General features: G+C 48.2%; 1 protein-coding gene and 2 pseudogenes across 4 annotated transcripts; 2 read left to right on the top strand and 1 right to left on the bottom strand.

The window, feature by feature from the left end:
- The first annotated feature begins 23,329 nt into the window (after positions 1–23,329).
- FGF1 (fibroblast growth factor 1) lies at positions 23,330–115,760 on the top strand. Of its 4 annotated transcripts, XM_036014699.1 has the most exons (5): positions 23,335–23,630; positions 32,706–32,860; positions 94,259–94,461; positions 108,151–108,254; positions 112,481–115,760. In XM_036014699.1, exons 3-5 carry the CDS (start codon positions 94,293–94,295, stop codon positions 112,673–112,675), a joined length of 468 nt encoding a protein of 155 aa, XP_035870592.1. In that variant the 5' UTR covers positions 23,335–23,630; positions 32,706–32,860; positions 94,259–94,292; the 3' UTR covers positions 112,676–115,760. The 4 variants fall into 4 exon arrangements, with proteins under 4 accessions (XP_035870593.1, XP_035870592.1, XP_035870594.1 ...); XM_036014700.1 differs by lacking the exon at positions 32,706–32,860 and having other exon boundaries at positions 23,330–23,630; XM_028529044.2 differs by lacking the exon at positions 23,335–23,630 and having other exon boundaries at positions 32,417–32,860.
- Positions 66,938–68,045, bottom strand: LOC114510314 (annotated as a pseudogene).
- Positions 83,390–83,513, top strand: LOC114510470 (annotated as a pseudogene).
- Positions 115,761–144,179: the final 28,419 nt, after the last annotated feature.

The following is a 144,179-nucleotide window of genomic DNA, read 5'->3' as shown; positions in this document are numbered from 1 at the left end:
GGGGGAATGTAAAATGGTGCAGCTGCTTGAGAAAACAGTTTTGAGGTTCCTCAAACACTAAGATTAGAGTTTCCCAATGGCCTAGCATTCGACTCCAAAGTACATACTCAAAGGAACTGAAAATGTGTGCTCACACAAAGTCTGTACATGAATGCTCACAGCAGCGCTATTCACAGCAGCCAGAGAGCAATAACGACCCACACATCTATCAACTAATGAATACATAAACAAAACATGGCCTATCCATGCAATGGGGTATTATTTGGCCTTAAAAAAGGGAACGAAAGCATTGACATTCATGGACAGACCCTAAAAACATTATGCTCAGTGAAAGAAGCCAGACACAAAAAGCCACATGTTGTATGATTCCATTTTTATGAAATACCCAGAAGAGTCAAATCTATGAGAGAGAAAGATCAGTGGTTGCCGAGGGCTTGAGAGGAGAAAGAGATGGGGAGAGACTGCTAATGCGTGTGGGATTCCTTTCTGGGGTGATGAAGATGCTCTGAAACTGGTGGTGATGGTTGCATGGCCACGTGACTAAACTAAAATCCCAAACTGTACACTTTAGAAGGGTGAGTTTTATTGTATGTGAATATTATCTCAATAAAGCAATTATAAAAACAGAAAGAATAATTATATCAATAAACCCAACCTCTGCCCTAAACCCCAGGCTGCTATATCCTACTGGCCACCTGGCATTTCCACTTGGATGCCAAACAGGCATCTCAAACTTAACAGGTCCCAAACAGAACTCCTTGATCTCAGCCCCCAGCTTCACTCCTCCCATAGTTTCCCTCATCGCAATGAACACCAATCCCATGGTTCCAGTTGCTCCTGGCAAAAAAAAAAAAAAAAATTGGAGACATCCTTGACTCTTTTCCTTCTTCACACCCTCCATCCAATCCATCAATAAACCCCATTCTGCACTGAATATGTTTGTAGAACCTGACCACTTCTCACACGTTCACATCTATCACTCTGCTCCAAGCCACCATCAACTCTTGCTAGTCCCCTCACTGGTCTGCCCCCTTACGGACTCAATTGTTTCCTCCAGATTCGTGTGTTGAAGCTCTAACCCCCAGGACCTCAGAATGTGGCTGTATTTGGAGAAAGAGCCCTGTAAGAGGCGATTGCATTAAGATGAGGCCATTAGGGTGTGCCCTGATCCAGTCTGACCAGTGTCCTTACACAGGGAGGAAATGTGGACACACAGAGAGACACCAGGGATACACCCACACAGAGGAGAGACCCTGTGAGGACACACGGCGAAGGCGGCCCTCTGGTAGCCAAAGAGAGACGCCTTGGGAGAAACCAAACCCACTGACATCTGGATCGTAGACGTCTAGCCCCCAGAACGGCAACAGCACACATTCCTGTGCCAGCCCCCATCCGTGGCGTTTAGTGAGGGCAGCCCTAGCGAACTAACAGAACACCCTATTTCCCATGAGGCAGTCAGTGATCTTTGGAACCAGATCTCTTCTCTGTCCAGCACTCTCATGGCTGCCCATTGCACTTGGAGGAAAAGTCCAAGTCCTCCTGCCTTATAGAGAAGGTCCCATTCTCTTCCTGACCTCATCTCCGCCCAGGGCTGCCATGTTGCACAACCCCTGCGAACAGCCACTCCTCTCTCCACTTCCCCTCTCTGAGCTCCAGGCCCACTGAGCTCTCAGGAGTTTCTCAGATGCATCCAGTGCCCTCTGGCTTCATGGCCTTTGCACACGCTGTCCTTTGTGCCCACAGTGCCGCCCTCCCATCCACGGGGCCAACTTCCTCACTCTTCAGTGGCTGCACAAGCATTGCTCCCTGAGAGGGCCTCCCTGATGATCTTTCTAGAAGAGGTAGATCCCTGCACACTGGTTCATTTTTCTGTAAATGCTTAGCATCACCTGACATAATATCATCTATCTTTCACTGTTTACTTGTAGACTGCTGACCTCCCTCAACTGCAAAGTAAGCTCCCTGAGGACAGGGGCTTCATTTTGTTCACACGTCTCTCTCTCAGGGCCTATGATAGTGCCTGGCACATAGCAGATGCTCAATAAATGGGAGACTGTTTAGTAAAGGAGAGGCTGATGAACTGAGGATATTTGGGTTACCTGTAAGACAGATCACTTCTTGCTAAAAAGCTCAGAACCAAGTCTGTGCTGTCTTTAATAAGTACCCAAGGAAATTTATGCAAAAACTTTGGCCTGGTTTTCTCTCCTTTATTTTCTCTTTGCTTCTATTCCTCTGATTGAGATATATTGTGTGCATTTTGGAAAGCTGCCTTAATTTTTGCAATGCTATTGAGTATAACAAAGAGTCCAAAAACAAATATTTTAAATGTCTCCAGTTTTTGATCTTTTGGGATGACCATTTGATCTCTGGTTGTCTTGGGGACAGAGTGGGACACTTTGAGTGTTCCCAGTCCAAATCCCCGGGTGGACATAGGTCCCCCTTCTCCCAGGAGTTTCTGAGGGAATTCTAAAAATTTGTAAACTCTCCCAGGACCATCAGCTGCAGCAGAGAAAGAAAAAAGACCCTCGTGAAGGCCTCATGGTCAAAGAGTATGGGCAAACTGTGCTTTGGAGAAGGAACTGCATCTTCTCAGCCCATGACATGTGAGGCCAAAGTTGAAAGGGGAGCATTTAATGTACCTGGCCCCAAAGGGCACAGGGGCAGTTTCTGGGTTCCCTGCCTGCCCATGTGCCAGCAAACACAGGAACAGAGTGGTCATTGTCTGGCCGGCCAGGTTTCTAGAGCTGCACCAGCTCCCCAGGGACCCCCCACCTCTCATGCTGACCCCTGGGAGAGGGGACACAGGACGCAGGGGGCAGAGGCTCCGTGGGGCTGGCAGCAGAACCTGTCCTGAAACACCACACAGGTGCATGCGCTGAGCCCCTCTGCTCCCACGAGGTCCACCCTGCAGGGTGAGGCCAGTGCGGGTATCTGACCCGGGGTCCAGGTTTCCCGTGCTAGGAGGAGTGAAGGAGCCACACACATTTGGTGGCAGCAGCAGCAGCAGCAGCAGCAGCAGCTTCTCCTCGGGGAGGAGGTTGGTAATGACCACTAGTCCCCTTCACTAAAGAGCTGTGTGGTGTCAACAGTTTTCAGGTTTTCAACACAACCCCTCACACCCTCCAAAGATTTGTCCCAGTCAAGGCAAGAAGCCCTGGTATTTTTCCATCACATTCACTGGCCTCACACTCACTGTGGCTCGGATTACATCACTTTTCTACTTTCCTTGTTTCCTTGTGTTCTGTTGGCCAACCCCTTGCTCAGTTGCTGAGGGAAGGCTTTCCCAGTGTCGGGGTGCATCAGAATCTCTTGTGCAACCGTTCTCAAACATGAGCGTGTTCAGGAATCACTGTGGTTATGTCACCTGTTAAAAATTAAATGGGTCACACCCCAGGGTTATCTATGTAGTGTGTGTGGGGTGGGGCTGAAAAACCTATACTTTTAAACAAGTGCTCCAGGTCATTGGACACAGGGCTAAAGAGCTGTTTAACTACATAGGTGTCTGGGTCTGGCCACTCACCTACCAATTGAGAACTTGCAGCCCTGAGTGGGTCCTACTCCACTGAGGAACCCAGCACTCAACTAAGCTTGGGACCCACTGCTGTAGATATTATTTCATTCAGATAAAATAAAGTAGCCACTCAGACTTCTGGCCAACATGGAGGTGTAGGCAGACACACTGTGCCTCTTCGCACAACCAAAATAAATACAACAACAATTTAAAAACAAAAAACAAGCAGAACTGACAGAAAATCAAACTGTATGGAAGTCCGACCACCAAGGAGTTAAAGAAGACACACTCCTCCAGATGGGTAAGAGGGGCGGAGATGGGCATGCAGAGAGAACTCTTGGCAAGGCAGCGGCTGGAGGACCAAGGTGGGTAAGGCTGCAGCTGGCCAGTGAGGCAGCAGCAGTTGGACCAGCGAGGGGGTGGCTAGTGGAGCTGGTGGTCCCACATTCCCGTGCAGATAAACCAGGAGAAACACCTTGAGAGCAAGACAGACCTTTCAACCTAGGGCCTCAGCATGGGGAAATAAAGCCTCAAAACACCAATTGAAAACATCTACAGGGGGTTGAGGCGGCAGCAGGAGAAACTCCCAGCCTCACAGGAGAGTTCACTGGAGAGACCCACAGGGTCCTAGAATGTACACAAACCCAGCCACCCAGGAATCAGCACCAGAAGGGCCCACTTTGCTTGTGGGAAGCGGGGGAAGTGATTGAAAGCTGGCAGAGAGCAGAGCAAGCACCATTGTTCCCTCTTGACCCCTTCCCCACATGCAGTGTCACAACCCAGCCACTGTGTTGCCCCGCCCTGGTGAATACTTAAGGCCCTGCCCCTCACTATGTACAGGCTGAGAAAAAAAAATGGCCCAAATAAAAGAACAGATCAACACTCTAGAAAAAATACAACTAAGCAACAAAGAGACAGCCAACCTATCAGATGCACAGTTCAAAGCACTGGTAATCAGGATGCTCACAAGATTGGTTGAATTTGGTCACAAATTAGAGGAAAAAAATGAAGGCAACACTAAGTGCAATAAAAGAAAATGTACTGGGAAACAAGAGTGATGGGAAGGGAACTGGGACTCTAATCAATGGTGTGGAGCAGAAGGAAGAAAGAAACATCCAACCAGAACAGAACGAAGACACAAGAATTCAAAATAATGAGAGGCTTAGGAACCTCCAGGACATCTTTAAATGTTCCAACATCCAAATTACAGGGGTACCAGAAGGAGAAGAGGAAGGGCAAGAAATTGAAAACTTATTTGAACAAATAATAAAGGAGAACTTCCCCAATCTGGCAAAGGAAATAGACTTCCAGGAAGTCCAGGAAGCTCAGAGGGTCCCAAAGAAGTTGGACCCAAGGAGGAACATACCAAGGCACATCGTAATTACATTACCCAAGATTAAAGATAAGGAAAGAATCTTAAAAGCTGCAAGAGAAAAGGAGACAGTTACCTACAGAGGAGTTCCCATAAGATTGTCAGCTGATTTCTCAAAAGAGACCTTGCAGGCAAGAAGGGGCTGGAAAGAAGTATTCCAAGTCATGAAAGGCAAGGACCTACATCCAAGATTGCTCTATCCAGCAAAACTTTCATTTAGAATGGAAGGGCAGATAAAGTGCTTCCCAGATAAGATCAAGTTGAAGGAGTTCATCATCACCAAGCCCTTATTATATTAAATGTTAAAGGGATTTATCTAGGACTTCCGGCAAGATGGAGGAATAGGTGGACGCACTGTACCTCCTCGTACAACCAAGATTAGAAAACCAATAATTTACAACAATAATTTACTATCAGAATAACACCCAGATCCAGCAGAGGATTTATCTGAATGGAAGTCGGGCAGCCAAGAAGTTGAAGTAGACGCATTCATCCGGACTGGTAGGAGAAGACAAGCCGGGCGGGTGTGGGGCTGGCTTGGGTCGGCAGCTCGCAGAGGTCGGGGGAAGGTTTGGTGCGAACTCGGCGCGACAGCCATCCAGGGTGCAAGAAGGCAGCGGTGATCCCTGAGTACGCAAGCTGCGGCTGGCAGACCCAGCGGGGTAGCGATTGTGGACCAGGGCAGAACTCGCGCCCAGAAGCCCAGACAAGGGTCTGAGTCCAGGGGAACGGAACTACCGCCATTGTTTTCTCCCGCCCCCGCTCCCGCCCCCGCCCCGCCCCCACATATAACGTCACAATCTAGCGACTGGGGTGCCCAGCCCCAGTGAGCACCTAAGGCTCCGTCCCCCACCGTAACAACAGCAACCAGACCAAAAAAAAAAAAAGGAGAGACAGGGGAAAAAAAAATATGTTTTCAACAGAGCAGATAAGTCCCCCAGGACTCATCCTTTTGAGCGACCAAGAATTAGCCAATCTATCAGATGCGCAGTTCAAAACACTGGTGATCAGAAAGCTCACGGAACTGATTGATTTGGGACGAAATTTAGATGAAAGAATGCAGATTACCATAAAACAGATGCAGGACGACACGTGGAGGAGAGCCAATAGTGAAAGGAAGGAATATGAGTCTCAAAACAATACAGTGGACCAGAAGGAAGATAGAATCAACCAAGCAGGAAAGCAAGATGAAATAAGAATTCAAAAAATTGAGGAAAGGATTAAGAGCATCCAAGACACCTTTAAACGTTCCAATATCTGAATTATAGGGGTACCAGAATCGGAAGGGGAAAAGCAACAGATTGAGCACGTATTTGAACAAATAATAAAGGAGAACTTCCCCAATCTGGCAAAGGGAACAGTCTTCCAAGAAATCCAAGAAGCTCAGAGAGCCCCAAAGAAGTTGGACCCAAGAAGAAACACACCAAGGCACATCATAATTACATTAGCCAAGGTAAAAACGAAGGAGAGAATCCTAGAAGCAGCAAGAGGTAAGGGGACAGTCACCTACAAAGGAGTTCCCATCAGACTGTCAGCTGATTTCTCCAAAGAGACCTTACAGGCAAGAAGGGGCTGGAAAGAAATATTCCAAGTCATGAAAGACAAGGACCTACATCCCAGATTGCTCTATCCAGCAAAGCTCTCATTTAGAATGGAAGGGCATATAAAGTGCTTCTCAGATAAGGTCAAGTTCAAGGAGTTCATCATCACCAAGCCCTTATTTTATGAAATGCTAAAGGGACTTATCTAAGAAAAGAAGATAAAGAAAAGACATGTATAGTAAAAGGACAGCAAACTCACAAATATTAACAACCACACCTAAAGCAAAACCAAAAGACACTAAGTAAACAATTAGAACAGGAACAGAACCACAGAAATGGAGGGCACATGGAGGGTTAGCAGAAGGGGGGTGGGAGGAGGAGAGAGGGGGGAAAAGGTATAGAGAATAAGTAGCATAGAATGTAGGTTGAAAATAGATAGGGGGAGGGCAAGAATAGTACGGGAAATGTAGAAACTAAAGAACTCATAAGTATGACACATGGACATGAACTAAAAGGGGAAATGTGGGTGGGAGGGGGGTACAGGGTGGAGGGGAGAGAAGGGGGAAATGGGACAACCGTAATAGCATAATCAATAAAATATATTTAAAAAAAGAGTTTTTATCATAAAAAAAGGGATTTATCTAAGAAAAATAAGATAAAAAACATGTATAGTAAAATGACAGCAAACTCACAATTACTAACAACCACACCTAAAATAAAAACAAAAATAAACAAAGCAAACAACTAGAACAGGAATAAAACCACAGAAATGGAGATCACATGGAGGGTTAGCAACAGGGGAGTGGGAGGGGGAGAGAGGGGGAAAAGGTACAGAGAATAAGTAGCATAGATGGTAGGTAGAAAGTAGACAGGGGGAGGTTAAGAATAGTATGGGAAATGTAGAAGCCAAAGAACTTATATGTACGACCCATGGACATGACCTAAAGGAGGGGAATGTGGGTGGGAGGGGGTGTGCAGGGTGGAGGGGAATAAAGCAGAGGTGGTGGGGTGGGACAACTGTAATAGCATAATTGATAAAATATATTAAAAAATAAAAATACATTAGCCATGTGTTCCTTGCCAGGTCCCTTCTTCCAGGGACTGCATCACTGCCTGAAAGTCAAGGCCTACCACCGTTGCTGGCACAGAAACCACAGAGAAAACCTCACACGTACCCCAGCAGCTGAGATCCTTAAACAAAAGTGACTACAGAAGTGGAAAGCATGACTACAATAATTTTACAAAGCTTTTCTCTCTTTTCCTGGGTCCAGTGGGAATCCCCAAGGTCATCTGGAGCTCCCCACCTGGCTCGGAGACTGCCCTGCTCCATGTTATTTGGGAGCAAGGGCAGCAGCTATATCCACCAATCACCAGAAACTGGCATGGCTGGCAAGCATCCTGAACGGCTGTGTATCACCAGATGGGCTCCTCTGTGTCAGGTGCCAGGTTGCTGCAGCTGCCCTGGAGAGAGCATTCCGTGGTGGGGCTGTCTGCACCTGCAGGAGTGATGTAACCTAAAGGAATGCTGTGTTTGCCTGAGTGCAGACAAACCCTCTGGGGAAACCCTGCAGCCTCAGCACTAAATGACAGCTGATCTGAACGGCAGGATCTTTGATCAGACTTGCCTGTCAGGAAGGCTGCTTTGCAGGGTGACCAGATGGCTTCGTTTGGAGTTTATGATAAAGCTGAAGTCCCATTCAAATGAATGTAACCTTTATTTCCTAGTCCTCAAAAGATAAATGGAATCACGGACCAGTCTTAAGCTTTAGCTCCTGTCCTGGTCACTCGCCTCCAGTGGGTATCACTGGGGTCTCTTACACCATTGCTCTTTCATTCATTCAACAACAGTTACCAAATGCCTACCATGATAATAGTGACTTAGCTGGTCTGAGTGATTGCCCTGGGCCAGGCATCTTATGCAATGCTCACCAAACTGTATGAGCAAGAGACTCCATCTTCCAGATGAGGAAACTGAGGGTCAAAGAGGCAAAGCAGCCCACCTACGGTCCTACAGACAGAGATAGAGCAGCCTTCCTACATGCTAGGCTGAGCTGAGGGACTGCCCTCCTCCAGCCTTTCGGCTGATTCCTCTCATCCACTGCCTCTGCAAACACATGTTTACTCTCTCTGTGGCATCCGCATCCTTGGGAACTGGCCCCTTTCTCTATGTATCCATCATCTTGCGTAGAGTCCCCCCGCTGTCCCCTGGCTCCCCTGGATGCCTTGTCACCTCTCTCCTGATCTCCCCTGTACCCTCCAGTTCCTTCAGCAGTTGGCCTCTTGAATCTCAGCATTCCTCGGAGTTCTTTGACACTCAGCCCCCATGACACTGTTCCCACATTCACGAGACTCCACCCTATGATCTAACTGCATGCTAAAGAGGCCCTTACCCCAACATGCTACCCCATAATAGGCTGACATGGTGCGCTTCTCTTTGTCAGCATCCCCTATTAAAATGGTCTCCCGAAGCTGGACGACTGGGGCCCGGCACAGTGCATGGCACATCGCGGGTACTCATGTCTGTCGAACTGACCAGAACAGATTCCCATGCCTTACATACCAAGGCATGGGCAGCAAGGAAAGCAGATCTGATATTTTAACACAAGAAGGTCAATGCAGCCTCACGAATATCACTCATTCTTGGAAGAGGGAAAAGCATGACTGAGAGGCGGTAACTTTCCACAGAGGAAAGGATGTAAGACACAGGTCGAATGCATGGCTCAGGAGTCCGCCCACCTGGCTCTCCCACTTGCTACCTGTGTGATCTGGAGCCTCAGCCTGGTCTACAACAGGGAAGTCACTGGCCAGACAGGCTATGTGAGGATGAAATGGGATAACCCACGTGAAGTGTTTAAAACAGTACAGTGTTGATGTTCAGTGCACGTTATAGTTATTTTTGTTCACAGTAAATGGACTTCATAGAAAAGAGTGAGGAGCAAACTGAGAAGAAACAAAAGTGAAAGTATTTGGAGAGTATGGAACAAGTGCCCAGATCAGAAAAAAAATGCAGGTCAGAGTGACCCAGCAGAGGCCCAGATTTTAAAATTTTTCATTAGCTTCCGTATTTGAAAATGAAGCAACTTCCCATTAAGAAAAAGAAAGCCAGAGCTCTGACTTCTCTTGAGAAACTGGGAGATCTGGCAGTTCTGGACTTGTTTCCCCATGGCAACAACGGTCCGAATTTCTGAGGCACCTGCCCACTTTAAAGTGGTCACGTGGTCTCCAGCTCATGCAGCCACTCCATGCACCTGACTGCACCTGGCCTGCTTTGCCCTGGAGGGTGTGAGCTTGTGCAGCCCTGCCATAGGCGATGTCTTTACGAGAGCAGTATGGTGCACTCCCGTGCACAGTACTCCTCTGCTCAAGAACCTACTGTATCCCCCCGGTGCTTCCATCATCGGACTCAAACTCTGGCACCTCCTCAGTCTAGAGATCCATCCAACCTCACTTCCCAGGACTCCCCATTACACCTGCAACAGGCTGCGCGATGCTCCCCTCACACCCTGGCTCATCCCTGGCCCTGCTGTGGGGCTGGGATGGCCTCTCCCCCTCGTCTGCCCACCTGAAGGCCCTCACCTGCCACCCTAGCTCACATCCCATTGCCCGAGTGAGCTTCTCCCCACTCTGCAGCTCAGAGTCGTCTCCCTCCCACAGACTTGCACAGCGCCAGGAACAGGACCAACAATTATTCAAGTGCGGTTGGGTGTTCTCAGTCTTTCCCCTGAATAGAAATCTGTCTTTCCCCACTCAGTTCCCTCCTTTTCCCCTGCCGTCTGGGGTCCCCACTTTTGCTGGATCTATCCCTGGATGTTTGTGATTTAAAACAAAACCAGAATGGTGGGAGGTGCAGGGGATGAGACAAAAGATGTGGGCAGTTAGGGGAAAGGAAGAGAAAACTAGGGCAAACCTAGGCTGGGCAGCTGAGCAGGAGGGAGAAAGGCAGGGGCTGGCGCAGACGGGGACAGGAAGGGAATGTCGCTGTCTGTGTGCTTCCACCTGTGCTCAGGACCACAGCATTCAGCCCCCTTGCTCTCTGGCCCCCTGTGGCAACCCCACCTTCCACAGGAGACTGGAGGCTCAAGAGGGCCGCACCTGACTGAGCGCTCCTTTATCTCCCTCAGAGCTCAGGGATGGCCCAGGTTCCTGCAGAGGGACCGACCTCAGTGTCCTGGGGTGTTCTCAGGTGAATGACCTGAATAAGATGTTGGGCATCAAGAACATGGGCTCTTAGATTTCACCGCTTGGCAGAAGTGTGATGAAATCAGATAGCAACATGGTTTTGCGTCCCGGCCAGTAACCAGGAAGATGCTCTGGGCCACAAAACAGTGGTTCTCAAGCCTGAGCCTGTGCCACCACTGCCTGAGGGGCAGGGGCAGGAGACGATGACTGTTAAACTTGGGACCACTGGGACCCACCCCTAGAGGTTCTGGTTCAGCTGATCTGGGATGGGTCCAAGAATCTGCTTTTCTAACAACTTCCCATGAGCTGCTGCTGCTGCTGCGGAGGGATGGGGTTACACTTTGAGAAACCCTAGAGTCCAAGGGTGAGGTCAACCTCAAAGCCTCATCATTCAGCCACTTTTCACCAGGAAACAGTCCCTCCCCACCATCCTTCACTAACGGGTGGCTCAGCCTTCAGTGCCTTTACAGGGACTGCAGATGCCCGTGGCATAGTGAAGCATGCCCCCTTGTGGCTGAAATGGAAAATGACCTGCCCTGTCATACACTTTCTTATCCTTAACAAGGTTTGCAAAACTAATTTAATTGTATCTGCCCGACAGAAGATCCGAGGAAACCTGAGATGTCATCACTCACCAGATCTGATCCGCATGTAGACGAGGGGCCAAGGATCCATTCAGGTCAAATGCTTGGCCCAAAAGTACCTTGGGACAGCAGAAATGATTTATTCTCATGATTCAGGGACTTTATAGGATGGGAAGTGTTTTAGAAGAATAATCCAAACTGAATTACTCACTAAATTCTCTGTTGGAGACTAGGCTTTTGTAACATAAGTTAGAACTGAACAATTTCAAAACCCTGGAAGCCCTATGTGACTGCAGTAGGGAAGCCCTACTAGAAGGCAACTTAAATGACTTCAAACCATGTTTTCCCCCTAACTTCCCTGAAATTAGAAAGCTGGCACCGACTGCTGTCTAGAGCAAAAGCACTGTAGCACCCAATTTTGTCGCTGGTTGATTGGGAGTAAGGGCCCAAGTTTTTAGCAGGTGCTACAGTAATGTCATAGGATTTGCTGCCACCTACTGCTCAGACCTGGAATGTGCAGGAATTGGTAACCAGGAAACACTGTCAACTAAGCAGGCTTCTCAAACTTGAGTGCCTTAGAATCACCTGGAGGAGGACTTGTTAAACCTTGGATTTCTGTGTGCCACCCCCAGAGGTTCTGATTCAGCAGGAATGGGGTGGGGCCTAAGAATTTGCTTTTCTTACAACTTGCTGGGCGATGCCGATGATCCCTTCCCAACTTGGGCACTGCTGATATGTGGACGTGGTAATTCCTTGTGGTGTGGGGACAGTGGGGGCTGTCCTGTGCGCTGCAGGATGTTTAGCAGCAATTCTGGCCTTGCCCACTAGATGCCAGCCACAACCCTCTCCCCCGGGGTTGGACGATCAAACCTGTCTCAGAAACCACCAGGTGGCCCTGGGAGGCACAGCTGCCCCCAGCAGAGAGCCACTGCTCTGAAAGGTGGGCAAATGTTCACCCCCACTGAGCAGGCTGTGAGGGCTTCCTCAAGCCTCCCCTTAAATACAGAGCGGTCCTGGCATACAGGAAACTCCCGGCCCTCTGGGTTTAAATAACAACAGAGAAAAAATAAACAGCTTACATTTGCTGACTGCCTCCTATGTGCAAGGCACTCTGCTAACACTTTTTAATTCCCACAAACATTGCTTTACTGACGAAGAAACTGAAACTCTGACAGGTAAACTAGCTTGCCCAAGGCCATGGTGAACACCCGTTGGGTCTGGGTGGGGCAAGGGGAATGGGGGGCTGTCTGGACCAGTGCAGTCTGAGGAAAATGTAAAGCAAATCTCAAATAGGAGCCATGTGTATAATTTTATGTTTTCTAGAAGTTGCATTTAAAAAGTAAAAAATACCTTAATTTCATATTTAACCCAATATTTATATCCAAACTGCTGTCATTTTAACATATAATCGATATTTTTAAAAATTGCTGATACAACTTATGGGGTTGTTTTGTACTCAGTCTTTGAGACCTGTGTGTATTTTGCCTTCACAGCCTCTCTGAAGTCCCACTGCCCAGGCTTCAGGTGCTCAAGAGCCACACAGGCTTCGGGCCACCCCTCTGGCAAGCACAGGTCTAGACCTGGCGTCTGCCCAGCGCCTTCCAGCCTTTACGGGCGGGACAGCATGTGCCAACTCTACTGTAACGTGCTTCCGTTTCTGCCTGCGTTCGAGCCATTCTATCAGACTCACATGCCTGCTCGTGTCCTCTGCACTCTGTTCTTGGAATACATCTGCTTATTTTAAAATGAGCTCTACAGTTTTATAAAATTCATCAAACAGTAGATAGGTCATCTGGTGGCCAGGCTGTTGAGCACTATCTCATTGTAGTTCCGAGAGTTTTCCCAGTGGTTGTTTCCCACGAGGACTCTGCCTTGTCACTGGCCCCAGTGGGCAGCTCTGCCTGGAGCCCCTCCTGTTGTCCTCATGACAGGTTTTTGACTAGGAGAGCGGTCACTCTCTAGATAATTTTGCAATGAACTCCTTCTCCTTACCATATTGGTTCATTCAAGTTTTACAGGTATGAAAATCAAGAAAGACTCAAATACTAAGGTCTATTCATACCAATAAAAAGTAGAAATGAGAGTCGTTCCTTATAAAATGCTTTCTGTGCTCGGTACTTGACACACACTATCTTCTTCATTTCTCCTAACAGCCCCAGGAGGTAGGTACTGTTACAATTGCCATTTGTGGAAGCGAGGTGAGGTGAGGCAGAGCCGTGGGCTTAACTAGGCTGCCCAAGGTCTCCCAACTAGCAACTGTGGAGCTGGGAACAGTATCGAGGTCTGATAATAGAGTTGATCTATTAACTTCTATGCTTCACTGTCTGAAAGATAATTTGCACATGTTTGTATGAATATAGTTTCATAAATTGTACACCTTCACCAGGATACAATGTGCCTTCTTTTTTTAATCCTCACCCAAAAACAGTCCTTCGCCACTTCCAGAGAGAGAGAGAGAGTGGGAGAGAAACATTATGTGAGAGAGAAACATCAGTTGGTTGCCTCCTATACACACCCTGACCAGGGATCGAACCCTGCATCTTAGGTATGTGCCCTGACCTGGAATCAAACCTGAGACATTCCGGTCTATGGGACGTCGCTCCAACCAATGAGCCACACTGGCCAGGGCCCATATGTCTTCTTTTGAGAAGGAAGAAATATACATATATATTCTTAGTATTCTAGAGACTGCCTCTGAAGCAAGCTCTCTAAACTTCTCAGGACGCCTGGCCCTTGCCTTGAACAGGGCGCTGAGATCAGGTTCGGCAGGGTCTCCAACCAGCAGGCCAGCAGGGACACATCAGAGCCCAGGGCCAGGCGAGCAGAGGGACAGAAGCCAGCGCAGTGGATGTAGGAGTGAATGGGATGGGGATGTAGAGGCTGAGAGTGAATACAAGCCCCCCCCCGCCCCACCTGGGGTGGGTGGGGAGGGGTAGCAGACGGGGAGAGGGTGGCCGTGGAAAGGACCCAGGGCTCAGGGAGGGGCTGTGCTTTTGCTGTGCAGTTTTGTTCCGTTAAAGACGTGCAGTGCCAAAGGGGGGAAGTCAAGGCAGTTGAAGACACAGGAGAGCTTGGACAGGGGTAGATGTGAATCAGCAAAGGCCCCAAAGAGCCAGGACAAGGAGGGATTTGAAGCCCATGTTGGGGGAACATGTTTGCTGGGTTTGGTGCCAAAGCCTTTTACCTGCTTCACTCCACCGCCCCCGCCACCACCCCTCCCCCCCCGGCCATCACTGCCTGATAGTCTATTGCTACCAAAGTTCCCACAGCCAAGTGGTTTGGGAAGTTAAGTGTTTAGAGCCAGAAACATTTCCTCCCCACTAGGCATAGCTTTGTGTCCTTTTTCATTGAGGAAATTCAAAACCCAGGGTTTGATGTAAGGGATGTAAGTCTGTGTCCACCTAAAACAGCTCTCACCAGCCTGCCTCGGCAGGCCCCTGAAATATGTATGGCACCACGTGGGCCCCCTTCCTACGGTGTCCCATGGAAGTGCAAACAGGCCTCGTCCATCTGGAAAAGAGCAGCCATTCTCACAGCAGCATGTCCACAACGGCCCAAAGGTGGGAGCAACCCAGGTGTCCACCGAAGGATGAATGGAGAACAGAAGGTCCCATGGTCCAACAATGGAGTGTTACTCAGCCTTAAGAAGGAGTTCTGAAACCTGCTACAACATGGGTGAGCCTGGAGGACGCCATGCTAGGTTAAACAAGCCAGTCACAAACACAGAAATGCTGTCTGATTCCGCCCACGGGAGGCACTCGGAGTAGCCAGATTCACACAGACAGAAAATAAGATGGTGGTTGCCGAGGACTGAGGGTGTGGGAGGGGGTTATTGTCTACTCTCCTGGGCACGGAGTTTCAGTTTTGCAAGACGAAAGAGTTCTGGATGTCCTTAATGCCACTGACCTGCATATTTAAAAATGGTTACAATGGGAAATTTTGTGTTACGTGTATCTTACCACAATTAAAAAAACAACCCAGGTCATTCAGTGCAAAAGGGGCCACTTGGTCACTTGTTCTCGTCTATGATTACTAGTTTCACTCAGCTTTGCTTTTCTGTAAAGGAAGCTCAGCCAAAAGCAGAACATCAGGAGCTGGGACCTGGGAGAGTGGGTGACGGAGATGACAGTCACCAGGACAGTAACTCGAGGCTCTAGGAGGTGCTTTGAGAAAGGCCAGATCCCAGGTTCCCATCCTGACCTAGGGGGATGGACACCCTGCAGGTGCCTCAGGAGCAGGAGGGGACTGTGTGGAAGGAAATCCTTCCCGGACGCTCTGGGAGACACCTGAGGGAGGAGGGGTGACAGCAGCCCCTGTCTGCTTCACCCTTTCACTGAGGTTGTCGGACTAGAGGCCCTTCCTTGGAGTAAGAAGACCACACACTCATCATTACTAATTAGGCCCCCAGGACTCAGCAACACTGGCTTGTTTAGAAACCCTTCTCCCAGGTCTGTGCACTCACAAGCTGGTGTAAGAGGGGTCCAAGGGCTGGTCTCCAAGTCCAGGACAGGCCCGAGGATGGTGAAGCCACACCCACAACCAGGGGGGGTTTGGGGGTATGGGGGGGTCACCACCTCTACTATCAGACCTCAGGAAAGAAACTCATTTTGGTCAGAGAAAAGCAGCATTTTATACCTCTCTCGTGAACAAGATATAACTGTCCTACTAGTATGGAAATACTCACGGAAAAAAATGCATTTCAAAATTCCATTTCTCTGAATCTCTAGTTTGAGTCCCAAGCTTAACAGATGCTATTTTTATCAAATACTTTCTATTCTGTGACATGCTTTGCCAACTTTCTATTATTAGATAAATCAGGAGAAGTCCCCATTTGATTCCTCTTCTTCTGGCTTCTCCCTCCCCATTTGTGGGAGAGGTGGTGGTTTCACCAGAGGCCCTGTCCTCTCAGCGGAATGTGAGTGACAGCCACCTGAAAACTCACCTGGGTGCCAGAGCATCCGGCAACGGGCTCTGCCTCCTTTGCAAATGACGTCTGGTCCTGGCTTCACCCCATCCCAGATGGCAGAGCTGACGGGACAGGAAAAAATACAGATTTCAGAGCATTTATGGCATTGTTCTTCCCCACCCCCACTTCCTGTGAAGGAGGATTTAGTCTTGGCCATTCGGGTTCTGAAGGCTTTCCATGCAGAATATAGAAAAGCGTGGGAAGGGTTCTGGATTGTGCGGTGCGGTGGGCGGTTTGGCTGAGCGAGCCCACCAAAGAAAAGGCAGGCACCACCTACTACGGCAGAATAGATCAGAAGGTCAGAGGCAGGAGAGCCAGGCCTAGGTCGAACTTGGGGGAATTCGAGGGACAAATGAAAGGGGATGGAGTAGCTGCTGAGCTGTCACAAGAAAGATTTGGGAGTGATGATGGGGGAGATTTTTCAGAAATGTTGCTGGTGTTATGAATGGAATCCTTCCTTCCCCTTGGCATTTTTAAGAGATTTCAGTAAAGACATAAATTGGTTTCAATGCTATTTTTTGAATGAGGGACTGAGTTTATTCAAAGCAGCCCGAACTACTGAAGGCTAAGGATTGTGATGAAGGAGAACTGACCTTCACCCCTCCTCTCCCGTCAACTCGGACTGGAGCCCAGACTGGCTTCCCAGGGGCTGGGTTGAGACTGCAGATGTGTCTCCTCTGGTTTGCTGAGAGCAAATGTTTTTAAAGCCACCACTGAAAATTGGGATTTCTCATTTCAAAACTTGCATTTCCTACTTCTCCTTAAAAAAAAAATTGGAAAATCTGGCAATACGAGACTGTCATTCTCATAAGGCAAAAACAGGCTCATACCCTCTAGTTCACCCCGTACCCACCACTCACATAAGGTGTGCAGGTGCATGCACACCTGGCCCATTCCTGAGTGTGCATTTCCTACCACCTGGTAACGGCAGACAAGATAATTAGGGCTTGCACTCCTGCTGAGGGCAATAAGAAAAGCTGGACAGAAAATTAAAATCAGCCTGAAGGCAACAAAAAGTTAAAAAGATAATGAAAAGTTGCCAAACCAAGATGTGGGGGGGAATGGGCGTTCAGGGTGGTGAGGCCAACAGCTGGGCCTTTGTTTCCCTCGGGACATTTGCTGCTTCCAGAAGGATGACGAAGAAGCTAAGAGGCTAAGCAGCACCGAGATAGCTTTGTGTGCCTCAGTGGACAAAGGGGGTGGCTGTAACCCCCTAAGAACTGCACCTTACAACCAGATGAACTGGAGATAGACTAGATTTTGCAGGGTCTCAGGTCAGCCTCCGATGAGTTAAATTCTTCAAATTGGATAAGGTGATCCCAAATTACAAGCATCCTCAAGTGCCTAGCAGAAGCAAAAGTCACCATAACATCTCACATTACTTCTACCAATGATTTTTCACATAGACGTTCAGCACACGTGAAAATAACCAGACACGAGGAAATAAGACAGTGAATGAGATCCAGCTGGAACAGTTACATGAGCAACAACCCCGGAGAACTCCAGTGACTGCAGTTACTGCACACAGACTTTAAAGGAACTATGTGTACTGTGCAAAGAAGATAAAAGACAAGATTTGAAAATTTGGCAGAAAACTGGAAACTTAAAAAGGCCAATGAAGACTCAAAAAATAACCAAATAGAGATTTAGAATTGAAAAATATAACAAAAGTGAAGAGTTGAGTGGATGGGTTCTAGACAGAGCTAGAGAACCAGTGAGCTTGGAGGCAGGTGAGGAGAAAGCTCAGGACGAAAGAACACAGGCTGGGAACTACTGCAGAGAGGGTCAGAGATGTGGAAGATGGAGAAGACCCCAGCTCCAGAAGGAGGGGAGAGAGAATAGGGCAGCAACAATACTTGAAGAGGAAATCATTGAGAAAATACCAAAATTGGCCACAAACATCAAGCCACAGATTCCAGAAGCCCTGGGAACTCCAAACAGGATAAATAGATATCCACTTCTAGGTGCATCATAATTAAAGTAAATAAAAACCAAAGACAAAGAGAAGAAAATGTTAAAAGCAGCTATCATAACTTGAAAAAAGGTGAGAAACTGTTGGCTTACTTCTTGACAGAAACAATGAAACCCAGAAGTTAGTGGAATTTAAATGTCTTTAAAGCCTAAAAGAAAATAACTGCCCACTTGGAATTCTTTGTCCAGTAAAAATGGCCTCCAATAATAAAGGTGAAATTAAGACATGTTCAGAATTCCTTTCCTGAAATAAATACTACAGGGGTTCTTTCAGGAGAAGGAAATGATTTAAGATGCTAGGTTATAGATGCAGGAAGAAATAAACAGCAATGCAAAGATGAACTCAAGAAAATACAAAAGCATTAGGCTGTAAAAAACAACATAACCATGTCCACTGGGGGTTAAAAAAAAACATAAAAATATACAACGAGGATGTATAAGTCAGGGGAGAGGGCTAAAGTCCTAAGGTCCTTGTATTATTACAAAAGAAGATAAAAATACCAGTTAACACTAGACTTTGGTAAGTCAAAGATACATATTTTGATCTCTAGGATAACCTCTGAAGGAATAGTAAACTAAAGGATATAACTTCTAAGATTATAGAAGGAAAATGGAGTACTCAACCACTCCAACAGCAGGCTGGAAAGTAGAATAAAAAGAACGTAGAGCATGTGGATAAATGAAAACGTTTAATAAGGTGGTCATTTTAAGTCCAAACACATTAGTGATTAAAGGGTTACGTTTACATTAAATGGAAATTAACAAAATATTCAGTGGAAAGTCAAAAGGGTTGAACTGGGTAAAAGAATCTATACACTGTGCATAAGAACGCATCTCAAGTGAGTTTGCCAGTCAACCTGTCAACAGACATGTCGACGAGCCAACAAGTGAGCAATGAGCCCTTGTGATTTTAAGGCCCTGTAATTTGGGGATTATTTACAACCATGGTATAACCCAGTCTATCCTGACTAATACCAGTACAAAAAGGGAAGGACTTTTCCTTCCAGCCACAGAGGTGAGGCTGTTTTGAAGGAGCGATGAGTCCTGGTTAGTTCACTGTGGCTTAAGCTCCAGGCAGGTGAGGTGAAGCAAGGTGGGAGCAGGGAGCACAGCTCCCAAGAAGTGAAGACTGGCAGGAGGCAAGTTCAGAAGGGGCTTGGACTTAATAAGAAATGGATATTGTCCTGGAAGGTCAATAGAAGCTGTGTTGGATGAATATTGGTGGTAATGGAGAGGATGGACTGGGGAGAATCTAATCAGGTAAAAGGAGGAAATTAGGAAGAGAGCTAGTCTCAGTGAAGATGGTAGAGGTTTTCTTCTGCTCCTTAGAGGTAGCTATTAATAAGAATTTGGTGAAATTTTTCCAGCAATTGAATATACATGCAAACACACTCACAAACCAATTTTAAAAATGCAAATGAGATTAATTATATTCTATCTGCTCTTCTGACATTTTTTCCAGTTAATAATATCTTCATGGTTATTTTCAGTGTCATCTCAAAGAGATTTGCCTCTTTTTATTTGCTGCTTACTATGTTATTGTATAGCTGTGCCATAATGAAGTAACCACTCCCCTGTGAACAGACATTTAGGGTGTTTTCACTATCACAAGCAATGCTTCAGTGACCATTTTGCAAATAATACTCATACATTTTAATGTCTTCTTTCAACAGACACTAAGACCAGTTTTGCCACCATTTGAATGGTGGAAATTTTAGGTTATTAATGGAAATACAACCAGGCAGGCTATTTGAGATGACAATTTTGGTTAGGGGCTGCCTGCTATGGCTGGATTATGCCCAGAATAGTGTCTTAACCATACTGGGCACCGAATAAGGACTTATTGAATGAATGAATGAATGAACAAATGAATCCACATGTACTGTAGACACCTGTTGGGCCTGCTATGCCCTCATTTCTCACAGGATTTCTCAACCTGAGCACGACTGACTTCCAGGGCTGGACTCTGCTTTGTGTGGGGCTGTCCTGAATGTTGTGGAATGTTTAGCAGCATCCTGGCCTCAACCCTTTCAGTGCCACTGGTACAATCCCAGTTGCAGCAATAAAAATGTCTCCAGAAATTGCCAAGCGTCCCCTGAGGAAACCCCACTCCTCATTGAAAACCATTGATGTACAATACAGGTTGTATCTGTATAAGGGCAAAGGCCCCTTTGGAAGACAACCGACTGCAAAGTTTGGTCATATTGTTACAGAAAAGGCGACTCAGATGGCTTCAGGGTTTAAGAAGTGGAGTTTTATTCACGCATGTGGACCCAGAGGAGGCCGTCTCCAAATTCTGGGCCCCAAGCTCAGGCTGCGGCTTGCTTATATTCTTGCTGCAAAGGTGGAAGCAGGAGAAGGGAGGAGCGAAGTCTCTGGCGGGAAGCGGGCTTACAGAAGCAGAATGCGGAGGTTAGAGCGTGACCTTGAGATACCTGTCATCTAAGAATGGCTACCGCTAAGTTATGTCCTGTCACAATATTTCTGCTCCGTCCTCCCATGTTCAAGAGGCCTTTCTTCCCGGGTTTCCACAGACCCTTCAGAGTCTCCGGGATACCCCGGTCCAGGTTTCGTTTCTCTAGGGCCACCTGACACCTTCCCCCTGATTGAGGTCAATCCTCAGTATACATTCTCTCATTACCAACTACCCCACCTTGGAAGTACTTATCAAAGTAGAATTCTTACACTTATTAGAGTAATTAGGAAACTAATCTGTGTCTCTCACCTTCTACAAGTAAGAATTCGGTACATAACATAAAAGGTTTTGTTCACCATTTTTATATCTAGTGCCCAAAACAATGTCTGACAGGTACTGGGTGCTTAGTGGGTGTTGGATGGATGGATGGACGGACAGCCTCCTGTTATTAGCAGTACCCGGCCCTAGGGAATAGCAGTCTTCACCCATTTTTGTTCTTGTGCCTTTTAAAATAATTTTGAAAAACAGTGTTACCTACACCCACATTTAAAAGTTGGTACATTAAATGTTCATCATTAAGTCCACATGAACTCAAGATAACTTCCAACATGTTATAAATTCTGGAATTTAAAAATTTAGCTGTGTCAATATCCTTTACAACTGGCTTTCACAGCACTGAGGGTCGGGCCAGCTTTCCGACCCGCCTGACTACTCGGGATTCAGTTATCTCGACTGGCTTCATAGCTCGAGGCTTAATGGAAATTCTCTCCCACCTTGCACAATAGACATCTGGCGCCAGCCTCAAACGCCCGAGGTCAGACTGACCTTCCTGCACCTGGGAACCGCCCCACCTTTACCTAACCCGTAGTCGGGACTCACGCCCTAAAACCCTGAGGCAACAGAAGAACAAGAGGCCAACCCCTCCCTATCCGCACCCCCACGCCCACCCGCTTTCTCTTGTAAAAGCCCATTCCTGCCTCCCTTGCTGCGCAGCCGCCCAGACTCAGCCTGCGGTGCTGCTCCAAAAGAAGGCGTGGGGATCAGATCATCCGGCTCCCGTCTCTACGTCTTGCGCGTTTCTAACAAGTACTGTCCTTCAAATTCAAGGGATGGAAGAAACAAAGTTATTAAATAAAAAATTCCTTAGTTCATTGTTAAGGGAAGCTGAATTAAGTTATTGAAGGAAGCTCCCAGTTGGGGGACCTGGAGATCTTTACATTTGGCTCAACGGTACCTTAGTAAGATTCGTGAAGAGTCAGGGGTATGCCTTCCAGTAAGGGAAGGGTTATTACGAACCCAGATACCTTCTTGGGCAAATCGGTTTGAGGGAAGAGTGCCTATAGAAACTGAGTTCCTGGAAACATTCTCTAAAACTAATGCTTGGTGTGTGCCCCTTGAAAAGTCTTCAAGACCACCATCCTGGAGGTAATGAAGGCCAGTGGCCTGCAGAGGGCAGTGTTGGACAAGCCGTTGAGCTCCACGTCGGGTTTCTCCCTCAGGTTAGGGAAGAAAGGGTGACTCAGGTGGAGCGCACTAGGGAGCACAGCCTGGGCGGCCCAGTGCGTCCCCTCCCGTGTACGCCGTGGATTATTCACAGGAAACCGGCTGCTAGCAGAACGCGCGCAGAGACGCTCTAATCCTGTACCGAGAATCACGGCCTGGGACTGTAAACAGATGAAAACGCCATGCATTCATTCTCCCGTTTGAGAACTGAGTTTGGGGAAAAACACCCACCTGAGAACTGAAGTCATGGGGCTGACTCTACCCTGTGGTTTTTGTTTTTCCTCTTATGAAATGAAAATAACAGTGCCACCTCAATAACTTATTGTGGCAGGAGACAGTGAGCAAAGCAGCTGAAAGCTCCCACTCTGGCGTCAGACAGGTGGTGGCTGGGAAGTGTGCCCTCCGCAAGCTCACCTTCGAAGCCAGCTCAGTCTTCCTGGATGTCAACCAGAATCACATCCCATTCCTCGCGGGGCTGCGGGGAGGACAGGCGAGACAATGCAGGCACAGAGTTCCCCATCCATAGCAGCACCAGTGTTGACGATGGTGACACTGAACTGGCATTTTGTCAGGCAGGAGTGTCTCCAAACTTACCATTCAAGTCCAAGGAGGAAGAACCGGAGGTGAAAAAACCAAGCTATTTAACAAATGTTGTAAGCTTGGCAAGCCTGTGAGTTGGAAGCAGACACAGCCAGAGGAAGGTAGAACCAGTGAGAGAGTCGGTGTTCGAGTCTAGCTGCCTGACGTTGTGCCTCCCAGGGCCGCCCCCGCCCCCAAGAGGGCCTGCGTGCCTAAAATAGTGCATATGTGACGGCCATGGGTAAGGCGGATGACACAATGTGCCCACCAGCCTCGGACATCAGAGCAATGACTTTGTTCATTCCATTTATCCTCTGAGACACCTCAAAACGTGGGCAGGGACTAAAGATGAAATGAAGTTAGTAATTTGGACTAATTGCTTGGATACATGAAAAGTAAGGCTCGGAGCAAGACCCCTGCCCTTCCGCCTCGCATGCGGAAAGGTAACAGGGACTAGTTCAGGAGGCGTGGAGACAACTTGGAGAGAGAACTGTCCTTTCACCTGGCAGCTGTCCAGCCCCCTGAATAGCTTTCGTGTCCGGTCCAAAAATAAGATCACATGGGAGGGGGAGAAATAAACACCAAGTGCTTTTCCTTGGGCTTCCCGTGGGTACAGCAGCATCAGCCGGGCGGAGAGGCGCCGCAAGAGGCTGGCCTCACGACCCCTCTGCTGCCCCCTCCCCAGGCTCCAAGGCGGGGGGAACCACCTGCATCAGGGTGGGTGGGGCGTGTGGTTGGCACTCAGCCCTTCTCTTGGGGCTCCTTTGAGCTCCATTCACATGAGGGAGGGGGAGGACCAGAGGATCTAACAGCCTCGACTCCGGGGTGTGTGTGTGGGGGGGGGAATTTTCCCTTTGTTGAAGGACACGCCCTCTGATGGAGAAGGGGAACTCCCTTCCCCCCGTGGCTGCCTGCCTGCAGTGGTCCTGGTAGGGCAGCGTGGACGCTGCAGGCTGTTGCAGCTGCTGTGGCCCCAGAAAGAAAGAGCCGCAGAGCCAAAGCAGCGAGGTGAGTACAACCGCTTCTCCAAGGGGCTCAGACTGCTGTGAACCTCTGCCTGGCTTCAGGCTTGCGCGCAGGGTGAATGCTCTCCCCGCCCCCTTCCTCCCCCTCTTCCCCTTGATCTGAGACTCTGCGGCAGGCCTGAGTCTGTGTGATGGATGCTAGTGTGAATTTTCCTGTCCTCCCTTCTCTCGTTCGGAGGCCCATTTGCTCCCAGAAAGAATGGAGTAGGTCTAGTTCTTAGCAGGGAGGCAGGAAGCGATTCCTATCAAGTGAATTATCTCTGCTGAGATCCAAGAAGAGGTTTCACAGGAAATCGTTAGACAAATCCCATTACAGTAGAGTTAATGCTCAGTTTTTAAAAGCCCTGCAGGAAGTAGGAAATAAAAGGATGCCAGCTGATTCTTGGTAATTGGGCAAAAGGGAGAAAACAGAAACGGGATGTGTACAGCTTCCTGTCCTCTCAGCCCCTTCCCTATCTCTTCCTGGCTTCTTAGAGCCCTGCAGAATGTACTTAACAGATTGAGAACCCCTTGCTTTGTGGCTGAGAACACGAGGAATAAAATCAAGGAAGGGTTAGGGAATAATTGCTCTGCAAGTAAGAGTCAAGGCACAAAGAAGAGAAACATCTTTTTCAGAGTCTTGGTTCCTCCTCCTAACATCTCTGCACTCAGACACACACTCACCTGTGCCTATTTAGGGATGTGCACTGAGGTCTCCATTGCTTGCACACACATGCCATTATTCCTTGACACACACCGCCCCTCGGCTGTGGGCTACAAATATCTATGCTAAGGGTAAGCCAACAAAATGCTGGTGGGAACAAGGCAACTGCTTGAATAAATCAGGATTATTTTAGTAACAATGGACTGAAACCCAGTTTGTAGGGACACAGGCAAAACAAGAAGGAAACCTTCTCCCTCATGGAGCTAGAACATCCAGGGCTTTGATATGGTCAGGTGCAGCTGCACAGACAACGGCATCTTGACGTTTTGTCTTTCCCCATTTCTTGGCCTCACTGCCCTGTGTTCTATCCCCAGGAAGACTTGTCTATCGTGGTGGCAGGTGGCTGGCAGCCGAGTCCAGGCTGACATCTACTGGCACAGCCACCCTGCAACAGTTCCAGCTGCAGCCTCAGGCCACATTTCATGGAATCAGTGTGGGTACTGTGCCCATCCCTCCCTGGGGCTGTGGTCATCACCATCAGAAAACCTCAAGGACTGAAGGCAATGAAGGGCTGGTCCCCAAAGATGATCAAGGTGCCAGGCCCAGGAGAAGGGGTCTGGGTGCGGGGTGGTCAACGCTGCCACTCTGGGCTGCTGTGCACGATGGTCTAGACCAAGTCACAACTCCTCCAACAGAACCCCTCCTCCTTTCCCTCTCGCAGTCCACACAGATTTGTCAGTGACAGAGGTTGCATAGTGAGGATGATTATTAGAACAGGTGACTCAAAGACCCGTGGCGTGTCATTTCCAGAGACCCTTGACAAGGGAAAGACACCAGAAGGATGGACTCTGGCTCAGTCCCCAGACTCACCACCAGGTCCAGACCCACCTGACACCCTGTGCTCACACAGGTCTCCCCTCCCCCACTGCTGTCACCCTTGGCTCTGCTGATGTGACCCCCTCTTACTTTTCAAGGGTGAGCCTTGGTACTGCCACCCCTCTGAGGCCTCATCTGGCCTGTCCAGCCCTTACTGCTGTCTCCCACCCTGATCCCGCGTGGCACTGACTCTCAGTGTATCCGTGTACGTGTGAGTGAAGAACTTCACGTATTTTAGTTCCTCTCCTGGTCTGAATTGTACATTTCTGGGGGAAATTAAATTTCATCCCCAGCCATCTCTGTGCTATGGAACACACAGTGGGTGCCCAATTAAGTGCTTCCAATTAACTGAGCAATAAAACAAAAGAGCCTCAGTAAACAGCTTAGAGAGGATGGCTAGATTCCTCGAGGTCCTTAACTTTGATTTAAAAAGTAATGTAATAACTACAGCAAACACTGATTGAACTCTGAATGCATGCTGGAGCCCCTAAAGGCACTATGTCAGATAATCCTAACAATGACCCTATGGGGCAATTACTGCTATTACTCCCACTTAATGGATGGGAAAACTGAGTCTGAGAGAACTGACTTGTCCTATACCACACAGCTAGTAAGTGATGACGTGGGAGTTAGAGCCTAAGACTGCCTGCCATCTCATATCTCATTTCCTGTGAAATTCATCATCTATCTGCTCCTCAGTGCACCTTCCTGTGGCTCGATTGTAAAGAGCCAGAGGCACAGGTGATTTGGTCAGGAAATAGGAGGAAGCTCAGATATGTTGGACCCCTCTTCTGCTAACTGTGGTCCCACAGTTTCTACAAGGGGATCCTTACTGGACTGTACCCAATGGTGAGGGGTCACGCCCCTACCCCAGAGCCAATGAGGTCAGGAGCACAATGACTGTACAACAGAAGGTGCCTTGGGGGCTCTGTAGATAGCGGGGTTCTTTCTGATTAAATGAGGGGAGAGTGGTGGGGGAGCCCTTGGCCTGAGGGTGTCTGGTTTCTGTGACACAAGGAACCTATTCACTTGCACGAGCATCTTCTCCAGCACAGATTCTACCTGATTTGCATCAGGAATCCTCCCAATACCCCAGTGAGTGAGTGTTGGTGTTCTTGCCACTGAGGCTCCGAGAGCCCGAGTCACACCCCAGACCACACAGGAGCAGAGAAGGTTCCCCCCCGCCCCCCGCCGTGCCCCTCCACCAGGGATGGGGGAGCTCCGAGGTCTTTAGAATCCAAGCTTCTTGCTTCTCCATGAGGTTATACATTCAAAGAACTAAAACCAAAAGAATTGGATGGGCTAAGTAAAATTCCTTGGGTAAATCTTTAAGAGGAAAACCACTGCTAAACCCACAAGAAAGGAAGGCATGCCCACACAAACACACGTACCCGAATGTTCACAGCAGCATTGTCCTTGATAGCCACCAGAGGACACGTGCCAGATGTCCATAAACCAATGAGTAGACGGATAAAATGTGGCGTATCCTGCAACGAAATATTACTCAGTGACAAAAAGGAACGAAATTCTGACACCTGATGCAACAGACATGCAACTCAAAGACATTGTGCTTTTGAGGGAAAGAGGCCCATACCGTGCGATCCCATTCACACGAAGTGGCCGGAACAGACACATCGTAGAGACAGCAAGTGGATTAACGGTTGCCTGGGTCTGGCTGCGGGGGAGGAATGGGGAGCGACTGCTAATGTGTGTGTGGTTTCTTTGGGGGACGACAACAATCTTCTGAAGTTAGATAGTGGTAAGTGTTGTACCACTTTGTGGATATGCTAAACCCACTCAATTGTATAGTTTAAATGGGTGAACTGCATGGTATAGGGATTATATCTCAATAAAATTGTTAGCAAACCCAAACCATGGCTAATGAAAGAATTAACCCAGTGGCAGGGCTTTGAGGAAAGGTGTGGTCTCACCCTGTCTGCTGTGATGAGCTTATGTCTTGACTCAGTGAGTTGGCTGCGCGCCATGCAGACACTTCATGTGGAAAAAATACGGATGGACAAGATAGGGCCCATAGATTTCTCCATAGTGTCAACTGGCAGGAGTTTTTTCCATCTTTGTACAGATCATTTAAACTTTTATGGGATCAATCTCATGATTCTATTTTCATTTCTGGGTTTCCAATCACGCTTCCAAAGGCGTTCTCCATTCTAAGATTATAAGTCTGATTAACAAATGATTTCCTCTAAAGCTTTTCTGCAATGTTTTCCTCTAAGGTTTGCCTTACTATATTTGAAACTCCAATTTCTCTGGACTTTAAGCAACAAACTGGGGGTTGGGGTTTTGTTTTTATTTTGCCATTGATTAGATCACAATTTTTTAATTTGGGATTAAAATGGACTTGGGGATATCTTATAACGTCCTGAAGTTAAATATAAAAAATGTGTATGCATTTGTGTGTGTGTGTGTGTGTGTGTGAGAGAGAGAGAGAGAGAGAGAGAGAGAGTGAGAGAGCGCACTTATATACAGGGAATAGGGTTATAAATCTTGTCAGATTCTCAAGGGGTTTTCTGTGACTCACAGAAAGCCACTGGGCTCTCCACATTTCATAACCTGGGGGCCAGGTAGACATGCTTTGTACATTCTGATGCACTGACACAGAATCCGTGCCTGTGGAACCATTGTCACACGGTTGCAGGGGAGGCTTGAGTGATGATCTCTGGGGAATGCTCTCTGTCATAGGTCAAGTGAGGGTCATACCACCCTTCACTTTGACATTTTACTGACTCTCACTGGCTCCCCATGGACCTGTAAAACTGTGGGTTTTTTATCACCTGCTGACAAATTGATGGAGCTATAAAAACAGGGGGTCCTCCTACCACAAAGAATTGAGGAGGCTCAGTGCTGTAAGCAAAAATAAGTATAAAAATGGAAACAAAACTGCTACCACAAAGAAGGAGGCAGGTCCTGTGTGCAGACTCACGCAGTCGTGTGACAATGTGCCTGTGCAACATGCAACGTGGGCCAGGCAGGGTCCAGACCAGCGGCTTCGAAAGCGTGGCCCCTGGGCCCAAGCCCTGGCTGCACCGGGACCTGCTGGCACGCTCACCTGCAGCCCCGCCTACCCTGCCAAATGAGATACTACATGGTGGGGGTGCAGCAGCCACACTTAAATTATGGTTTGATGAACCATCCAGGTGGTTCTGATGCACATTCACGTTTGAGAAGCGCTGGTCTGGGTACTGGAAATATTAACACAATGGCGAAAAGACGGATAAAATCCCTGTCTCTTCGTGGAGTTGATGTTCCAGTGTGTGTGGTCGGGGTAGGCAGAAAACATGTCATTGATTACAGTGATTTTCAGATAGTATTAGGATCTACGAAGAAAAAGATCTGTGTGCAGGACAGTGATGAGGGGCTGATTTAGAACAGGTTGTCAGGGAGGAGATGGTCTAAAATGAGACCAGAATGGTAAGCAAGAGCCAGCCATGCAAAGAATTAAAGGGCAGAAAATAAGTGCATGCACTGTAGACAGAGGGAGGAGCAAGTACAAAGGCCCCGAGGTAGGACCATGCTTGGCTTGTACGAGGAGCACAGGGAGCAAGGGGTGAGTAGGCGATGGGCTTGGAGAGGCAGGTGGTGGTGGCGAGCTTAGCTTCTGTTCCTAGTGCAAGGGAAAGGCACTGGGCAGTTTTGAGCAAATAGGGATGTGATCTATTTACCTTTTAGCAAGAACCCTCTGGAGTGAATGGTGGGGGGTAAAGGCAGAAGCACGGAGGGCAGCCAGGGGCATATTGCAATAATACAAGCAAGGGATATTGGTGCTTGGATGGACTGGAACAATGTACAAAGATCTATTATCAAGTGAAAAGCACACAGCAATGCGGGCCATTGTGCATAATAAATTGCTTTGAAGCACACACCCATTCAGGAGTATAAAGGCTTTTTTCCCCCTGAAAGATCCAGGAAAAAAATTAATAGTGGTTATCTTTGGGGAAGAGGGAGTTAGTGAGGGTCATTTTATACCTTTCCATGAATTGCACATTTTTACAATGTGCACGAAGCATTACTTTTATTTAAAGATTAAATATGTTTTAGAAAATTGAAAAATTGAGAGAGAAGAAGTGACAGGACAAGTGACAAATGACCAGTATCAGAGAGGGGGAGCCCCCCACCCACGGGTCCGACCCTTTCCCGGTGCCCTCTCCTGAAGCCCATGGAGAGCCAGGCTGACAGAGCGGGGCGAGCTCCTGCTCTTGGGTGATAGAGGGGACAGGGTGAGGCACCTTCTCACTGGAAAACTGCTGGCCCCGTTTCTGTCCTGCACACTGGTGGTATTTGTGGCTCTGAGGTCTCCTGGGGCAACTAATACAATTTCCCGTGGATGTCTGCTGCATTTCCCTTCGCCCTGTTTGTCAAATCGCTCCCCTTCGTCATCGTGGCCGCTGGCACACCGTGAGCCCAGCCTGCCCTTCGTCTAATTGCATGATTGGGCATAAACAGAAGGAAATCCTTTGCTGGAGGGAGAGAGCTGGCATACAGCGTCTGGTTTCTCCTGTCAGCTGATCGGGATTTGTTGTGTCCGATCAAGGTCAAATGAGATTAGGAGAAAAAAAAAATGCAGCGTGTCTGGTGTGCATTTTACATAACTGTATCACTTATGTAAACAGGATGAACAAAGGGAAAATTTTAAAGCAAATACTGAATGTCAGTCTTAAGATTCAAGGACGAGAAGCCAGGGCTTATACGTTATACCTGGGGCGAAAGAAAATGTATTTACTGGGGACACTTAGAGCCCTGCCGATTCTATCATGTTCGGACTCTTTTCTTGTTGGTGCAGTTAAAAAGGGATAGACTTCTGTCTTGATTTTCAAGGCACCGAGCACAGATAAGTAAAATCATGGAAATGCCACCTTCTACCTTGACTGCCTTCGAAAGCTCTTGTAAGAGGAGTAGAGCCACTTTCTGTGGTAGCAATGGTGGGGGCGCTCGGGAGTGAGTCAGTCTCCCAGGGCCCGGGAGGAAACATCTCATCTCTGGCAGCAGCCACCGAATTTCAGAGGTGGTGACTTGGGCCAAGGCCACACCTCTGCGGATAAGCCCACGGGGCTGCTAACAGGGCCCTTTGGTCCCCTGGAATCTGTCCTTTTCTTCCTTTCTCAGACCCACCCCCTGCAGTGCTAGTTGGCTCGCATACAAGGTTTCAATCACGGCAGAAATGTCATTAAAAGTGGTCTAGGAACTTTGAGAGGAGATAGAGTTTCTGTGACTTACTCTGCATGGGATGGAGCGTACTGTGGACGCTGAATACGTGGCTTCCACAGCCATTATTTCAGCGCAGTTTCCTGGCCTGGAGCTGGAGCTGTTCTGAGGCCAGACTCTTCAACTAGGTAACCTCCAAGGCCCTTCCCGCACTCAGTAACAGCGACACCAAAAAGCATTAACATACTTCATGACTGAAAACATCTGAATGTATATTACTTCACAGATAAATCTAGATACATGACATAGAAGCTGAAATAAATATGGAACCTGAGGGATGTTAGAGCGAACTTTTGAGAAATCTCAACACGGAGGGGGATTATCTCGCAGTCCTTTCAGGAACTGAGGAGTCGTTATTTCCCAGCATTTGGACAGTAACATTTCCGAACACCTACTGTGCCGTAAAGAAATTCACTTCTATCAATAGCTGGGGGTTACAATTTGCCTAGAAGCTGCAAAGTTTGCTTTTAACAGCATTTCACAACTGGATGTAACAGAAATAAAACTATGATAGGGACCGACACTTGCATTGCCTGTTTCCAAGGCAACCTCACGCGCTGTCGCACACTTGATTGTCACTGCCAGCCTGCCAGCATGCAGGGGTGACGCGGTCAGAGCACCTCCACCTCCGTGAGGAGGGGGCACACTGGAAGTCCTGAGAGCTGAGCTGCCCAGAAATGGCCACCGACGTGAGTGGGCATGTTCGGGAGTGTCACCCTGAGGCGGGGAGACCCAGCTTCCATCGCAGCAAAGACTTTAACTAGGGGTGTACCTGGGTGAGACTGAACTGCATCTCTGTCCTCAGACCTTTAGGGTGCTCCCTAACTTTAAGATCTGTCATTCCACACAGTTGAAGAGAGTTAACGTGCACACCAATGCAGCATAATAACACTCCTATGTTGAGAAGACCACTGTTGAAATACTGTCATCTTTGTATCATTCAGAAGGCCCTTGGGAATTGTGTAGACACTCAGAAAGCTTATTATTTTTTACAACAAATGGTCAGTACCTGACTATGTGGGAGGGGCTGTTCATGGAGTTTCCAGTTAATGAAATTTGGAGAAACAAACTTTTTCTGGACCTTCAAGTCCCTTTTAGGAGAGCTGCTGCTCCCCCAGTCTCGGACTTTGGGGTGGGAGGTCTCTGAGACAGGAGACAGCTTCTCTGAGGCTCACCCCACAGAGGCACCTGCAGGGCTCCCTGCTGAGTGTGCAGGACAGACTTCTACCTCCAGCTTCCCAGAGGAGGGAGAGACCAGAGAGCACATTTCTAGTTCTGACAGGTCGGCCTGTGCCTCTCTACTGATTCACCAAGTGGGCAGGCCTGCACGCACACACACACACACTCTCACACTCACACCGCCCAGGCTCAAATGCCTGCATAATGAACAAGGAGGGGGTTCTCCATCGAAACTATTAATCATGTTTCCATTTGGTCTCTCCAAAGACACCTCCTGATCTGTATCCTTTCAGTCCGTCTGCAGCCCCCGCCTACTAGCCAAAGATTGATTTGCACAGGCAGTTTCCAACCTTTCTTGCCCTGTTCCTGGCCAGTGGCTTAAAGAAGACGAGCGTGGTCCTCTGAAGAAGCCCCACCCCGGAAGCTGGGCTCACCTGAGGATCCGCCTAGTGCAGCAGGGACAGGCCTGACCCCTGGGGAGGAACAGTCTCTCCACAGCCCCTCCCAGCCCTAACCTGAAGGCATGGCCTCCAGTGGCTTTGCAAAACACCATCTGTGAGGTTTGGCTCTGTGATTGGCACAGACTGACAGACACATTCACACTGCCACACACGGACACTGACACCCTGAGCAGGGATGCCAGACGACAGAACAGAAAAGGACTCCTTTTAATGCAGCAGCTTTCTGATTCCAGAGAAGCGACTCTGAGCCATGACCTGCTGTTTCCCTGGCAACTGAGGCCTCAAAATAAACAGGATTCTGCTCAGACGGGCCAGTAGTCCACTCGGTTCAGCCGTTTGCCCTGAGACAAACCACGCTAAAATAACACCCGGGATAGCTGCTGCCGCTGTCTGCTGTCTGAGCCTCCCTTCCCAGCTGGCCGACAGCTCTCTGTCCCTGGCCCGCTGCTGCCAGCTGTCCAGAGTGGGCGCACCTAGGGCTCTGTGCACACTTCTGTGGGTGGTCGTCTAGAGGCAGGTCCCCTGTGCTGACAAACAGGCCAGTGAGAGACCTAGAGGCTGACGTCCTCAGGCCCCCCGGCTGCCTCCCTACCTCCCACACAGCTCAGTGGACTGGCAGGCTGGAGACAGACCAGCAACCTGGTGTGCATGCCACGGCCCGTTCCCTCTCCCCACACAGAGCGTCAGTCACTGACAGAGAGGGCGGGAGCCGGCTCGGGGCTGCCAGGGAAGCACTGCAGCGCAGTGACAGTGACAAACACAGCAGAGGACGCCAAGCGCATTCCCTTCCCCTCGGAGGGAGACAGGCACAGCCCTCAGCCTGCAAGCTCTAAGGTAAGAATCAGGTTTCTGTTCTGGGGAACAAGAGCAGGTTGTATCCAGATCTGAGGGGGCGTGTGTGTGTGTGTTTGCGCGCTCGAGTCTGTCTGAGTGCAAGTATAAAGCTCCATGGAGAGGGAAGAAAAAAGGAAACAGTTAAGGCAGTAAGATGTTTCAAGCAGATCCCCCTGCAAAGGGCATTCCTGCAAGAGGACACCCAGAAGCTCACCTCCGGCCGGGTCAGAACCGTGGGGCAGGCGGCTCTGGGGGAGGGCCCACGGGCGGCACAGGCACATAGACGCAGCACCTGGAGTTCAGGGGCTGTGAAAACAATCCTGCACCAGGCTGCCCCATTGTCTTCACTCCTCCCGCACCAGGCTGATGGGGCCTGGAGGGGGCAGAATGTTCTCATTTACTTCAAGTGCTGGACTCGGCCCCTGCAGTTGGCAGAAGCTGAAGGCTGTGGCTTTAGTGAGTAGCTGGCATTCTCCTGCTGGGTCACGCTCACCCTCCTGGGGAACCTGGAAATTCAGCTGTGTTGGAGAGCTGTTCCACTGGGTGGGCCCCTTAGATTTTAACCAACATTTGATATTAAAAAGTCAGCCTGTAAGGCAGGCTTATCTGCATATGTTTTGATGGGGTAGCATTCTGGTGGCCCGGTGGTCACCTGGATTACTTCTTACCTGACCTTCTGACCTTCTTTGAAAAACACGTCCCTGTTTGGGTGCCCTTCCAGATAGACACGGGCAGCGAAGGAGCAGGCGTGGCCACGCCAGTGGGCGCATTCTCTGGCCCTTGGGCCAGGCCACGCCCATCTCACTATTACATGACAAAAGTATGCAAAGCTTCCAGACAGGAGCGCTTGGAAAATTCAGAACTCTGGGTGCTGGGGTGGGAATTCCAGGCATTTAATCAGGTACCCATTTTTCAGAGACCCAAGAGGGCAGGCACCCACCTTATCTCACCTCTCAAGTCCAAGAGCTCCCTTTCTACCTTGGCTGAATGCAAACACCGTGATTTCTCTAGCCGCTTAAACCCACCCCCACCCCTCTGCCCTGCTTTCTGCTTCAGTGACTGGCACTTTCCCTCCCTTCACTGCAGGGATTCGATTGTTTATGATTTAGCTCTGCAAACACTAGTGGGAGGATGCGAGCACCCAGGCAGCGCTCAGGCCGGGCTCTGCGTGGGGATGAGCCAGCCCAAGGCTGGCAAAGGCTTGGAGGTGTGGGCCAGACTCTGCAGAGTGGTGTCTAGCAAAGGGCCAGCCAGCTGTTTACTGGGGCCATCTGTGCCAGCGAGCATGGATTTTGGTTCAGACTGTGATTCACAGTCATGAATTCCCTTTTCCTTGGTTTTCGTTGTGTTGGTCATTGAGGGCTTCCTAGGAAAGTCCCCTTTTGAGACTGCGTATCTGAAGGCCCAGTCACCAAATGTGCCGCTGAGGGCAGCCAGTGGATGCAGGGTGACCTTCTTCCATGGAGCCTGCCCTTCTTAGTAGGAGTACCTGGGTTACCTGGGTTTGCAAGTGAAGTACTTAATCAGAGGCAAAGTTAAAACACAAAAAATGAAGGGAGAAAACACTGAGTTTCTTGCAAACTCGCTCCCAAATGTGATGTGCACTTACACCTATGTGGCTTGCCTGGCTCACAGAAAGGAAGCAGAATTTAGTGGACTAAGCAGTTTGGCTTTTCAGTAGCACCAGCCATGGTGACCCTATTTTCAGTGACAGCAGGGGATGGACATCCATGTGCTCCTTCCACACCTGACAAGGGGGCAGACGTCTGACCCCAGGACAGAGTGTGTGTGTGTCCGTGTTGCTGACGTGCATTCTGTGGACCCTGAATAAACTATTAGGGATCACGGAGGCGTGGGGGGCTGGACCATTTGCCAGCTTCCAGGACAAGGGACCCTGCAGAGTGGAGGGCACACCCCTTCCACCTCATCTAATAGACATGCCTGGCTAATGCGATTCTCCTTGGTGTGAGATGCTAGAAAAATAATATGCAGTCATTTGTGCCACAGACATGCCCTGGTTTAGGTAAATCTAATACCTATACATGATGCACAAATTGTATGTGAATAAGTATTTTTTCTTAAGGAAGTATCTGCCAATCAACAAATGTTTACTGAGTTCTGACATGGCATCCCATTTCAAGATGTGGCAGGATCCAGCCCACTCAACCATAGAGAAGGGAAGGGACTTGCCTGGGGGGCAGGTAACAGAGAATGAGCCTGGACTGGCAGAATGTCCAACTCAGGTGGGAAGTAAAGGCGTCCAAGATACAGGAGCAAGGACAAGCACTGACCCAATGGCCTGCAGGGAGAGAAGAGGGGGAGCAGGAATAGTGGTCATTTTGATTCCTAAATTTCAGTATTTAAGAAAGGCAACATAACATAGTGGCTGAGAGCATAGATTCTGCAGCCAGGCTCCCAGAGGTCAAAATCAGACTCTGCCACTTACTAGTTCTGGTACCTTGTGTCTCAGTTTCCTCATCTGTAAAATGGGCTAATAAAGTACCAACCGTGTTGTTGAGAGTATCAAATGTGTAATACTCTTAGCGCAGTGCCTGGTTTATAGGGAATTCTATGTGAGTATTTGCTATTATTATTTACTACTATCATTGTTGAAAGGTAAGTTCTGAAAAAGCTGCCCACAAGTCGGCATGTTGCAAAGTCCAAAGTAACACTCTGTTGAGGGACCACTAGTGCCACGTTTTGGGCAGCGTGGAGGTGCCTTTGCTTTGTGTGGAGTTTTGCTTGTGTTTCCAAACATCCAGAAACAGAAGAGTTTCCATGCTCGTCACTAGTGTTTTTGAGCCCCAGGCTTGGCTTGACATGTATGACCTTGCCAAATTCTCCCAACAGCCCTAGGAAATGGGGGGTGTTACAGCTGCAGGACTTGAGACTTGGGGGCTGGACCATTTGCCTGAGGCCACACAGTCACCAAGTGTCAGGGCCAAGCTCCACACCAGGCTGTGTTCCCAATTAGTACATCATCGGTGTTTTGGGGGGATCACTGGAGGTGTCTTGACAGGCAGGTGGGGTTTGGTCACAGGAATTCCACAAAAGGTGGTATTTGAAGATTTAGAAAGTAGGCCAGGATTTGAAAGCTCTGCTATGAGACCCTAGCTTGGCTCATGGGCAGAATCTCTACCTTGAGGACCAGGAACAAGACATGAAGGCGGGCATGGGGACAAGGTGAGCCTCAGAGCTAGGCGGTGATAGTGCCTGACAGCAGAGACAGAGAGACAGAGGCACAGACAGTGCTGGACCAGGGCTCCTTATGCCCCTCAGGCCCAAGGTCAGAGGGCATCTGGAGCTAAGCCTGCAGACTGGGTGACTGCAGTTGTGGAGAGAGGAGAAACAGACAACTCAGAAGGTAGTGTCCAGCCACGTTGACATTTATAGTGATGTGTGACTTGACTTGTCAGCGTGATCCCTGAAATAGAACATTTAAAATGAGATGTGCAGAAATTTGTTTTATGCATCGTTGCTCACAACCACCTCTCTGACTTCACCCAAGGAAGGTGTGCCCACCTTGCACCAGGGCTGTGGGGGTGTGGGGGCTACTAACGAATAAGACTCCTCTCTGTGCCTCCAGAGATCTGGTCTGGTCCGTGGTTTTCAAACTTTAATGTGCATAAGAATCACATGGGAGCTTGTCAAAAAAATTAGGTGTCTGAGTCCTACTCACAGAAGTCCTGATTTAGCCGGGCTCCTGAGGGACCCAGGGTCCTGCTTTTCCTGAGCAGGGCCCAGGTGATTCTGATGCTCTGGTCCACGGGCCACCATTGCAGACACCCAGGTCTGACATTCACTCCATCCCCTTGTCATCGTTCCTGTTAATGAGAACACGGAGTCATGTGGCCTGAATCGACAGCAGTTAGCCTCTTCTTTGTCATCACCTTCACCCTGAACTACCACTTTGCTGGGACGAGACCTCTACGTGTGATAATAACAGTGCCAGCACGCCCACTGCGCACCGAGGGACTAACCACGTGCCTGGCACAGCACTGAGCCCTTTGCACACGCTGTTCCCTCGTTCAGTTGTCACCACTATCCTGTGAGTCAGGTGCTGTTGTCGTCCACATTTTACATGCAAGGGAAAAGGCCCCACTGCTACTAAGTGGTGGGGCTGGGATGTGAACTCAGGACTCACCAGCAGATCACACAGTGCAGACACGTGACCTCTAGACGGGTCCATGAGAGGGGGTTTAGCTCTTTGTCCATTCGACCCTTCTTTTCACTCTTGGGTGTTTCTCCAGCTCACAGTCCTGACTTGCCCACCCAGCAGAGGATGTGCCCAGTGCCTCCCTACTCTTCTCTCAGGAAGGCAAAAATGGTTGGGGCAACCGGCAGGTGGAAGGTGGGTGTCACGGGCTGAATGATGTCCCCTTGCAATTCGTATGCTGCAACCCTATGCCCTGCTACTTCAGAATGTGATTTTATTCAGAGTTAGCTCTTTACAGAGGTGATCAGGTTTAAATGAGGTCATTGGGGTGGGCCCTACTCCAGGGTGACGTGTGTCCTTATGAAAAGGGGAAATCAGGACACACAGAGACAGAGACAAAGGGAAGAGGATGTGATGGGTCCACAGGCCCAGGCTCAGGTCTGGAACCGGTTCTCCCCTCATGGTCCTCAGAAGGAACCAACCCTGCCGATACCTTGATGTTGGACTTCTGGCCTCCACGGCTGTGAGGCAACAAATTTCTGCTGTTGGAGCCACCAGTCAGGGTCCACGTTATGGCAGCCCTGGCAAAGTACTGCAGCAGAAACCAGGTTCCTGGGTTCTTCCTCTAGGCCCTGACTTTGGGGTGATCAAGTTGGGGGCCAATGCATTATGCCAAGTTGTGACAACTTTTTTTTTTAACTCTGAGTACTTTTTCTTTGGCTTAAACAGTGTTCTTGGGAGCCACAGGCAGACCCAAGGCCTAGGAAGAGAGAAGGAATAAATAGAAAGGATGAAGGAAGAGGAGGGAAAGGCAAGTAAAGGAAAAAGGAGGCAGGAGGAGGCAGAGGAGAGAGAGTGGGGTCTGGGCCACTTGTGGGCCACTTGTGTGACCACTTTGGGCTCATTCCGCTCTATTGTGGGGCACCTCCAGTGTGCCAGGGAGTGTGCTGAACTCTGGGCTGCAACAGAGCCTGGAGCTGTTAGCCTCGACCGTCACAAAAATTAGAGGCTCAACAGGGATGCCCACACCAGTCACACAGTAACTCTCCTGAGCGGTGCCATGGAAGCACGTGCGGAGGGCTGGACCCAGGCAGGGGCTCTGGCAAAGCTCTGGTGAGGAGCAGCTGCTTGGGTTGCGATCTGGAGGATCAGAAGGCGTCAGGGTGAAGGCAGAGTGTTTCATGGAGGAAAGAGCGTGTGCAAAGGCCACATGGTGTGAGGAAGTGTGGCACCACCAAGGAAGACAGGCGTGTGTGTATGGGGGCGGGGGGTAGTCAGAGCCCCAGGGGCAGGGGAGGGCCAGACCATGGCAGCTATGTTGATTATTTAGGTTCTTAAGCTCAGAGCCATACAAAGCCAGAGAAGGAAGCCAAGCGACACAGGGCAAACTCACACTTCAGCAAAGGTTATGTTGGCATAGAGATGCCAGCCAGCAACGGGTCAGTCCTGAAGTAAGACACCAGGCTTCCTGTGCTCACAGCCCTGCGGTGGGCTGCACTGGTTTCTGGGCGTGAAGTGCTAGGCCACTTCCCCAGTAGTGTTCTGGCCATGGTCTCCCCTCCATCAAGCATGCTCTAAGTGTCTGTCGTGGCCACATGGGGAAGGGCCTAAGAAGAGGGCCAGTTCTCTCCTGTTGGCGAGGCCAGTCAGCAAGTGTGGCACCAGGCCAGGCTCAGACTGGTGTGGACCCCGCAGCCCCACCTTTGGGAGAGGCCCCGTGAACAGACTCTCCCCTCTGCCTGAGGTACTTTGGCTGAAGCTGCAGGAGCGGGTGTGTGTACTCGGGAGGCTAATTACTCGGCAGGGACGTCAGGAATAACAGAGTCAAGTTGTCGAGGAGAGCAAGGTGAGGGCAGGAGGCCCAAGCAGACCCCTCGAGGACACCAGGGGTGAACGTGGGTGGAGACAGGTGGGAAAGGGGGCCGACAGCACTGAAAGGGGGAGAGGAAATTTTAATTTATTCATAGTTATACACAAGATTCAGCAAGGAGGCCTGAGGCTGGGTGCCAGCTGGGGGTGGGGGGGCTCCACCCTGGGGTCCACGGCTCTCCCTGGTGCCTCCACTGCCAGGTGCCCACACCATGTCGACCCCAGGAGACTTCCCTTCGATGCTGGGGAGACCCACGGGTGAGTCCCGGGAAAAACAGAATGCCTTTGCAAATGTGCCCTGACTTCCATGAAAGGAATCCCCTGCCTGTTTCTCTGAGCAGAGGGACTGGATTGGGCTAAGTAAGGGTGAACGAGTTCTTGGGGCAAGTGGAGCACACTCCGGAGAAAAGACTTGCAGGAAGGCAGCAGCACAGCAGCCGGAGGCCTGCTGGGAAGCGTGGGCCTGACCCCCACCCCCGTCATACCTCCCCACTCACTCCAGCCACCCCACCTCTTCTCTGCTCCTCTGCTGCCCACACCCTTTCCTGCCCTCGGACTTTGCCATGCCTGTGCCCATCGGCTGATGGCTTCCCCCGAGTTCTTTCATTCTTCAGGCCGAGTCTCTCAGCTCCTCGGGCAGGCTTTTCTTTCCTTCTGGTTACTTCCGAGCTCACCTCTGTTTCTGGCACCCGTCCCGACTGCAGTTCTCTTGTCAGTGCTTTAAAAACCTGCCATCACCCTTCTGTCCACTTGGATGTGAGCCTCATGAGGGCAAGGCCCTGTCTGCCCTGTGCCCCGCTGTGTTCCCGGTGCCTAGGACAGAGCGGGGCTATGGGGCAGGTGCTCCAGAAATACTGGTGCACAGAATGCATGAGTGGATCATCCAATCTCAGGAGGGGCAAAGCCAAGGCCAAGGACAGCAGTGGGACCTCCCACCCTCTGTTGCTCCTCAGAGCTCTGGAAAGAGGCCCGTGACATCTGAAAGCTGTGCTGACAAGTTTCCTTCAAGGGCCTCTGGCCCTGACTCCAGTGGGCAGCCCCCTCACAGTCCCCAGGACCCCACTACATGTCTGCCGCTCTCATCTCTTCAGAGAACTCCCTTGGGGAGCCTGGGAAAATCCAGCCTGGTTGTCTTTATTGGTGCTCAGAGATGAGCAACTTGCTTCCTGAAAGTCACCTCTCTTCTCCAAAGTGTGGCTGATGGGCATCAAAGGCAAACAAGCAAGGTCAGGCACCCAGCAAGGAGGTGTGGGCCCTCTTGCCGGAGGGAGGCCTGTGCCCACATGCCCCCACCCCCCAATCAGTTGGTGGGAACGGCAGAGGAGGCCGCATTGGTCAACCACTACGTGCAAAGTGCTGTGCTGGCACCTCTGAGGACACAGCTTCTAGAAAACCAGGCTCTTCCTGTCCTTCCTTAGAACCTGCGTCAGAACTGAGAGATGGCAACTGGGGGAAAGCTGAGAACGAATGTTCCAGAACAACTCCCTGCAGTTCACACAGCAAGTCCGCAGCCCCCAGACAGCACACCCCTGGTGGAGTCGCCCAGGTCTCCTGGCCCCTAGTGGTAGGGTGGTGTGTCGAGGAACCAAACCTTCCTCTTTAAAGCCTCCATCTTTTTTAAGGGTAGGGGGGTGTTTGAGGTGACAATGGGAATATTTGAAGTGATAATGGAGGTGCAGGTGGGCTGCAGAATAGTTTCTTCCCAGGGAGTAAACCTCCACTCGGTTGCCAGGTCGGTCCTGGGTGTCTTTGCCGGGGGCTTGGGAAGCAGCAGCCTAAGTTCCTTGGAAGGACAGCTGACGGGGGAGACTGAGAATTCTTCTGGCAGTTCTGCTCCTGATCCGTCTCTCCTTACCCTGTCACTGTTTCAGAGTGACAGTGTGTGGTGTGTGATGGCCAGGCAGCAGTGGTGGCAGGCCGCACGGACTCTGGGGTCAGACTGGGTTTGAATTCTCGCTCTGACGCCCGGCAGCTCCAAGACCCCGGGATCGCTGCACAACCCCCTGCTTCCGTGAAACAGGGGCGATGCGGCCCCTGTGTCCTTCGGGCTGCTGACAGGAACATGTGAGTTTATACAGGCGAAGTCTATGATGCATGTAAGTGTCATATTATGCTATATCATCAGCATTAGACAATGCTATCCCATAGGGTTGGGTTAAGAATTTAGTGAGGTGAGACATGTAAAGCTCCCAGATTTTTTAGTACACAATGCACAGCACATAGTATTGGCTCAATAAAGCATTAGTCATGATTCCTACTGACAAGTCTGGCCACAGTGTTTTGGGAAGCCTCCATAAGAATGTATTTGAACTAAAAAGAAATAGGGTCTTGTGACAGGAAGGTCACCGGCTGCCCTGCTGTTCCCGTCAGTGTTTTTTATTTGGGGGGACAGTTTTCAGCCTGTGCTTTTTCAGCGCTTAAAACCCTCTCGTCAGGAACCTAGAACGAACCGAGGACACAAAAGCCCCTAAAAGGGTTCTGGCGCTGAGCAGATGCGAGCCCCCTGCGCAGCGGCTTTAAACTGCGGGCGTTTCCAACCAGCGAGTGAAGAACAGTGAAGTTCAGGCTCCTTTGCTGGGTTCACAAAGCACCTGGGGATTCCCACCCCTCAGTGGGTGCAGCTCTTCAGGGCAAGGGCTTCTTGAAAATTCTGCCCCAGGGCCCCTGGCCCTGGGCTTTGAGTTTCAATCCTTTGAAAGCAGACTGCAGGGAGGACAGGGATGGCCTGCAGCCGGCTGGCTGTGAACCGCAGGCTGGTTGGCCTTCAGGCGGCCGGCGCTCCGCCCCGCTCTGCCTGGGTGACCTTGGGTAAGGACCAGGTCCACCCCTGCTTTGGTCTCCTCCTCCGTGGGCGCTCCTCTCCGGACGGTGTCATTGGAGTTTCATTAAGGCTGCTGTGAAGACTCCTGAGGTCTCTCTCCTGATGCTTCATATTTCCTCCCCTTCCTTGGGGCCCTCCTGCCCATCCCGTAGCTGTGGATACAGGAAACACCCCGTGGTGACCACTGCTCCAGAGGTTTGTGACTCTTCCCTTGCACCAGGTGACCATGAGCACATCCCCAGGCTTCTGGAGCAGCAGGGAGAGCTGTGTGGGACGGGGTCCAGGTCGTAAGCTGGAGGAGGGGATGCTGGCAGCCTCACACTCAGCTCCACGCCACCCCCAATCCCCCGCCCCACCCTATGCACCACCAGGGCCAGGCTCAGAAAATGGATTGTCAGCCTGAGGCTCTCCTAGGTCGTCAGACCTCTTACTAAGGTCCGAAGATTGATGGTCTCCCATCAAGCAGGTGGGCCCCTTCCTGACCCACTCTGACCCTCCCCAGACACCTCCCCACCTCCCACTGAGGCCTGAGGGTTGACTACGCAGCTGGTTCTGGGTGGGTCCAAGTGCAGGCAGTGCAAGTAGGGGGAGAGCGTTTCCAAGACGATGTCGGAGTTGTTTCTAGTGACCCATTGACCTGACCCTCCCCGCCTTGCACTGCCCTAGCATCGAGCCAACTTTGGAGGGCGGCTACACCTTGGGATGTCTGGCTGGGCTCCTACTGAAGTGGGAGGTTTGGATCCCACGCTGGGGTGGGCCCTGGGGAAGGTCAGGGGCAGGCTGAGCCAAAGCAGCCTCATTGCCTCTGTGTTACCTCCTGACATTTCCCCTCTTCTTCCGATGGCGTGGTCGTCAGATGTGGGCGGGGGGGGGGGGGGGGGGGCCCTGTGTTAGGAATTGCAAAGAACATCTCTTTAAAAAAACCTTAAACACATCCGACATTCGTCAGACTATTGTAGCCCCAAAGTCAGTGTTTTCCCCAAGTCAGGTTCCCTGCCCTTCCTGGCTAGTCCCACATCCTGCTGGGTCTGCGCTGGCCACTCATGTTTCTCATTATCTCTCCCCCATCCTCTTCAAAGGCTTCTTGCTCCAGCCAAGGGGTTATTTTTAAACTTGCACAGTAATGCTAGGGCTGAGCAGGACACTGCCCACATTCACGGGACACGGGGCTGCCTGGAAAAGTAGCCCCCTTTTTCAGAGATTTCCTTCCTTCCATATTTATCAGGCACCTTCTCCTTGAGGGGTCCTGCCCTGAAAATACAAAAGCAAAGGGATGGATATGGTCCCTGCCCTTGAGGAGCTTATGTTCTAATGGGGACAGCAGAGTGGGGACAGACAGAACTTGCATACACACACACACACACACACACACACACACGCTCACACAAAGTAAGCCAACGAAGAAAGAAAGAAAATCAGTAGAAATTGTGACAAGATCTATTCTGTAAAGGAAACAGACAAGGCACCGGAACTAGAGAAGCTGTTAGAAATGAGGTAGGGAGAGAAAGCTTCTCTACGGGGACACAGAAGTGCAGACCAGGAGAATGAGGAGCACCCTGCACGTGAAGAAGTGGGTGAAGACTATCCCTGTGGAGGGGAGAATGTGCGATAAGGTCCGGAAGTGGACAAGAGCTTGTACGCGCTGGAGTCCGACAGAAGGATACCTTGAGCAGCGTGAACAAGGGAGGAAGGGTCAAGATGAGGGTGGAAAAGGGCAAAGGGCAGACCACGCAGAGCCCTGGAGTCTTGAGAGTGTGGGCTTTATTCTGAGTGCATTGAAAAGCCACGGGGGGACTAGAATCTGGAGGAGACGTGCAGTGACTGACATTTGAAGACCTTCCTTTGGCCTCGAGTGGAGAACTGACTCTAAGCAGGGCGGGAGGAAGGCAGAGACGCCAGCGAGGAGGCCCTGGAGTCGTGCAGAGGGGGAGGAGGGGCTGAGGCGGGAGAGCGTCAGTGCCACAGCCAGAAAGGCGCTGGCCTGTGCAGGACTTCGCCTGCTCCTGGAGCTCACAGACTGTCTCCCGCACGCATGGACAGGGCAGAGCCCCGAGGCCCAAAGCCATAGGGTTGGTCAATATGAGCCGTAGAGTTCGGATATGCCATTGCCTATAACTAGCCATGCTTACTAGGTTTCCAAACACAATTAAGTAAGATTTTGTCCAAAAATGACTCCTAAGATTTTCTGAAAGGTGTATAAATATTCCAGTCTCTCTTTGAACCGTGGCAGCTCTCTCTGTCCTTTCTTACCCGGTGGGGACCTGGGGCCCAATGGCTGTGACTGAGTGTTCCCGCTACATGCAAACCCAAAGGTGACTTTATACTCCTGGATGACCTGAATGGTGGCCCCTGCTCTCCACAAGAAATACAACTGTGTTATTACTCTTTGGGAGAAAAGAGATGGAAAACGAAATAGTACAGCCATGTAGCCATTCTACACAGAGTAATACCATTAATAGCCATTATTTGTTGCATACTCAGAGGCTCCTTACTTCAAGTAACCCATTTCATCCTCCAAAGAGCTGATGGGTAGCTGCCACTCCAGACCCTTTCTGTGGGTGATGGAGCTGAGGCTGAGAGAGGGTGACTGGGTGTGCGGGGTGACAGTGGCAGCGCCGGGGCTGGGAGGCTGGGGGGCTCCACCATCTGCCCGCATCACGGCTGTGTGTTTCAAACCTCATAGAGAAAGACCAGAAGGGACTTGTCCAAAATGTTAGCAGTGCAGGGACTTGAGTACATTTGTTTTCTTTTTTGGTGTTAGTTTTTTAATGTTTTGAATACACCATACTTGGCATATAGTGGAGACTCCAAAACTACTTGTATAATGACATTGTTGAGTGAATGAGCATGCATCACTTAAAAATTGTTTTTATATAATTAAGCAGAATTTCATTATAGGGAATGTAAGTAACACTAGAAAATAAAATTTAAGACATTTTAGGAAGAGAAAAACTTATCCATCGTCCAGAAATAATCATTGTGCAAATGTTGATAATATTGATGCCTTTCCAGTCTTTTTTCTTGTGTTTACATCTGTCTATCTGTCCACCTATCTACACATATGTGTGTGTATTTAAAAAAATGGGGTTGCACTGTATTTATAGACCTGAACTCACTTTCTCGCTTAGCAGTATATCATGGGCAGTCTCCATTATTCTAAAACAGGAGTTTTAATGGTGGCAGCACACTCCGCTATGATGTATTTAAAATGTCCTCTGTTATTGGAAATTTGGTGTGTGGTCACTGTTATTAATTATGCTGCACTGAACACCCTTCCACGAATCATTTCTGCAGAGCTGCACCGCTGCCTGGGGGAAAGAGTGTTATACTGAATACTGAAATGCAGACAGCAGAAAAACACTTATTTTTAGGGCCCTTCTGGGTAGGCCAACCAGCATGTTTCTTGCACCTGTCCTTTAGAACCACTTCAAGCTTAGGAGATGTCATTTAGAATCCTTCCCATTTCCCCCCGCACTTGCCATTTCTTACCTTTCAAGTGTATTTTTGGTGCAATTCCGCCACAGTGGAAGGAAGTTAAGAAAGATCCCGGTTGTGGCTGAAACACGAGTCCCGAAGTTACACAACGGTCCTGCCCCTAGCAGCTGCGTGACTGTAGGCGAGTTCACTTTGCTGAGCCTCAGTCTCCCCTTCTGCGAAGGGCGCGCACCTCAGAGGTACGGCTCTGCCGATCATCTGCCCAGCACAGAGCAAACACTCAGCAAATGCTCGGTGATGACTATTATTATGAAGGTGAGGGAAGACTCTCCACACAGGTTCAGGGCTTTGGGAAAAAACTCCCTCCTGACCTACACTGTGGGACCCAAGGAAAATGAGTTAAAAAATCACTCGACAGACCCTCTGGCTGTATCTCCTTTGTGCAAGTGTGTTGAAGTCTAAAGTGTTAAAAAAACAATTAGGTCTTTCTTTCCTGCCAAGAGCCAGGTTTGTTGGAGTAGAGATGCTATATTTAAATTCTGTTGTTCACAGCTGCACAAGAAATGTAGCCTTTCTTTCCATGTAGCCAGCTGTGTTGTATAACTGTCTATCTTAAAATAAAAACAAGGCAGGCAAAAAAAAAAAAAAAAAGGACTGTCTACATTGATTCTAAACTGCTCTCAGCTTATTATAACAAAATAGGAAATATGGAACCCTGGAAGCAGAAACCACAAAAGGAACCAATCTGACTCGTGCATCGTACCCTGTACATTAACAGATTCACTACTAGCACATAGTAGGTGCCCTTTGAACCGTGTTGACTACCTTTCTTGAATACATGTTTTCCTTACAAACACCAAGTATTGAGAAATAAATCAGGATATTTATTTAATCTAAATACTGTCAGAGCCTGTTTAGAGGGTCAGGAAAAGATGTTGGTGATTCAATGAACAGATGCTTTTTGAGTTTGTAAGTTCAGTGTTGGCAAACTTTTCCCTCCTAATTCATGGCTCTTGAACTATGTTTACGACCCTAGTGGAAGAGTGTGGGGATTTCTCTGAGCCGCCATCATGGGGAGCCCACGTGATGAAGCACTTCCCGCGGCCAGGGCAGGTTGTCCCATTCTGTCTAACTACGGAAAATGTTCAGAAAAATCTCAGTATCCGTGTGATAGTGTGTCAACATGGCTCTAGAAATCACAGATAACACATCTGGTTGTAAGGCAGCCCAACGCTGGGCCAAGGTATTAATTACAGGGGAAAAACCCTGAAGTCAAAGAACCATAAGGCCTCCCCAGAACTTCCAAAGAAATCACTGGAAGTGGCAGAACCACTGGCATCTACTGCTTTTAGGCATTTCTTTCTTCATATGCTTTGCTCGTGTTGGGTAATGCCTTCTGTGTGTAAGAGATCAAGCTAGGGGGATTCAAAGATAAAACGTGTGCTCTGCTCTCGTGTTGTCACAAGCTGGTGGAGGGGAGAGGCAAGCCAACAGCTCAGTGGAACCTTAGGAGGAATGAAATGAGTGCTAGGTAAAGCACTGCACTGTGAGTGCTCCAAGGAAGGAAGGACCCTTCTCACTGGAGAGATCAGGGAAGGCTTTCCAGTGGAGGTAGCAGTTGGTACAGGCTTTGAAGGATAAGAGGAGTTTCATTAGCAGAAACTGGAAGGGAAGGGTGTTCCAGGCTGAGGGGATGGCCTGAACCAGCTCGTGAGGGCCTGGAAGTACTGGGGGTGCACCAGGGAGAGGGAGTGCTCTGGGGGGCCGAGGGGGGAAGGCCAGGCTCTTCAGACCAGATTTGGGGTCACTGAGGTGCTCTGCTGAGGGCTTGGGCCTTAACATCGGGATCCCAGCAGGAAGCAAAGCAAGTTTTCTGATAACTGATAAGTGTTGGTGCAGATCTTCCCCATGAATGCCAGTCCTGCACCTTTGGGACTCGAGTTTCCTGCGGCTTCTCCTCTAAGACAACTGGCTGCACTGGGGACCTCTGGGAATGGGGGTGTCCCCCAGGGTGGCTGCCTCTGTTCGCCTGGCTCTCCAGGCTCCCAGATGTTCTCCCTTGAGGATCTCACCTCTTCTCACTGCTTTGACTCTCCCTCATCCGGCCTGACTCTCTGGCATCGGCCCCCAACTCTGGCGTCTCTCCAAAGCCCTGTTTTGCTGCCTGCCCGACCCTCACCTGAGACGCAGCGTGCTCCCTCGTGAGCTCAGCCTGTGCTCTGCTGAATGGGCTTCTCCTGGTTATGCCTGTTCTCTCAGTGAATGGCCTCTCCGTCCACCCCTCTGTCTTCCCCAAGCACGCCCCAAGTTTCCTCTGGTTTCTCTTTCACTGAGCACACCCACGCCATTTGCCAAGCCCTCTCCACTCTCCTCCCCAGGGGATTTCACCCCATCCCCCCTCTTCTACTCTCCTTCTCCAGGTTAGGATCCTGTGTCTATTTCAGTTTGACAGCTCCTCACTGAGCACCAGGGACAGTGCCGGGATACAACGGTGTGAAGGGGGCAGTGGCCCCTGCCCCAGGCCAGCCTGCCGTCCAGTAAAGAGGACGACAGTAGGCCAGGACTTGAAGCCGAGCGACTGTTTCAGAGACAGAGACGCAGAGCACTGTGCCCCTCGGCCTCGGCTCCTGTGTCCTCCCCCTCGCCCCACCCCAAACCACGGCTTCCCTGCACAATATCACCAGCAGCCGCTTCCAAATTCCTTTCTCAAAAGTCTTCACTGAGTCCCCAGTGCTTGCAGGTAAAAGGCACCTTTCCAGGCCCTTCGTGGTCAGACTCCAAAGCAGCACGCACACGGCCCCTGCCCAGCAGCACCAGCCACGCGTGCTGGGTGAAGACCGCACCTGCCCACGCCCGGGGCCTTGGCTCAAGCCTCCCTCTACTCCATGTCCACAAGCGTACAGCCTGTGTGTCCTGTGGCTGAGCTGCCACGGCGTCCACCGAACCCTGCTGGACCCCTTCCTCCCCCGCCTTTGTCACTCTACTTACCATAGTACCTATCACAGTCTGTCTCATTTACGATTTGCTGGTCACACTTCCTCAAGGACGGGGAGCCTTTCTTGTTTGTCCTGAATGAGCATAACAACAAAAATAAGAGCTGAAACTCTCCAACGCTGTATGTAAGCCAGGCGCCACGTTGCGTGCTTTCCTGGAGTCGCTTCATTGCATCCTTATGAGGAACACGTGGCCAGGAGGGGGTGGGGTCACTACCGCTGACCTCGTTTCACAGGTGAGGTCTCTCAAGCTCAGACGGGTGAACCGACTTTCTGGGCTTAAGCCCGTGACGCCTAACCTCAGAGCCCAAGCCTTTGACTGCAATGCCCCGACTCCCGCACTGTGTCTTGCCCGGTCCCTCGCAGCCTCCCCAGGGCCATACTGCGCGTCAAACTACTGATGACGGGTGCTTGGTGGCTGCTTGTTTCCGTACACATAGGAACTAGGAAATGGGGCAGTTTCTGAAGGCAAGCTGAACCTCCAGACTGAGTCCGTGGCGAAGGAGTAGATGGAGGCTGGTTGAACCAGACCGATTTCATCTGGTTTGGTCTGGGTGGTGGCACACCTTTTTCACCAGGTGCCTGACACAGAAAACTTTCCGTTCACTTGCAGCCGCAGCCGCTGCCTCTGCCTGAACGAGGAGCCGTTTAAGGAGGGGAACGCCCCCCCCCCCCCCCCGCCGCCCCGCCTCCCTGGAGGGACCTGTCCCTTTGCTGCAGGAAGGAGAGAGGTGCGGGACCCAGGCCCTCCCTATGGGCCTGCCCGGCTCCTCTCCAGACAGACCTGCCTTTGTGAGCTCAGGGGGGCAGGCCCTCTGCGGCATCCCAGGGAGCTGGGAGAGGGGCCACAGGGGAAAGCTGGGACGGGAAGGCTGGCAGAGGGACAGGGCTGGTTGCCCAGGGGGCTGTACCCCGGCAGCCACCACAGGCCAGCCAGGGTGCTTCCTCCATTCCTTTCTTGGGCACGACAAGGCAGGAGCTATGCCCAGAGAGCCCGCAGGAGTGGTGCCTCATGTTCCAAAGACTGACAGCATCCTGATAGAGCCCCCCACAGAAAACGTCTGTAGTGTGGGGCGTTTGGTAGGGGGAGGACATCCCCTCCTGCCCACTGACTGCCTGTCCCCAGTGGCCTGGGAGGAACGACAGGGGTGGCTTTCCTCTTCTGGTTCCTTTACTGACTGGAGTTTGGCTCGTCTTGCTATCACGCAGGTATCTTTATATGCCATCGTGTCCCCCACACCCTGGCTTAAATGCCACATGTTATTCTCTGAGTATATCACGGGATACACAGAGAGGCAGATGGACAGGCCGATAATTAAGTCAGTGTGGGGGACGCTGCCTGACACACAGTGATCCCTACCTTCGGCGTTAACGGTGCCAGCTGCTGCTGCCCGTCCTCAAGGCTCGCACCCACCCCGTCCAGCACGTTGCCTCCTGTCCTTAAGCTGCTTAGCTGAGCAGAAACGAGTCTGGGGAGGCTGAGGTTTTTCAACATGCTTTAGACCGTGAAGGTCATTCCACTGTGCTACAAACCCAGCGACCAGTCCAGATGCCACAGCTTGCCCGAGTGGCAGGACCCAGATGCTGCTCCTGGTCTGACCCTATGAGGCCAGACCTTGAGGGTGAGCCAGCAACGTTACAGGTGCAAGTCTGGGCTTTGCTGACCCTGGGCTGGATGTGGCAAGGAGGCCAGTTACAAAAGGCACACAGAGGCAGATGGCAGAAGGAGGCCTCACCTGAAAAGAAAAAGGTTTGCCAGACCTGTGGGAAAGTCGTGAGCTCCATCTTCGGTGCTCATAAAATGAGGAGAAGGATTAGCACTCGAGGATGAACTTGGCCAAGCCCATTACCCGTGAGCCTCTGCAGCCTCCCCAGAGGACAGGCCCATCTCCTGGGCCTGCAGAAGGCTGGGCGTGGCCGCCAGGACCATGGAGAGCTTCGGAAGGGAAAGGCTGAGTGAAGCCTAAAGACATGGCCAGGCTGTGGGTGTGCAAGTTGTTGATGTTATAAACACAATCTTGATCGATTTCGATTCACAGCCTTATTAGAAAGAGGTAAGAGGCTTTGAGAACAGCATGCCATCTGCATTTAGGTCACTTGTGTGTACCTGGGACTCCAGCAAGGACAGAGGCTGCGTGAAGGGATCAAGGGCGCGAGAGGAGACGGGAGGATGAAGGGACAGAGAAAAGCTTTGTTGGGGGAGGTCTTGGGCGGTTAATTGCTTGAGAAAACCCCAGCCAGTGTTTGTGGCCGCCTTTTCCAGGGGAAGCAAGCCAGGCCTCTGTCAGAGGTAAACAGGTCCTTAAGTGAGGCGTCCCAAGTCCCAAGGAGGAACGTGCTGGGCAGGTGGGAAGCCAGCTCGGAAAGGAGGATGGTGGGTGGAGGTCAGGAGGGGCTGGGGGTGGCAGAGCAGGAGGGGTTCAGGGTGCGGCCGGGGAGGCTGCAGCCTAGACCCCAAGGCAGAGCAGGAGAGCTGCTTCAGATTCTAAGCCCCCTTCCCACCGAGGGTCCCAGGTGGATGTTTTCTAGTGGGGCTCCTGAGGTGTTGCAGGAGTCACAACAATCACACTTTCTAGAAAATGTAATCTTGCTACATAAAGTAATCTTATTACTTAATGATTTGTATCATCATCATGTAATGTTTATACAATGCAGCGTCATACTAACCAAGCAATCGGTAAGCTTTATCTCGTTTAGCCTCACAATACCCCTGTGCGTGTAGGCCGTATTGCTGGCCCCCTTGCGGAAGGGAGGAACACAAGACTCAAAGAGGTGGCGTTGCCCGGCGCAGGTCTCGTGGTGAGCGGTAGACTTGCCCTCAGTGGGGCGACTCCAGGGCCCGGCCCCTGTCCCCCAGAGAAAAGGCCTAAAGAGCAGAAGGAAACCCCAGACGTGGACTGAGCCATGCATCTAGCACAGAAAATGAACCCCACACAACACCCCCACTGCCCCTTACAGAATGTCTGCATTCATGTGTTACCAAATCCAAGACACCGTCCGCTGTAAGATACAGCATCGTTTCATGCACCACTAAGAAAAACATGCAGCACACCCTGGTGTCAGAGATGTTAAAATACCAAAGGAAACTGCCCTGAGGCGCGGTGACATGGTTGCAGTGTCAGACCGTGCCAGGAGGTCTGCCTCTGCTGTCTCACACCCTCCCGACAACAGCCCTTTCTTCTCGCCCCCACGATGCAGATGAGGACGCAGGGCCCAGGGCAGCAGCCTGCGCCCGTGGTCAGTGACACGAACCCAGACAGCCCAGGGCCTGGGTCTGTCCTGCAGCAAGATGCCTGTCCTTAACCATGCTGCCACTGAAGGAGATGGGGTGCCTTTGTCATTTGTTCCTTTCAGCGGGCAGCCAGCTGGGCAAAGCAGGAACACAATGGAGGCACTTGACTTCCAGAAAAAAACAAAACCTTGCCTTGTCCCTCTTCACAGCCTGGTCTGTGACTGGGCTCTGAGTCCCAAGCTCCCCCTGAGCTCTGGGTATGTGTCCTCTGGTTACGAGTTCAGGATGATCCCTTCAGCTCTGCCCCTGCATTTGCTGGTTCATGAGCCTTCTCACTCGGGGGTCTTTCTCCGACCCACTTCTCCCCTTTTCCAAACTCCACTTGGTGATTTGTGCCAGGTTTTGCAACATCACCCTTGACCCTGGACTTGAGTCTTCCCACATCTTCCTTGCCTCCTCCCAAGGCTTAACTCTTGGCCTCACCCTGTCTTGTTCAAGAGCCTCCTTTGTGCATGAGCCGCTTCTTAGCCCCGCCTCACCCCTCTTCCTCGTCAAAGACTTTCTGGAACCCTTGAGTGCTAGAATGAAAATAGGGGGCAAACGAGGTGGAGCGAGGAGGTTGTATGTGTGGGAGAAGTCAACTGGATGAGTTTTCTTGCTTTAATTTTTAATCTCAAGGTCTTGTCACCCACCATGGGCTCTGTATCTGCAAGCCAGCCTCTTGGTTTCCAACTTACGTCATCATCCCATCCTCTTGCCCTCTGTCTTGACCTCCTGGCTCTCCCTCCCATGGTTTTCCGTCGTGCAGAAGGCAGTTGCGCTGTAATAGGATCTTCCTCATCTCTTGGAAACACCCTGCCCCCACCCCTTCCAGCCACTGAGTCACTCTTTCCCTTCACATCTCCCCTCAAAGCCTTCCCAACACTTGAGATGAAAGATGGTCCTTGGCACTTTCCCCTTTCCCAATATCACTCCCCACTTCAAGAAATTAAAATCACAGCTTGGAAGTGCCTCCTAGCTGGGAAAACCACTCTGTGGGAACGTGCCCATTTTCTTTTCTTTTCTTTTTTCCCGATGACCCTTCTTCTGCCTCATCTTCTATATCCTTCACAATGTCTTTTTTTTCTTCGCGTGACTGTCTCAACTCAGCCTAACTTCCCACAAAGCCCCACTAAGGGGAATTTAAACAAAATTCCCGCTTTCAGCCTATGTGAAGCTTTACTGAATGTTTCTTTTCAGTGTCTGATCAAAGCGCTCACCCTGCTGAGTCCAGGTTTCCTTTGCTCTAAGTTCCCCCCAGGCAGACATGCCTGCTTCACTCATTCCTGCCACACGCCAGCATCGCTGGGCCTTTGTGTCCTTTAGGCGGTGGGAGCCCCACGAAGCCACCCGCTCAACAAACACTTACTGAGACCCTACTGTGTGCCAGCCCCTGTGTTAAGCAGGATGGATAGAACAAGGAACACAACGAAAATCCCAGCTCTCTCGGGGTTTACCTTCTAATGGAAAATTACCTTTAAAAAATCACTGAATTGGTGTCTAGCCACCCAGCCCTGGATTCTAGTTAAGTGTGTTGGGGAAAATCCCAAAGTGACTAAAAGCTAAATTCATCTTCGTCCTAGAAGTGCTAAGAAACTGGGAAGGAGAGAGTCAAAGAATGAGATGAAACATTTTTAACAGCTTTACTGAGATATAATCTGTGTATCATAAAATCTACCCATTTAAAGTGTACAATTCAATGGCCTTTACTATATTCACAGAGCTGTACAACTCTTTTTCTTAACTTTTAAAATTTTTAGAGAAAGGAGAAGAGAAGGAGAAAGAAGGAGAGAAACTTCGTTGGTTGCCTCTTGCACGCCCTGACCAGGCAGGGACTAAACATGCAAACCCAGGCGTGTGCCCCGACTGGGAATCTAACAGGCGACCTTTCACTTTGTGGGACGACACCCAGCCAGCTGAGCCACACCGGCCAGGGCAACAATTCTTGCCACTAACTATTTTTAGGACATTTTCATCATGCTAAAAAAAACCCACATCCATTAAGCTGTCACACCTCATTCCCTCCTCTCCCAACACCTGGCAACCACCAATTCACTTGTTATCTCTATGGAATTGCCTGTTCTGGGCATCTCATGTAAAGGACTCACACAATACATAATATTATGTGACCAGCTTCTTTCTCTTAGCATGACATTTTCAAGGGCTGGCCAGGCTGCAGCGTGTTATCAGTACGCCACTCCTTTCCGCCACTCAGCAGCGCACCACAGCGTGCATACACCACGTTCCGTGTGTGCGTCGATGGGCATTTGGGCTGGTTCTACCTTTTGGCTGTTATGAATGCTGTTGCTAGGAATATTAGTACACATGTTTTGTACAATGTTTTCCTTTCTCTTGGGTATATCCTTCAGAGTGGGATTGTTGGGTCATATGGTAACTCTATGGCTCACCGTGTGACAACCTCCTGAACTATTATCTGAGTGGCGCTCCACTTTTATGTTGCCGCCAGCAATCCGAGGGCGCTGATCTCCCCATGTCCTTGCTGACAGTGGCTGTGACCCGTCTTCTGATCACAGCCACCCTAGTGGATGGGCAGTGGCATCTCACTGTGGGTTTGATCTGCATTTTCCTGATGGCTGGTGATGCTGATCATCTCTTCAGGTGCCAATGACAACATCTGCATTGTGCTTGTGAGGCAGCTCTAGACCTGGTCCCCAGCGCAGCGCCCACGTGTCTCAGGTGCTCGATAATGGTGTTGAGTGAACATAACTCAGAAGGAAGCAAAGACTGGAAGCGCCTTGAAGAGCGTTGGTTCCACTAGCTATGACAGGCCTGGTGAGGGAATGGTTGTATGAGGGAGAATATTTTGCAAATGTGAAGCAATGTCTTTTGATCCCTTCCACCCTATCCTGCTGCCTTTAAACCATGTTCCACTTGGAGCCACCCTTCCTAGAGGCTGGGTCGGGAGGCCGGTCGCCTGGAGCCGGAGAAGGAAAGGGAGCACAGAATAAAGGGAGAAGGCAGTTGGCGCAACCACCAAGATTTGTGGAGAGAAGGTTTGCGAAATTGCCTCCCTTTAACATACTGAGGGCTGGTCGGCAGACGGACGGTGAGTTTCTACCACTGTGCAGGGGCATTGGAGGGCAGGGCGGCTGGCCCTGCAATGAGGGAAGTCCCAAAAGACAGAGAGCAAGGACGGGTGTGATCTGAGGGCAAGTGGATGCGTCTGTCCGCTGGAGTTCCTGCCCTCCCTGGGCGATGCCAGTGCTGAGGCTGAGACAAGAGCCAGAAGTCATGGTGGGTGACCTTGCAGTGGGCCAGGGGCAGACCTGGGTGGGGAGGCAGAGACCCAGAGCAGCCCTCTGTCAGCAAGTGCTGGTCAGCCAAGAGCCACCCTGGGCCCTGACCAAGCTACAAAACACCGGGACCTCAACTTGAGCCGTAAAGGCCATGAGTGGGCAGTTACAGGGCAGGCGAAGGGCTCCAGAGGATGCTGAGTGACGGTCCTGGCTCCTCCAGCAGGAGGCTGAGTCACCCCACTCTCCTCACAGGGAGGAGGGAGTGGAGATGAGAGTGGCAAGGGAGGCAGGGAGGGCGGTGGAGATGGGGGGACCTCAGGGGCAGAGAAGAACTGAACAGACTTTAACTCTTGGTCTGGATGAGACTGAAGCTGTTCTCAGCTACCTGAGAGGTGGGGTCTTGATGGGAAGCCCAGGTTACAGCCAAGCGGAGAGAAACTACAGCCACATTGGGCAAGAAACAGGGGCCCCTGCCCCGGGGCCTGTTCACGGCAGGCCAGCCTAGCAGTGACCTGGCCCAGCATGGGGCAGTGTGGGGGGCGGGGTGGTCGGACCCTGCCCTGAGCCCAACAGCGTTGCTGTGTCTGCATCCACCTCCTGGGCCCGCTCTGGAGTCAAGGGGCATCTGGGTAAGAGAATTTCTCCTCTTTAGCCAGAAAAACAGCTCAAAGTGCGCGCCCTCTGTCATCTTTGGCTGTGACTTTTTAAAGGAGTGTGTGGAGGCATTTGGCTGGGCCAGGCTAAAGAAACATCACCACCCCGCCCCCCACAGGGGCACCTGCTGGCGTCCAAGCCCTTAGTTTGCTTCAGGTGCTGTGCTCACACTTACACGTGTCATCGAATCCTCCCCAAACCCTCTGCTGCTCGTCACATTTCACAGACAACCTGAGGGCTCGCTGAGGCCCCCCAGGACCCTCTGTGGGTGAGCGGCCAGAGCGGCCTGGGCACTCAGGCTCTGTGTGCTCTGCCTCGCACCTTTCTTGCCTCAGACGTCCCTTTAGACTTGAAGCAAGATCTGGCTAAGAGCTGTTTATAGAAGCAAAATTTTTAAATATCATTGTTCTATGTTTGTAAAAAGAATGCTGCCATTTCACAATAAGGATGGTTAAACAGAAAATGACGTGTAACCGACGTGGTAGGAAGCCTGAGTGAGGACCCTTTGCAGCCAGTCTTCCCCCAGCACAAGCCAACCCCAGCACACTCAAGGCCTCAGCCTCGTGGGTTCCGTGATTGTCCCCTACGGACATTACACCCAGATCAGCCCAAAGCATGTGAACTTCCACCCACCCACCCACTGGCCAACCTACCTACCTATTCATCCATTTACCCATCCACCCACCCACCCACTCTCCCATCCACCTATCCACTTATCCATCCATCCATCCATCCATCCATCCAGTTTTTCATCTCACAGTTACTGAGCCTATCACATGCCAGGCACCAGGGACCCAAATAAACAAGCCAGTTCCTCCCTTTGAGAAGTTCGCAGTCGGGGCAGCAGCACCCCCAGAGAACAACATATGCGGGCCCTAGGCAGTGGTTCAGCATGCGTGCAGTGAGAGCAGGGAGGGAAAGGGAGCGAAGAGAGCTCGGCGTGAGGAGAGAGTTTGCCTGGAATGAGCTACCCCAGATCTCTGCACCTTCTCTTCCTTCAGGTCTCAACTTGAGTGTCATCTCCTCAAGGCAACTTGCCTGACAACTGCTCTAAAGTTGGCTTTACTCTGTATTCTCTGTCTCGGTTTCTTGATGCTGAACTTTCTTCGTCCTTTAATTTGTGTGTGTGGTCTGTAAAGTCCCAAGTGCCGTGGGGTCCCATTAGGACAATGACCGTGATGCTTTTCACAAAAGTGTCTCCAAGGCTGGAGGTGGGTGGGCACTCTGTTTGTCACCTGGATGAATGAAGGCTCGTCCTGTGGCAAGCAGGCAGTGAAGAATCTCGAAGGACACTTGAGCAAGAAGGAGGCGCGATCAGATTTGTGGTTTGGGAGGACAAGGCTGGAGATGTTATGCATGAGGTGAGAGGAATACGCTACACAGAGTAAAATTAGAAGCAATTGCCTTGGATAGGGATCAAGTTTTTGTTGGCTACACTGAAGACATTGATGGTAGAGAAAGAAAGGAATAAAAAATGTAAGGAATATTTAGGCCGAGTCATTAGAAGATGCCTGTGGGTGGTGAGGGAACAGGGATATGACTAAGGTCTGCAGTTGGGTGACTTGGGAACCACTGTCCTGTCGTTAATGAAGGCAGAGGCATTCTGGGATTTGGGAGGCCAGGGCACAACCTGAGGCAGACAAGGGCATGCAGGGAGACAAGGAGAGCACAGGCATCGCTGCGCAAACAGCTAGGCCAGGTCCCTGAGCGCCGCTGGACTTCCGAGGTGGCTAAAGGAAAAGAAGCCAGGACAGGATGCTACGCAGGGGCAGTTAAAAAGAAAGAAGGCGACCCGGAAGTCAGTGCTGTTGTTGAAACCAGATAGAGGAGAACAGTCTAGAATGGGATGAAAAGCAGAAAAGCCCACAAGAGAGGGCTGTGGAGACCCTGGGTCAGGCTGCCTTTCATCTCCAGCCAGGAGGGAAGGTGGGTGCCAGGGGCCTGATATTCTGGTGGTTAAAGAGAAGCCAGACAGCAGGAGTTCTAGGTGAAATCTCCCGAATGGAAAATGTCAAATCCATTCAGAACAACCACAAGCAACAGTGGTTGGTTCCAGCAAACCACCTCCGGCCACATCTGGCTCATGCGTCCCAACTTTACAACCTTGGGTTTGACAGAGACCATGGGCCAGCTTTCCCAAGGGCAGTTTGGTGGAAGGAGGAGGGCAGGGGGCTGGGGACTGGAGACGCTGACATCCTTTCGGATGCTGGACCAAGCCCAGCTGAGAGTGGGGCAGGAACAAGGAGGCAGTTGATGCCGCAGGTGAAGGGATTTAGCAAGTCTGGGGACTGACGGGAAAGACTGAGTACATTCAGAGGACTTTCAAGGTGTTCCTGTCTTTTCCTTGAAATTAGAAATATGGCTGCAATGTATTTTCACCCACTCCATCCCCCTCTGCAGAGGTAATCATTTTTTCAGGTCTCTATCTACATGTCCACATAGATAATTTTTTAAAATCAGTTATAGGATAATCCCATACATCTTGTTACAGAGGATTTTCCCCCCACTCATCTATGCACATAACATCTAGCTCTTTTTTTTTTTTGGCTGCCTGGTATTTGGCTGGGCTATATAATTTATTGTCTCATTCCATTGTTGATGCAACACAGCTTCCAAATTCCTGTTACTGCAGACAGCGCTGCTGGGAACCTCACACACTGATCTCTGGGCACTGGCGTGAGCGCTTCCTCAGGACAAATTCTTAGCCTTGGACCCGCCAGTCAAGCATGCTATTTTCTCTAAGGACTTGCAGAATTTGCCTGCTCTCCCCTGGAGCCCGGGAATGAAAGTGCAGGGAAGACACATGTCCAAGGAAGCTCGTAAACTGAAAACAAGGCTTTAAAGTATCTCCGCCTGACAGGTACACAGGGCGGGGCACAGGAGGGTCACAGCCGTGAGTACACGAAACACAGTTTACTCTTATATTCTTATTTCTCAATGAGTGCATTATTTTTCATATGAACAACTGTGAATCTGCTTTTGCCCCACCCTGTGTTTTCAGACCGCAGCTGTCCGTGGGCAGCAAAACTGCAGAACTACTTACTCTGTGTCTGAACTGAACCTGGGGGTCGATCCCCAGTTACTCCTGTAAGGACGCTGGCCTCCCGTTAACCACTCCTGACTGCCTCAGCCCTGTGGTAGAGCGGGGAACTGGATGCCATATGTTGTCTTAGGTTTATGTGACACGTTTAAAACCACACATACTAAATCCAAACATTTTAGGTACTAATCTGACTACATATTCTGCTTATAAAATACAGGGTGAGGCAAAAGTAGGTTTACAGTTGTTTTTCTGGAAAATAATACAAAAATTGGTAAATCATGAACTCTGTGTTCTGTGTACTCACAACTGTACACCAGCTTTTGCCCCACCCTGTACAGCTTGCTTTTTAATCAAGATGTTGTGGGTAGGACCGTATTTATTAATAGGTAACTCTTACTCATTAGCCTGATAAAATACGGAAGAAACACAAATAACTAGAGAAAAGTTCCACCCCACCCTTCTTTGGGCATCCATCTCCTAGGTCTACCGTCAGTGTCTGGAGAAGAATCTGACTCCCAAGGGCCCGAGGAAGCATAAAAAGAGTCATGGTGTGGGAAATTTGTTCACAGATTTCAGGGAGACCAAAGGTTGAAGTTCAACAACAAAAAAATTTTTTATTTTAATTGTTGTTCAAGTACAGTTTTCTGTCTTTTACTCCCATCCCAGCCCACCCCCCAGCCCTCCCCACCTCCCTCCCATTTCCACGCCCCCCCCCCCCCCAGTTTTTGCCCGTATGTCCTTTATACTTGTTCCTGTAAACAACAAAAATATTTTTAAACAAGATTATACTCCTGGGATTTGGCATTTAATCTGTGAAATCATCAGTTTAATTATGTTGTCAGAAGATCATTCCTTGCCACAGAGCCCGGGGAGGGCGGCGCGGGGACCCTTTCTGGTTCCTACAGAGAACGAGAAAACACGCCAAACAAGGGGCAGAAACAGAGAGGTGTAAACAGGCTCTGCCGGCCGGTTCCACGGCGGCGCACACTTAGCTCAGCGCGCCCTCTTCTGGACCCGCGCCCCGCTGCACCAGCCCCGTCCCGCCCACCAAGCTCAGGACAAGTCGGATTCTCAGTGCGCAGACAGCTGCTCCAATTCTAACGTCAACACGTCTGTCTTTGAGTTTCTTCTGCCTTAGTCATTGAAACCCTAGGATGATCTTTTTCGGTGTTTGTGTATACTTTCAGGTTACACAGAACTCTCTCTCCTCTTAAAAAATGATTCCTTTGGTTACTATTTTTTAAAAAATACCCTCCTTCAATCTGAGTTAAGTCACTGGATTCCAATTAAGTTTGGTAACTGTCGGGAATGCATTCATGATTTTGGAGAAGTGGGAACTAGGTCTAGAAGCCAAAGGGGTAGGGCAAACAGTTCTAGGTGTCCTTACCCAATGCATTTGAGCAAAGTATGTTTCCGATTGAAAGGTTCTGCTTCACCCTACAAAGTTGTCAGAACCTTAAGACAGCCTGGTATTTCCTCCATTCATTTAACAAATATTTGCTAAGCACCAATCATGTGCCGGGGAGGGTACTAGGAGCAGGTTCACAGTAAGAAACAGGATGAGGACAGTGTCACTGTAATGCATCGTGTGTGATAACTAGGTGGTGCTTTTATCGCAAAATGCCTGGAAGTCTAAGAGCATCATCATGGGTTACCGGAGCCTCAATAATGTGCTTTCAAATTACCTGTTAATGTATCATGTCCTGCTACCATTACCTTTAACTAGGTTAATCCTCTCAACTCAGAAATGGCTTCTTTCTGACTTCTTAAAAGGGGCTATTCAGTCCTCCAGGAAACATGTTCACAGTCTGTTAGGATGGGCAGGAGCAGGCAGGACGAAAGGAAACAGCTTTTCCAAATAACTGCCTGTTTTGCTTGGAGCCAGGGTGGGCAGAGCCGAGGCCGGGCCTGTCTGGATGCAGCAGCCTGCGGTCACCTGGCCCCGGCTTCACAGAACCGGCTGAGTGAGCGAGCCTGGGGCCCGCAGCTCACGCCTCACCCTGCTCATCCTCCAGACACAAGAGAAGCCCCCTTCTCTCTCTCGCTCATTCAGGTGTGGGAGCTTTTTTCCAGACAGAGGGGCATCGAGTCCTGTAAAGGGCCAACCCCAAAGAGGTGGCGCTTCCTGCAGCAAGAGCGGAACATCTGTGGGGCCCCAGCAGAACCGACAGCCCCGGGGAGTGGGCCGGGCAAGGCCCTCCGAGACAGACCCGGGGATGACGCAAGGCTGAGGGCTGTGAGGAGCCAAGTCCCAACACAGCTTCCAGGGAGATCCACTGGTTCTTCACGCTCACTCTGACTTTTACTAAACTTCCGATGACCCTTGAAGAGGGAGATGGACTTTCTTCCTCACTTCTCTTGGATTTACAACTGTCATATGATGCTTTTTCGGGGAAGTCATGCATCCTTCCAGTCTGCTATCCAAAGGATATGTGAGCTCGGCTTTAAAAAAGCTGATCTTTTCTCTGAAATCACTCCTGATTTCCAAAGGGATGGTTCAGAACAAGTGTATTTTATGGGCTCACTCCATCAAAAGCTCTAAACTTCCAGGTTCTCTTTACCCAGATACACTGTTCAATTAAATCCAGTTCATTGGATTCAACTCAGCAAATATTTACTGGGCTGAGCACTGAGTTAGAAAAAGACCTGAGCACTGTCCTCAGGAAATTCACAGACCAAGGGATGAGACAGGTGAATAAATAAATCATTTCAGGCCAGTGTGGTGAGTGCAATGACAGAATGGTGTACAAAGCACCACTTTTCAACCTTTGCTCTCATGGAGTCATGGTCTGGAAAAAGGGCCAGACATTAATCGGAAAACTGCACAAATAAAAGTAGAGTTTAAGCTCTGACCAGTCCCATGGAGGAGAGGCAAGGGCACCGCCTGAGCTTGGATGGGACATCTGGCCAGGGGTCCAGCAGGGCATCCTTGAGGAAGCTGCAGTTGTGGTCTGAAGGATATGCCAGGGCACATTAGCTGAAGGGTGGCGGGATCAGTGGTCCAGGCAGTGGGGAGGGCATGTGCAAAGGAACTGGCAGGAGAGCACAGAGTGGATTCACGGGTCCAAAGCAGAGCTGGGCCAGAGCTGGGACTGGAGCGGGAGAGTGGGGTGGCTGGGCCTTAGAGGTCAGCAGGGCCACATCCCACGTCAGACCTAGTCAGCCATGGCCTTCACGTCTGTGTGCTCATTTCCTGTCTGTGTCAAGGGGATCAGAGCGTCATCTACCTTGTAGGAGTGAGTGGATCCCTTTAGCCCTAAGAGGAGTGAGCTGTATTGGCTGCTATTACTGCTGTAATTATCATCCTCATCATCTCCCCAGGATGAGTCTGCAACTGAGGACCCTGTGGGCCCAGGCCAGACATTTCTTCTACGCTTCTCACTGGCCATGTGGACACAGCTCCGCAGAGGTCTCGGAGGCCACAGAAATGAGCATAAACTCCTGTCAGAGTAAGCACTGGCTTTCGGGAGACATTCTGAATGAATGACCAGCTGGGCTGCTGACCACAAGTCTCAGAAACCACCACCAATAGTTTATCCCCATGTACCCAGAAAAAACCGAGACAGAGGGAGGAGGACAGGGCCTCCCGAGAGCAGGCTGTCTATAAATGGAAAATTACCCTGGGAGAAAACCAGTCTTACTTGATGTGGACCCATTTTTGACTCTGTCTGGAAATCCAGGGCAGGAGGAAGTGGAAGGGACAGGGAGTGAGCAGGTGTGCCCAGGCCGAGGCTGCCTGCCTGGGGACTGGGGTGCGCTGCCCCCGGGAGCATGAGGAAGGCCTGCAGCCAGCTGCCCAGGCGCCCACCATGGGCCAGACACTGAACAGACCCAGGCGCTCCCGGACTGCTACTGGGCTGTGAAAGGTGCCCAGGAGTCGAATGTCAGCCTGTGGCTGAGATGGGGAGTGGGCAGCTGGGGTGGGAAAAGGCAGCGTGGGAGGAGCTGCCAGGGGGCCTGGAGAGCAGGGCTGGCATTTCTGGGCAGCTCTGTTTCCTCAAATGAGCTGTCGGAGCACTGAATGAAACATCCCGTCTAGTAAGCACTCAGCAAATGTGAGCTTAAAACAAGCAGCCAGCACCTTCCTTTGAGTGGCTTGGAGGCTCCACCACCCTTGGCTTTTGGTTCCAGCTCTGCAACCCACCTCAGTGCCTAACATTTCTCATTCTAAAAGAATGGCAACCTTGCCATTTAAGTGGCTCTCCTTCAAAAATATTAACAATGGTAAGGGGTAACGTTTGGCAACAGGTTTTCGCTACGTGCCCAACCCAGCTAAGAACCTTCCCAGGAAGTTACAGCACCAGTCCTCAGGCCCAGAGTCCAAATGTCCGGTTTGAATCCCAGATCAATCCCTTCCTGAATCTGAGCCCTTGAGCGATTACTTAACCTCCCTGGGCGTTGGTCCCTTCATCTGTACAATGGGGGTGGGCACAGTGCCTACATCACAGTTCAGGGAGAACCAGATGGGGCGGTTCAGGAAGAGGCATTCAGTGCAGCGCCTGGTCCCGAGCACTTACTAAAGCTCCGTGGTGAACAGAACTACAAATCCTCCCAGTCCGTGCTCCCGGGACCCCCGCATCACAGCCCAGGAGGCTGCGACCAAGGGAAGGCTATACATCCAAGCAATGTAGTATCATTCAGTGACAAAGGGCAATGAGCTCTCAAGCCATGAAAAGACATGGAGGACACAAAAATGCACATGCCTCAGCGGAAGAAGAAAATCTGAGAAGGCCACACGCTGTGTGATTCCACCTGTGTGACATTCTAGAAAAGACAAAACGATGATGGCAGCAAAAGATTGGGGCTCCCCAGGGGCTGGTTGGGTGGGGAGGTGGGTGACCAGGCGCAGCACAGAGACTCTCAGGGCAGTGAAGACACTCAGTGTACGATGCAACGGTAGATGCACGTCACTCTGCATTTGTTCAAACCCTTGCACGAACAACGCCAGCAGTGAACCCTGGCGTGAAGTGTGGACGGGGCTGATGATGACGTGTCAGTGTGGGTTCATCCATTGTAACAAATGCGCCAGCCTGGCGGGTTGTTGATGATGGGGGGAGGCTGTTCACGTGCGGGGCAGGAGGCATATGGGAATGCTCTGTACCTTCCCCTTCATTTTGCTGTGAACCTAGAACTGCTCTAAAAAAAAGTCTATTAATTTTTTGAAAGGTTAAGTGACACAGCAGCAGAGAGGCAGGGCTGAGACTCAGAGCCTGCTGTGTACGAGCTCAGAGCCCGGGGTCTTGCCCGCTCCCCTTGGCCGCAGGGATGCAGGAAGGAAAGTCCCTGGGCACCTCTGGGTTATCTCGACGTGTTCACTGTCCACAGGCAGCCCAGCCCTAGCAGCAGCCTCCCTTCTGCATCGGGGGTACCCCCCTCCCCCACCCCCACCCAGGCCTCCCTGAGCGCTCGGCCCTGCCCAGATGAAAGGTGCCTTCGGGAAGGAGGTGCGGAGGGGCTGCACCATGGCCCCTCCATTCACACACACTCCGCTCCTCGGGTGGGGGGGGACAACCTGGGCTGGGTGCCCACTAGGAATGAGTGTGTGTGTTCAGCTATAACATATATTTACACTTTAAAATGTTGCTCCTTCTGGTTCAGCCCGCCCACCCCAACAGCATAGGAAATCCCCATTTTCCTCTTTAATTCATTTCACAATCTGCATCTTGTAGCTGATTGTGTTGATCGTGTTTTCCCATGAGAAGAATAAATAGAGTGACTGAAGGCTACGTAGTTAAGATCTCTATCAATAATGTGATATTAAAGCAAAATCCAGTTCCTGTAAACTCTGACGTAGTTTCAGATACCGAGGCTATGAGCCAAACTATAATATGTTTATATGTTGATTACAAAGGGGTTGAACAGTAACAACTCTAAGCTCATTCTCACCACTATCATCTTCATTTACTGGCCACGTAATGAGTTTCACATTTTGCAGGTTACCCGTCTTGAGGAATTTGATCCTCACAGAATTTTTCTGAGGGGGTTCCTATTATATCATCATTTGGTAGATGAGGAAACTGAAGCTCAGAGAGGTTGCGTGACTTCCCAAGGGCACACAGCCACTGATAGTAGATTCCACACACTGTTTCAATTGTCCTGCTCACTTTGCTGGCCCTTTGCATGTGTTGTCTTGATGAATGCCATGGATTCCCTCTCCATCTACCCTAGATGTAACACCTAGCACAGTACGTGGCAGAGGGGAGCTGTCAATCAGTGGCACTCTCCATCCCTCCCCCTGCCACCTATCTGCTCCCCCGCTCAGGCCTTCTCAGAGGAAGCATCTGTCTGCCTGGTGCTTCCCAGCCTGCAGGTCGAGGGAAGGTTCGCTACAAGGTAGACTCAGCAGGGCTGAGGCACAGCCCAGCGCCTGCATTTTGTAACAGATGTCCCATGTAGTTCTGATTTTGGTGTTCCTTGGATCATACTTTGAGAAACACTAATATGTGGGGTGTTTTTTTTTAAGAAAATCTATTTTTCTTATTTAAAACGCCTGTTAAAAATGCATGTGGTAAAGAAAAGCAGAAAGTTCAGAAGTGTAGGCAATGAAAGCACCCCTGTCCGTGCACTGGGGTGTGTTCTGGGCGGCCGGCTGCATGACAGTGAAAGGCAAATGGTAACACAAATGCCCGTCCCCAGAGAACAGAGGCAGATGCAATGCAGGCAACGGGTGGGGTCAGAGCTTACTTACAGAATTTACTTGTAACATTGCAGATGATGGATCAAAATGAACAGATCTCAGATACGACGCTGACTGACTAAAGGCAAAGTGCTGAACTACCATGCAAAGTGCACTGTTTATGTCTGTTAGACACACACGTGCGCACACGCACACACACACACAATCCAGAACAGTATTGACCGTTGCCTTGGAAGAGGAGATAGAAACGTTATGAAAAAGGGGGACTTCAACTTTCTCTCTAATGTTTTATTTCTTTTCTACAAAAAAAAGTCTGAACGGAATCTGAGAAAACGTGAACACTTGTTAAATCGGGGTAGAGTGCACACGGGTGTGCCCTGCCACTTCTGTTTCTCTCAAATAAGGACACCGACCCTGCCATCCCAGTCACCCAGTCCCCTCCCCGAAGGCAGGCGGCTGCCACTTCCCTCGTGCCGTCCGGGTCAGTCTCCACGTTAACCAGCGCGGACAGCCAATCTGGTTCTCCCCTACCCCCGCCAGGACCTGGTTTTATCAATTAAATTGTCTCCCAATCTTCAATCTAGCCAGTCCTTTTCCCTGTGCAAACATCCTCAGGTCTCTCATTCAAGACGATCCTCCATTCTCCAATTCTCCCCCTTCTTAATTCCTCAAGACATGATTGTTCTCTTGGTACGACCCAGCCCTTCCTGGGAGGGTGGTGTGGGTCACTGACTCAAGTCTGTCCTCTCTCCTGGCTTCCCCATCCACCCACCTATGGGGGCAGAACTCAAATGTCATTTCTTGATCTTTAGGCTTTTTGACTTTTCCTCAGAATCTGATACTCATGGTCACCCCTTTCTTGACCCTGTGTCCTGTTCTGATTTTCATAAGTATTCTTTATCAGTCTCCTTCTTTTCTTTTCTTAAAAAAAAAAAAGATTTGATTTATTCATTTCTAGAAGGGAAGGGAGGGAGAAAGAGAGGGAGAGAAACATCAACGTGTGGTTGCCTTGCATGTGCCTGCTACTGGGGACCTGGCCTGCAACCCAGGCATGTGACCTGACTGGGAATTGAACCGGCAACCCCCTGGTTGGCAGGCCAGCACTCAATCCACTGAGCCACAACAGCCAAGGCAACCTCGTTTTCTTCTTCAACTCAGCATCCCTTCTCTCAACCCCGTGATGGGGCTCCCCAGCACCCCCCATAGATGACCTCACCAGCCCCTGGCCCAACCTCATGAGCATTTTGGTGAAGATGTTCATCTCCTCTTGAGCTTCTCTTTCTGTGGCTTCAGAACCACATTTCCAACTGTCTGAGGGACGTGTCCTCGGTGTCCTGCCGATAGAGCAACCTCAACCTGCCAAATTCTTCAGGAATTCTGTGTTTCTGCTGCATCAGTGCTTCTCAAATCTAATGTGCATGCGAATCACTTGGGGCATCTTGTTAAAGTGCAGGTTCAGGTTCTGTAAGTCTGGGGAGGGGCCTGAGATTCCGCATTTCTAACAAGTACCTGGGCGATGTCTGTGCTGCTGGTGCAAGGGCCCCACGTTGGTTAGCAACATGTCAGAGAGATTTCCGTTCTTTAGGTCAAAGGATCTTAACTCTGTCTACAAATTGGAACCACCTGGGGACTGTACTAGTTATAACACAATTTTAAAAATATGTATATGGCATGAAAAACAGTATGGTGGTTCCTCAAAATAGTAAAAATAGAGTCACCATGTGACCCAGCAATTCTTCTTGGTATCTACACAAAAAATTCAAACATTTATTTGTGAAGGTATACATATCCCCTGTGTTCACTGCAGCATTATTCACAGTGGCCAAGACATGGAGACAACCACAGTGTCCTTCGATAGAGGGTTAGATAAAGGTAATGTGATATATATACACTATGGAACATTACTTGGCCATATTAGAAGGTAAAATACTGTTACTTGCAACAACATGGACAAACCTTGAGAATATTGTGCTAAGCAAAATAAATTAGTCAGAAAAAGCTAAGAACCACATGACTTCAGTCATATGTGGCATATACAACTGAAACTCATGATGGACACAGACAGCAGTGTGGGGTCACCCCAGGGAAGGGGGTGGGGCTAGGAAAGGGCAAAGGGGGCCGAATACACGGTGACAGAAGATGACCTGACTTTGGGTGGCGGGAACACAATGCAATACACAGATCAGGAGTCACAGAAAAGCACACTTGAAACCAGTGATCTTATTAACCAAGGTCACCCAATGCATTTAGTAAAACAGTACGATTAGACACCACAGGTAAATCTGAGGAGTCGTCCGGCGTCCTGCCGTTTCCTTGCTGGATGACTTAGGCCTCATTCTCCAGCCTGCCGGACTGGCCCTTTTCCAGAAACATAGACACCGTCCAAAAACGTTCTGACAGCCTTGTTTTTCACTGTTGTGGCTCGCTGAATTAAAGCAGCTCAATTTGATACAACAAACTTAATGTCCTTTCCTTTAAGAATTAACTCATCTTTCTGGGCTTGAGTTCCTGAACAAGCAAGCCTGACCTCGTCTGAACCCCGCGGATGTATTTTTACCCCGAGAAGTTTCCAATTTCAACCAGAGGAGCGGTCTCCTGAATAAGGATGTCGATGGGGCAGCGAGGGCACAGAGGCCTCATCTGGTCACGGAAGCCCAGTGTCCCACCCTCGGGCATGTTCCGTACACGGCTGCAGATGGTGAGAACGGTGGCCAGCTCCTTCCCACTTGCCCTCTATTTGTCAGCCAGAGCCTCTTTTTTTTCCCTCCAAGGAGTCTGAGTTCCGCAGTGATGTGCTCGTGGCTCCTCCGCAGGGTGCCTCCGGGACCCTTCACAGGCCTGTGCGTCCCCTCAGAGCGACGCTGGCATTTTCTGGGATGTCGACAGTCTGGCGCGGAGAGGCCTTCATCCTCGCAGCAGATGCAGCAAAGTTACCTTCATATTTTTAAACTGATCATAAACGGATCATATTTTTGACTTTCTGTAGAGTGTTTTTTGGCATAATTCAACATAGAATATTGGCAGGCATTGGGGGGGGAGACCAAACCAAAAAAAATGTGCATATGGTAAAAAAAATCAAATAAATTCCCTTATTTTTTTGCCTGGCCCAACGCAGATAATCGAATCAGAATTTCCGGGTGTGTGGCTCGGGCACCTGCATTCCATAAATAACTGCTGAGTTCCCACTGGGCTAGGACGGTGCTAAAGACTGAGGAGATGGCGGTAAATAAGACAAAGCCCTTGTGGAGCTTGCATACTACGGGAAGTGGTGGTGATAACACAGAAAAGTAAACAAATACCGGAGAGCACCTCAGGCAAGTGCTACAGAGGAAAATGTTGAGTCCTGAGACAGAGAAAAACTGAGAAGGGGCAACGTTTGTCTGGATGGGCAGGAAAGGTCCCTCCACAGAGGTGACGCCTGAGCTGAGAGATGGGCCATGAGGAGGTGGACACACAAAAGCCTAAGGGAAGAGAAGCATTTCAGGCCCAGGAGACGGTGTTTCAGGCAGGAGGAGCAGCAAATGCATAGACGCCGCTCAGGCCCACGCATGGCGAGTTCAAGGAAGAGAAGGAAAGATAACGGTGTGCATATAGCACAAAGTGCGAGGGGAGAGGTGTGGGGCGAGGCCGTGGAGAGGCCGGAGCCCGAGCGTGTAGGACCCAGGGATGAGGGGGGTGTGAAGAATGCTACAAATAGGGCATCATATTTTACTGGGAGTTCCCAGGAGGCACAAACCATTGAAGATGGAGACATTGGGAAGGGAAGGATTACTTGAGATGGTCTATAGACATGATTAGGGTCTCGAAAGGCCAAGATTAGCACTTACACTGGACAGAGGACACTACATGGGCAAGGAACAGAGCAGGGAAAACGCAAGGAGAGAACTGGAAACAGTACGCTTTGAATTAAGGATGACTGCAGAAAATGAGTCCATGGAAGGGGGCGTGAGGCTGGAACGGTAATCTGTGGCCAGATCTCCTAACACACTTCCTGCTCAGCATCCCCATGTGGCCCGGACAGAACTGTTGGTTCCTGCTACGCAATTCCTCAGCTTTTCTTTCTCAAATATTTCAAAACTTAGTAAATGTCCCCAGTGCCTCAGCCCCCAAACAGAGAAGTCATTCTTTCTCTCTCCTTCACTACCCATTCAATGCATCAACAAGTTCTATTTGTTCTGTCTCCAAAATCTATCTTCTCTGTTATCACCGCTCTGTCCCAAACCACCAGCATTTCTTACCTGCCTCCTTGTGTTACCTTTTGCCCCCCTACGGCAGAGTGCTTAAGTCAGATTACACCCCTGGTTTGCTTAAACCCTTCTAGCAGCTTCCTGTTGCTCTATCCACAGGAAGACTGTGATTAACTTTCCCCATAACCTTGTAGGTACTATTATACCTACAAGGTATAGTAGTAGTAGGTACTGTTATAATAGTAGGTACTGTTATTTACCCCATGTTGCCTAGGAGAAACTTGCAGATCAGAGAGGTTAAGTAACTTACTCAGGGTGACAGAGCTCGTAAATAGGAGAGCCAAGATTCAGACCCAGGGCTATTGGATGCCAAAGTCTATGTCCATCACCACCACTTTATGCCACCTTCTGACAGTGACACGGGGACATTTCCTACCCCCATGCCTGCTGTAGGGTGAGAAACACAATGTCTTTCAACACCCTCGAAGAGTGCGGTGCTGGGTGATGAGCTGTCTGCAGGGCTGTGAGCACTCTGTGGACATGCTCTCGTCACCGCCCTCAAATACTCACTCCATTGTGTCGGGCCCCACCTAAATGTTGTTTTATTGTCTGCCCTTCTCCATGAGTAATGCCACTTTCCATTTTAAGCTGGGAGCTCCAGGAGATGACCACACTGTAAGCCAGGGGTTAAAGCTAAGTGCTGCCTGGGGGATTACTCACCCACTTCAAGACATGGCCAGCCTCATACCCTCCCACGCAAGACGCTGCTGGAATATCTCATTCCTTGCCAAAGAATAAAGGAAATCTGGTTTTCCCTGGAATCAGACTAGGAATGGTGCCAGGTTATCAAAAAGCTGGCGAGTTAACTGGTTCTCCGAGTAGAAGTGGTTATTCATTCATTCATCTAACATTTGCATGGGGCCTACTATGTGCCAGACACTCTGCTCCGTGGTGGATGTAATGCAGTGATCTAGACGGCTTTAGGGGGCTAACAGTCTAGGGGAGGAGAAGCGGACAATCATAATAAAATGTTATAACCAGTGTAACTAATGATACGCCATGGAGTCTCGGCGGGTTTGGGGAACCAACAGCTGTAGGAATTATGCCAAAGTCGGTATGAAGGACAAGGAGGAACAGGCTAGGTTTCGTAATGATGAACAACCAAAAGTGACTTTGACTGACACAGGCAGAAAGAGAATTTGGAGAGCCTGGGGTCACCCCCAGAATCACTGGGAAGGCGTGGTGGCCCAGCAGCACACCGCAGGGATGATCCAGCCAGACAGAGCTGTGTGTGTGTGTGTGTGTGTGTGTGTGTGTGTGTGTTGCAGGGGTGAGTAGCCCTCAATAGTGGGAGGGGGCTTCAGATGCTGGGCAGTCAGAAGGATGACAAATGTCCAGGTAGCAGCAGGGAAGGTGGGGAGGAGAAGGCTGTCTCAGAATGACCTAAGATGATCTGAGTCAGAGAACCCAGGAGGAACAGCTTAAAGGGAGCCTGCCTTCCTGAGGCCGGCATCCCCAGGCCCAGCAGCCAGGCTCTCGGGAGTGTCCTCGGTGAGTGTGGCTCACTGCTCGAGCGGAGACACCCAGGCCTCGGTGCGGGAGACGCTGTGTGCCAGCAGGTAAGGAGGAAGCCTTTCCTCTCACTCAAGTGTTCCTGAGGCCTTTCTGCAAGGCTGTTGTTTTCAGTATATGTCTTGAGATTACAGAGCAACCTCTAGGTCAGAAGCAGCGTTCTCTGCCTGATGGCTGGGAAAGGTGGCTGGGAGAGTCAGTGGGATGGTGGTGATGGCCAGCCTTTACTGTTGTGCTCGTGTGCATTCGCTCATGCGGTCCTCGTGATAAGTCTGCTAGTTTGCCGTCGAGCAGATGGAGGCACAAAGGTTAGCAAGGACTTGGCCAAGGGCCCATGGTCAGTTAGCGAGCTGTGGAGCTGGACACGAATGCAGACTGCTTCGTTGTAACTGAGAGTCTGGGGACGGAAGACAGGAACAGGGGAGGAGCGGATAAGAACGGTCATCACAGAACTTTTTCTTTCTATGCTATGTACAAAATAAGGATTGGGAGTCTGATCCCTTGGCCATCGCCTCCCTCATGGGTACCATTTTGAATCTCATGGTCAGCTGTTGCTCCCTACTCAGAAGCCTCTCAGTCTTATCCCCGGGGAAGAAGCCCCATTCCCCTAGTGGGAACTTATGTGAGAAACTGTCATCAAAAAGCTGGCGAGTTAACTGGTTCTCCGAGTGGAACTACTGTGGTTGTTCATTCATTCATCTAACATTTGCAGGGGGCCTACTATGTGCTAGGCACTTTGCTCCATGGTGGATGTAATACAATGATCTAGATGGCTTTAGGGGGCTAACAGTCTAGGGGAGAAGAAGTGGACAATCGTAATAAAGTGTTATAACCAGTGTAACTAATGATACGCCACGGAGGCTCGGTGGGTTTGGGGGACCAACAGCTGTAGGAATTATGCCAAAGTCAAGGAATTAATTCAAGGTATAGACCCTTAGACTGTAGCAAGAGGTATACATAGTATTTTTAATGGACTTTTAAAATAAGAATTTCTGACTATACAAATAATACATGCTACTTATAAAAAATTAGGGAAATGTGGGGGGGGGGGGAAGAAGAAAACAAAACACCCTTGTACCCTGACCACCCAGTGATGGCTGTTGCCACATTTGGGGGAGGGGTTGTAATCTGTAGCATTTTTTCCAATGCATATGTGTAGGTATCATCTTTTAAAATCATGGTTTTTAATATCTTAAATAACGGTTGTCTTAATCTCATCAAGGGAGAATTAACTTTCCTCCAGGGAGAATTCTATCACAGTATCCAATTTCGTGAACTTACTGAAAGAGCATCAGTGAGGTAGCACCGGACAGGGATGCAGGTCCACTCGTCCGAGCAAGACGGCCGCCGACGTGCTGACCCCTGGTGTGCTCTAGGCACGGTGCATGCACCTGGTTCTCTAAGGAGGACTTGCTTTCTCATTATTTATCAATACTTCTAGCTGGTAAACGTTACCTGAAACATGTTTAACATAATGACTAACCTAATTGGGCAACTGTTTATGTATTGGGAGGCATTTACCCCACAATCTATCACGTGGATGACACTCGGCAACGTTACGCAGGCGAAAGTAGAAGAGCTGTTTCGGGGACTGAGCACCAAGGGGAGTCTTGGTTCTGATCCCACTTCCCCTTCTCTGGCCCGGGGGACCCCATCTCATTCCACAGCCCGGTCAAAGGCAGTGCAAAACCCCACAGTCCAACATGCACAGCGAAGCGGCTTTCTCCAGGGAGAATGTGGTCTGGCCTTTACAGTCCCCTCGGAGCATCCCCTCCCGAGCCCACGTGGTTCGGGCCAGCACAACGCTAGGTCTCTGTAGTCACTGCTGCTGTCACCTCTTGGCACATCCAGTGCCACCCCCATCTCCGGTCGTTTCCCTGCCTCATCTAAACAGATTCCTACCAGTTCAGGAGCCCCGTGTATTCTCTCTCTGCTGCCCAGACATCTGTTTCGTGTTGGGAGTCAGGGGCCGGTCAAGTGCTTGCACAATGCAGCTGGATTTGCTGATGAAACAAAGTTGCTCGCATGTGAGTTTCCTGACCCTGAAAAGGCCCCTAAGAACTATACTCAGGCTTCTGGCAGGACTTGACTCCCAGCCCAAGGGGACAAGGGAAATAAGCCTGAATTCAGTTAGTAAGTCACAGCCAAGAGGAAAGCCAAGTATCCGGTTCCTTTCTCTCCGTGTTTTCACAGAATCCTTTTCTTACTGGGCCACTCCTCGTCCTAAACGGACGTTTGTCACTGCCCAGTGCGTCCACCTGGTGACCCAGGGAGCCAAGGGGCAACAGCAGAAGCTGGACCTAACTCTCCCAGTGCAGGGCTCCTTCCTACCCTCGCTTTTCCGCTTTGTTTTTCTCCTGCTTTAGAGTTTACTTACAAAAGTAAACAGTTAAACAATACCTTTGTGCCTATTTTAAAAATTAATGATCTCTAGTCTCACTTTCAATTCTACTTTTAAGCTCCAATAGTCCATTTGCAAACAACAAAAGTAAATGATCGTTCGGATGAAAACAGCACCTCACACTTTTCCCATCTGTGAACGTGAGAATAACAGTGTTTACGCTGAGGTGTTGCTGCATGAAATCAGGGGCTGACGTCTAAGAAGTGCTTAGTAAGACATACAGATAAATTAGGTTTAATTAGTTATAGACTTGTTATTTTTTAAATTTCATAATATGGTTTATTTAGTCCTATTTCTTTCTACAATTACCTTTGTGGCAAACGATACTGGTGTTATAGTCTCAGTGGTGATACTTAGTTTCCATTTGCTGTGAATTCTGGACTGAACACTGATTCAATTTTAAAAATACCAATTAAGCGGTAACAAAAAAGACATTGTAGCTGCATACATCTAGATTACTCAGGTCGAAACATTCTGTATTTATAGAAAATAAACACCCTCAAACAAAGAAAATAACAGGAAACAAGAAATCCCAGCCAAATCCCAAATCAAGAAACTAACCAACCGGACAGACAGCAGAAATCTCAGGGCAAACATGAACTTCTGTGGCACAGTTTTGGGCGGAGCACGCAGGTGATTTTCAATGGCTTTTTACCACCACTGACCCAAATAGCCAGATGTCCACTCAGTCCTCACTGCCTGGCCTCTGTTTTGAACCCCACAACTTCCTTCTCTTATCCGGCCCCCACCACCCCCGCCCCCACCACGGGAAAGCCTTGCGGCATTCAATGTGCTCCACGGGAACTGGCCATGCGCGGGTCTCCTGCAAGAGTTCTATGCTCCGAAGTTATCGTTCCTGTCCCCCAGACCAAACTGTATTCAAAGTAGGTATGCTTTCAAAGTATTAGCCAGGAATCTTATTCAACTTAAGAAAGGTCAACGAATACTCCCTGAGCATCTACTAAGTGCCAGGTGAGGGTGTGCGTGGATGGGGAAGGGCATGCGTGAGATCCAGCCTCTGCCCTGGCGGAGCTGAAAATTCGCTGGGGAGGCCACACGGAGGGGACAATGTCTGTAATCTCAGGAGGGAACGACAGACTTTGGCTTGGAAAGGTCGGGACAGGCTTGCAATGGACGCAACACTGGCCCTCAGAGAAGCTTTTGTCCTCTGAATAAATTATATTAACTTTTGCGGGCCCTGAAATGGTGGGTTGTTTCAAGTCCCCTGCCTGGTTCTGGCCAACAATGAGAAGGAGGTTTGGAACACGCCAGCTCCTTGTTGGGGAGGACCCGCCGCCTCCCCCTGCCAGTGAGATGGGCTCGGGGGCGTGTGTGGCCCTGCACACACCCCTGAGCCCACCTGCTGGATTCCTGCTCTTCCCCAAGCTCAGTGTCACTTCCTCAGAGACATCCCCGACCGCTCCTCACGGGCTGGGGCACCCTCCCCTCCCGCCACCACGACCTGATTTTAGCAGAGAGATGCAGGGCTTGGCTGTTCCAGGTTTTCTTACTCGGCTGTGTGTTCACTTTCTCACAACTTAAAAATAGACAATGAAAGCAGGGGCTTTGCTTTCTTTGTTTGCCTCTGTAGCCTCAGTGCCTGATAAATAATAGTATTTGATAACTATTTGCTGAAAGAATTAATGAATAATAATACATGGATGCAACCTCATCTCTTCCCCTGTTTCTTCATCTCTGGTCTGCTTGTTGGCTTTGTGGGGAGGGATAAATGGCTTTAGAAATAGAATTAATTTCAGGTTGATTCAATCGATCAAAAATATTTATACTTGGGTTCAGTATGACAACTGGCAAATTTGTATAGTTTTTCCCACCTTGGTTCCTGGGGGGACTCCTAAGTGTAGAGTGTGTCTTTCCAGCAAAACCAGTAAGCCGCACAGCCTGGCACAGACAGGCACTCCCCCTGCCCACCCTCTTTCCCTCCGCTTATGTTTATTAAGCACATATTATGTACCAGGCCTGTGCAGGACATTGGAGGAAGAAATGGACAAGGGCTCTGCCCTAATGGAGCAAAGTCAAGGGGGAGAAACAGTTCGGTAATACCTCCAGCGCAACACAGAGAAGCAAGGAGCACCGGCCTGAGGCACTGGGCTGGGCCTGGGGCCAGTGGGCAAGGCAGTTTTGCCTGAGCAAATCTGAGGTGGAGTCTGAAGGGGAAATAGGAGTACCCTGGGGGTTGAGAGGGGATTGGTGGCAATGTTGGCAAAGAGAGGTCCAGGCCGAGGGAAAAGCAAGTGCAAAGGCCAGGAGGTGAGGGCAAACCTGGCACATTTGCAAACCAGAAGTTCAGTTTTGCTAGAGGCCACCGATGGATTCCATGCCAGGGAACTACCGGGGCTTCTAACTCAACACTGAGACCAGGAGAGCTGGCGGGCAGGGCGGGCACTGGTTGCGCCTCAGGAAATGGCTGGGATATCAGCTCCAGCGCAGTAAGACTCTACAGACTTTGTTCGCCATCAGAGATTGGGGACAGAGGGACAGAACACAGATTCTTAATAACCACTTGTTGAATGAATGAATGGAGTGCCCCGAAGATGACCTCAGCCATCTCCTCTGGCGTCACCAAGCCCCACCCAATCACAGACCAGTAGGCAGCAGGGAGGCCGCTGTTCCCCTCCCTTCCCTCCAGGGTGTCTGGCCTGCCCGGAAGAGGACATGTCTTGTAGGTTTCAGAGAGTATGGTAGCATGACTCGGAAATTCAGTTCTTAAGGTCAGACACATGCAGCTGAGGGACGGACAATCTGTCCAGCCATCTGGCGAGTCAGGACAGGATGGACATGAGCAGGGACCAGAGTCCTAATGCCCAGCCTGGTAGGCCAGCAGAGAGGAACTCCGGCTCACTGGTCATCTATTACGTCACCTGGTGCCTCACTGCCAAACCTGCTATTGAAGATTAATAAGCAGCACTATCTCACCTGGAAGTTCTATTTCCTGGCATATTTGGGTGGGACTTTTAAATCCAAGTCTAGCTCTTCTCCTGGTACCGTGCACTGGCTAGATGCTGCTGTCTCTCTCAGGGAAGGCTAGTGGGCGAGTATGTCCGAGATACCCTGGCAGGATGCTGTGAAGAGTGGACACCACATTTGGCCTGCACCCCCGTTTACTATCCTAAATAAGATCCTCTTCCTGGGCCCAGTGCATCTCGTTTCCCTGCTTCTGCCTCTCGTCCCTTCACCTAGCAGCCAGAGGGACATTTTAAAAATGCAAATCTGATCGTGTCTTCCCCCAGCCCACACAGTCAGTGGCTCCCCACAGTCCTGTAGATGAGGGCCTGCAGGGCTCTGCACGGAAGGGCCCTCCGGCATCTCCGACAGTAGCTCTCTCTCCTCGTCCCTGGTGGGTTCTTTCCAGTTCCCCAAATGAAACATGCACTTCCTGGGCCCAGGACCTTAGCACATGCTCTTCCTGATAACTTCTTCTCCCTCTTCACTTAGGAGTATAAATGTCCCTTCCTCCAGGAAGTCTTCCCACCTTCCAGACTCTGTAGGCCAGCTGTTATCTGGCTCCCATGGTGCCTTGGACTTCGGTCCTGTAACATGCAGCTCACTGGGAATCCATTCAATGGTGGGTCTTCCCCACTAGAACGTGAACTAAAGAGGCCTCATTGAGTGTGTCCTGTTCTCCACTACATGCCTCATGTCTGCATATAGTAGGTGATCATTAAATATGTGTCCAGTGAACGAATAAGTACTCAGATCCTGAACAGCTTGGAACAACTTTCCCAATAAAACAAGAGGCAGAGAAAAGTAGAAACGTAACAGTTTCTATTCACTGAATTCAGTGATTTCAAACCTCACTGAAATTCTGAGCCATATGCCCTTCCTCACCCTGGAGGCCTGATTTCATCTTATTATGGACTCATATATGGTGGTCAGGCGCCAGTTAACTCTTCAGAACTAGTTTCTAGCTTAGTTTAGAGAAATCTGGGCCTTTCTCTCAGGCGCCACCATAAAGCGCAAACCAGAGCCTCAGAGCCACCCAAATTAAGTCAAGGCGCACTGCCGGCCCGCCTGCCGGAGGCCCGCGCCTCTCTGCAGAGACAGGAAGCCCCGCTGCCCAGCCGCACACAGCAGAGCGGGGCGAGAGGGGCCTGGAGCCTTCGCTCGTTGCGCCTCAACCTGTTTTATTTTCTCCCCCACCCCCCCACCCTCGCCCCAGGGACAAACAATATTTCAGTAAAGGAAATATGAGTAATGGAAAGAAAGAGAAAAAAATAAACATATCAAAATGGGCAGTGTCCCCTGGGCCACTGCTTTTAAAGAAAACAAGGAGAGTAGATTTGGAGAGATTTCGGTGATCCTGCTAAAAGGAGAAAAATAATCAGCTGGCCCTTCCCTTCCAGGCTGAATTCCTCTCCTCTGTCTTGACATAGAAAGAAAAGGCTACCCCGGACCAGGCGCCCTTGCACTCGGGCGTGCCTCAGGGTCCCCTAGGAGGCCTCCTGAGGCCTCAGGTGGCAGCCCCCACCCAGACCCCATGTTTACAGCACTGACGACTCGGCAAACCTAGACGTGCGATGGCTGGGGACTAGGCAACCCAGTGTTGCGTGTCCATGTAGCAGTGCAACCCTACGCAGCACTCCAAGTGGGGGTGTAGACCTATGTTTGTTAATGGGGAAAAAATCCTCATGTATTGAACAAAGTCCAGTTACAAATGACCGGACTGTCGAGCCGTATATAATATATGTTGTAAGATAAGCCATTTGCTCAGGCTGACCTAGCAGTGGGGACCATCTCAGAGCAGGATTCTGAGCATGTGCAAACGCTGCGGCGAGCCAGGATGACTGAAGACCGAGGCGCCTACGAGCAGATAAAATTCCGTTGCGACGCTCGCCCTGTGGAAAGAGGCCCTTCCGCAGGAAGAAAGGCAAGTCTGGTCTATTTTTGCAGCAGCATTTCAAGTGGTTAGTGGCCTTATTTCCTGTGGTTCCCAGGAATCCTGCAGCAGGCTCTCAGGAGGATGTTGGTGATAGGGAACAGGGACTTCATGAGTGAGAATCAATAATTATCTCTATATTTGCTTTACTTTTTTCCATAAATATAATCTAAGGGGAAAACACGTCCTTTAGAAGAGCAAAGGTCATGATGACAGAGAGCAGAACGGGACAGGAAAGTAAGTCTCCCAGAGTGCGGCGGCACTCCTCGGTCATGACTGTACGAGCTGAACGCGGGTTTATTCCTTCAGGCCCTTCCCTCTCTCGGTCCCCGCAGCAGAGGGCGGATCGATTCCCCTGCCGCCACCACGGGGCTCGCCCCCCCCCCCCCCCCCCCCGCCCCACGCCGGGCACAGGTTAGGGGCTGGGGAGACCACGGTGGCTAAACACTGTCTGCCCTCCAGGCGCTTCCAGCCTAGCGAGGGAGACAGACGTCACCTTTGCACAGGGGCGGGTCTTTAGTTCTTTTCCAATGATGGGACGGTGACAACTGGTAGGGAGGCAGCCATGTGGATCACAGAGGATCCGAGGGGAGACAGGCGTGGCTGGAATGCAGTGGGCAACAGGAAGGAGTGGCGGGAGGTAAGGCTGGACCACATGGGGCCTTGTAGGCCATGGTCAGGGTTTATGGAAATGGAAAGCCACAGGTTTTAAAAAACGGAGTGACCAATCTGATGAAGGTTTTTAAAAATCTCTCTGGCTTTGTGTATAGCGATGAGTGGCTGGGTCAGGGGTGGGGGAAGAACAAAAAGAGAGGCTAATTCAGAATTTAACCCAGGAACTGATGGTGGGCTGCACTGATGTTGACAGTGGGTGATGAGTACATAAATCCGAAAACCGCAACCAGAGTCCAAGGGCTCAGTTTTGGGAAGTTAGAGAAACTTGGACGAGTTAAAAACACTGGGACCAGGCTGAGGCGAGGGAGGCACTTGCTTTGGATGCAAAATTTATGCAGAAATCAGTTTGAATAATATTTCAATGTAGTATTTTTTTAAGTCAAATTTCATGCAAAAAAATCTTCGAAGAACAAAATATCAATTTTTAAAAGATTTTATGTATTTATTTTTAGAGAGAGGGGAAGGGAGGGAGAGGGAGAGAAACATCAATGTATGGTTGCCTCTTGCATGCCCCCTACTGGGGACCTGCCCTGCAACCCAGGCATGTGCCCTGACTGGGAATTGAACCAATGACCCTCTGGTTCACAGGCTGCCACTCAATCCACTGAGCCACAACAGCCAGGGCAAAATATCAAATTTTTTTAAAGACAGAATCAGTAACAGTGCTGGGCCAAGCCATATAAGGAGCCTGAAGCACAAGGAAAAAATCAGTAGTATTCAAAAATTTTATATTGTGTTCCTTTCCTCACTCTTGCCCTGGCTAGCTGACCCTCCCCACCTGTAAAACAAAGAGGCAACCATGTAACCCTCTGCTCTGAAAACAGATACTATGGAAAGAAAGCCGATGACATAAATCATCACAGATCTTTTCTCCTTATTCTGGAGACTCTGAAACAGAAGGTGCAGAACAGTTGCTCCATAAATATTTCTGATGATAATGTTAATGGCTAGAATTTATCAGGCTCTTACTGTGTCAGGTACTTTGCCAAGAGCTATTAAATACAATGATCTCATTTGAGCCTTACAATAATCCTGTGCGGTGGGTGTTCTGTTATCCCTGTTTCACTATGCCTGGTATGTATTGCGTTAGCATTTAGTAAATAAAGGAAGAAAGAGAGGATGGGTCAAGAGGAGGGAAACCAAGAGAAAAAAAAGTGGCAGGCCCCGCATTATGGGGATAGCCAGTCATCCCAGCCCCTTCCTTTGGAAACACAATTCTCCAACAAGCACCATTCACCAAACTCAAAAGGATCTGGTGAAGATGGAAAATAACCTTAAATATCACCTATTTCTGTGAGGATTATTTTTGGTTATTGTTTTAACCCAACAGCTTTTCTGAGGACAGTTCTCGAGCTCACTCATCTCCAAACACAGACTGAGCAGTTCCTATGTGCCAGACGGCGACCCAGGGGCTGACCCGTGACAGGAACAGAACAAACCTCTGTGTGTGTGTGTGTGTATGCGTGCACGCGTGTGGTGTATTGGAGTGAGATTGACAATAATAAGCAAACAAACACACAAATGAAGTCACAAATTACCATAAATGAAATCATCATTTCTCATAAATGTTACACAAGAAACACATTTTGGTCTGTGATAGAGGACAGAGAAGTGACGAGAACTACCCCAGGTGCAGTGGGTCCGACATGATTAGACCCAGGGAAGCCCATAATAGTCATGCTGCTGAAACTGCTATGCCAGCTCCAGCCAGTGTGGTGCAGTTGGTTGGGTGTTGTCCACAACCAAATGGTTGCCAGTTCGATTCCCAGTCAGGGCACATGCCTCAGTTATGGGCTCACCCGGTCTGCTTCTCTCCCTGTCTTTCTCCCTCCCTTCCTCTCTCTAAAATGCAAAATAAAAACAAAAGAAAAAAAGTGCTATGCTAAAAATCTTTGAAAATCAAAGCAAACTCCCTACAGTGTGTGAAATTTTATAACTCCTTTTGAGGAGCACTTTTGAAAAGCAGCGCCCATTTATTTGTTAATTTATTTTTACATGAACGGACCTATAGAAAAGTTCTTTACCATCGAGGGTTCGAGAATACATCCTGGAAACACTGGGAAATGTTCTGTCTGCCCAACCCCCGGGCCCACCTAGACATCCAGATTTATCAAATTCCAGAGGAGCCCCTTGAACCTGACAACCCCAAGGAGGAGCCAAGGAATGCAGGACCTTTAGAAGACAAGAGGAATTATGTGCAAAACCATGGCAGCCAGAGAAGTTAGAAGTCACTCTGACATTTCTCCATCCTTTTGTTGCCTAATCTGCTTTCAAGGGCCAATAGTGAAGGAATTCTCCATCTTTCAAACCACCCCACCCAGTCGAGGGTGCTTTGATCTGGGAAACATGAGAGAGGAGTACTGGACAGTGGGGGATGTTAATGGCTTTGAAAGGTCAGTGGGAGGAAAAGCATGTGGAGTTGAAACCATGCTTTGAGCTACCTGCCAAAGGTAAAGAAAATGGCTGGGAGAGGCCACGGCTGACGGATGAATGCCCTGTCACAGGTATCGGTACCTACCTACCCTTGTGACTATTCTGATAAATGCCTTCTTTTCTGCAATGGGCCCCTTCCTGGACATGCTAGACACCCACGGCAGATATTTCTTAGTTTAGCTTCTTGGACACAAGCTTTCAACTCACTTCCAAGCTCTTTCATCCCTTGTCAAACAGCAGTCCTTTCTCGGAGCCCATGGTCATGTTCTCTTGTTCCATCTCCTTCCCATAAAACACACCTGGCTCACGCCAACAGCTGGGCTGTGCACAGATGTGTGTGCAGACTACCAAGGAGCAGGTCACAGGGCTGTGTGAGCCATCAGGCGTGCTGACACAGGGCAAACAGTGAGAATGGGAGCACATTCCCTTTTGGACTTTTCACATCAGGTCGAAGACAGTTGGCAAGTAAAACAAAGCTCTAAAAATAGCCCAAGTCCTTAAAAAGAAAGAATGTAAAAGGAAAGGAGCTTTATACTATCCTGAAGTAGGCTCTGCAAAAACCAGTCACTGGGAGGCTGGCTCTGGAGCAGGTGACTGTTTTCTTCCTGCCCTTTGGCTGTGACTTTCATTGGGTCCCTTTGCAAACCCTGGGCCCTGCTCCACGCAGGACTCCCGCCGCCTGCTGGACATCTCTGCAGGAATGTAGCTCCCAGGCAGAGCTGGGGCCTCGGTGGCCCACTTTCAAGCACCAGAATAGACCTGACTTGTGGAATGAGCTCCATGGAGTTTACATTCCTCTTTTGTATCCAAGCACCTTAAACACAAAACTGCATGCTGGGACTACTAACCATTCTTCCAGAGACGGCTGGATATCATCTGTCTGGCAGAAATGTGAGTTTTGTCCTCTTTATTATGTAATGTTTTGAGTGAGCCTGGGACCCTTGAAACATGAGGCTGCCCTACAGAGGGGTGACATGATAAACTGACGTCTCAGGACTGAGGATTTTACTCTTGGCTAAACCACAGATTTGCTTTGATAAGCTGCCCAGCCTCTGCATCACAGTTCTCTGGGCTAGAGAAAAAGGGAAAGTGTGCATCTACCTGCATAACAGAAGGAAGAGCAGATAAAAAAATGATTATGAAGTAGTTAATGTAGTGCCTACCCAACCGGCACTTGGAGATGCTTGTTTACTCATAAAATGCTTTGTAAAGGCCCAATTGCTATAAAAATGTAAACAATCAACACACTAAAACACAGGCCCTTATTAACAACAATACCTTCTGTTTCCTAAACACTCACTGTGCACAAGGCCCTTCCAGGCCTCGGTCTATTCTTTCCTCACGACACCGTGACCAGATCTGTTCCCATAACAGCTTCATTTTACAGATGGGGCAGCTGAGGATTGGAAACAGTGAGTGACTCGCCTGGTCACACAAGTAGTTAATGAACCAGCAGAAGCCAGGACACTCAGGCTGTGAGAACTTGCCTTTTTCCTGGGGCTTCCAACCTAGCAGGACCATTCGCTCAGTCCCCACAGTGGTCTCTGGCCCGGACCCAGCCCCTTCACCAGCAATGTCAAGTGACTCTACTGTGACAAAGGTTAAGATGGACTCACAACATGAGCCTGGGTCCTGGGGGAAGCGGCAGAGTGGCAATCAGGCAGCCACTGGACAGCTGTGAACGAGAACAGGTCTGGGCCCAGGTAGGACCGGGCAAAGACTCTATTCAACGAAAGCAAGCGTCTCCTTCAGAACACTGTCTGCAGGGCTGCGCGAGGTATGGAGGCTGGTGGGGCCAAGGGAACAGAGAATCTAAGGGTTACTCAGTCCGGTGGGATTTTTCTTCTCTTTCCCGTGTTTCTGGGCAATTAAAACAATGAACTCTAGAGTCAGACAACCCTCCCTTCAGATCTCGGCTCTAACATTCATTTACCTATTTTCAGACTATAAGATACACCTTTCCCCCTAAATTTGGTGGGGGGGGGGGTGCATCTTATAGTCCGAATGTAGCTTGCCTGGCTTACTGGGGTTGGGGGGGCAGTGGTGGAGCGGGGTCACAGGAGGCAGGAGCAGAGTTGCTGCTGCATTTTCCTCCCAAATTTGGTGGCAGTGGGGCGGGGGGCAGGGGTCCATCTTATAGCCCGAAAAATACCGTAGCTGTGTGACCTTAGAGAAATTATTTCCCCGAGCCTCCGGTCCTTAGCTGGAAAATGGGGAATAAAAAAGCAAATGCCTTGAGTTGAGTTCAAGACAGTGTCCCTATTCTGCCCATTAAACTTTGGGACATTAAACCAGCTAGGGCAAATGATTGACTAGAAAATTTTATTCTATTCATTTACCTCCCAAGCTAAAAACAAAGGAAAAAAAGGTATGCCTACCTAACAGAATTTCTTTGAGGATTAAGTAATGTATGAAAACACGTAGGACTATACCTGGTACATAGTAAATGCTTGGGAAAAGGTTACTGTTTTATTATTTGTGGACCTATTTTATTATTTATGGGTATGCCCAAAGTAGGCTATTGCAAAATAGAAAGTAGAACAAGCCCTTGGCATTGCCAAAGAGATTGACTTTGAAGGAGCCTGATTTTCTGCATCAGGAAATAAGGGGGGCAGGGGGAAGACCCAGCAAACACACCATCTTCCCTATGAACCGGACGGCGTGCAGACTCTGAGAAAGAAAGGTCCCTGCCGGGCCGGTTCTAGAGGCTGTAGCCTGTTGAAAGGCAGTTGAAAGGTTGTGGAGACACATCAGTCAGAGAAGGTTAGAAGGCAGGGGGAGTACTGCTGGAGCCTCTGCAGAATCCCTTTGGCATTTGGCTCGAAGCCCTGGGGCTTTAAAGCATCAGCCTGCAGGAAGGGCATTTCTGTCTAAGATGCACTCAGGGCTTCAGGATGCCCGGGAGCCTGCAGGATGCTCTGGACCCGGGTGTAGCATTAAAGTTCAGGCAGAAGAGAGCACGCCACTGCACCAGGGAGCACACCGTTTTTCCTTTAGGACTGGAGGCTGTTTTTGCTAAACACTTAGAGAAAATTATTTCCCCAAGAAATTATTTCCCCGAGGGGAAAGAATTCCTGACCTCCAATTGAATAATGCTCAATGAGAGGAAATGTTCTGAGGGTAGAAAAGCCAGACTGCAGAGAATTAAAGATTCAGAATCAAGGGAAGAAGTAAAGGGTACCGGAGGAGCTCCTTGGTGAGGGGCAGGAGGGTCATCTGCTCACATTTTCTACTCCTCGTTAAGGAGAATGACGGCTAAGGCTGGGATGGAGCTGCTGGGTGACCACTTCCGGCCAGCTGCGCTGGCTCCAGGCTTCTAGGCTCCTCTTTTCGGAAGCAGAAAGCATGGCTCAATGAGCCTGCTGTGGCCGGAGTGTTAACTCCTCAAAGGCAGACACTGGTTTCTGCCACAGATCCAGATTCCCTTTTCTGAAGAGCCTTGGGGAGCCATGCATTTTAGAATCCAGAATTCGGGGGATTTTAGAAAGGCAGTGTGGTACATATAGTGTACGTTATGGAACGTCTCCAGTGGGGTCTGGGGTAGTACCCTATAATCGAACCCATTACTAATTCTGCACTAGATTACATAAATGCTCACACCAAGTGGAATAAGTCAAGATTTTAGTCGCAGGGCAGTTTGGGTCAGGTTTCGTCACCATTTGAATTATGAGAGAGCTCTACTGTTTGGAGCCTTTGGCGTTTTATAATTGCGGGTTAGAGATTTCAGGCCTTCCTTTTCCCTTTTCCTTTTCTTTTTTAAATTTCCAGGGCATCTGCAGATACTGAGTAGGTGGTTGGTATTCTAGGGTATGACATCTTGATCTCCTGCAAATAATATTTGATTCTGGAAGCCGGGGGACAGTTTATTATCAGTGACTTGGGGAATTGTTTAGAATTAGAAGGCTCCAGAATGAAAGAACAGGTGACAAGGACTATTGAACCCTAGGTTCTCTGTTATCCTGGACAGTAACACACGAAAACCGATGACGTATACTGAGCACTGGTCACTAATGAACAAAGTCAGCACCCAAGCAAATGAGACGAGAACACCATTACACATAAATGATAAAGAACATTTCTAACCTACATATAGAAAATGATATTTTTCCAATATTGCCAACATATTACTAAATGTTTAAAATCAAGTTTCCTCAATCCAAAACCGATAGCACAGGTGGATAAAACTAAACAGTATGCTACATAGAGGATGTTAACCAAACTAACATATATCGAATGCTTATTAAGTTATCAAGTACTGGACTCAGTCAGCACTTTATACGTATTGTCATTTAACACTTAAAGCGATTCTGCACAGCAGCTACTGCTATGGAACCCCCTCTGCAGATGAGGGAACTGAGACTCTAAGGCTAACTTGCTTGCTTTGAGCCGGGGCTCAAAGCTGAGATTAGTGGTGCATTGGTAAACCAGCTATCAGAGAAAAAAAGAAAAGAAAAGGGTTGGGGGAAGGTGGGAGGGAAGGGGAAAGGAAAAGTAGAAATAGAGGGGAAAAAAGCCCTGATTTATACTATTTGTCAATTTCTGCGGTGTTCAATAGTCTCACTAGGGCTGATCTCGAGCAGCCTCGTAAAAGTCCAGCATGTTTACATAACTGGCTTTCCTAAACTGTAGGGGCCATCTCCTGGGCACATCATTATCAAGTCCACCCCACGGCCACACCCACAGTTTACTGCCAACTTTAGGAGGTGAGATTTCAGCTGCTGGAACAGGGCTTGCTGGGGAACAGCCTGCCAAGATGCCATCCTTGGCCAGTCAGCCGTGGCTACATTCCTGCCTCAGATCTGCTTCCCATCACCGAGGGCAGAGCAGAGGGAAGGGAGAGAGAGGACACACTGCCTCCCTTTCTTCAGGCAAGTGTTCCTTCCCCAGAGGGTGTCAAGTGGGGCCTCCCCAACCTGACACTCTGGTCAGAAATCACAAAATCTGGACTATTTTTTCCAGACCACACAAACTTTGTCTTGGTCAGATAAGAAGGTATTAGACTTGAGACCAAAGGATCTGATACCTTCCTTTAGATTTTTTATTTCCATAATATTTCTTTCAAAGAAGTAAGGAAGTAAGCATCTTCTATGAGATAAGAACCAGGTTTGGACCTACTTGTAACCAAAGGTAGAATATTCTAGCCTAATTTTAACACAGTTAAAATACATTTAGGCTCATGGCTCAGTTTCTCTATTAACACCTGAGAATTAAGTCTCCTGACAGAGTTTCCCCTAGGGATCCTGAGAAAGAACTAGTCTGGTATTCAATCAATGAATACCAACAGGACATATTATGTGCCGGAATTTGGCTAGTCCTGGGTTCAGAGTTTCCTAGGTGGGGAAAAAGGCATAGCCCAGAGTCTCAGAGACTAATGGAGGAAATACCTATGTAAGCATAGTTAAATTATATTCATTCACTCATTCAACAAATATTTATCAAGTGCCTATTAGGTCCCAGGCATTTTTCCAGACACGAGGACACCATGGTGAGCAAGACATTGATTTATACCATCACAAAGCTGATAGCACAGTCATGAAGAGAGACATTAATTAAATAATCCAAAGAACAAATGTGTGATTAAAAACTGAAGTAAGAACTCTGAGGAAATGTTAAATGGTCCTTTGAGGACTGGAGGAACCTGACACAGTTGAGGAAGTCAGGAAAGGCTTCCTTGAGGATTTGGCAAGTGAACTAAGACTGGCGGAAAGAGCAAGAAAGAACTGGGTGAGTGGGGTAGGGAGAAGGTGAAGAGGAACAGCACTCTAGAGAGAGGGAATGGTGTGGGTAAAGGTCCGGGGGGGGGCAGGGGGCAGTGGACAGAGGCAGTGGCTTCCAGGAAATGAAAGGCTAGTTTGGAGAGAGAGTGTGGCGGGAGATGAGGCAGGTCGGGAGCCAGGGCTGGACCTCACAGGGCCCTGCAGTTGTCGGGGCCTTGGTCCCATCCCAGAGCAATGAGAAGCCGTCGAGGGCTTCAGCAGGGACTGTGCAGGCTGACTCCCAGTGCTGCGCTAGACACAGGGTGGCCGTGGAAGCATTAGGGAATCAACTCATCTAAGCCAGCATGTGTGGTGTGGAGGAAGAGAGGGAGGAGAGGCCTGGGGGATGTGTCCAAATAGGCTTTCTGGAGAAGAAAATACCTGAGATAAATTTTTGAGGGGTGAGTATGACTTAGCCAGCCTGGGGTAGAAGGGTGGAGGGAAAGAGAGAGAAAGAATGCTGCTGGGTGTGAGGCTGTGGGGGACTACAAGAAAAACCGGTCAGGAAGGGAAAAGGCAGCAGGGCCAGGCCTCCCAGCTCCCTGTGGAGTCTGGATTCCATTTGTCCTGAGGGCAGAAGGAACCCCAGTGACACAGTCAGAGAGCTTTGGCAAGAGAGTGGTGATCCGATTCATGTGCTAGAAAGGTCACACACGGCAGGGTCAAAAGGGGATTAAGAGGGAGCCCCACTGGAGGAGAGAGACCACCGCTGCCGGCAGCAGCTGCCCCGGAGAGAGAAGGTGTTGTGCCTGCACCAGAGCAGCCACAGTGGGAATGCAGAAGACTGTTTCTGGAGGCATTAAAAAGGTACAATCGAAAGGGATTTGTCACCAGTGGGATGGCTGGGAGTGATTTCTGTGCTACTAAAGAACAGCCTGAACAAAATGGATTCTTCATTTGTGTTGTCTTGCCTTTTGACCTGATACATGGTCAATTTTTTAAAATTTTATTTTAATCATTGTTCAAGTACAGTTTTCTGTTTTTTATTCTCATCCCAGCCCACCCACCCACCCCTCCCCCCCCGTCCCCCCTCCCCCGCTAGTTTTTGTCTATGTGCCTTTATATTTGTTCCTGTAAACCCTTCCCCTTTTCCCCTGAAATTCCCTCCCCTCTCCCCTCTGGTCACTGTCAGCCTGTTCTTTATTTCAGTGTCTTTGGCTTTATTTTGCTTATTGTTTAGGTTCCTGCTAAAGGTAAGATCATATGGTATTTGTCTTTCACCACCTGGTTTATTTTGCGTAGCATAATGCTTTCCAGTTCCATCCATGCTGATACAAAGGGTAGGAGCTCCTTCTTTCTTTCTGCTGCATAGAATTCCACTGTGTAAATGTACCATAGTTTTTTGATTCATTCATTTACTGATGGGCACCTAGGTTGCTTCCACCACTTGGCTATCATAAATTGTACTGCTATGAACATTGGGGTGCATAGGTTCTTTTGGATTGGTGTTTCAGGGTTCTCAGGATACAATCCCAGCAGTGGAATTGCTGGGTCAAAAGGCAGATCCATTTTTAGTTTTCTGAGGAAATTCCATACTGCTTTCCATAGTGGTTGCACCAGTCTGCAATCCCACCAACAGTGCACTAGGGTCCCCTTTTCTCCACAACCTCTCCAACACTTGTTGTTGGTTGCTTCGTTTATGATAGCCATTCTGACTGGTGTGAAGTGATATCTCATTGTGGTTTTAATTTGCATCTCTCTGATAGCTAGCGATATTGAACATCTTTTCATGTGTCTCTGGATCTCCAGGTGTCCCTGAGAAGAATGGGGCTTGTTGACTGTTGGGTGCCGAGTTCTCCTATGCTTATTCATCGAGCTTGTTAATGTGTATTTCAGTCTTCTATTATTATGTTTTTGTCTGTTTGCTCTGCTATTTATGGCAGAAATGTATTAAAATCTCTATCATTGTGGATTTGTCAATTTTTGTTTTATGCATTTTGAGGCCATGTCATTGATACATAAGCCTCGACATGTTATATCTTTATATGGTTCCACTTATCACTATGCAGGGATCTCTTACCCTTGATCAATCTTTCTGCCTTACACCTACTTTATATGATGTTAATATGGCCACATTAACTTTTAGTTTGTTGTTAACATTTGGTATCTATTTCTCACCCTTTTGCTTTTAACCTCTGCATCCTTGCATTTTAAATGTGTCTCTTATAATCAGAGTAGAGATGAAAATTTTAAAACCCAGTAGCTAGTAAATATAGCCCATTTACATTTATTGTAATTATAAATATTTTGGATTTATTTCTACCACCTAATTTTGAACAATTTTTAAACTTTTTTTCTCTTTTTCTAGATTCTTATAAATACAGTTTTATTTTGTCTCATTTCCCTTATCTCTACCAGTTGCTGGTTGGAATTAATATATTCTGTATGTTTGCTTTTAGTATTTACCCTTAATATTTAGCATGCATTCTGACTTAACAAGCTCTAGGTTACTTCACATCTGTAAGGAATAGTTAAGCTTTGAGGTGATGGCATTCAAAGAGACAGGGGGCAAGGACTTAAAGCATATTTGGAACCAAAGTCAAAGCCTGTTTTACATATGCTGGATTTGAGGACACATATCCAATGATTACCTTAACAGATACCTATACATCTACCTTTAGTGGCCTTATACACTTTGCAAAATATCTCCTTCCATGAGTACTCCATATTGCAGTGACAGAAGTTAAAAGCAAAACAAAAAAATTAACATCAGTGTTTGCCTTCCCTTGATTCTTAGAACTGTAAGTCTTCCCTTCTAGCCTCATCACCAGGCCAAAATGAGCACAGAGGTCTCCTACATATAACAGGCTTCACAAATGTCACTTCATAACTGTGGATGAGCTGAGCGCTGAGCCTCAAATGGTGACCTTTGCCTCCTTCCTTTCTCTGCTGTCTTGGTGGCTTGAATGATGGGGCCAGGGGGAGGCTTAGCTAATCTCTGCCAAATGTGAAAGGAAATAAAAAGCTCTATTTTCATACTAATTGAAAAATTATCTTAAATTAAGCCTTCAATCACAGCTGACCTAGACCACAGCAGGCTTGACTAGTTCAACATAACCAGGTACTCCTGTCTCCTCCAGGTCAAGTCCATTTTTATTCTCTCCAAGTGCTGTGATGACTGTTGAGCCCACTTAGCCCTTCAGACAACTCTGAGGCAGGCAGGTGGCACAGGAGCGAGTGACACTCGCAGGGCCTCAGAGCCAGTCAGTGCGGGCAAGGGGCTGCGCAGCGCCGCCCACTGCACCACACTGAACCGTGACGACTGTGTTCCTGGACAAGAGTGTACGCTTAACATCCTGCTCGTGTGTCCGAGTTCACCTTCTCTTCCACAAGCTGCAGCAGACAAACTATGTCAGCCTTAACACGGGTGTCCCAACAGGCTTGCTGTTCTCCTCACTTTGGTGTCACTGATAAGGCGAGAAAGTCTTCAGGTTTTCCCAAGATTTCAGAGGGCTGGTCTTAGTACTCAACGATGACATAAAGGTCACTGGGTTTGATCTCCTCCATCTCCCAGCTTGCACACGTGCACTCAGACACACACACACACACACACACACACACACAGGGGAGTGGGAAGAGAGAACCCCCTCCCCTGACAGCCAACAAAAAGATAATAATCGCAAGAAGCACAGCTTATAAATTTCTACTATACTTAATGCTTGATTTCACGTAGTTAATGGATTCATTTATTAGAGCAATTTGTGTAAATCCCCAAGGGCCTGCTAAGACTGCTGCCTAATAGGTTCATCATGTCACAGACTTCCTTCATTCCCATCCTCTAATAAACACGGCATTTGCAAGGAACTGTGTAATAAAGAATAATAATAACAATAATAATAATAATAATAATAATAATAATAATAATAATGGCTTTTCATTCCTCTGGGTTTTCCTTTGACAACAAAAGGAAAGTTTTAAAGTCTCACGTGATGCATAAATGCTGCTTCCACAGTCTACCACTTTCACGTTGACTCAAGGCTTATTTTAAGGAGTTGACCTGTCCCCTTTAGGTGTCCAGGTATGGGTCTGCATGGGAGGGTGACGGAGGCAATCTGACGCCAGCACAACCACCCCATCCCTGACCATCTTACTTTGGGGAGCAGGCAGAGAGCAGAGTCATGGCCTTGTGTAACTGCAGGTGGCCTCTGGCAAAGGCGGTTTAACCGGGGAGAGCCCTGCAGGGACAATGTCCAGGAATGGGAGCATCAGGACAATCCTGGCCAGAGCTGGTGCCTTCAACCTCATCCAGCCTACCTGTGCATTGGTTCCCCTCCACACCAACAGATGGAAGCCAGAATGCCAATAGACAGAACCAAATTCTTGCCTGACACTAGAAATGTCTTAATGGGGACTCCCCACTGATGCTGGATCCAGAAGGGAGGCTGTCCCTGATGTGCACAATCGGGAGCACATGGACCTCCACTGGAGAAAACCCAGGGACAAGAAGAAACAAATTTCCACCCACTGAAGACTAACACTACAAATGGCTATTTGTATAGTTAAATGGCAGCCACTAGTACATAATTATTAATTCCTACACCAAATTAAGGATGTAGCTTAGTAAGTGCTTGGAAAAAATTGATAAAACAAAAGACACTGATTATCTTTTAGTTGTATTTTAAGGAAGGAGGATCTTGTACGTTAATGGAGAGGTGATAGGTGAAGAGATCCATGTTTGGAAGAACTGAATTGCTTTACATCAGAAGGGATCCTGAAGAAGGGGAGTGAGAGGGAGATTGGGAGGCCGGGTGGGAAAAGGGGTGAGTAGGGAGACCAAGTGAGAGAGAGAGAGAGAGAGGGAAAGAAAAAGAGAAGTGGACACACAGAATTGGGGGCTTGTGGATGAAAGAGGAGGGTTTGGAAGAAAGCATAAGGGTTTGGGAAGAAAATGCAGTGTGCTGAGCAAGGCAAATGCTGTCGTCTGCCGTGTGAAGTGGGTGCAAACACAGTTTCCTACCTGTCGGTGTGCTGTGTGAAAAGAGTGGGACAGAGTTTGCCATGTGGAGAGAGGGCATTTGGGGTGGTTGGACTTTACATATAGTTTGTATGGCACATGCAGAATTCTCTTTGGATGTCCTTGGAGGGGCCTCAGATGACAACCGGAAATGGGGATGGTATGACTGGCCCGTGTGACTGCCAATGGGGAGAGATGTACCAGAGACATTACCATGCCTAGAGCAGAGGAAACAACACAAATTCTAATTCCAAAGTCACCAGGACAAATTATGCAAATTGTTGCCTTCATTTAGAGCAGAATTAATTTCTGTGGAGTAGCTCCAGAGGCTGTTCTGGGGATGGAGGGTCAGGTGGATGGTGACTGTGCAGAACACAGCAGGCTGGCTGGCCTTCCATGACATTCACAGGGCTCGTTAACGCCTAGTGGCCTGGGTTCTCCTGGGGAGGAGGAGATGATGGGTCCCACCCTGAGGCTGGCATGTGGGCCAAGGCCAGAGCTGTTGGTGGTGGTTAATTACCAACATCTGGGTCACAAATAAATAACTTAATTTGTGGCTGAAACCACAGGTAGTACCAAACCCTACATACCACATTTTCCTATACGTACATACCTATGATAAACTTTAATTTATAAATGAGGCACAGTAGGAGAATAACAACAATAACTAATAATAAAACAGGACAAGTATAACAATATACTGTAATAAGAGTTAGGTAAATGTCTTTGGGGCCATCATGAAGTAAGATAAGGGTTCCTTGAACACAAGCACGGTGATTCTGCAACAATCCGATAACCGAGACGGCGCACTGCCAAACAGGTGAAACAGTATGAATGTGCTGGACGAGAGGAGATTCGTGTCCCAGGTGGGAAGGGGCAGGATGCTGGGAGGTTCTGTCGGGCTGCTCAGAGCACTGCACAGTTTAAAACTTGGGGATTGTTCATTTCTGGAATTTTTCATTTGGTATTTTCAGACCACAGTTGACCACGGTAACTGAAACCACAGAAAGGGAAACCGTGGCTGGAGAGGTGGAGAACTGCTGCAACACCACAGTATCAGTGAGGTCGCTGCACTTTTCCTGGTGATCGAGGGCAAGTTAGGGCTTTGTTTCAACAGACCCGTCTAGGGGCTCAGCTCCATCGCTTACTAGCTTTGACCTCCGACACCACTGCGCATCTCTAAGTTTTGACTTCATTTTATTTAAAAAAAAAAACAAAACAAAACCAGGGATACTATTGATGCCTGTCTCAAAGGGGTACAGTGAAGATTACATGAATTAACTTGTAGCCCAGAATACATTAATGATGATGGTCATTATTAGTATAAGGCCACTTGATAACCAATGCGACAATCAGTATCTACTCACGCTTGTGAAGGTCCCGTGTTGGTGGCCTGGTCTCTTGACCTCTGCCTTGCTGTTGTGGTCACCCAGCACGTCATTCTCCTAAACGGTGGGGACATGCAGATGCTTTTTAATGCTTGGAGGTATAATCGATGCTTTTTTGCTCTAGTACATTGTAAATTTGCATGCAGTGGGCAGAAACAACATTAGAGGATTATAATATGCAATATAGTGGTTTCTGAGTCATAATAAGTACGTCTCATTAGACAATAAATAGGCTGAAGATGGCCTTGGGACAAGAGACACCTTCTCTGTGACATGGGATATGTGAGCTGCGGAAGCAGGCAATGACTGGCATAGCCTTCACAAGGGTGTCTCAGAAAACTTCCCATGGTTCTGTGCCTGCCGTTTAAAAACCCCACCAAACACCCCCATGTGCCGTTTCCCAGTGCCAGCTGCATTCCCAACAGCAAACCCGGAATTTTCCTCCAGAGGCGAGCCCACAGCTATCCCTGTCGTGGGGGTCCAGGGGGGCCCCATGTGAGTCTGCCAGGTCTCGAGGGCCCGGGTCCTCTGTGCTGCCTCTGCACCTGGGCCTGGCGGTGCCCAGTCCAAACAGTGGGAGGGGGGAGGGCAAAACCTCAGTGCCGGCCTCTCGGCTTTTGTGGGTTTCAGCCGGACCCTGGGTGTTATTTTAGGGCAACTTCGGTATTTAATTTGAGGATGTGTGTGGATCAGAAGGAGGGACCAACACATTTTTTTTCCCTTGGCCAAATGATTAAATTTAAAGTTCTAAAAAACGCACAGCTTGATCCAAAGCTGTGTCCAATTGGGACGTGAGAAATGCCCGACAATCCCTCCCATGCGGGGCCATCCTCCCTTAACCGCTGGCCACCATGCAGGGCCCGCACTGTGGGCATCCCCTGGCCAGTCGGTGGTTCCAGGCCAACCAGAGCCCTGCACCCCGAGGCTCTCTTTCCCTTCTTGAAAGCGTGCCTTGAACCTTTGCTGGAAGAACATTCTACAGGTTTGTTTGATTTCTTACAGCCGTGAAAACACCCTGACCAGCAGCCGCTGAGCCATGGCTGAAGGGGAAGTCACCACGTTCACAGCCCTGACCGAGAAGTTTAATCTGCCTCTGGAGAATTACAAGAAGCCCAAACTTCTCTACTGCAGCAATGGGGGCCACTTCCTGAGGATCCTTCCAGATGGTACAGTGGATGGAACAAGGGACAAGAGCGACCAGCACAGTAAGCACCCATCTCCTTGGAGCCCCTCGCCTTTCTGGCACCTTCCTTAGTCAAGGGTGGGGGAAGGGAGGGTGTCTGAATCCTGGTGCCCTCTTCTCCAGGGTCCTATTCAGGCATGACACTCTGGGAGGCGGGGTGATATAAATGTGGGAAGGGTCTGGGTGTGGAAAAGAGACTTGTGAGAGCCACCGTTGACCTAAAGGGGATTCTGTTGACTTACACAACTGCTTTGAGACCAGAGGTGGCGGCCAGTGTTTAATTGTTCAGATTTCTGTTGCACGTGAGCAGTCTGGCCCCTGAGGCTGGTCAGGGTCCCATTTGCTCGATGAGGGGCAGAGATGCGTGGGGCAGGGGCGATAAAATTTGTACCGATACTCGGGCTCAGGTTCAAGTTTCCTGACTCTCTGGGTTACCTTTCCACTGGGCTTGATTTGTGACATCCTAGTTCAGATTGGAGTCTTACACGTCATAATTCATGCAGCTCCCGCTCCACACGTCCTGCAGATGTGGCTGTGGTAGCCGGGAGGGGTGAGGTCCTCCAGACCTTATGGAAACTGGAGAGCAGGGGCAACTCCAGCCGAAAGCTGAATATCACTTCCGGGCTCTCCTGCCAGCCCAGCTCTCAGATGGCGGTGTTGGCAAACACGGTTAAAACTTCAGAGAAAAGAATCTACTTGACTATCAAAGAATAAAAGTGTCTTCCTTCTGCTTTAGTGCTCCGGGGTTGGTGTGTGCCGAGGTTAGGTGCCAGGTCCCAGTGCCGTGCTGTCCGGAGCTCCCTGAGTTGCCCTGAGGCGTCAGCTATTGTGGAGAAGCCAAAAGTCATATCTGATCCGTGCTAGGAGGATGAAAGGCCCAAGCCTGTCACAAGTGGGGAGAAGGAAAGTGGGGATGAAATGAGGAGACGCAAGGCTGTGGCTCTCATCTCCAGTCAGGGCTCCTGCGGAGGGCTGAGGGTGAGGCTTGCAGCTGCAGGGTTAGATGTGTTGGGCCTGGTTTTGATGGCTTGTCTTCAAATGGACCTTCTGAATGCCTGGTACTCTGTGAAAAATAGGCACCAGAGCGAGGCAAAAAATAATCTATTTAGCACGTCAGCTGTACAGAAGCAATGTTTACTGCAAATAAATCACCTTAGATCGTAGTCTGTTGTGTGAGGCAAGCCACGCAATTTGTGTGATCTGTCCCACTCCACACAGGGAACATTGTGTGTTTCTCCAAGGTTTGAAACATCTCTAATAAGTTCCATCAGTTTTCTGAACTGACAAGAATGCTCTCTGGTCCTCGGAATCTCAGGGGAAAGACAGTCTTGGTGATGTGCTCCTCGGGGCTAAGATGGCTCTCTCGGGAAACTTGGAATTCTGGGGTAACAAGAGGTAACAATGACAATGTCCAAGTAATGGAATTTCTGTGCAAATGGCATATGTCTTCATTGTCACCATTCTATCATCAACATATAGATCGTGCTCTGGGTAGGTAATACTGGGACTTCTGAGTAGTGCTGAGGATTTGGCCGCCTCACCAAAGATATCAGGGACTCTTGGAATGCAGGCAGCCTTAGGGGGGTGGGCGAGGAGGTCTGCAGGCAAGTAATGCTGGATGAATGATTTGCCAAGTGAACTTGGGAGAGCTACGGAACCTTTCTGGCCTCACTCTTCTCACTTATACAACAATAATATTACTTGCCTCACAGGTTTCTTGAGAAGACTAAGTGAGATAATGTAGAGAAAAATCTGGGTACTGTCCCTTGGCCCAGAGTAAGCACATGTTGGTTAACGTTGCTATTGTTGACATCGCTGTTGTCATTGTCGTCACCACAAAGATTAATGCATATTCCACCCAGCACACCCAGAATAGAGTTAACACTTAGGACCTTCCCTAGTTTTTTCTCTTCAATAACTGCCTTCCAGGAAGGCCAGGGGGTCTAGCTTCAGCTTTTGATTCAATGCCTCTTGGGCAACATTCAGAGTTCGTGTGTTGGCCTCTGTACTTATTCTAGAACCGCCTGAAAACAAGGGTCCGGGAGGGAGAAATCAGAGTAAGTGCAGTGAGGGAGCAGAAGTCCATCCCTGTGCCTGCCAGTGCCGGGAGAACTAAATAAGCCCCACGCCCTCTGGAGTCGGGGGCCTGAGATGAGGGGTCGGAAAGCCTGCGTTCACATTCCTGTGCTGCCACTTTCTAACTGGAGCTACAACCGACCGTTAGCATCTTCTCCGTTTTGCACGAAGTGCTCTGCAGAAGCAGCTTCAAGCCTCCAGCCTCATGACCTTCCGATCATCCTCTCCTATCTGGAACTGTGGGTGTCTCCAGTGCTCCCAGCTGTCTGTCCTTATGGAAAATATTGAGACTCAGTTCCCCCACCTGTGGAATGACAGTCATAACACTGCCATGTGTACTCGACAACACTGAAAACCCATGAGATCCTGCAGCCAAGGGGACTCCTTGGCTTGGATGCACCCACTGAACGTGGTTCTGTCGCCCTCTTCTGCCCAGTGGCGGTACTGCCAGAACCCTTCTCAATTTCAAGTATGATTCAGAAACATAATCAACCTGGACAGGCATGGAGTGGACGATCCCTGACTGACTGATTCCCTGGTTTGAGCATGATCAGGTACAGAGCCGTACTCTTAAGACGTCCTTCAGGAAGAATGATTTCTAAAAGCCAAACAAATATTTACAGAAATCTACATAAATCATTCAAGATGGAACTGTATGACTGCCAGCTCTACAATGCAAAAAACAAAACAAAACAAAATAGAAAAATAAACAAAAAACTCCTTTCACAGCTTATCTTTGTCCCCTGGGCAAAACTGGGAAGTTTTCAAAACTGGTCTCCTTCCTCCAGGACAAGTTCCCAAGCACCTAACAGGAGGCCTCTGGGGAGTGGTGCACACCTGCAAGGGCTGCTTGCACACAGGCTTTGTAGTGCGGCTCTGAGTAAGGTGTGTGCACTGATGGGACTTCCTGCCCTTCACAACAATTCCCACTACAGCGGCACTGCCGGCCAGGAGCTTGTTCCTTGCCTCCTCGCAGACGCCAGGCAAGAGCTGCAGGCTGTGAGAAGGGGCTTGGGGGCCGGTTGTGAGAAGATCCCAGTCGACTCCCAGGGCCTTTCTTCATGGCGAAGGGCATCAGATATATCATTGGTGAATATATTCTCCTATTCAGTGGGTTGTCTTTTTGTTTTGTTGATGGTTTTGTCATCCTTACTTTTCGCCCCCATGGGCGAAGGGTAAACGAGACATCACAGGGAGAGGGAGGACCCTGGAAGAGGAACAGCTGCAGGAAACATGGCCATTTGAGGAGCGTGCCAGGCAGCTCTCCTTGGAGTTGGAATCCCACATTTGTTTGTGTGATTCTTTAATGCCTTTCTCCCACCACGGGCCCCCTGCGGATGGGGACCCAGAGCCCAGCACTGTAATTGCTGCGGCTAACACTGTGCCCGGCAGTTGGTATGCCGTCTGATGAACATTAATTTGATGAGTGAATGAATCATATTGCTGGTAGGTAAATCCAACTTCAACAGTATAGTGAGTAGATACCAGTGGAGCACCTGGATGCGCCAGGCTCTGACTGGACACTTACATTTCTGCCTAGCTACAGCCCCGTGTGGTTACAAATGATTGTCACTCTGTGAACACTGAGCTAACAGGGCATGTGACCGGCAAGTGACTGGGAAATCCCCGTACAGAATCCCCGGCTGCTTCTTCCAAGACCAGAGCTCTCTCCATATCCCACCACTGCTCCCGACAGCAGTGCCGTGGCTGTGGTTTTGCCCCACAAGGGGATTAAATAAACACACTGGTTCACAGAGCCTGTCCTGGGGGTCGGATGGACAAGGGCACAGGTCCCATCACCACTTACTCGTTCCAAGTCACCGTGGGGAAGCTACCTCTCCTCCATGTGCCTCAGCTTCCTTGTTTTAAAAGTAAGGATGACAAAACCATCAACAAAACAAAAAGACAACCCACTGAATGGGAGAATATATTCACCAGTGATATATCTGATAAAGGGTAGAGATCCAAAATATACAAGAAACTCATATACCTCAAGAACCAAAACAAACAAATAAATAATTTGATTAAAAGAATGGGCAGAGGACATGAAAAGACACTTCTCCAAAGAGGACATACAGATGGCCAATAGACATATGGAAAGATGCTCAACATCACTAATCATCAGAGAAATGCAAATTAAAACCACACTGAGATACCATCTCATATCAACCAGAATGGCTATTATGAAAAAATTAACAGATACCATATGTCGATTAGGATGTGGAGAAAAACGAACCCTTGTGTGCTGTCGGGGGGACTTCAAATTGGTGCAGCCACTGTGGAAACAGTATTGAGACTCCTCAAAAAACTAAAAATAGATATACCAGCAATTCCACCTCCAGATATTTATCCAAAGGGGGAAAAAAGCTCTACTTCAAAGAGATATGTGCACCCCTCTGTTCATTGCAGCATTGTTTACAATAGCAAAGGCAACCCAGGTGTCCATCGGTAGATGAATGGATAAAGATGTGGTGCTTATATTCTATAGAATATTATGCAGCAATAAAAAGGAATGAAATATTGCCATTTGTGACAACATAGATGGATCTAGAAAGTATCGAGCTAAATGAAATAAATTAGATAGGGAAAGGCAAATACTGTATGGTTTCCATTATGTGTGGAACCTAAAAAAGAAAACAAAGGAACCAAAACCAAACCAAACCAAACCAAACAAAACAGACTCCTTGAAACAGAGACCAAAGGGATGGTTGGCAGAAGAGCGGAGGATGGGGGCTGGGTGAAGAGGTAAAAGGGAATGTAATCATGATACTATGGTAAGTTCACACGGGGACAGGTGATGACTCGAGTTAGTGGGATGATCACATTGCAAGGTATAAAAATGTTGGATTGCTATATTGTATACCTGAAAATTATATAACTAATATAATAATTATACCAACTATATTTAAGTAAGAAAATTTGGATTAAATAAAAAACAAGGATGACAAGGGTACCTGTTTCATAGGAAAGTAGGAATTTTAAGTGTGATGATGTTTGTAAGAGTGTTTAACACACTACTGAGCACACAGTAAGTGTTCAAAAGTGGCTTCATCATCCTCATCATCATCCCTGAGCTTCCTTGGCCTTCCTCCTCTAGCCATCTGATCTTCAGAGTTGGTTAAGTGAAATAACTGCAACGCTTGCTCACCAAACTGAGGGTGACTCCTCACCTCAGTGTCTCTGGGACCATCTGGGTTTGTCAATCTCAAGGCCGGGCCTGTAGGTCGAGTGTGCCCAGGCACGGACCGGGCCAGCCCTGCCCCGCCTCTCGTCTCCAGTAAAGCACAGAAAGGCTCCCTGTCAGATTCCTGTCCTTCTGCTGGAGCTTCCCTTCTGGCATTGGGGCCCACAACTCATTCCTCAATGGGACTCATAATGGGAACAGTAGCTGGAGAATAAAAATAAGCTCACGAGAATCCCCCACCTGCAGCCCCTCCTGCAGTCTGCAGCCCCTCCTGCAGTCTGCACCCCTGGCCTCCCCGAGCACGTAAGAGGCTGCATGCGCAGCAGGATTCCTGGCACCACTCGCCACACAGATGGAAATGTTCTGAGCAAAGTGTGTGCCAATCAAATATTTATAAATCAAACCACATCCTAAAGGCACCAGGGGAGTTGGCTGGTCAAAAGCACGCTACTTTGCAGCCCTTCCTAAAGGGCAGGCTCCTTCTCCCCAGTGAAACCCCACCCGCCCCTGGTTTCCAGGCATCCAGGCTTCCGTTCTCCGGCCTGCCGTGACGTGGAGCCTGATGGCAAAGGTGCTCTGCTCTCACCAGCTTGGGCCAAAAGTCAAAACAGCTTTTCACAAGACCAGTGTGGGCAAAGAGGGACCCTCCTGCCAGAGGCTGGGAGCAGAGCAGGTCTGCAAGCAGGAAGCCCCCCCCCCCCCCCCCCGCCGCACAGCAGGGTGTCCTCGCCTTGGCCGGTGGTGATGCCAGAAGGCTCCCCACCCCTCCTCCCCACACACCCCTTATCTGGTTATACAAACGGGATTTTTCTAGATAAACTTGAAAAAATATATACATCACACAGGCCATGGACTGTAACAAAATTTTCCAGGCACCTTTTTCAGACTCAAAAGGGGAAGCAGACGCCTTTACACATTCTAAGAAAAGTCTTTTTCAGATATATATGTATTCCAAACCACTGGAATTTTTTTTCCATAAACTCAATTTTTTTTTCCTCACCGTCTTTCTCTAATGTTTTATGGAGCCCGGCTTGCGGCGACATTTTAATTATAAATGCCACTGACATAAAACAACCTCACAGAGCTCTGAATGAGGCTGACCTCACTCTGGGTAAACACGGCAAAGGACGGGAAGTCTCGACCCAGAATAAACCAGGCACGTAATCTCTTCTGGCCTCTCCTTGGAGGGCAGAGGTGGAACTCACACTTAACGGCCACGGATGCTGCAGAAGCACAACTTCCCTCTGCACATGCGTCTCCCTAAACGACCAGTTGTAACCATATTTTAAAAAACTCCTAGAGTGGCACAGGAAGATGGGAGTGAGGATGACCTGGAACTGGGACACGAGGTGCAGGGGCACTGGCAGGCTCATGACACCTTACCCTTCTACCCCTGGAAAGTAGGAATCATGCACCTCACTGCCAATGAACTGCTGCTGAGAGTCCTCAGCAGGCTCTGAGGAGCAGAAGAGAAAACCAGAGATACAGACTTACCGTCGCTCAGAAAAAAGGTCGAACACCTAGCTGGGGGGGGCCGGCATATCCGCTCAAAAGTGCTGGGTTCGCCTTTACGCAGGTTCCTCTAAGATCTGTGAAGGGGTCCAAAGGAAGAGCAGGGGATGAGGGTGGGGCACAATCTGCAAGGCGATCTTGTACCCTTCAGTAGCTGGATGTTTCTTTTTGACCAAGAGGCCATTCTCAAATCAGCACAACCGAATGCAGCAGTCCCCAACCTTTCAGGCACCAGGGCCCAGTGTCGTGGAAGCCAATTTTTCCATGGACCAAGGTGGGGGAGTGGTTTCTGGGTGACTCCAGCACGTGCCATTCAAGCTCACCTCACACTGTGAGGCCCGGTTCCTAACAGGCCCAGATCCGTCTGTGGCCGGAGGTTGGAGACCCTTGCCCTAATGCATTCCTGGCACAGGGGCACAGGAGTCCACCAAGCAAACACTTCCAACCTTCTCATAGCACATTTCCATAGTGCTTTGTAAATCTGATTCCTCTAAGAACTTTATGTCTAACACTGAAGTACTTTTAAAAATACTGCCTTCTGTTTCTTCTGCTAGGTCAAGAGTTGCTGTCCGCAGTTCAGAACTGGGGAACAACAGGGGCGCTATGGATCAGCAACTTATCTCATTTTTCAAAAAGTGCTCCCCCCTCACGCTTGGGTGCTTTAGAGCCACTGACCTTCCTGCTCACACATAGCAAGTACTTGCCCTCCCATAGGATAAAGGGGAGGTGCTCCCCCCGCCTGGTGCTAACCTGGTGCAAGGTGCTGAACAAGGAAACTGAACAGAAGGGTGTGGCTTTAGTGGCCCCCACCCTGGGACCGCCTCACCAGCTTCCCTGGGCCCCTGCCTGCCTCGGAGAACGTTCTCCTTTACGGACACCTGTGTCCAGAACGACATGGTCCCGGGGGTCAAGCCCGTGCTGGGTCATGGGGCACCACAGGGGGTATCGGGAGTAAGAGATGCAAGTCAGCTCGGAACATGTGCCCACTGACCAAGAGCTGGGCTTTATATGTCAACCATCCCCCGAAAAGTGCGGAGGAGAATTCTACCAGCACCGCCAACCCCGTCGCCCTGAGTTGCCCAGTGTGACCAGCTGGCAGTTCTTGCTCAGAATTGTGTCTTCAAAGAAATGAAGAGTTAGGGTGAGGAGAAGTTCTCCCGAGCACCCTCCCCCATCCTAGTCCTTCTTTCCATCCTCCCCAGAGCAGCAGCTGCATGGCTTGGAGGGGGTCCGTTTTTCTGTTTTACTCCCTATAGACTCATGAGCGATGCAGTGTTGTTGTTGTTTCAGCAAAATTTTCATCAAGGTTTTACTGTATTCTTTCGAAATTTGCTCTTTTCACTATGCATTATTTTCTGCTTCTCCTTGAAAGAATATGTATATATTCTCTGTACACACACACACACACACACACACACACACATATATGGGGGGGAGGAGGGAGAGTGTTTTTGTTGTAGTTGTTGCACTTTTGTTTGCTTTTAGCTCAAAAATAAGCTAGTTTTTTCTGTTTGTTGCTTTAGCATTCAGGGGGTCATCTGTAGCCCTAACTGAGTGTAAGCCCCTGAGGGCAGCGCCCCTGTGAGGCCCTGAGCTCAGTTCCCAGCACACAATAGGGGGTTCATGAGTATGTGTTGACTGAATGGCTTTGCCCTTGGCTCCCAGAGGGAGGAGCTGGGGCTGCCGCCAGGCTGTGTGGCCAGCTCCTCCCTCTCTTTCTGAGCCCCTTGCTCTCGCTCTCCCCTTTCCACTCTCGCTCGGCAGCAGCTCGGGAGGATGTGGGCTTGGAAAACTGGAATGAAGTCACACTAGGGAGTTGGACACCTAGTCGGTTACACGGGCAGCTCGGGCTGGGTGTTACTCCTTCCTGCCAGCCCTGCTTGCAGAAGGATATATGTTTAGGGAACTTAGCCAGAAGGAAATCCAGTGAAAATGAGCTATGAAACTTGGACATCCTGGAGAAATAATATTTACAGAGGAAACTCTTGAGACGAACTCTCACCAGTGTAACAACCCAGTGCTGGGGCTCTGGCCGAGAACTGACTCATGTGCCGAGCGGCGCTGGCTCGCGCTCCGCGAGGCCTCGCACGGCCCGAAGGGGGCTCGGCAGCCGGCAAAGCAGCTCCGCTCTCCCCCACGGCAACATGAATGGGGACTGTTTAAGGCAAAGAACAGAAATGAACTAGGGAATAAAAAGCTTTATAAGGTCTTCCTTGATGGTGATGACATGTCACCACAGGTGCATCAGTTACAGCAGAGGTGCCGGTGGGTCTGCTGGGGAGCACCCTGAACGGGTAGACTGTGTGTTTGGGGGCGGGGCATGTGGGAACTCTCTGTGCCTCCCCCACTTTTGCTGTGAGCCTGGAGCTGCTCTGAAAACAGGCACTTTTAAGGAAGCAACTTCTTTGATTACCTGAAAGGGTTTGCCCCTTGGGATTTCTGTGGCACCTATGATGTGTTTGACCAAATACCTAAATATAGGGGTGGCACCCCAATACGCACCATAATTAAAATGCCAAAGGTTAAAGATCAAGAGAAGGGAGGGGTGTGGGAGAAGGGGTGGGAGAAGCGGTGGGAGGCGATTAGGGGATTAAGAGCTATGAACAGGTAGTTACAGAATAGCCATGGGGATGTGAAGTACAGTATGGGAAAGGGAGCAGTCAAAGAACTTATACGCAGGACCCTGACCCATAGACATGAACAAGAGTGGGCGTATTGCCTGAGGGAGTGGGGGTTGCTGGGTAGAGGGGGGCAAAGCGGGAAGAATCAGGACAACTGTAATAGCATTGTCAATGAAATATAATAAAAAAATAAACGAGTAAATATAGGAGCTGGAAAAACGTCCCAGGGAGCTAACATCACCCTGTATGCTGTGGCTACAGAAGGGATTCTGGACGCTCATCTGCGTCTTGCTCCGGTCTGACCTTGAACATGAGGGAGTTCAAGAAGGGGAGTGAGTATGACTTGATCCGGCCCAATGTTTCCACAATTGGAGCTCGAGGCGTTTTACAAAAGAGGGAAAAGCGGGATACTTGGACTGCTTAAACCCGGGTTCTGGTCATGGTTTCCCCCCTGACTGCGACAGGGGTAAACCACCCTCTCACCGAGCTCCAGTCTTCTCACCTGTAGGACAGAGCCCATGCCACCGCCCTCCGGGGAGTGCTCTGAGGGGCGGTGAAGTCACCTCAGCGCAGGGAAGTGACAGTACCGGGCACTTGCCAGGCGCTGTGCCCAGACTTACCCCTCACAACTGCTCCACGAAGCAGGCACCACCACGAGAGGTGAGGAGGCAGGGAACGACTCACCCGGCGGCCGCACCGCTGACACGTGGACAAGCAGCACTTGCACGCGTGCAGGCCGATGTGGAGCCTGCGCTCCAAGTTTGCACTGCGTGTACACCAAGGCGGAGACCGGCGTGCTCTCTGCCCGGCTCGCTGCAGGTGCAGTAGATGGCTGCCTCCCTTCAGTCTCTCGTAGACACACAGGGCTACACTGAGAAACTGATAGAAGAAATGTGTGTGAAAGTTCTCTGAAAACCACACATGAAAACACAGAGAATTTTTAAATATGCTTTACTGAGATAGATTCACCCATGTAAAGTGAACAATTCAGTGGTTTTTCTTATATTCAGAGTTAGGCAACCATCTCTACAATCAACTTTAGAACATTTTCGTCACCTCCCAAAAAACCCTATACCCCCTAACCACAACCCTCCCTTCACTCTCCCAGGCCCCTCCTCAGCCCCTGGCCACCACTCCTCTCCTTCCTATCTCTGCCAATTTGCCTACTCTGGACACTGCGTTTAAGTGGAATCACAAAATATGTGGTCTGTTGCAACTGGCTTATTTCACTTGGCATGTTTTCAAAATTCATCCACCTTTTTGTTTCCTTTGTTCCTTTTTATACAATATATGCGACTGTATCTGGTATTGTTATCAACTGTATTCACTCGCTTCATAGACTGTTACAGCTGGAGAAACCCTGAGAGGCTGAACCCAGGTGCCTCTCGTTGTACCGACAGGAGACTGTGGCCGGAGGTTCCGCTGGCCGAGGCGGTCTCATAGAGGGCTGGTGGCAGAGCCCAGCCTTGAGCCTTACTACTCTCAACTTGGTCCCATCTTCACTTCACAAGGCGATATTGGAAACATAACTAAAAGCTGACAGCTTATTGATGAATGGATGAGCAGAGTCATCTCTGCAAATATCAGCAAAACATTATCCATTCAACAATTAGCTGTCCCCAGAGGGCAGGGCATGGTGTGAGGTGCTGGAGACCTAATCGGGAGCAGGCCAGACAAGATCCCTGCCCTTTATCCCAGTGTGCATTCTCCTGGGGAGGCAGAAATAAGTGAGCAAACCCCTAAGAGATAAAAAACAATTGTACTTTGTATAAAGTGCCATGAAGGAAACAAACAAGGGGCGAGAAGGATGACTATCTGGGGACCAAGGTGGTGGGGGTGCGATGGGAAAGGTGACAGGACCCACCATACAGATTGTCATAAGGTGCTGGGGTGGGAAAGGCCTCTCTGAGGAGGGGGTGTTAGGCTGGGGCCTGCAGGAGGAAAAGGATCAGGACAAAGAAGGTGCCAGACACAGGGTTGAGCACGTGCAAAGGTCCTGAGGCAGTAAATAGCTTGGTGTGTTGAAGGAGTCGGATGGGCAAAGCACTGACTGACTGAGCAAGAGGTGTGCTCTGAGGCTAGAATGGGGAGGGCCCAATCACCGTGGAGGACCTTTAGCCTGCTCTCTCAGAGCTAGCTGAAGTTAGGAGCCCCCTGGGAGAGGAGGTCAGTGGCTTCCCTTCCTTTCTCCATGAGTTAGATAAACTCCACTTCCCGCAGGAAGCTAGAGGAGGCCCCAAGTCTCTTCAGCAAAGACTCCCAAGGACAAGGACACTGAAGCTTCAATGGGGTGATGTAACTATGTATCCCCCTAGGAATGAATCAGGAGATAAGGAAAACAGGAGATAAGGAAATAAAATACAGATATATTCATAGGGAAGTAGTGATTATGGTTAAATGATTATGGTATAGCCACATAATGGAATACAATTCAACTGGTAAAAAAAAGGGGAGGCAACCCTCTTCAGTAATGAAATGAGAAGATCTCCAATTAGCTGATCAGGCCAACAAACAAAAACCAGTGTGCAGAATTGTGCCTATGGGATCTTACCGCTTGCGTATGAAAAGGCAGGAGGGAAAACATGTATTTGCTCATATGGGCATAAAATTTCTCCAGCAGGATCCATCTAAGACACACCCAGGAGGGGTTTACTTGTCTGTCTGAGTTTCCCCCGGACAAGGTGTTCTGGGAGGAGGACAAGGGTCTTGTCTGTCCTGTTTACTGCTGTATCCCCCCTGGTTGCAAATGGGAGGCTAAAAGGGGTAGGGGGGCATTTTTATTGTCTCCTCTTATGTTGTTTCTGAATTTGAAATGTGGTATAATTATTACTCAAAGACATTAAATAAGAAAGAAAAATGAAGAAAAAGCAATGAGGGGTCTCGATGTGCCAACCAAAGCTCGGTGTTCTCTCCAGCTCCCCCTGGCCCTCGGGGTCAGACAAAGCGGACCCTTGGAGTGGGCCACGCGCCTTCCGTGGAAACACTGAGTCCAGATCCCACTCCTCGTCATAACGATGGCTGTGATAGTCAGTGACCAAAGACATGGACCAGAAGAGTCCAAAATGCATTTTGATTCCCAAATATAAACCACCAAAATGCCCCCCTCCACACCCTGGCTGGGTGGCTCCATTAGTTGGAGCATTGGCCCCTACGCCAAAAGGTTGTGGGTTCAATCCCCAGTCAGGGCACATGTCTAGGTTGCAGGTTCAATCCCTGGTCGAAGCATGTACGGGAAGCAACCAATGGATGCTTCTCTCTCACATCAATGTTTCTCTTTCTCTTCCTCTCTCTCTAAAAGAATAAACACCTCCTTGGTGAGGATTTAAAAAAAGAAAAAATCACCTTCCTCTAGAGCCTCCCTGGGAAGAGAGAACACATGAATAATTACCAAATGGGCATTGGAGTCTGGTTGGTACCCAGCAGCGGGCACAGCAGTCAGTGCAAACTGGGAGAGCATAACTCGGGGAATTCGCAGCCTTGCCCTCAACCTCGAGGCTTCTCAGCCTCCATGCTGGGGACTCTCTGGGCTCACCACTCCGCAGTGTGAAGGGCTGCCTTGTGCACTGTAGGGTGTTCAACAGCATCCCTGACCTCTACCTACTAGATGCTAACAGCACCACCCCACTCCAGGTGGGACAACCAAAACAAGTCCCCGGCCATGACCAAGTGTCCCCTGAAAAACAAATTCGCCCCCAGGTGAGAACCACAGTTTCGTATTCCTGCAATTCCAGGTAAGTGCGTCATTCTCCCAATCAGAAGCCACAGTTTCCCTCTGCCTCTACCCAGCTGGGCTGCCACGGAGGGTGGGGAGTTGATGCAATCTGTCCACGAGAAGCTCCCATGCCTAGAAGGCCGGGGCTGTGCAAAGACACCCCTCAAGGCAGGTTGCTAACTGAGGCAGAACACACTCGGGCTGCCCGGGGGCGCACTCCACAGCACCCCAGCATCGCTGGGCACAGGCGTCCGGGGAAGTGAATGCAGCTTCCTCCCCTGGTTATTTCCCTCCAGGGACAAGGGGAAAGGAGGGCGGTACAGAGAAACGGCGTGGGCTAGGGGAGGCGTGGGGGGGGGCGGGGAAGAGGTGGGCACCCCTGCTTCACCTCTCCTTCTCTGAAAAACATAATTCCCAAGGGACAACTTTATTTGGAGGACAGAGCAAAAGGAACTGTATTTCTCTGTGTTGATTCATCTGAGGCTCATCCTTGAGGGCCCTGAAATGAATGAGCAGAATTTTCCATGGCCAACTGTCCTGGCCGCCGGGCCCTGTTGGCAAAGGCCTAGTGTTTATTTACTTTTTCTCGTGTTATTTTTATTTCAGTTCAGCTGCAGCTCAGTGCGGAAAGCGTGGGGGAGGTGTACATAAAGAGCACCGGGAGTGGCCAGTACTTGGCCATGGACTCCGACGGGCTTTTGTACGGCTCAGTAAGTATGAGGCTGACACGCTTCCAGGCTCGGCCAAGGCCTGTGGTCTCCAGAAATCTTGTTACGTTGGGTGATACACACGATAAAGCAACAATTAGTCTCTGTTTGTTGTTTTTTCCAGCCGGGTTCCCACCCTCGACCCTGCCTTATTTTAGGCACAAACATAAAAAGTTTCTTGTGGTATTCTCTCAAAATACTCAAAACGTATTATCCGACAGACACAGAGGGGACATTGATTGGAATTTCAGTAAGTCATCCATCACTCATTTCAGAATACCTAGTTCCACTGCATTCATTCCTTCCAAACAAGCTTCTTGAATACCCAGCACCTTGTCACAGGTGTGTCCCCTGTGCTTTTTCTAGTAGTTTGCATGCCACACACAAAACTGAAAATGGCCTTTTTATCTTGGAAGGCTCTCCTAAACAAAAAGTTGAATAACTCAATTCCACAGAGATTTACCCAATGCCTCCCGTGTCTTAGTGCGGTCAGGCCCCGACAAGGGTGTAGAGATGAGTGAACCACATCCCTGCCCTTGAGAAGCACAAAGAATTTGTCCACAGGCTAGCATCCTCTGCATTGTCCCCTCCATCCCTCTTACAGTTAGTGCTTCACGCAGGTTTGACTGCGTATATGCTGGTCCGTGTGAGAAAAGAACATGAATACAGGGAAGAACGTGATTCTCCCCTCACTGGTGTCTCTGGTAAAAGATTTGACTGGGGACAGCACTGAAGCCAGCGGCCCCGGGTTTTGAATGACCTTTCTTTGCACCCCAACAACTGATGACAAGGTTTCAGCCGTAAGGCATAGCCCAAGCCCAACGCCTTTCTTCCCTGTATTACGATGTCTACGGAGAGGCAGCCGGGAGAGAATTTTGATCTGGGGCTCCCTTTAACTTGTACCAAATTGTCAGGAGGCAGCAGACACAGGAAACCCTTCTTGATACTCATCTCGGCCAGGATTTAGGAGGTGAACACATTTCGGTTTCTTCTCATGCTGCCCATGAGGGGTCAGGAGATGGGATCACTGGAGTTGTAGGTACTGCAGCTTCTAGTAGGCTGTTTGCTGAACACGGACCAAGTAGGACAACTTCAAAGGGTTTGGAGCCCAGCTCCATAGGCAGTGGATTCTTTTTTTTAGGGTGGTTCTTCCAATTGGCAATAAAATCAATTGACTGATCAATCATTCAATCTCAGGCTCGTAATTCAATCTCACGCCTCCGCCACCTGGGCAAGTGCCTTCCCTACTCTGAGCCTCGTCTGAACCGAGGCGGCTAAGGCACGGTCACAGCCAGCACGCAGGCTGGGAGGAGTCAGAGGGACAATGAACAGGACCTGCAGCCGGTGGGGGTGGGGCACGGCGCTCTGTCACCAGCAGCTGTGAAACAAATAATCCGCTTACACATCCCTTGCCCTCATTATTTCTTAGGTTATATATACAGTTTTATGGGTTTCCCTCCTTTAAATCAGTTTCAATGTTTGTTATAAGCTTCTTTTACTTGTATAAAAGTACTGGGGGAGAACCTCCCAAACCTGACTTTTCCCCTAGGCTCCAAACACCCTCTTCTCCCTCCATAGTCCTGGCTGTCACTGAAATGCACCTGAAATTTTCAGGTGATCTTAATATACTATGCCTCATAATTTTTATACTTCCCCATTGATAAAGACAAGCCCTAACATATCTCAGAGCTCTGCCTTGTACTCTTAACCGATTTTAGGTATCAGTCCCTCCTGATACGAACTTGTATGTGTGTGGAAAGGGCATATTTATTTTTTTTAAATAAGTTTGAAAGGCCATATACCAAAACATTAATTTATCTCTGTGGGTGGTCAGTGGCTGATTGTATCATATGTGAATGCCTTCCTGTATTTTCCAAATTTTCTACAGTGGGTACATGTCACCTATGTAGTGGGCAGGGGAAGGGGGAGCATGCTAAATATAGAAATGAAAACAATTGCCATGCATCAGCTGTTACTTCCCAGGCCCTCAGCATTGCTCCAAATGCGTAAGAGGGGCTGACAAACCCTGGCGGGGGGCGGATGCAGCACCTTGGATCTGGCCTGTTGACTCAGCCTCTGAGTCAGTCAGTCTCTGTGTGTCTGCTGCCCTCGTGTAGTAGAGACGTCGGGAGGGGGTGTGGCCCTCCTCAGCTTCGTCACCGTCATCGTCACCGTAAACAGGCCCAGGGCCCTCCAAGGGGCGTCACAGGGTGAGCCCTCCCTACAGGGGAGTGGGCAACCCCCACAGGTCCAAGGCTGCCAGCCTCCTCCCACCCCGACAAGGAGCCTCCAACACCGATGTCTGGATAAGCTCCTTTAGAGGCAGGAGAGTCACCCAATTAAATAGCACAGCAGTGTCCCACCTCGTTCCAAAATGATCCAGTGTCTCACCCAGCTGTCACTGCACTCGACTGGGAATGAATAAGCAGCAGCACGCTGAGTTCCTCACCAGTCAGAGATGACTTCACTGAGGGCTTTACACCAGCTCCACAGTCGAGTTCACTGCCTCGTTGGCAAGCACCTGTTATTTGCAGGGCTCTATGTCTGGGGTAGACAGAAGGCTGACAGGACCCCACCTCTTCCCTCAGGAGGGCTTACCGTCTAACAGACAGATGTGCCCACAAATAGAGAATGCTACTGCAGGAGAACCTCCCAATAGGAGAACCGACTAATGGGACTGGAAACCACCAGAAAGGGACTCACCAACTACTGTTGGTAAAGTCGTACTATAGAGACCACATGACTTGGAATTGGAGCCAAATCAATATACAGCATAAGTATATTGGTCTTAACGCACCTAACTGGTTTATATTCAAATATAATAAATGTATTCTAAAATCCTGACAAACATGAAGTTCAATTAACCGGGGTTCCTCCCGCTCTCTAACAAATGCATACCAAGTAAAATTAAAAATTTTTGGTAGACTTTTTTAAAGTAACTGCCCTATTAAATATGTTACAGCTATCTTTCCAGCTTAATAAATTTATAACTGAATTGGATTCCACTATATGTATGTATCACTATCTACTTAACCAATCACCTTTCCATGGATATTTAGGTTGCTCCCAATTTTTTACCCTTATATCCAAAGATCACCCTTGAAAAGACCGTTTTATACTTGCTCCACTGTCTCCTAAGGGTCCATTCCTAGAAGTGAAATTGCCGGGTCACAGGCAGTGCATAGTTAAAACTTCGATGCATTTCGCCAAACTACCCTCAGAAAGTTTCCCCCAATGCATCTCACCAACAGTGCACGAGAGTGCCTGTTTCCCACACGCTCACCAATACTAACTTGCAAATCTTTTTTTTGCTTTGCAGATATCATTGCCAACATATGTTATGTCATTTTTTAATTTGCATTTTCTTGCTAGTGAGATTGAATGTTTTCATAGGCTTACTGCCCGTTTTTAAAACAACAGACACAGCATGCCATTTTGATAGCATCATAAGTCTATACCCATCTGGTCTTATCTGCTTCTCTGTGTGTGCACGCACACGGACACAAGGAGGTGGTGTGTTCACCACCTGGGCACAGCTGCCTAGATCTGGGCAGGTGGGCTTCGGGTGGTTTTACTTTTTTCTTTCTTTTTTCAAAGTAAAATTGTCATTTTCAAAAAGCACATTTTTTTCATAAATATTAAAAGAGAAAGCTACTTTTTTTAACTTTCAGTTCCAGGATATGATTTGAACTCAGGACACATTTTGTGCAAGCAGGTATGTGCTTAACAACGCTAGGGTAAAAATCCTGTTCTTGTTAGTGAAAATCACCAGAATGGAAAGTAATAGTAACAGGTTTTCATTCATTCTTCAAGTCCAAACTTAAAAGCTTCCACTGCACCAGTCTGCTTTTACCGGTTCTGAACGTTTTTCATGGTCATGCCTGCATGCCAGGCCTCTACAGTGACAGAAGCCCCTCCCCCCCCTTAGAGTACTCAGAGTCACTCAGGATCTCCCCATTGGCACACTACAGGGTCCTGAGGACAACGATGGAAGGGGAGCTTACAGTAACAGCAAATGTATATTGAAGGCTGGTTAGACGCTGGGTCCTATTCCAAGTCTCATTGCCAGGCCCAGAGCTAGGCTCCGTCAGCATCCCACTGTTACTGAAGAGGGAACTGAGGCACAGAAAGCCTCAGTCATTTGCCCAGGGTCACATAGCTTTAAGCAGAGGAACCTGGCTTAAAACCACTCACTGATAGTTCCACTGTTTTCTGGTTTTACTTTGCAGCAAACACCAAATGAAGAATGTTTGTTCCTGGAAAGGCTGGAGGAAAACCATTACAACACCTACACGTCCAAGAAGCATGCAGAAAAGAATTGGTTCGTGGGGCTGAAGAAGAATGGAAGCTGCAAGCGTGGCCCCCGGACTCACTACGGCCAGAAAGCAATCTTGTTTCTCCCCCTGCCAGTCAACTCTGATTAGAGAAGTCTGCTCTGGGCGCCAACCACTCCGGAGGGGTCCTCACCAGCTGACCCCAGGTTGTTCCCTTGACCATTGGCTGCGCTACCCCCTGGCCCACAGAGCCTGAATCTGTATGCAGTGTACTCCTAAAACACCCAGTTCATTTTCTTGCAGAGCTCTTTACCCCAGCACAGTTAGGAACAGAGGGGACCAAATTGCTTTGAGGGGCCAATTGGCTGGTTGGTCAGGGTCTGCTTTGGAGGTGCAGTTGCCTCTGGGCATCTGCTGCAGGCTGAGCCTCTCAATGCACAGGTGGGGCCAAAAGAAGTGTGTTCATTGGCTGCCCAGTGGGTCATTAGTAACAGCAATCGATTCCCTCTACTGAGTAAACCCTGCCCACAATTCCCCCAAACATCCAGCGTGACTCCCTTCCGCCCTATATTAGCAGATGCCCCACAAACATTAGCAGAGAAGCTTATGGCTAGGTCAGCGGAAGGCAGAGTTCCACAGTAGAAACAGGGACTAAGAAATCCTTCCTCAAGAACGGAAGGGATTAAAACGGCAAAGGGAGACTTCCGGTGGGTGGCTTAGAAGGATGGGATCTCAGTGCGGCATCAATGAGGGAACAGGAGGCTCAGGCACAAGAAGGCAGAATCAATGCCAAGCGATGGAAGTCCTTATGAGGCCTTGACCTTCCGAAAGTTATCGGGCAACAGGAAGCCCCTGGATGATGTCAGGGGGACAGCAGGAGAAGTGGGTTTTTGATCAAGGACATTGGATATTGGTGAACTCATCTGGGTCCGGGACGTGGCTATGGCAGTGAAGAGAAAGGAAGGGAAACGCGGGCTGAGGGGCCGTTATCTTCTCCACAGGATGGGTCTAGAGGTGAGGACGAGAGAGAGAGGGACACCCTGAGCTGAGCCTGGCCACCAGGACACGGAGGCTTCTGGGTCCCGGGACGGTGCTGACAGGCCACACGGGGGAGCGAGTTTGGATGTCGATTCTGGCCCAGTGGGTCTGGGGTGCAATGGTGACATCTCTAGCCCCCAGGCGCTGTAGATGCTGCTGCTGTCCCCCACCATTCTTCCGGTGGAGGTGTGACAGGTGGTAGCCAGGTGAAGGTGGCTCAGCCCTCCCACCGGCCCCCTCTCCCTCATCCCGAAGAACACAAGCACTCGGGCGGCATTGGCGGCGTGACGCCTGTGCTGAGGTGCTTCGGCCCATTGCCTATAAAATGCCCCTTGAGAAGATAAACAAGAGCGTACTTCAAAAATGTTAAACCCTCACCAACAGCTTTTCCCAAGAGACCATTTGTGTTACGATCACTTGTATAAATACGCTTCCTGCTTAAAGTAAACTTGACCCAAGTGGCTAGCAAATTAGAAGCACCATTCATCTTTGACATACGATACTGTTGCCCTATGAAGGTGTTTAATAAGCCATTTAAATTTACTGTGAGGCTGTATGTTTGAATCACATTTAAAAATATATAGCTCAAAGGCAGTTAAACTGACTAGCATGTAGCCACTGAGTGATACTAGGGTACAATGTATAAGCTACTCAGTTATCTACTACCTGTACTACAGTTACCTGTAAAATGAGATTTTTCCTTTGTTTCCCACTGTGCTGTTAGAAAATTTGTCTTTGAAAATGGAGATTCTTAAGTAATGATGTGATAATTGTGGATAAAAACTGATGCGAGTGTTAGCTCATGTTTTATAAGGAAATGAAGTTATTATTCACTGAAAAAACAATTCCTAGTTGAGCTGTCATATTGAGAACGGGAGAAAAATGACAACTGGTGAAAGTCTGAAGCAGTGGCGAGACTGAGGAACTGAACCAAGTTAACACGACCGTGAATAATACCATCTTGCATTTGTTTCTACAGCAAATGATGTCATAGCTTCTTTTTGTAACTTGGGTAAGACAGTTCTATTTTATATTCATAAATCTTTGCAGGCAAGTTAGGGATAGTACAGTGTGGCTTGACATCTCTTTACTACAAAGATTTGGCCAGAAAAAGGTACCCAGAGAGGAAATCCAAGATATTTATAATGGTCCATAATTTTTAGTGCACGGATCAAATTCAAGTATAACACTGGCCAAGCAAATGTAAATGCCGATGCTAACAGACGAGATGGAAGCCCGTGGGCTCAGAGGCCCCGAGCCTCATGGAAGAAACACTGCTGTGACCTCAGCACCCTCGGGCCAGCCCCCACTCGTGGACGTGCCCCTGAGTGTTTATGAAGTGCCCACTGTGTGTCTGGCAGTGTCCTGGGCACGGGGGCCCCTGGGAACCTCATCTGTCTGGTTTGCTGCTGTATTCGCTCCCAGGGCATTCGACGTGTGAAGAAAGATGCTGTGGATTCATTTCTTTCAGTCAAGTAAACACAGACTTTTGCAGGCTCCTGCTGAATACACAGCAGGTCCCAGAAACCCAGGTGTGGGAAGAATTAGCAACCCCTGGCATAAAACAAAAACCCCTCTCCAGGTGTCAGAGGACACGGCAAGGTGAGCCCAGCTTTGTCAACTGCGGAACTGTGTCAGCTCACTTTCCGGTCAGGAAGAGAGCCAGTCAGGTCTGGGAGGAAGGGGGCGGTCAGCGGCCCCTCGCGCCCGTTTGGAACATGCTCCAGTTCCTTGAACATGGAGCATCCCTGCGGCTCTCTCTCTTCCTTGACTCAGTCATGCAGCCATCTGCCTGTCCCAGGCCTCTCGTGGGGGGTCGTTTTCAGGCTGACTGGTACGAGTTGCCTGACGTTCTGCAGGAAACATCAGGAGTGTGTTTGCTTTCGACTGTTTTCAGTGTGCTGGCGGAGGCGGTGGAGACTTGTTGCCTCCAAAGGGAGGATGAAGCCTCCTGTGGCCAACAGCGTGTACTCACAGAAACTGCGGCGGCATCACGTGGCACTGAAGGTCAGGTCCTTGCTTTGCGTCAGAGGCGACGGAGCCCAAGACCTCAGCCTCGTAGACGTGATGCCTAAACCAGCCAAGCTCCTGGGCTGCAGAGCAGAACTCTGATGAAGATGCCTGTCATTTCACATCACTGTCTCTCTCTCTTTGTTTGCACCTTACAAATATTAATAAATGTTCCAACAGATAATAATATAATGTCCTGAGTTTCTTTGCATCACGGTATGTCCTCTTCCTGTGGAAGGGCTTCCCCCAGCACCCTGAGGGTGGCTGCTTTGTTTGCTGCACTTAGCTTGTCGCCAGATTCGAAACCTTAGAGGCCAATAGGAAAAGGTAAGGTAGCAACATTCTTCGTTTTGTTTGGAAACCTAAGGCAATATTGATGCTTTCCTAGGGATCCACTAAGAAAACATTTTCGGGAAATTTGCCCCCTCAAGAGCCAAGCACCGTAACTAACTCAGTCAACAGTTTATGTTCATAGTATAAATCATACAAAATTATGCTACTATTGTGGAATTGACCAGCCTGTTCTTAGTCAAAGGTATGTGATCTAAAAAAAAAAAAACCTCAAGGACTGATTTACGATTATAACTCTATGATAAGAGGCATATCTTTTACCTCTAAGAGCTTTAATGTGGGACTGTAGTTCCTCCAGGAGATTTTCTGACATCACACTAAGCAACATCTCCTTAAACTTCTGAATCTTACAACTTCTTACTCTCAGGCGAAAGTACCCTTTGCCTACACGTCACAGCAGAATCAGATCACACACATGCACACTCACATGCACACATGCACTTACCCCTGTGCACACTCATACTCACACATGCACGTGCACCAGTTCAAAAAGAAGTTGGGCAGTGTTTGCTCACTCTGCCAACTGCACACCAAAACCAGTTCCTCTGTTTCCTTTTAAAGTTGCCTGAAACAATATTTTTCTACTTTTTGGAGCCTGGTTCACACTGTGCATGACATTTTCCATCAACCCAGCAAATACATACTCTTGTACATACACATACAATTGAAACAAAAAAAGGCACAAAACTATGTGTATGAGATGCACTCAGATTTTTCTACTGGGCCACAACATTAATGGGTCACAACCAAAGTTTTAAAAATGGCCTAAACATTCTCCTTCCCCAAAACAAGACTCAGTTACAATCCTACGTTTGTTTTTGAACAAACAAGACCAGGGGACGTCCTGCTACCCAGAAACCACCATTTCTAAGGGCTTGGTGAATTCTTTCAGCTGGTTTGCTGCTAATCGTGTGAAATGAATGAAATGCTGCAGATTCCAGGGCTGCCCGGTGTTCCTCCAGCGCTGGTCCTGGCAGATTCCTGCTCCCAGAGCCCCGGGGACTCGGACCCCCTCCTTCCTTGGGATTCTCAGCGCTGTGAGCCGCTCCCTCCTAACTCCCACAGTCTTCACGCCATTCCTCTCTTCTGCCCCCCTCCCCCACCCAAATTCCTACTTCATAACCATTTCTAAATAAGACATGACAAGGAGACTGAGCCAGGAAAAAGCTAGAAACCCAGCCCCCAACACTTTCTAGAAATCACCGTATTCTCTACCCTCGTCTCTACCCAAAATGACTGACATACGCCATTATAAACGCCAAGATAAACGCCATTGTCACTGGTAAGCATCTTACACAGGGATTTAAAAAGTCTCATCTTTGCGGAGTCAACTAAGAAAAGTAGCTCCATGTTCTAAGTGTTTGAGGGGCTTAGGGTAGCTGAGAATTGGCCTCTGACGGGTGAGTTGGACCGCAAAGAGAACAATGTGAGTAGAGTCACCACTTTTCATATGTGTCTGAGGGATGTCCTATCTACCGTGGGGTGGGTGGGGGAGGGGAACCCTAAACCCATAGCACTTTGGGGTTTGCTATATTAACTTGTATGGTAGAGATGACAGATCAAACAAAGATGTGCCTTCAACTGCACTTTCACAAATTAATAAAAACTACTTTCAGGACTAGTAGTGCAATGTAGAAATGCTTAAGCCCAACCAAGCAGTGGGACTTGCATGTTCTCCATTTCAAAATTACCAGGGATTTGACAACCATTAACATGGAAACGATGGCTCATAAAATGTAGCATCTCCCCTCCCTACTCTACTCCCTAAACCTGTTCTCCACGCCCAGAAAGAAACTCCTGTTGCCACTGTAGGTACGACTCATTCTAACATCCAGGGAACTTGGAGCCTGAGACGTGGGGTCTGACATCGGGCACTCTGTCCCGGGGATTCACTGACACTCTCTCCAGTCACCAGGGACATTTACTGGAGGACTATTGGGATCTCTCTGTAGCATCGCACCCACTTTGTGGTTGACGGATTGACCGTGACATGCTACACTGTGGGCTTTCCGCCCCAGTTATACAATTAAAAAGAGAAACCAGGTCACCCGAGGCCTGAAGCTGAGGGGAAGGGGGTGCTTTACAAAATGCACATATTGTAGGACCCAGTTTTGGGGTCTTCTGATGGCTCTGAGAATGCCTGTGATGTGGGGAGGAGGCATTTGCCAAATTGCTTCCTTCTCCCTCGGCTTCCCACCATCACACATGCTAAATTTACACCTTCGGCAGCTAAACATGGGTGTTGATTTTATTACATAAACAAGCAAAACCTCACCATGTCCTTGATGTGCTTTTCTATCAGCCTTAATGAAGGGTTGGGCTTCCCTGTTTGGAGCTGTCTTCACTGTCAGGCTTGGCTCCCGGGGCCGCCGTGTGTGGGGATGCGGATGCAGGCAGGCAGTGTGTGCGAATCATCACAGAAACACACTTCATTATGGTGTTCGTATCTCATGTTGTTGTCCTGCCTTAGGAAAAAAATTATTTTAGTCTGACCAAGAGATACATGAGAGCAAGATGCTAGACTATTTTACTGTTGTGCCTTAGCCCAAAACTTTTTCTCAAAAAAAAAGTAGGAATGTTGTTATATACTAACCTGTTTCATATAGATTGTAAAAGCAGGAGTGTTTACAGCCTGGGAATGTCAACTAACTGTTAAGAATCTAGCAATTTTGTGTAGAATGAATGGTAAAACCTATGGCATTCTCAAAATAGAACATCTGTATTAGAAATTTTGGTTCTGAACTGGGAAATGGCACAGGTTTTAGAGCTGGCCAGGTGATTTCTAACAACACAGGACAAACGGGAAGTCTGGGGCAGTTGTGCAGAAGGGACAACTTAGAGGAAAACCTTGTTTCTATATTCTTGGTGCTGCCAGAATATGTTATACGATATTTAATTGAAGTGGAGAAGAGAGATGGATATTATAGATTGCTTTAAAATGTTTAACGCCCAAGTAACTTGAACATCTGGGAGGTGTCTGACAGGGCAGAGGGCTACCTTGAACAGTGAGGTCCTCAAGCATTAACAGCAGGCCCTGCTGGTGAGGCTCAGTGGATTGAGCGCTGGCCTGTGAACCAAAGGGTCGCTGTTAGTGCACATGCCTGGGTTGTGGGCCCAGTCCCCAGTAGCGGCGTGTGAGAGGCTACCACACATTGATGTTTCCCACCCTCTCTTTTTCCCTTCCTTTCCCCTTGTCTAAAAATAAATAAATAAAATCTTTAAAAAAAAGAATTGACAGCAGCAATAAGGTGAAAATGAAGTCACTTTCCTCAATTCCCTCACTGACTCATCTGTTCATCAAGCATTTACTGAGTGTCCACCACTGTGTCAGTCAGGATCCAATCAGGAGGTAGAAACCACACCAGAAATTTGAGTGGGAAAATTTTCATGGAAAGCATTATTAACTGCTAAGAGGGTAAAGGGATAGCTAAAGGACACTGGAACGGTAGGTGTAGGGAAGCAGGTGTCATCCTCAAGGCTGAGGAAGCACTGAGGGAAGAGACAAACGTAAAAGCTGGTCTCCTCTCCAGGATGAGGTGCAGACTTCAAGGGACAAGGGATGGTTGTGGCCCCCAGGACAGTGGAGGATCTCGCTGCGGTGCTTCAAGGGGCTCCCCACTGGGGTCCCAGTGGAACTCTCGGAAAGCAGTGTGCTGGGGCCTCGGACCACTGGGTCTCCCTCAGGAAGCTGTCCATCTGGCCGCTGTGTCTGTCACAGGAGCAAGAAGTGAAGCACATGAACCCCAAAGAGAAGCCCCTTCCTCTCGCAGTGTCTCTCCAGTGCCCTCTGCTGACAAACCTGAAGTTGCATCAGCTGGCAAAGGAGAAATGCTTCCAGGGGCCAGCTCCAGTGCCACAAAATGTGGCAGAGGAGGTGGACTTGGAGCACAGGCGACACACTGACGACTGGCCAAACCGTGACTGAGACCCTGGGCCTGACACAGTGTTAACAGATGGGTAACTGTGGTCCTTTCCGCTGAAAAGCTTATGATCACCGTGAAGAAAGCCTCTACGTGAAATTTGGGACCAATTTTTTCTGGCTTTTCCTTTTTAAAAAGCTACTATCTTTCTAAGAACTCTGAAGACCACCACGTGTGTTCAAGTATATGTTGTTACGTCATTCCCTAATTCAGATCCACTCAAAGCAACATGATGCACATGTACAGAAGAAGATCGCTTTGGAGCCAGAATGTTCTACGTCTACAGAGTTCCAACCTGTCTCTACTGCATGCATCCATACGGATGAGCCTCAAAAGAAACCTCACCCTTCTTTCTCATTATCTGATCTGTGGCTGGCCTGATGTCACTTGGGAGGGGCCCTTGTTGAGTCATGACACTGTTCATTCAGTCACTTGTCCAGTCTTTCAACGAATATTTATTGAGGCCTAAATATGTACCACTCCTAGTAGGTAGAATGGCGCACAAAATAAAGCTCTTTCCTGGAGCTTACAATCTAGGGAGGGGAACTATATGAACATATCTCCCAAATTTTAGTCATTTGCATACTGCTTTGAAAATTGTGCCTGTATGCCCACCGCCTGCAACTCACACGGCTATGGAAGGCGGATTCGCAGTTTTATCTACTTTAGGCCGACTGTAAGCAAAAATACTCACGAAAGGACAGGCTACTAACTATACAGATATTTCTTTTCTAGTACACATTAAAATAAATGTATGACTCTAAAGTTAAAAAGTGAACGCCTGCACACTATTTGTGTCACATGCATACACTACCCTTTAGGCAGCAACTGCGCAGAGGGTCCCATAGAGAAGGGTGGAGGCGCAGGTGCGACAAGCGCCTACAGAGGAGAAGTGGCCAGTGTCCTCAGAATATGTGACAGGGACACTGGACTTACCCAGGGGCTTCCGTGAGGAAATGAGCTGGCCTCTCACAGAACAGGAAGCCTGGACTGGGTATAGCGGGGGAGTGTGGGTTGTGAAGAGCATTCTGGACAGAGGGAGCAGCTTGTGCTAAGGCCCTGTAGCTGGAGGAAACACAATGCCAGTGAGACCCATGAGTGGAGAGCAAGGGGCAGGGGGCGAGGTGTGAGCTGAGGCCAGGGACAGACAAGGAAATCTAAGCGGACTCCACTCTCCAGCAGCTGCAGATAGCCAGGTGGAAGCTATATATACATAATCACTCTCTCTCCCCACGCAACTGAATTATAAAACTTTTCTAAACCCTCTGCCAAAGGACACAAATAATCAGTATCAACATGCATGTTTCTGGCTTGGGTTCAGTTCCGAGACTGTGAAATGTATTCCAGACTTGGAACTTTGGGGCTGAGGTTGTATTTGCTGAATACTTAGATCTTTCCCTGAGGCTTTCATTCATTCCATCCAGCAGGTGGAGTAAGGGAAAGTGCTTTCTCTTCCCAGCAAATTCCTCACATCCAAAAAGAAAAGCAAGGCTTGCCAGCATAGCCAAGGGTGAGAGATACAACAAGGAGGCCCTGATTGTGTGTTGGAGTCTCATTCGCATGGAAAACATGAACTCATTAGCTTCTTATTTCCATGCTTCCAGAAATTCTGAATTTTGACATTTCCGTCCAAGTTTGGTTAGCTATGCTATTAATCAGTCCAAAAATAAATGAAGCGGCTTAAAAAAAAATCACACAACCAAAAACCACATCCTTCACAAGATAGAAAAACAGAAAGGAAACTTGGAAATTCTTCAGAGATGGTGCCAGTCTCGGGGCTTTGGCTGGCTGGAGATGTCTTAATCTGGGCATAAAATAGATAATATAAACATGTTTATACAAATCTAAGAGAAAAAACTCAGTAGCCCACATTACCTCGCAGATACCAGCTTCTTAAAGTCCTATGGTCAAAAAGTGACCTCCTATAGTCCTGGCCATGTGGCTCAGGTGGTGGGAGCATCATCCTGCACGCACGCATGCGCACGCACACACACGTACACACGCACACATTGCAGGTTCCATCCCTTCAGGTCACATACCTAAACTGTAGATTTGATTCCTGGTCAGGGTGCATACGAGAGGCATGTGATCAAGTTTCTCACTCACATTGATGGGTTTTTTCTCTCCTCTTTCTCTCTCTTCCTAAAATCCATAAACCCTTGAATGAGGATTTAAAAACAGAAAAAAAATGTGATCTCCTATAAAGAACAAAGACACCAAAGAGACAGAAAGTGGATAGAAATAGATTATTTTTAGCATTCTGGTTTCTGTAAGAAACGTGACAGATGCGATCTGTCAACCACTCTGAATTGATCTCATTCCCTTTTCTAGAAGGTCCAGAGACCTACCTGCCTTCCTGACAACCCCCCCAAAAAGAAGAAACCTCCTGAATCCCCGCTTTGGAGAAGGGAGTGTAACCCAACTCCCAGGAAGGAGGAAACTACTACTCGTACTACTGAGGAGTCCACAAAATAGCAGGAGACTGGGGTATAGAAACCGATCATTAGGATGCGACACAGGAGAGTGCTAAGAGAAATTCCCACAAGACCCAGGTGGGAGGGATGTTTAGCATAACCGCAACCAGAGGAGAGAGCATGTGTCAGGACACGGGCTTGCAGAGAAGAATGGGGCGTTGAGAGAAGAGTGAGCAGCGTAACTAGACAAGGGCAAGGCTGGTAAGGTGAGCTCTGGAGAAGCTGTGAGGGTTCTTGATTGCAGAACTAAGCTTAAATTCTCTGCCTTTGGGCAAGAAGAAACCAATGGAGACTTTCTCCAGGTAAGTCATAACTCCACATCTACATTGCACAGAGGAAGCTCTGGCTGCAGTGGAAAAGAAGATGGGAAAACCAGTCAGAAGGCTTGGTTTTGAGATAATAAGAACCGGAATCGGTGGTGGTGGTGGTGGTGATGACGACGATGGTGATGATGATGACGATGACGATGGTGTTGATGATGGTGGTGGTGAGGGTAATAGTGATGATTTTCTTAGCCCCCAAAACAGACCCTGAGACAACGGCGTGGGTGCAGATTGGGGGGCGATGCTAAGACGCACACGAGAAACGTAAGACAGAAGAAGGGCCAACGAAAGGGTACACCACTGAGCAGGCTACTGCCGTGGACAAATGGGCTCTGGCGGGCTGTGGAGGACACACCCCGGGGTTTCCCCAGCAAGGGAAGTGGGGTTCTCATCCACTAGTGCCATCCTTCTCTAGGGGAGGGCTTCCATTGGAGGCACTTCTGGGCTGCTCTGCCTCCAGACCAGGCAACCCCCTGCAACACCCATGGAAGTTCTTGGGCAGAGGAAAAGAAGTAGGCAGGCCCCTGAGGTGGATGCAGTCAGTTTGTATGGGGACTGTCTATCAGGGCTGCACATGAGCTCAGAAGTGGCTGGAGGGATATAAGGCACAGCACAATGACAGGGATGATGATGACGACAATTCTAGTTGCAGTAGGTAACTTTTGCTGAGTGCTTACCATGTGCCAAGTATGGTGCTAGGCATTTCATTTAAATACATTATCAGTCTTTTCTTAAACCCCTAGGAGGTGATGGTGCTGTTAGTACCCCCATTTTATAGATGGAGAAACCAAAGCAATGAGAGATTATGTGATGTGTCCGAAGTCACACAGGTGGTGAGGGGTGAAGCCCACCCTTGAGCCCACACCTTCCATCACTACTCCGTGCTGCCTCTGAGAGAACGGCAGTGAGCTGGGAAGGCGGTGCGGATCTGAGAATGATTCAGGACAGTGCAGTCCAACAGGATTTCCTGTAACAATAGAAATGACACCCGTGCTGGCCAGTGTGGTGTCCACCAGCCCCATGTGGCTCTCGAGCACTTGGAAATGTGACTAATGCAACTGAAGAATCAAAGTTTGAATTTTATTTCACTTTAATTAATGTAAAGATCCACATGTGGCCTGTGACTACTGCACTGGACAGTGTACCTGTATGAGGTGGAATAGGTGGCCCTTGCAGAAGGTGAGGATGACTGAGAACTTGACCAACAAAGTGACTTTCTGAAGCATCGTGATGTGTGTCTCAGTCAACTAAGTAGGAAGGATATTAAAGTGGTGAAGTGAATGAATTTTTAATTTTACATTTAAAACCTTTTTATCAAGGGAGTGCAGACAGAGAGCCTGGAAAGGCACGGAGCACTGCAGGTCGTGCCGCAGAAGACGGCAGTCCCCTTTCCCACCCGCACGCCCGGGCCGCTCACCGAGGCCACTGCCCTCCTTTCTCCTGACAGTTCGCTTTTGTGTTTCTCAACAACGTGTCGATGTTTCATTTCTTGATTTTTCTTCACTTTTAAACAATATTTATTGGCTTCATTTATGGAAGACAGGGATGTAGCCTTCCACCCTCTTCACCGATGGCTGTCCACAAGCACGTACATAGCCTCCAGCTCATCCCTGGGCCCTCCCCCGCCTCCATAAAGTATATCACTGGTTAGTTCAGGATTCAGTGTTTAAGAGGGTAAAATTATATAACTAGTAGTTAGTTAGATATAAGCCACATGGGTGATTGCACGTCTTTTATTCTACAAGTTTTTTGTTTCCTCCATTTTCAACTTATTCATTGCTAATTCAGCCCCAAACTTTCTGAGAAACTCTAAAAGAACCTCTGAATACAATCAACCACATCATTCATCAGTTCAGTTCCTCACTTAGATGGCCCTCCTGGACCCATCCCCTCTGTGAGGCTGTTCTCATGGCCTCCTGCAGAGCTTCCCACCACCGGTTTCTTCAGACGCCTTGTCCCTCTGTCCCAGGGACAGATGTGCATTTCAGACGTGCTGTTCCGGGGTCCCATGTGATCCTCTTTTTTGATTTAGCCCCTGCCCCCACTTATTAATGGAAACTTAGTTTCTATATGGCCTCTGTTCCTGAAAATGTCTTCATTCTAACCTTATACTTGTTTGACAGTCTAGCTGGGTGTGGAAGTCTCAGAAAATCACCCTTCCTCTGAAGCTCAAAGGCATTGCTCTTTTGTCCCTAAGCTTACAGTACTGATGTGAGGAAATGTGACACCATTTGATTCCTGATCAATTGAATGTTACCTCTTCTCCTCGCTGGATGTTTTCAATATCTTCTTTGGCTCCAGTGTTTGAAATATTATAATAATGTGCTTTGTTTTAGATTTGTAGTGGGCTCTTTCAATCTAGAAATGTATGACCTTTGGTTCCAGGGAATTTTCTGGTAAAAATTCTCAGGTAATTCTTTCCTTTCCATTTACTTATTTCATTTTCTCTCCTATTTCCTACATGTACACACACACACACGCACACACACACACACAATACAGAGAGAGAGAGAGAGAGAGAGAGAGAGGGAGATACACATTCTATTGGTTCTATTGCTTTGGAGATCCTTGATTAATACAATTTGTTAAGTATGAAAATAGTGATGGTTTTGTAAAGAAAAGCCTCATTTTTTTTGTACAATGTGTGTTAAAGTACATAGGGGTAAAATGTCATGATGTATATAATTTGCTATACAATGCTTCAGCAAACACACACGCACACTCAGATAAAGCAAATATGGCAAAATGTTAGCACTAGTAAATGCAGATTATGAGTGTATGAGTGTGCATTGTACCTTCTTTTTACTTTTATGTTCAAAATTTCCCAGAATAAAAATTTGAATTAAACGAGAAAATGAAAAACCAAAGCAGTATGTGGGAACTGGCAGATTTGGGGTTCATCTCATTTTTCATGTTAACCATGTAAATGAGGTTTTAAAAGATCCTGGAGGGAGTGGGCGGCAGAGGAGACTAAGTCTTGAGTTGGAGAACTATAATTGAGACTACTACTAACCAGGATTTTCAAAGAGTTATACTGTCAGTAAAGGAATGGAGCAGAGGGAAAGTCTACCATTGGCCTAGGATGTGACTGTCCTCAGCTCTGTATCATGAAGAGGAAAGGTTTCCTTCTAAGAATTTATAATCATGGATCTGTCCTCAAGTAGAATTGGGCTATAAATTTATACTATCTTCCTGGCCTAGGAACCCCTTGCCTTAAAAATTAATAAAAGACGGTGGTCTATGATATTCTTTGGACACCAGGTAAAAGCAAACAAAAACCTCTCTGCAGATTCAAAACCCCAAATTAGGAAGTATGATTTTTCCATATTTAATGCGTTGCCAATCCCTGCTCATAATCCAAAAATTACCTATAAAAAGTTTAATGAGAAGAGTCAGCAGGTACAACAAATGACAACACTGAACACCTGAGAACTTCAGATACTGGGATGACTGGAAGTCAACTGGATATAGATCATAAAAAATAAGTATATTTAAAGTAATCAAATACGTGTTTCAAAAGCAACTTATACTTTGAGAAATAAAAAGACTATCATGAGCACAAGGCACATTTAGCTCGGAAAGCGATCAAACAGAAGTTCAAAAGAAAAATAGAGATACTTACATTGAAAATTTAATGGGTGGACTACTTCCAAAAATGTCAGAGGAGTGAAGTGGTCATGAAACACTCCCAGAGAAAACAATGACAAAAACAAGATTTAAAAAGTCTTTAAAAAAAAAAAGAGTAACTATTTAAAGACCCTGGAGAAGTTCCAAAATCAGACAGAAGTAGAAGGGAAGTTTAATTTCAAAAGTCTGCCGCAGGAAGGGGTAAGAATTGAGAGTTTATGTCTTCCTGGCTTGAGGGTGATGCCCAACTCTTACAGCTATAGCTATAAAAAATAGCAGTGGAAAACCACAGCCTTACCAGCTGAAGTAAAGCTATCAGGGCTTAAGGCTGAAAATGTATCTAGAAATCTACAGGAAAAGTACTGGCAGCAGAAAAGCCACAGAAGGAGTATTAAACTCTGAGTATGAACTCTATCCAAATCCTTGGCCAAGAGCTAAACTATGCATGTGTGGGAGGAGGCCTTAAATGGCTCAGTGAAAAAAATGGGCAGAAACCAGGAAGAAATCTGCTTTTGAATAACAGAGCTAGGCATGGCCCTATCTATAAATTCACTGCCTTTTTATATTTTTTTAACTAAATGAACTTCCCAACCATGCACAAGTTAGGTGCCAGAAAGTTGAATCTCACCGGCTTAAAATGTCGGAGGCAGAACACAGAATTAATGAAACAGCTAGAGACTGGGGAGAGGGAGTCTCTAGAAACAAGAAAATAAAAAGACAGTGACTTTCATCTCTGTGGAAATCCTTCAATAACCACCCAATTACACAGAAACACAGAAAACTCCCAGAGGGCCAGGCAAGAAAAAGTAGAGATAGGAAACCATAGGACAGAGATGTGAGCTGCTGCGTATCAGAAGGGTGACAAAGTCTGCATTAGAGTCCAGGCAAGTTAATTGCCTATTAGAAGAAAAAACAAACAATAAACCTCACAAGAATATCACAGACTCTAGAGTTGCCATAGGTATTATCCACACGGCCCAATTTTCAACCAGAAATTACCAGACCTGTAAAGAAACATTAAAGTGCACTCTCTACTTGGGAAAGGGCCACCAAGAAAAACTGACTCTGAGTGGCTCTAGATGTTGGATTGATTAAAGACGCTAAAGCAGTTACTATACATTTGTTCAGAGAAGTACGGGAAAATATGATATCATGTTGAATGAATAGCCAGGAACTTCCAGTAGTTAAATGGAAACTAAATAAACTGAAAGTGGAAATTCCAGAGCTGAGAAGTACAAAAATTGAAATTTTAAAAGTTCCCTAGGTGTGTTAATTACATATTGTATATGGCAGAAGAAAGAATCAGTGAACCTGAAGATAGAAGTGTCCGATCCAAACAACAGGAAGGATAAAGATTGAGGGGGAAATGAGGAGAACCTCAGAAACATGAGGGAACAAATCCAAATGTTCAATACATACATTTGAACATACAATTATGTTCAATAATTGGAATTTCACAGGCAAAGGAGAAAGAGAAAGGACCAGGAAAAATATTTGGAGAAATAATCACTGAAAACTTCCTGAAGGGGCACAAGAAAACTCTTAGTGGTGGTGGGAATGTTCTGTATTTGAACTGTGGTGATGGTTTCAAGCATGTATACGTTCATCAAAACTCATCTAATTGTTCGACTTAATAAGGTGTGCTTCATGGTACACCAATTATAGCTCAACATAGTTGATTAAAATGGAAAATAGGAGATACACTCCTCCCTTACCTTAAAAAATGCTAATAGATGGCTTAAATATTGTATTGGACATGTCTGAAGTGAGAACATGGGTGAACAGAAAACTTACCCGAAAGAATGAACCAGAATGCAACATGGTAAGATCCATGAGAGGTCAAGAAACACACATAAACATAATAGAATGAGAGGAGGAGTGGTAATATAAGAGAAGAGAGTAAATGTGGACCAATGGGGCTGGGAGACGTTTCACTGAGAATGTTTCAGTTTTGATGAAAGACATGAATCCTAAAGTTTGTGAAGCACATGTATGTAGTATGTAGTATGAATTACTCTGTATCCACATCTAGACATACAGTTATGAGAAAGGGGAATGGCATAGTGAATGTCTTAAAAACAGCTGAAGGAAAGACAACGAAATATTAATTCAAAAATATATACACACCCCTATATACATTGTAGCATCGCTAGTAATAGTAATATAGGTATAAAAGCAACCTGGTTGTCCATCAATAGATGAACGGATAAAGAAGATGTGGTATATACAATACAATAAAATATTATTCAGCAATACAATAGAATGAAATCTTGCTGCTTGTGACAACATGGATGGACCTAGAGAGCATTGTGCTAAGTGAAGTAAGTCAGAAAAGACACATACCATGTGCTTTCACTCACATGTGGGATGCAAAAACCAAAACAAGACACAACAGAAACAGGCCCACAGACACAGAAAACAAGATGGTTGCTAACTGGGAGTGGAGTGGGAGATGGGAATAAAATAAAAGGAGAGAGCAAGTACCGATAAAGTGACATTGACACCGGCAGCAGACTTTTCAGCTCAACAATAGTGGCCGAGAGAGAAGAATCTGGTCTTCCCAGTGGTGACAGAAAATCCATGTCAGCCCCTCCCCGGTGGCACCTCACCGCCAGCTGCAGAGCCGCTCCTGAATAGCACCTTCTGTTTTGAGCCTTCACATCACCTCGTCATTCCCAGTCTATCAAAATATGTCCAGACTCTTAAACTATTAAGGAATTTTACTTAAAGTAAACAGTGTTAATGTGTTGAGGGTGTTAATGACCTAATACTGTGGACTGCCAGTGTTGACCTAGCCATTTTTATTATAATATTATGTAAATATGCACAAATACGTAAAACTAAGTACAAACTCTTATGCTTATAGTTCTTATACAGCTATTATACAACTATTAAACTAAAATTTTGAATGACTTATTTATAAGAAATTAAGCCAAAATTACAGTGCCAATAAAATACAAAATTTTGATATAAATGTGACAGATGATGCTATTTTGCTGAGATTAAATGACTGAAATGGTGTTTAACAGAAGAAGGATGTAGCTGTGTGTCTTCTGTTTCACAGAGGTAGGCTCAGACAGGTGTGTCTGGAGTCAGACTCCCAGGGCTGAAATCCCACTGTGTGATCTGGGCAGGCGATTTACCCCTTTAAGTCTCCGTCCTCCTCTGTTAAATGAAGATAGTGAGCACCTACGCCCAGGGAGGTTGTGTGGATTAATGGCAACAATTCAAGGAAAGTACTTAGCCCAGTGTTCGAGCGCATAAAAAGAGCTTTATGTGTTATTATTGTTGTTGTTATAATTTGTCCCTTTTGATAAATAAAACTACTTAACTTCTATTCCATTATTTGGAAAGGCTAATCAATTTGATGAGGTACCCCCAAATATAATACCACGCAATTTCCATTCCAGGAAAAAATCCTAATGAACTTGGGGGCTATAAAGCTAACTCTCTGCTGCACCTTTGAGTGCAAAGAAAAAGGCAGCAACCACACGGGGCTCGTGGCCTTGGATTGCCTCTGTTAGTGTGAGTGCCCGGTGACTCCACGTGCATGCAATGCGCTCTCTCCAAGCTGCCTGAGTGGGATGTCGCTGGCCTCTCCCTGGCCCCAGACTGACCATGACTCCCCTGAGAACCTGGGAACCAAAAGAGTGGCCAGGCTGAGTCACTCTTAAAGGTCCTTCTCCAGAAAGAAACACACACATGCACACACACCCATGCACACACATGTGCACCACTCTTAGATTTAACACCTTCCTGGAAATAAAGGGTTTTAGGCCACAGGGTCGCTCCAGCAGTTAGAACTGGACTTGGTGGTGGCAGGCTATGGAAGGAGGTTGGTGAAGGGTGAGGTTTGTCATCCTTTAGAGGCAAAAGAATGCTTATAACATTTTTTTAAAAATCCACTGTATGGTCTATCTACTAAGAGGACAAGCAGGTCTATACAGAATAAAACATTTTAAGTTTCATTTTTATGGGATGGCAAATTTATGGTAAGAAAGTCTGGGCTGAACAATCTCTACAATATTGATCAAGAGAAATTTCATACACTAACAACACTGAAGGAGAAATTTTCACTGCTTAAAAATACAACTATTGTTCTATTATTAAATAACTTTAGCCACCTCTGTATACAAATGCAACCACTTAAAAATAAATCAAAGGTATCTCTTTTTTTTTTTAAAGATTTTATTTATTTTATTTTTAGGGAGGGAAGGGAGGGAGATAGATAGAGAGAGAGAGAAACATCAATGTGCGGTTGCTGGGGGTTATGGCCTGCAACCCAGGAATGTACCCTGGCTGGGAATCGAACCTGGGACACTTTGGTTCCCAGCCTGCGCGGTATCTCTTTTTTAAAAATATATTTTATTGATTATACTACTACAGTTGTCCCATTTTCCCCCTTCACTCCCCTCTGCCCTGTATGCCCCCTCTCACCCACATTCCCCCACATTAGTTCATGTCCATGGGTCGTAAGTTCTTTAGCTTCTACATTTCCAATACTATTCTTGCCCTCCTCCTGTCTGTTTTCTACCTACCATCTATGCTACTTATTCTCTGTACCTTTTTCCCCCTCTCTTCCCCTCCCACTCCCCTGTTGATAACCCTCCATGTGATCTCCATTTCTGTGGTTCTGTTCCTGTTCTAGTTGTTTGCTTAATTTGCTTTTGTTTTTGTTTTAGGTGTGGTTGTTAATATCTGTGAGTTTGTTGTCATTTTACTGAACATGTTTTTTATCTTCTTTTTCTTAGATAAATTCTTTTAACATTTCATATTAAAAGGGCTTGGTGATGATGAACTCCTTCAACTTGACCTTATCTGAGAAGCATTTTATCTGCCCTTCCATTCTAAATGAAACCTTTGCTTGATAGAGCAATCTTGGATGTAGGTCCTTGCCTTTCATGACTTGGAATACTTCTTTCCAGCCTCTTCTTGCCTGTAAGGTCTCTTTTGAGAAATCAGCTGACAGTCTGATGGGAACTCCTTTGTAGGTTACTGTCTCCTTGTCTCTTGCTGCTTTTAAGATTCTCTCCTTATCTTTCATCTTGGGTAATGTAATTATGATGTGCCTTGGTGTGTTCCTCCTTGGGTCCAACTTCTTTGGGACTCTCTGAGCTTCCTGGACTTCCTGGAAGTCTATTTCCTTTGCCAGATTGGGGAAGTTCTCCTTTATTATTTGTTCAAAAAGCTTTTCCACTTGTTGCTCTTCTTCTCTTTCTGGTACTCCTAAGATTCAGATGTTGGAATGTTTAAAGATGTCCTGGAGGTTCCTAAGCCTTTTTTTTTTTTTTTTTTTTTGAATTCTTGTTTCTTCATTCTTTTCTGGTTGGATGTTTCTTTCTTCCTTCTGCTCCACACCATTGATTAGCGTTCCAGTTTCTTTCCCATCACTCTCGGTTCCTTGTACATTTTCCTTTATTTCACTTACTGTAGCCTTTATTTTTTCATCTAATTGGTGACCAAATTCAACCAATTCTGTGAGCATCCTGATTACCAGTGTTTTGAACTGTGCATCTGATGGGTTGGCTATCTCTTTGTCTCTTAGTTGTATTTTTTCTGGAGTTTTGATGTGCTCTTTCATTTGGGCCATTTTTTTTTTCCTTGACTCGCCAAGTGAGGAGTGGAACCTTAGGTGTTCACCAGGGCAGAGTAACCCACGTTACTGCGTTGTGACGCTGTATGTTCGGGAGGGGTAGAGAGGAAACAATGGCGCTTGTTCTGCTCTCTACCGGCTTTTAGTCACTTCCCCCACTTCCCACAAGCAAATCGGGCCCTTCTGGTGCTGATTCCCAGGTAGATGGGTTTATGTATGTTCTAGGACCCTGTGGCTGTCTCCAGCGAACTCTCCCGTGAGGCTGGGAGTTTCTCCCTGCACCTGAACCCCACAGGTGTTTTCAAACAGTGGTTTGAGGCTTTAGTTCCCCATTCCAGGACCCCGGGTTGTGTAGTCTGTCTCGCTCCCCAGTTGTTACTCCCAGTTTATCTACATGAAAATGTGGGACCACCTGGACTGCCCAGTCTGCAATCTGCCTCCTTGCCAGTCCGCCCGCTGCTGCCTTGCTGGCCAGCTGCAGCTTTGCACACCCCCCTCCACAATCTTCCACCTCACTGGGTCTGCCAGCCACCGCCTTGCCGCGAGTCCTATCAGCCTGGCTGCCAGTCTTCGCCCCTGCTACCAGTCTTCGCCCCTGCTACCAGTCTGGACGGATGTTTCTTCTTTAACTCCTTGGTTGTCAGACTTCCATACAATTAGGTTATCTGTCAGTTCTGGTTGTTTTATGTTTTTAAATCATTGTTGTCCTTCTTTTGGTTGTGTGAGGAGGCACAGCGTGTCTACCTACCCCTCCATCTTGGCCAGAAGTCAAAAGGTATCTCTTAATTAAGGAAAGTCTATTAAGTTCTTGGTCCCAAGGTTATATCCCTGAAGGTAATCATAATCTAGCCCCCACATTTCTTGTAGTTCAGACTTGCCCCATTTTCAATTACCCTATGTTGGGGGTAAGAATTAGCTGGGCTGCCTGAGGTAGGTTCAGGCATAGTCTGCAAACAGATACAGATCCGGCAGAATGAGAAGCAGATCCTACATCTCACTTGGTACTTTTTGCCCCTATCCTTACACCCTCTCTTGAACAACAACAACAACAACAACAACAACAAAAATGCAGCAAAGGCCAGAGAAAGTAGACCACGTGAAGTGCTTACCAAAGACCACTTCAACCCAATGAGCCATGACCCTGAAACCAGGAAATGCTGCACACACAGAGGCTGGCTCCACTGTCCCCATACTTCAAGTGTGACTGCCTTCCTCCTTCTCCCGGGACACAGAGGAGACTGATAAACAAAGAAATTGGTGGAATTCCTCAAATCTTTAGGAACAGCAAGTACAAAGAACTATGACAAGATTCAGATGAAATACCAGATTCTTAGGAAATGGAAATTTCCAGACACATATGCCCCCACACATCAATTTAAACTAAAAAGTAGAGGTGATGAAAAAATCGAAAGCAGGGACTCAGACACTTGCACACCCACGTTCACAGCCATGCTATTTGCATTAGCAAAAAGGTGGAAGCAACTAAAGTGAGGGGATAAACACAATGCGGTATGTACACACCAGGGACACCTGTTACCCGGCCATAAAAAGGAACAAAGTGCTACAACATAGATGAACCCGAGAACATTGTTCTGAGTAAGATGATCCAGACCCAGAAAGACAAACACCATATGATTCCATTCACAGGAGATCTCTAGAATAGCCAGTTCACGGAGACAAAAAGTAGATTAGAGGTTTCCGAGGGCCGGGGGGACTGGAGCGCTGCTGTGTCATGGCTACGAGGTGTCTGCGTGGGGGACGGAAGATTTGGCGACAGGAAATGGTGAGGGCCACACAACACCGTGAATGTAACTAATACCATGGAACCACACACTTAAATGGTTAATGTGGCAAATTTCATTTTATACATATTTTACAGCAATATTTAAAAATGAGGTACTGAAAAAAAATGAGGTACTAAAGCCCTGGCTGGTGAGGCTCCATGGATTAAGTGTTGGCCTGTGAACCAAAGAGTCGCCAGTTTGATTCCCAGTCAGGGCACATGCCTGGGTTGCGGGCCAGGCCTCTGGTAGGAGATGCACGAGAGGCAAATACACATTGATGTTTTTCTCCCTTACTTTCTCCCTCACTTCCCCTCTCTCTAAAACTAAATTAATTAAATATTTTTTAAATGAGGTACTGAAATCACTGGAAATAACCCAAACATCCCATAAAAGTGCCCAGATAAACAAATAATAGTACATCCAAATGCTATAATAAAATGGAACGAACTATTGATATATAACAACTTAGATTAATCTCAAGGGCGTTGTGTGTCACTTTTGGAGCCTGGAAGAAGCCAGGCTTCAAAGGTGACACACTGTATGACTGTATTTATGTATGGTTTTGAAAAGACAAAACTATAGGGATGGAGAACAGGCAGTGGTTGCTAGGGGCTGGGGGTGCAGGGAAAGGTGTACTTGTCCAGAGACAGCACAAGGGAAGGTGGTGGGGGTGCTGGCACTGCTCTGTGCCCTGATTGTGGTGGTGGATACATTAATCTACACATATGTTAAAATTCAGAACTACTCATCAACATTTTTGAAAGTGGGGAAAGGTAGAGGGAATGAGAAGCATAAAAGGTAGGCATAAATAAGACAGGGGGAGGTTAAAAATAATATAGGAAATAGAGAAGCCAAAGAACTTATGTGTACAACCTATGGATGTGAACTAAGGGGGTAGAGAATGCTGGAGGGTGGAAGGGTGCAGGGCAGAGGGGGGAGAAAGGAGAGGAAAAAATGGGACAACTGTAATAGTATAATCAATAACATATACTTTAAAAAAAGAAAAAAAATTTGAAAGTCAATTTTTTAAAAAGTGAGGTATACCTATGTTCATTGCAGCATTATTCACAGCATCCAAGACATGGAGACAACCAGCATGTCTTTCAATACAGGACTGGATAAAGAAGGTACGTACATACTATGGAATACTACTCAGCCATAAGGAAAGATGAAATACTACCATTTGCGACAATGTGGATGGACCTTGACAGTAGTATGCTAGCAAAATAAGTGAGTCAGAAAAAGCCAAGAACCATATGATTGAACTCATACATGGGATATAAAGGTGAAACTCAGGGCACAGAGAGCAGCATATAGCAGTCACCAGAGGGGAGAGGGCAGGGACAGTGAGGGTGGCAGGCCTGATATGCAATGACAGAAGATCGTCTGACTCTGGGTGGTGGGCACACAGTGCAATATGCAGGTCCCATATCACAAAAATGTACACCTAAAACCTACGGGATCCCATTCACCACTGTTGCCCCAGTAAGTTCAATGTAAAAAGTGGGGAAGAAGGAGCAATGGCACTAAGAGCCATCGCTGTTCCTGTAACCACTGGTCACTGCTTCCCCTCTCAAGCCCCCTGTGCTTCCCATGGATTATTGTAGCTGTTGAAGTGTCCAAAGATCACAGTCTGGGAAACAGTCTTGTGAAATGATAACAAAGGGTCCATATTTCTATTCCTAGGAGGAACTTTTTTCCCTGCACCTCATCCATCCACACAGAATCATGCTGTTTGTCTGTCAAGCCCTGATGCCCTTCCTGGAGGACACTTGATTCACTTGGGAACCAGAAATGTGGCTGTGTCCCAGGGATAACGTCCACAGGGTCCTGGGAATTATTGGAACACACATCCATCACGATACAATTAAGGGAACAATCAGACTGCTTCCTCTAAGCAATAAACTTGGCAAAATTTGTGTTCTCCCAGTGAAAGTCTGGGTTGTTTAATAATAATGGCCCCAGAAAACCTCCTGGTTTCGTGACTATGAGTAGTACCTGGAAGTAGCCAGTCCCACACGAGTCCAAATCTAAGACTTTATCTAATAAACACAGAAAAGCGCTGTGGGAAACTCTGGATCCAAACCAATGGTCTGCAGGAGAGAAATGGTAAGCTCCCAGCTATCTCATGTTTCCATGGTAATTCATGTCACCCTGGCAGCTGTGGCCTTTGAAACCCTCTGGAAGCCCCTGGGACATTATTTATGGCAGTGACAGGCCCTGGATGTGAGCTGGACAAACTTGGGAAAAAGCGGACAGAGATGGACGGTCCTGCTTTATCTCATGATGTACTTCCTCACCTCTCCTTGCTGGGCAGGGTGTCACCCAGGGAAAGAGGGTTTTATGAGCAAGCCATTCATCAGGACTCCTAATTAAAAAGTTGGAGAGCATTGCACCGACACCTCATTAACCTCGTCACTGTTCTTCTCTCGAGGGCAGGAGCCTCAGGAGTGACTGTACAGGCTTTGTCCCGAACCCTCCTCTGGCAGAGAGAGCGACATCTGGCCTGAGGAGTAACCCCCATCTGACCACAAGAGTGTGCCAGATCATGAACAGGAAGGACACGACAAGGAGAGGAAGGTCTACTTCCCCGCACTAAATTGAGGAATACTCGTATTTACCTCTACCCAGAGGAGAATACGGTGGGAATGAGAAGTCACCTATTTTTCCTAGGCCTTTCTAGTAAATGGGAAGGTGTTACCCAAGGTCTCTCTGAAGGAGAGAGCTAGGGATTTGAACCATACTGTGTACCAAAAACTGCACATTTTGTGAATTTTGAACTGAGTCCAAGTATTCCTCTTATTTTTTTACTCAATGGCAAACTAAACTTATGTTTTAAATGCATACATAAACCATAGGAATACAATTCAGACTGAAACCATGTTCATTTACTTTTTGTGACGGCTGCACCGAAACATAAAAATATTCACCCAACCAAACCACTATTTCTATGTGTGTGAGTCTGCCTCGGGTAGCATGGAAATAGGGGCAAGACACTCGGCTCTAGTGGACCGAGGCGTCCGGCTCCGTCTTGTTCCTGGCGAACCAGGCAGAATCTGCTGAGACTTAAGGACATGGTCCCAAGGGGTCGTCTCACAAAGGCCAAGGGCAGGATCTAAAAACTTGAGGTCGTATCTGAATCTCTGGCATTCTCATATGCTCACAAGAACCAGAGTCCCTTCCTTTGTTGGTTCCCTACAAGAAGAAAGTTACAGAGCCCATTTTCCCCCCATCAAAATAAGAAATCATGAGTCCAAAAGAAAGCTTCTAATGCTTCTATTTTCTTCAGCCTAGAGCAAGTTACCAGGGCTGTGGCACTGCTGCCCAGACCCTTGGATCTCTTCCAAAAGGTCAAATGGGCAGTTTTGTCAATCTGCACAGAACGGAAGAGGTGCTAAATGTGGCCAACACAGCAAGGCCAGATATGTATCTCACCTGGTTAGCAGTGAATGGTGCATGTGGACAGATTGCTGGACAAGCAGAACACTAATATATCCTGGAAACGCCAACATACTGGACACAAAAAAATCAGAAACTGGTGATTGTAAAACAGACAGAGGGCACCTAAGTGAGCCAGAAGCTGACTCCTCAGAGGGTAAAGGACAGTGACACAGGCCTGGCCCACAGCCCCGGCCCTCTTTTGCAATCTCTTTTGGCCGGCTTTTTCTCCTCTTCTCTTGCATAAGGGTCTGCTCTTGGCTTCTTCCATTCTCCTTGGGTGACTACAGCTGTTTCCACACTTTAGACGAGAGCCTCCTCTTGATGACTCCCAAGCTGTGTCTCTATTTTTGTCGGGGGCTGTGAGTCAGTAAGTTCAAGTGCCCACTGGACATGGCCAGGTGGATGAAGGCAAATGATCTGAAAGTCATTAGATGTCCGTTCCTCAGTCCCAAATCTATTCCTCCTCCTATTTTCACTCATGAAAATTCTGAGCTCTGAGGCAAAAATTATTCCAAAATGACTCCTGTGATGCTTTCTCAGTTTCAAAACAGATTTCCAGAAAGGAGGAGGTGTTGAGAGGGTGACCTCATTGCATTGGTAGGCCTGCTCTCCCTGAGGCTAGGTGGGTGGGTGTGGGCAGGTGAGGGGTGCAGTTCCCAGGAGATAGATGTGGTTCCTCGAAAGCTGGGGAGCCTGGTAAAACAGTATGCTGACAACTCTAAGAGCCACCAATATTTATGTTCAGTATAATTGTGCATGGGACCTACCTTATTGATTATAAGGAAAATTACAAAATTTGTGTGGAATTTGCTGAACTCTTAGGATACTAGGGCTTTTCTAGCTTCCTTCAGCAAAGTTGCTGTACACTTAAATAAAGTACAAAATCTCTTACCGAAAGGAAGAAAAATCTTCCAGAATGAATGAATGGTGAGCAGCCTCTGACTCCTGGCCCCTCTTGGAGGGCCTTCGCTGGGCCTGACCCCTGACTTTAATGGAGGCAGAGACAAACTCTCCTTTCTTTGTTCCTGCTGATAACATCGCAGACCAGCTACCAACTTTACAAAGAACATTATAAAACCAACAAGCAGACAATAATAAAAAACACATGTCCTCACGTACAGCTTTAGGACTTGAACTCTAGACATAATCTAATCACTGACCTCTTTAACATTGTTTTCAGAGATGAGGAAATCAAGGCCCAGAGAGAGTAAGGGAAGAAAGGCCAAGGCCACAAGACGGTAGTGTGGCAAAGGCAGAACCTGAACTTGGTGACTTACCTCCCTACTTTCTGTACTTTTCATTCTCTCAAGCTGCTCCTCATAAAAATAAGGCCTTGATTCCTTCACTCCATCCCAAGCTTCACTCCTCCTGGCTTTTCTGCTACATGGCCTCCCATCTTGGTTCCTGAGAACTGGTTTATCCCAATATCTTGCTATACTCACAGTCTAACTCCACCTCCTCTACTAAACCAGTCAGTGTTTCCTGTAAACTTCCCACGCAGTCTGGTTTCCTATCTGAGTGAGCTACATGTCTGGTTCGCAGTGGCGCTACCTGGTGATGGGGACTGACACCCTAGAGTCTCTGCGAATGGCCATGGTTCAGGTAACTCGTTCCAGCCTCTGCAGGAGTCTACAGTGAGTCTCCCAAACAACACAGGGACACACACTCAATATACCAATGCCATACTCACAGGATGACTATATTAACTGCACACACACGTGTGTTTATACATGCACAAACTCATACAATACGAATTAGAACCTATACACTGAGGACAATGATCCTTGCAGTAATATTTAGCCAAAAACAGCAACAAAGGCACATGAGGATCATGGTTTGTTAATGGCATGATGCGGTGAACTCCATCCTGGGCTGGAAATCATCCTAATGCGTTCCTTGTCCCGACTTTGCCGGCCAGGACTCTGAGCCCGATCTGCATGCCAATGCGGGGTATCTAAGGACTCAGCCTAGCTCAGCAGGAATTGTACTTGCCTGGGGACACCCAGGCAAAACTTCATAAAATAGTAGTTTTCAAATATCTTTGGCTATGTCTGAGGGATGGAGATGAGGGACAGCCTCCATGTTTGCAAAGGATACATGGCTGAGGAGGAATGAAATATAATGCGTAAGATTCCTTTCCTGGAAGTTTATCTATGGATCTAAATTTCCCTTGGTTTGATAGAGAAAGTTTATGGGGAAGACTAACTTTTTTCTTGAATTTTTGCTTCTGGACATTTACAATGGAACATGGAGCATTTCCTTTCCCCATTCTGCTCTCAGGCAAGGCCTGAATGTTTCTTAAAGGTGTGAGCATTCCTACCCCTCTCGTCAGCCCTTTCCCAGCCCCTTCCCTTTTGCCTCCACTTACAACTGGACTGCCGTTTTGATTTAGGAGGGTGGTACTAGATCATTGCAGAGGGAGGGTGGAGGGCTCTGCCTTGCACCAGAGAGGCAGGCACAGCCAGACTCAAGCGGGAGGCTGAAGTTCTTTGGGAGGTCAGGGATTTGGATGGTTGGCATATGGGCACCTACTGATGTACCCAAACCCCAAACAGGAACGGGAATTGCCTCCAAGCCCCAAAACCCCAAGAGCCCTCCTCTGTGCAAAAGCTCATGAAAGGACAACTCTGGGCCCCTTGGGGAAGCAATGCCCAACAAATGGCCAAGAAAAGCCATCTGGAACTGGCAATAAATGTCCCAAATATTTCCCAATTCAATTTATGAGGCCCGTATTACTCTGATGTCAAAACCAGACAAAGACATTTAAGAAAACCAACATCTCTCATTAATATAAGTATAAAAATGCTTAAGAAGATGTTAACAAATCTAGTGATACAGGGAAAAAAAGGATAATCTGGTATATCCATATAATAGAAATCTACTCAGCAATAAAAAGGGAAAAACTACTGATATACATAACCACATAGATGAATCTCAAAAACATTACACAAAGTTAAAGAAGCCAGACAAGTGTGTGTGTGTGTGACCCTAGAAAAAACAAGTCAATTGTATGGTGACAGAAAGCAGGCCAGTGGTTGCCTGGGGTGGGGAAGATGAGGGGTAAGGATGGACGGGCATGAGGCCCACGGACACTCTGGGGTGATGGAAATGCAAATCTCAATTGTGGTGGTGGTCACACAGATGTCAAACTCTCGCAAAACATCAATATGTACTCTTAACACAGGTGCTTTTTATGATATGTAAACTGTAACTCAATAAATTTGGTTTTTTAAAAATCTGCAAAAGCAAATGTGTCTAAGAGAGGCCCTATTCTTCTAAAAGCCACAAGAACTGGTGGGATTGGCCATGAGAAAGATAATTATCACGGTAAAAACTCACTCACAGCACCAAGGAAGCGGTGGTGGGTGGTCCCGGGAAAGGTGGCGATGGTGGGAACAGCACACAGTAATCAAACCCAACACCAATGCTGAGGACACCTGAACATTCAATCATTAAATACAAGAGATATTATGTTTTAAAGCCATGGGCTTAATGTCCTTTCACAGTCCCTGAGACCTCAAGGCTTACAAGGGTTAAGGCCTGTCCTTCAAGTCCTGAGAGCCTTTTTTAAAAAATATGTCTTATTGATTATGCTATTACAGTTGCCCAATTTCCCCCCTTCACTCCCCTCCACCCTGCACACCCTCTCCCACTTGCATTCCCCCCCTTTTAGTTCATGTCCATGTGTCACACATATAAGCTCTTTGGCTTCTACATTTCCCATACTATTCTTGCCCTACCCATGTCTACTTTCTACCTACCATCTATGCTACTTATTCCCTGTACCTTTCCCCCCTCTCTTCCCCTCCCACTCCCCTGTTGCTAACCCTCCATGTGATCTCCATTTCTGTGGTTCTGTCCCTGTTCCAGTTGTTTGCTTAGTTTGCTTTTGTTTTTGTTTTAGGTGTGGTTGTTAATATCTGTGAGTTTGTTGTCATTTTACTGAACATGTTTTTTATCTTCTTTTTCTTAGATAAATCCCTTTAACATTTCATATAAAAAGGACTTGGTGATGATGAACTCCTTCAACTTGACCTTATCTGAGAAGCACTTTATCTGCCCTTCCATTCTAAATGAAAGCTTTGCTGGATAGAGTAATCTGGGATACAGGTCCTTGTCTTTCATGACTTGGAATACTTCTTTCCAGCCCCTTCTTGCCTGTAAGGTCTCTTTTGAGAAATCAGCTGACAGTCTGATGGGAACTCCTTTGTAGGTAACTCTCTCCTTTTGTCTTGCTGCTTTGAAGATTCTCTCCTTATCTTTCATCTTGGCTAATGTAATTTTGATGTGCCTTGGTGTGTTTCTTCTTGGGTCCAACTTCTTTGGGACTCTCTGAGCTTCCTAGACTTCCTGGAAGTCTATTTCCTTTGCCAAAATGGGGAAGTTCTCCTTTATTATTTGTCCAAATAACTTTTCTACTTGTTGCTCTTCTTCTTCTCCTTCTGGTACCCCTATAATTTGAATGTTGGAATGTTTAAAGATGTCCTGGAGGTTCCTAAGCCTCTCCTCATTTTTTTGAATTCTTGTTTCTTCATTCTTTTCTGATTAGCTGTTTCTTTCTCCCTTTAACTCCTTGGTTGTCGGACTTCCATACAGTTCAATTTTCTGTTGGTACTGGTTGTTTTTTGTTTCTAAATTGTTGTCCTTATTTTGGTTGTGCGAGGAGGCACAGTGTGTCTACCTATGCCTCCATCTTGGCCAGAAGTCCTCCTGAAAGCCTTTTGTTGTTGTTGTTGACAAGGCTTCGTCAAGAGAGGTCCCTAGGAGCTCAGGGAAGGGCCCAGACAACAGGAAGCAAGGAAATGGGGCCTCAATCCTGCAGCCACAAGGAACCAAACCCTGACAGCAACCTAAACTTGAACTCCATTCCTCCCCTGAGCCTCCAGGAAGGAACTCAGCCCTGGCCATGGCTTGCTTTCGGTCTGTGAGACCAAGAACAGAAGACTAAACTCACCCAGGTTTCTGGCCTAAAAATCTCTGAGATAATAAATTTGTACTATTTTAAGCCTCTAAGTTTATGGTAATTTGTTACAGCACCAAGAGAAAATGTAATGCATGTTATAACAATAGTAACCATATATAGGAACTCTATAGACTTCATTAGACTAAAAAATTACCCAGAAGAATCAATCTCATTATTTTTTCTTTTCATTCACATTTCATGATGAAAATAATTAAAAATATGTGTATCTCTTGGTCCATGTCACTAACATTAAACTCTCAATTTCCCCTATGGTTTTATTTGTTTTTAAGATTTTATTTATTTACTTTTAGAGAGAGGGCAAGGGAGGGAGAAAGAAAGGGAGAGAAACATCGATGTGTGAGAGATACATCAATTGGTTGCCTCTCACATGCCCCCAGCTGGGGACCTGGCCCATAACCCAGGCATGTGCCCTCACTGGGAATTGAACTGGCAACCTTTTTGATCACAGGCCATCGCTCGAACCCCTGAGTCATACCAGCCAGGGTTCCCCTATGGTTTTACCTGAAGAATTGCAAGTAGTGAAATTTCACATGGAAAAGACAATATTTTTATATTAGATTTGCTGTTTGAGTCAAAAGATTTGAGGTTTTCTTGATTACAGTGTGGAACTGAACTTTGTTAATGGACTTTCTTTGATTTCTGAAGGAAAGTATACTTAACATTTTATTCTACATACAGAACTCACTTTGATTTTAAAACTATTTTGTACTTAAAACCCAGACATAGGACTTTCAGTACAACAACCTTATAAATATACAACAAAGTCCCTAAGTTAAACTAAGTTTTCACTTTTAAAGATGGGATTTTCCGGGTATAATCAAAATGGTTTCTTAGTAATCAGTAACACATTCTCCCTTGACTCTTTATTACATGATAGCAACTTGTTCAATACTTTTTCCCCTTAAAAGTTTTGAATAAAACATTTTGCTTAGAAATGTGATGTTATAATGCCCAGGGGGAGGTGATGCTCTTTGGAAGTCAATGGAATTTATCTCACTCCAAAAGTTACCTTTAAAATGACTTAAGTTATAAACAAAAATTTAATGAATTACCCATTTTTATAATACAGCGGTCCAAAAGGTTTCCTTGTTTTTTGTTTTTGCTTCTGCTTTTATATCCAACTCTGAGAAATGACGGCTGTGGTGTCAGGATGCCCACTGACTGCTGTGTCAGGGCCTCGCCCGGGCCAGGGTTACACTGTCAGTCTGCAGGAGAAGGAACATCACTTCCAAAAAGTGAGGTACTGGGAAGATGCTGTAGTTTCCTAGTTCCAGATGACAATCACAATACAAAAGTAGGGACTTCATATGTCCTAGATCTTCATCCACTCCTCAGCACCTAGGATTATTTGCAAAGCTCCCAGACTTTCAAAGTTTTTAAAAAGAATTCTTGCACTAGATTTTCATAAGATAATTACCTGTAGAACTTCCAAGTCTTTAGTTTTGCTTTCTCCTTCTTGTTAGTTCCCAGATCTAATTACAATTGTCAATCATGGTTCCTTAATGAGACAAGCTGCATCTTAGAAAGCTGCCCTAAGGCCGCTATTAAGGAAGCCAGCCTCAGCTATTGCATAAGGAGATGTCTGCTGGAGGACAAAGAAGATGCCCAAACCGAGAACCCTCACCACCCGAGACATGTGGGCACAGCCGTCCTGGATCTTCCAGCCTAGATGCTAGTGGCTAAGCAGCCACATGAGTGAACCAGTAGAGGAACTGCCCAACCAGTCCATGGAATGGAGAGAAAGGCATGCTCAGAGGTTAAATAACTTGCTCAAGGTCACACAAGATGTGAGTGGCAGAGCTGGGGCTTGAACTCAGCTCTGCCTGAGACCAAGTTCAGACTCTTATCGACTTCTTGACTAGTGGGCTCTCCTGACTAGTAACCTAAAGATAAGCAGCTGCCTCATCTGATAAGCAGGGATAATACTGAGCAGGAGAGCTTCAAGCTTGAAGAGGTGCATTAGCCTCTTCAACATTACAGCTTCGGAGTCATCAGTTCCTACCAAGAGAATTCCATATTTTCTAAAGTGGAGAGAGTGAAGCCATTGGTCATTTGATGGAGTATTCACCACTCCTTCAAACTTACTTGACATGTAGAGTTGTCATTTAC

The sequence above is a fragment of the Phyllostomus discolor genome, chromosome 13, assembly GCF_004126475.2.
Source record: "Phyllostomus discolor isolate MPI-MPIP mPhyDis1 chromosome 13, mPhyDis1.pri.v3, whole genome shotgun sequence".
NCBI classification, from domain to species: domain Eukaryota; kingdom Metazoa; phylum Chordata; class Mammalia; order Chiroptera; family Phyllostomidae; genus Phyllostomus; species Phyllostomus discolor.
This window is presented reverse-complemented; position numbering and strand designations above follow the sequence as displayed.

What these genes read in the sequence shown, in the direction of transcription:
- FGF1 (XM_036014700.1), top strand. Translation starts at nt 94,293, where the DNA reads ATGGCTGAAGGGGAAGTCACCACGTTCACAGCCCTGACCGAGAAGTTT. An exon ending in GGACAAGAGCGACCAGCACA is followed by an intron (nt 94,462 to 108,150) that starts GTAAGCACCCAT and finishes TTTTTATTTCAG; the next exon opens with TTCAGCTGCAGCTCAGTGCG. An exon ending in ACGGGCTTTTGTACGGCTCA is followed by an intron (nt 108,255 to 112,480) that starts GTAAGTATGAGG and finishes TTTACTTTGCAG; the next exon opens with CAAACACCAAATGAAGAATG.